Here is a 122,243-nt window from a genome sequence, read left to right on the forward strand (position 1 = left end):
AGTGAGCAGAGCCATTTAGGAAGTGACTTGAATGGCAATGTGACTCACTTGGAGCGAATATTCTGACTTTGACTGTTGCTAGGCAACCCTGCAAGCCCTGCGTCATGACCATCCAGTCTCTGTACCTGTAAAGCTCCATTACCGTACACAGAGCGGTATAAATGGCACGCAGTGTCTACCCCCATATCCTAAAATTAAGAATGATAGCAAAGACAAGGTTATTTTATATTTTTCTCTATTCACAGAATTATTGGCAGCCTCCAAAAGCAATAGTCACATGATGGACGAAACAGTGGAATTTTACAAAAAGCTCAGTGATTCCATCAACATGTGAAAATGTCTCACGCCACCCCTTGTAAATAGAGCCAGGGCAGCTGACAATTGGGATGAGTCCTGTCATGTGGTGAGCGGCCAGAAGATAGGACGGATCCCACACAGTCACATTCCCTGCCACCGATTAAAGAGAGAAAGTGCTTGCATGCTGCAAGTTCCCGGCCAATGTCATTGTATGGCACCACAAAGGGTTAATAGACACCGTATATAGAAGGTTTGCTATTCACAAGTGCAAATTTTAGGAAAGTAACTAGAAGCACCTGGGCTTCATTGCAAAATATGTAATACTATACCTATGTTTTACCCATACTTGTGTCCTCCTATATGCCAGAGGGGCCCCTCAGACATCAGAGCTGGGTATAACCGTCTTATTAGGGCTGTATTCACACTGTGCATTTTTATTTTGTCTCTGTTTGTGAAGGCACTAGCACTGTTGTGGGTGCAGTATGGCAGTAATGGCAATGTTAAAGATGCCCTGTGGTAGATGTTGTGGGGGCAATGTGTATTTTACTGTCATAGGGCCACAATGGCTGACTCACTACTGTGACGGTACTATAGCCATTACTGTTATAGGGGATCTGTATGCGGTAAGCAAAGGAGGCACCAGGCTTGGGATACCGGGAGTAACTCTGGCGGTGTTGTGGCACCTAGGTGGGTGAGGGTTACTTGAGCACTTGTCACGGTAGCCTGTTGTGCCGTTGTTACCCACCCCCCCGGTAAGATGGGCTCCGCTTTCACGAGGTTTGAATAGCCCAAGTATACACTGGTGTGTTGGTGCAAATGAATAGACAGAGCCCAATGACTTAACCAGAATATTGTCCGTTTACTTGGGACTTTAGTGCAATGCACAAAAATAGGTTTCTGCTTCAACAACAGTAGGTGCAGACAAGAGAGCGAAGAAGTGTTAAGTAATGGAGTAGTAGAGAGCGTCTTGAGGGCCCTGCCCAATGTAGTGCTGTACTCTGCTGGGGATAGCGTAGCTGTGTTTAGTAGAAAAGAAGAAGAGAAGATCCTCATACTCCCGTTTACTGAACCACCTAATGCCCTACAGTGTCAAGGTACCCGTCCTGTGAGGGTAGTACGAGGCCCCAGGTCCCTGTGCTAGGTTGAGCAAACCTCCCAAAACTTTCCAGGATAGCCTTATGTTACGCAGTGGAATACATAGGCTAACTGCAGCTTTGTCCTACTGGAGTCAGTGCCTAACTGGATCCAGGTCACTGCCCTGTACTGTCTGGCTAGTATCCCTGGCATGGGCAGGGTGATCCTCAGAGGACATCCTTTTCCTCCTGAGGGGTCTAGCACTCCATGCTAGCAGATGTTTGCTTAGGAATCTGTGTGTGTGTGTGTGTGTGTGTCTGTCTCTCTCTCTGACTAGACAAGACTGAACTAAACTGAACTCATCCCACCAGGATCTAGACTCCTTTTCTAGGGGCATAATAGGCTTCCCTGTGATTGGTGCGGGCTGTGTGTTTGAGAGAGAAGGGATAGGATAAGACAGAAAAAGGAGGGAAAACAGTCTGCACCTACAACTGGACAAGAGAATAACATGTGACAACAGACAGTAAACCCAGTACTGTCCTCAGCTGTCCACAGAGTAAGTTACAGAGAAACACAATTGTAATACCTAGTGGGGAAAACACAGAATACACTTAGACTATCTCACACTCTGCGAACCTGAGAGATAAATTTACATTGTGCTGGGGCACTACATGTATTCCTTTACTTCCCAACATCTTCCATACAAATAACAATGGTGTCAACAGTCAGGAGGGCAGACATGGAGCTGAGCCCACTTCATATAAAGTAGGTATCAGCCATTTATTACAATGAACACTGTCTTTAATTTTCCAGCAATAACCGCTTAGCTATTGACTTAGCTCCTTTTGTTACTTAATTGGCCCCAGGGACATGATCATGGGATGCCATTGGGATGTAATGGCATCCAGGAGTGTAATGAAGTCCCCAGGCCTGCCATCATAGTAGACATACTACAGTGTACTTAACAAATTAGAAAAAAAAGGAAAACAGGCACATCAAACCCGGCACAGGGGGTGGATGATGTCACCATGCTGCCTGTGGCGGGACGCGACACCGTCTTCTATTTAAGACGGTGTCCAATATCGACCCACTTATTCTGCAGTCATGTCTTGCTCGTAAGTACAATACTAAATTGAGTTGTTTAATACTATATAAGTATAAACTACGCCACATCATTTTATAGACCACCCCAATAAAATATCACCCAGACAACAATAACAATATTTGACAAGAAAAAAAACAAAATCACAAATGTAAAAAGTTCCAAGACACCAGTATTGACTCTGGCTGAATTTCCTTCATTCTCTTTGTTCTCCTTCTTTTATCAGACCCATTAATAACACATTTCTTCTGTTTTTTAGAGCCAAGAATTCATGAGCAACAACAAAAACCATGCTAAACTTAAACCCATCTTAGCAGGCCTGCCTCCACAATTACAGCTTAGCGGCCTCCTAATGGAAGCGGCCTCCCAGAGCGATTTTCATACATATATTTATTTAATTTTACAACCATTTTGTGCATTATCGGAAGAACGTATTCTTAGAAAACTAAAATTAGGCAGATTACTGGATGGACGGCAGTACACAATACAATGATAAATCCATTCTGATGTGCACTTAGTTCCAAGGCCAGACTGGTGTATCAGAGTATCGGAGGATGTTCTGATGGGTCCTGGTTATGACACCAACAATGGGTGGCAAAGGTCCGGCAGAAGATAACTCTATGATGGTGTTGGAGACAATCACTTAAAGGGGTACTCCGGAGAAAAAAATAGATTTCAATTCAAATGTCAAAGTTACACAGATTTTTTAATTACTTCTATTTAAACATCTCAAGTCTTCCAGTACGTATCAGCTGCTGTATGTCCTGCAGGAAGTAGTGTTTTTTTTTCCAGTCTGACACAGTGCTCTCTGCTGCCATTTCTGACCATGTCAGGAACTGTCCAGAGCAGGAGAGGTTTTCTTTTTTTTTTTTAAACTCTTTATTTAGAGAAAGAGCAGGAAAAACCAACAACACGCTGGAGCGTCCATACATGTAAGAAAATATGTGCTCGAGATCAACTCAAATGGCACGGACATAACCAAGGCAATATACTGTAAAACAATTACATATAACAGAATACAGAGAGAAAAGGGATCACGGAGCAGTGAACCGTATACAAAACACACCAGGCGTCGCCAGCATCCCCCACATCCCTCAATTTTTTAAAGGTAAATAGAGTAAGGAAGAACAGGACCGGGGTTCCTGTACCCTAAGAGGGCAAGCCCCCGGGGTCTAAGAGGAGACAGAGAGGGCCAGATGGGTCAAGAGAAAGTGAGGGTCAAAAGGGGGGAGGAGGAGGCAGGGAGGAGGAAAAAGGAAGGGGTGAAGGAAGGGACGGAGGGGAGGGGGATGCCTCCCTCTCGCCCCCCCGCTGGCAAACAATGTGCCCGAGGCACATCCAGAGAGCCCCATCCCCACGGTGTCTGGAAGGAGAAGATCAACCAGGGGTAAGGACCATACTGAATATTCTAGCCTGGGTTCCCGAGGAGGGCAGCATATTCAGCCGTACCCCGGAACTCCATCCACGCCATCCACGTTTGAGTGAACCTCTTGTTCGAGTTCATCAGGGAAGAGGTAAGATCCTCCATAAGCATTAGGTCATTCACCTTGGAGATCCAGAGAGACACCGGTGGGGGCATGGTCTTTTTCCAGTAAAGGGGGATGCACGCACAAGCAGCCATCACCAAAAAAACAAAGCAAGGACTTTTTGTACTTGCGGGTCGGGATATTACAATGGTGCAGGAGGAACAACGCAGGGGACAGCTCAGAGGAAAAGTTGGTGATCTTCCGAATCAGGTCATGGACTGAGTCCCAAAAGGGACGCAGAACGTCACACGTCCAAAAAATGTGGAGGTGAGAGCCCTCCTCCGCGCCACAGCGCCAGCACATGGGATCAACATGTGGCCAGATGGCATGTAGGCGGGTAGGCACCCTGTACCAGCGGGTAAGAATTTTGTAGCCCGCTTCCTGATACCCTGAGTTCATGGACGACTTGTGGACCAGGAGGAGGACCCTGTCACATTGGGGGTCAGTAAGTGTCAGGTTCAGGTCAGATTCCCATTTTAGCAAAAAGTCGGGATGGTCCTGGTTCGGGGGGGAGATCAGGAGTGAGTACGTTAGGGATAGCGAATGTCTGAGTGGGTCCTTATCCAAACACATCGCTTCAAACGGCGTCCTGGAAGAGCCAAATGAGGACGGCGTCGGAAGCGAGAGCAAGAAATGGCGAAGTTGTTGTATACGCCAAGGACCCAGTGGCACTGGGTCTGCAATCTCTCCCAGGGCATTTGGGGAGATCCATTCATCCCACGATAAGAAGTCCTGAGCTCTGAGCTTACCGTGTTTGACCCATGTGCGGAACACGGGGTCCTCCAGCCCGGAGGGAAGGATGGATTTCCTAGGACAGGGAAGCAAGGTGACCTGGGAGGTAGTAGATGTTGTCTGCTGGTAGTGGTCGCGCAGGCTAATAACGTGGGACCGATTGTCGGGTGAGTTCTTAGGGAGGGCGCATTAGACAAATGAATCCATGGCAAGCAAGCGAGGGGGGCGACGGCAAAGGACTGCTCCAGGGCGACCCACGGCTTAAAAGTTGAGTGTATGCATCAGTCCACCACACGCGTGAGCAAAGCTGCTTGGTGGTATAGTCGGATATCCGGGAGGCCCACCCCCCCACGAGACTTGGGGCGGCACAGGAGGGCCCTCTTCAGTCGAGAGGCCTTATTATTCCAGACAAATTTGATTTGCAGGGATACCAGGGCTTTGAAAAAGGAGGGTGGAATGGACACAGGCACACACTGGAATCTGTACAAGAGCTTGGGGAGAATATTCATTTTCAGGATGGCACAACGGCCAAACCAGGAGAAGTAACCCCTGGACCATTCTGAACAGTTAGACTGAATACTGGCCAGGAGGGGGTGAAAGTTCAGCTCATAAAGCCTTCTAAGGTCAGAAGGAAGGGATATGCCCAAATATTTAAGGGCGCCAGACGTCCATCTGAAGCGGAAGGAGGAACGGAGCGCAGACACCACCCGATCTGATAGACCCACGCTCATGGCCTCAGACTTGCTAAAATTAACTTTGAAGTTGGAGAGGCGGGAGAAGACGTCCATCTCATTAATGAGAGGGTAAGGAAATTGCGGGGTTAGAAACAAAAAAGAGCAGGTCATCGGCATAAGCGGCCACTTTATGGATGGTGTCGCGCACCGGGACTCCCCCCACATCAGTGTTGGCACGTATCCTGCAGAGGAACGGCTCCAAGGTGAGTATGAAAATGAGGGGTGACAAAGGGCACCCCTGTCTGGTACCGTTCCTAATGTGGAAGTCTCCCGAGAGGAGGCCATTTACCCTGACCCTAGCAGATGGTGTGTGATAAAGGGCGAGAATCCAATTCAGGAAGCCCCGTCCCAGGCCAATGTAAGAGAGCGTCTCCGACATAAAAGACCAATTCACACGATCAAATGCTTTTTCAGCATCGGTGGAGAGGACCATGAGTGGAAGGTCCCGGGACTTGGCTCCATGAAGAAGATTAATCGCCCTGATGGTATTGTCTCTCGCTTCTCTGCGGGGCATAAAGCCCACTTGATCAGGGTGAATCACCTCCCCCAGGAGTCCCACAAGTCTGGTGGCAAGGATCTTAGAAAAAAAGCTTTAGGTCAACGTTAAGGAGAGAGATCGGGCGGTAACTACTACATAGTGCCACGTCTTTCCCCTCCTTAGGGATGACCACAATGTGTGCCCGAGTAGCGTCTAGAGGCAACTCTCCCACCGCGGACAAAGAATTGAAGGCAGACAAAAAATGTGGGGATAACTTCCCAAGAAACATTTTATAGTAGCCCAGGGTAAGCCCGTCCGGGCCAGGCGCTTTGCCCGTCTGAGATTCCTTGACCGCCAGGGTGAGCTCCTCTCCAGTTATGGGGAACTCTAATGCCTCTGCCGCCTCTGTTGCAAGCCGAGGCATCCCTGAACTCAAAAGATATTGTCTGATGCGTTCTTGGAAGCCCGGACCTGTGGTGTTAGGGTTCGAATTATCTATGTGATATAGCGCGGCATAGAAATCCTTGAAAGCATTTGCAATATCAGCCGGCATGTGTAGGGGGACTTGGGCAGCGGAAAGTATTTTAGGTATGTAGGATCGAGCTTGTTGCACCCTGAGAGCCCGAGCCAGCGCCCGCCCCGGCCTGCCGCCATGCTCATAGTAATATCGCTTGCACTTCGATAGGGTGGCTTTTGCCTTGTGCTGCAAGTGAGCTCTCAGCTCCTCTCTCTTGGACAGCAATGTGGCAGTAGTGTCTGGGTCCTGTGCTCTCTTATGCGCAACCTCAAGATCTTTTAGTTGGGACAGTAACCGTTCAGTCTTAGCCGTGTGTTCTTTTTTCAGTCTGGAACCGTGCTTTATAAGCACGCCCCGCAACACACACTTGTGCACTTCCCACAGTGTCAAGGGAGAAACCTCGGAAGAAGAGTTTTCTTGGAAATAATTTAGAAATAATAATAGAACAAGCTACCCCGCCCAACCCAAAACGGGTAGGGACTGGGAAAGAAAGAAGAAGCAAGGAGAGAGTACTAGCTGCCACAGGCAGAAGAAGAACAAGTAAGAAGAGATGGTGGGCAGCGCCCGAAAGAATCTTCAACGAAGACCACCTAACTGAGGTCCCCGAGAAGAGAAGGAAAAGGTAGAGCGCAGAAAACCATGGGGAGAGCCGTATCCAGCGACCGCCATAACTGTCGAGAACGTTCTCCGAGGAAGCACTGCACCCCCCCCCCCCCCCCCCCGAAAAAACGGAGAGGGGCAGTGCCCCACGGGGCACAATGCTTAGCGGAGTAATGAAACCATAAATGAACAGTTATCTATCACAGAAACATATGTGGTGGGGTCTGAGTGGGAGCCTCACAGCCAGTGGTGTATAACCGTGTGGGTAATACGAGGTCCCTAATAGAGAAACTGTAAAGAACATTTAGACAGGGCAGAGACATGACATGGGATAGGGTAAACACGGAAGGAGAACAGTAAACTTCAGTCATAAGAGACTACACCACAAACAAACATAGGGCAGGGGGGAAACCCGTCATTCACACCGAACCGAAGTCCAGCAGGCCCCTGAAAGAGTTCAGCAATCAGGCCTCTCTTGGCAGGGGCGAGGATAAGTCCGGGCCCGAGTTAAAGTCCAGCGGAGGCGGTGGCGCGAGTGGAGCTTCCATCAGGAACGATGTGCGGCGACGGCGCCATCCTTGAGGTACTTGCGGTCGATCCAGGGACAGCCAATCGGGAACAGAGATCGGTGGGACCCCGAGGAAGGTGAACAGGCTCGGCAACTCGTCCAGATAGCGGAGCAGGAATGTGTTCTCTTGTTTCTTCACAATGACATGAAAAGGATGGCCCCATCTATACGAGGCTCCCGCTTCTCGTATGGTCACTAAGAGAGGTTGCAAGGACCTGCGCATGGAGAGGGTGCGGGAGGAAACATCAGGGAATAGGCGGATAGTAGCATCTTCAAAGTTTATCTCCCCGTAATCCCTTGCAGCACTTAGGATGGCCTCTTTGTCCACATAATAATGCAGCCTGCACAGGATGTCTCTGGGCGGTCCATCTGCAGACTGGGTTCTCGCCACCCGGTGCACACGGTCTATCACATAGGTTGCGTCTGCGGGGCGACGGGTAATAAGATTGAAGATGGCGGGGACCCGTGATAGTAGATCATCCTGCGGGCCACGTTCAGGAAGGCCCTTCAGCCGGACATTGTTACGCCTCCCTCGGTTCTCCTGATCGTCCACTAAAAGGGCCATGGCCTGCAAGTGGCTCCGTGAGCGGGTGGATTCAGCTTCAAGGGAGGAAACTCTGGAGGTGAGGGCAGCTATGGCGTCTTCCGCAGACGAGGTGCGGACGTCTAATGCTGTCACGTCTTCCCTCACAGCCTCTAACGCTTTCTGCTGTGCAGCCTCTATCCGCTGCAGTACCTGGTCCAGGTCTTGCTTGGAAGGGAGGGCTTGTATTAGGCTGCGGAGTAGCTGTAACTCACTGTGCACAATGGCGGAGGGTGAGTCTTGCAGCACATGTCCAGAGGGGTCTGTGTCCGCCGCTCCCAGTGTCGGGGGAGACCCTCTAGCGGGTGGATAACAGTCCAGGGTCTCATCATTGGCAGAACCGGAGGGAAGCTGGTCACCCCAAGCCCCTGAGGGAGCCTCGGGATTAGACTCTGCGGTGCTATGCTGTGAGGAGGAGGCCGGCGCCATGTTGCTGCGCATGGAGGTCTGCGGCGCTGCCAGGGACGGCCTGAAGAAACGGTCAATGCCAGGGGTGGAGGTGGCTGACCTGGTCATCGGGCGGTTCAGGGGGTCTGCAGGGATGCCCTGAGGCTTGGGCATGACAGATAGCCGGTATTAGTATCCGCTGACAGTGTCTGCAGGCGGCCGCTGGAACGGAGCTCCAGTGAAACACGTCTTCACGGCTCCATCGCTAAGCCACGCCCCAGGAGAGGTTTTCTGTGGGGATTTGCTACTACTCTGGACAGTTCCTGACATGGTCAGAGATGGCAGCAGAGAGCACTGTGTCAGACTGGAAAAAAATACACAACATAGAAGCAAATCTTTATAACTTTCTGATACATTATTTTTTTTCTCCAGAGTATCCCTTCAACATAGATTTAGAAATAACCTATTAGATCTCATTGATTATCTGTCCTGTTCATAAGAACACATTTTCTATGTGATAATAACTGGGCTTCACATAGATGAAAGGGGGTTCCAAAGATGGGTCCGAGTAGATGCAAGGTTGCAAAACCTTGAGAAGGTGCCTAACCCTCAAAACTACTGTAAAAGTATTACCTTCCACACTCTGCAACCTGCTGGACATGCAGTCCAGACAGAGGATCCTATAAACTATACAAGGCTTCCATGCACTTTAGGAGTAAAATAACCCTACTACATTCTCTCCCTACCACTTTCTCATCCAAACCACAAACTCCTCTGCAATTGCAGAATGGTTTCCAAGGGTGGACCATATACACAGACTTGGAGAAATAGCATATTGGACCACATACATATTAGATTAAAGTAACCCGGGTCCCCATGGATTAGATGCAAGAACTTCTGAGACATTGCTGAAATAGATTATTATTTGGTCACGTTCACAATCACCAGCTTAGTCCAGTACATAGAAACCGGAATAAATTTCCTATTTCCGAACAGCATTGTAGGCATACCCCACCCATCCGCAACGCTTCCCCACCCCACCCCTCCGCTGATTTAGTTGAATGTTAAAGTTGATGAGTCATATCAAATATTATGATATATTATTACAGCTCTTTGTAAAAGATCAATCAATAAAGAACAAAGTCAACTGGTCGAAACAAGTAATAGTGATTGCTCCAAATTCAACCCAATTCTTTAAATAATGACTTTGGTCTCAGAATTACTCAACCCCCTGAATAGCATCAGAACACAAATTATATTACAGATCAGGTGTTGTCTCAAGCATCAAGAGCTTCAATTGTTGCATCAAGTAAAGTGCCGGAGATAAAACACAGCAAATACCTCTTATATGTTTGATGGTCGAGGGTGTCCTATAATGTTAGGAGATCAATGCCTTAAAAAAACAAGAGAAGTCATACGGATATAAATAGCAAAGGCACTCAATTAGGGATGGTCCGAACCTGCCGAGGTTCGGGTTCGTACGAACCTAAACTCTCAGCAATGATTCCCGCTGTCTGCCCGTTCCGTGGAGAGGGTGGATACAGCCGGAGGACCGCCTGGAAAATTGGGATACAGCCTATGGCTATGGCTGTATCCCAGTTTTTCAGACGCTCCTCCTACCGTATCCACCAGCTCCACCTACCATTTTTCATGCTACTTCTATATTTACCATACTTTTGCTCATTTTAAAAGGACACCCGCTTGTACATTTTACTGCACTAAAAAATATAGGTACTCCAACGTACTATATTGTGTCCACCACGCATGTCACTTTTTTTTATAGTTTTCTACTCAGCAAAAGACTTGTGGGGACCTATAACCTATCACTGTTCAATATATCAATATACACACACTCTACGTGGCACTTATGCAAGGCAACAGGGAGTCAGACAATAAGTATCATCCAAAAGATGGTGTATAAAGATGGGGCACTCACTATTCTGTGAATTTTAGAAACGGTTTATTCACAAAATAGCAGGTAGCAAGGATGCGGACGAGTGAATGGGCGACAGCCTGTTTCGCACTCTTGCATGCATGCTTCTTCTCGGCCTTGACATAGGGCAGTGCCCTATGGGCAGTTTGTATACCTACGCCGCATTAACAATTCTAATACCTTGTTTCAACAGCAGGCTGATAATCTCGGCAAAACACTACTTGTTCAGGGCTATCCAAAAGAGGTAATTAATAAGGCCAGAAGTAGAGCCAGTGGGTTGGATCGCTCTACACTGATCAAAACTAGTAGGTCCCGGAGGGATGAGTCTGATCAGTTCGTGTTCACATTTAAACATAGTCCAATGTACAAAATAATACGATCTGCTATTAATAAGAATTGGAATTGGAGGAAAGATTTAAACATCTGGCAGTACATAGGCCACTTGTGGCAATAAAGATGTAAGAACATAGATGATGAATTGGTGAGAGATCGCTTTAGTTAGCAGCAAGGTAAAAAAAAAACTTGGTTACATCATGGAGATTTACATGGCAATTACAAGAGCATATTGATATCTGATCAGTCTACCCGGCTGCGTTCCCTCATTTACTGTACGTCACCACATGAGGCCAAAACCAGGCCACCATACTGTGACTGGATAACACCGCCATACCAGACCTGACCAATACCACCATACTCTGACTGGATAACACCGCCATACCAGACCTGACCAATACCGCCATACTGTGACTGGATAACACTGCCATACCAGACCTGACCAATACCACCATACTGTGACTGGATAACACTGCCATACCAGACCTGACCAATACCACCATACTGTGACTGGATAACACCGCCATACCAGACCTGACCAATACCACCATACTGTGACTGGATAACACTGCCATACCAGACCTGACCAATACCACCATACTGTGACTGGATAACACTGCCATACCAGACCTGACCAATACCACCATACTGTGACTGGATAACACTGCCATACCAGACATGACCAACACCACCATACTGTGACTGGATAACACCGTCACACCAGACCTGACCAATACCACCATACTGTGACTGAATAACAGCGCCATACCAGACCTGACCAATACCACCATACTGTGACTGGATAACACAGTCACACCAGACCTGACCATACCCCCATACCCACCCAGCCCCGACCCCTCTGGTGAGGTGGGACACTCAAAAAATAAAAACAAAAATAGTTGTTTCCTTCCCCCTGCTCCCTGGTGCTGCCCCCCTGCAAGGTGCTGCCCTAGGAAGACCACGAGTGCCTAGTGGTAAATACAGCCCTGGTGGTATATGTTCTGCTATGCAGCTGTGGATAATAGCCACACTATGTGCCAGCGTTTATCAGAACACATGCGTTATCTGCGAACAGAAAAGGGATGTCTGAGAGTTACAGGACACATACGTTCTGTACGATTTGTCTGAATTCTGCTTTATGGGACTGTCGCCCATTCACTTGTCCGCGTCCTTGTTACCTGCTATGATGTGAATAAACCATTTTCTATTTGAAATTTACGGAATGGTGAGTGTTTTATCTTTATACAATCTTTTGGATGATTAAGTACACCAGCGTGCGGGTGCACTAGCGACAGTTCACACCATCCGGTACCTCAGTCACAGTAATGCCAAGGCGTCTTCTGTTTCAAATAGTCAGGCAATAAGGTATAGTCAGCAGTCTGGGTAAAGCACAGAAAAGTTGAACACAGGGGAAAGGCAAGGTCAAGAAAAAGCAAGAGGGATGAGGAAGGTCAACAATCCAGGTCGGTCACAGGAGAGATGGCATTTTACAGGAGGGATTATGATCAGAGATATAATATAGACAGATGCGTCAAAATCTGCGTCACCACACCTTCATATTGCACACTGTGAAACAAAAAATAATCACAATGGTGTGACTCAAATCTCTAGAAGTAGTATTGAACTGGAGACCATTGCCTGTGAGGAATTGTTCTTGTTTAACTGTTTTTTTTTTTTTTATGTATTTATTATAGTGCTTGAAAAGCACTATATTGTAATCCGTATTCTTCTTCTTCCAGCCATTTTTCTGTGCGTAATACAGCCCGAATCGCTTTGCGCACAGACTCTGTTCAAATTGCGTTTCGAAGTCCTCGGCGGTGTTTGGTGTGCTATCTATTTTTCGTTTCGATCGGATTTGTCGTTTTTAAGAAATTTACGTTTAAAGACCCCAAACTTCCCATAGAAAATAATGGCCCATTGCAAATAATGGACACACTCTAACCGCTGACAGCCAATCACAGCACATATGCAAATAGCTGAAATATAGCAGCCAATAGGAACTCTAAGGTCTCATCATGCATTGTATCACACCATCCACAGTCACATGTCCACTATTGGCCAATAGAAGATATAATATATGGAAGGTCCTAAATGATTTTGTCTCCCTGACATGAGTAAGGTTGTCATGGTAACCAAGCAATGGTCTTTACCATTATAAGTACCAGAGGTCAGTCAGTAAAATAGCAGAGCTGAGGCAGCCATGTAGCAGGTACGGGATCCAAGCTGTTAAAGGGACGGTACCCAAGCCGCTCTTAAAGGAACGGTACCCAAGTCGCTCTTAAAGGGACCCAAGCCGCTCTAAATGGGTCCCTTTAAGAGCGAACTAAGTTCCTGTAAGAGCGACCCAGGTCCCTTTAAGAGCGACCTGGGTCCCTTGAGGGGGTAAATGGGTCCCTTTAAGAGCTAAATATGTCCCTTTAAGAGCGACCTGGGTCCCTTTAAGAGCGAAATGGGTCCCTTTAAGAGTGATCTGGGTCCCTTTAAAGGAAATATTTCGCTCTTAAAGAGACCCGTTTCGCTCGAACTGGGTCCCTTTAAGAGTGAAATATGTCCCTTTAAGAGCGACCTTGGTCCCTTAAAGAGCGAAATATGTCCCTTTAAGAGCAAAATGGGTCCCTTTAAGACCGACCTGGGTCCATTTAAGAGCGAAATATGTCCCTTTAAGAGCAAAATATGTCCCTTTAAGAGATAAATTGGTCCCTTTAAGAGTGACCTTGGTCCCTTTAAGAGCAACCTGGGTCCCTTTAAGAGCGAAATATGTCCCTTTCAGAGCGACCTGGGTCCCTTTAAGAGCGAAATATGTTCCTTTAAGAGCGACCTTGGTCCCTTTAAGAGCGACCTTGGTCCCTTTAAGAGCAAAAAATGTCCCTTTAAGAGCGACCTGGGTCCCTTTAAGAGCGAAATATGTCCCTTTAAGAGCAAAATGGGTCCCTTTAAGAGCAACCTTGGTCCCTTTAAGAGCTAAATGTGTCCCTTTAAGAGCAAAATGGGTCCCTTTAAGAGCAAAATATGTCCCTTTAAGAGCTAAATCGGTCCCTTTAAGAGCGACCTTGGTCCCTTTAAAAGCGAAATATGTCCCTTTAAGAGCAACCTGGGTCCCTTTAAGAGCAAAATGGGTCCCTTTAAGAGCGAAATATGTCCCTTTAAGAGCAAAATCGGTCCCTTTAAGAGCAAAATCGGTCCCTTTAAGACCGACCTGGGTCCATTTAAGAGCGAAATATGTCCCTTTAAGAGCAAAATATGTCCCTTTAAGAGATAAATTGGTCCCTTTAAGAGTGACCTTGGTCCCTTTCAGAGCGACCTGGGTCCCTTTCAGAGCGACCTGGGTCCCTTTAAGAGCGAAATATGTCCCTTTAAGAGCAAAATCGGTCCCTTTAAGAGCGACCTTGGTCCCTTTAAGAGCAAAAAATGTCCATTTAAGAGCGACCTGGGTCCCTTTAAGAGCGAAATGTGTCCCTTTAAGAGCAAAATGGGTCCCTTTAAGAGCAAAATATGTCCCTTTAAGAGCTAAATCGGTCCCTTTAAGAGCGACCTTGGTCCCTTTAAAAGCGAAATATGTCCCTTTAAGGGCAAAATGGGTCCCTTTAAGAGCAACCTGGGTCCCTTAAGAGCGACTTGGGTCCCTTTATGAGCGAAATATGTCCCTTTAAGGGCAAAATGGGTCCCTTTAAGAGCAACCTAGGTCCCTTTAAGAGCAAAATGGGTCCGTTTAGGAGCGACCTGGGCCCCTATAAGAGTTACCTGGGCCCCTTTAAGAGCAAAATGGGTCCCTTTAAGAGCGAAATATGTCCCTTTTAGAGCGAACTATGTCCCTTTAAGAGCAAAATCGGTCCCTTTAAGAGCGACCTTGGTCCCTTTAAAAGCGAAATATGTCCCTTTAAGGGCAAAATGGGTCCCTTTAAGAGCGAAATATGTCCCTTTAAGAGCAACCTGGGTCCCTTTAAGAGCAAAATGGGTCCCTTTAAGAGCGAAATATGTCCCTTTTAGAGCGAAATATGTCCCTTTAAGAGCAAAATCGGTCCCTTTAAGAGCGACCTTGGTCCCTTTAAGAGCGAAATATGTCCCTTTATGGGCAAAATGGGTCCCTTTAAGAGCAACCTGTGTCCCTTTAAGAGCGACCTGGGTCCCTTTAAGAGCGAAATATGTCCCTTTAAGAGCAAAATGGGTCCCTTTAAGAGCAACCTGGGTCCCTTTAAGAGCAAAATATGTCCCTTTAAGAGCGACCTGGGTCCCTTTAAGAGCGACCTGGGTCCCTTTAAGAGCGAAATATGTCCCTTTAAGTGCAAAATCGGTCCCTTTAAGAGCGACCTTGGTCCCTTTAAGAGCGAAATAGGTCCCTTTAAGAGCAAAATGGGTGCCTTGAAGAGTGACCTGGGCCCCTTTAAGAGCGAGATGGGTCCCTTTAAGAGCGACCTGGGTCCCTTTAAGAGCTAAATGGGTCCCTTTAAGAGCGACCTGGGTCCCTTTAAGAGCGACCTGGGTCCCTTTAAGAGCGACCTGGGTCCCTTTAAGAGCGACTTGGGTCCCTTTATGAGCAAAATGATTCCCTTTAAAGAGCGACCTAGGTCCCTTTAAGAGCGACCTGGGTCCCTTTAAGGGACCCAGGTCGCTCTTAAAGGGATCCAAGTCGCTCTTAAAGGGATCCATGTAGCTCTTAAAGGGATCCATGTAGCTCTTAAAGGGACGGGACCCAAGTCACTCTTAAATGGACCCAAGTCGCTCTTAAAGGTATGGGACCCAAGTCACTCTTATTGGGACGGACCCATGTCGCTCTTAAAGGAATGGGATCCAAGTTTCTCTTAAAGGGAAGTCACTGTTAAAGGGGCGCTCTTTTCAAGCACTATGTATTTTCCTGGAAATGCAAATCTAGTTTATTTTGCAAACTGCAGAAAATGTAACAATTAAATTATTTAAAATAAAACAAATTTACACTGGGGGTGGAATCATTTCAATCCCATCTGTAAAGGTCTGTAGATCCTGCCAACAGTGATTACAATAACACTTTGTACACGCTGACCTTCACCTTGTTCTGTTACTTGTGTTACAAGTGGCTGACTCATTGGTGATGCTCTATACCCTTTTTTTTGTTTTAAAATGAATAAAAAGAACTAAAAAAAGAAACAAGAAAATACATCAGGCCAAATAGCCAGAACGACCTCAATATATTGAAAAAACGCAGCTATTAACCTCTTAAGGACGGAGCCAATTTTCATTTTTGCGTTTTCATTTTTTCCTCCTTGTGTTTAAAAGGCCATAGCACTTGCATTTTTCCACCTAGAGACCCACATGAGCCCTTATTTTTTGCGTAACTAATTGTACTTTGCAATGACGGGCTGAATTTTTGCATTAAATACATTGCAAAACCAGGAAAAAATTCAATGTGTGGTGAAATTGAAAAAATAAACACATTTTTTTTTATTTGGGGGGTATTTGTTTTTACGCCATTCGCCCTGGGGTAAAACTGACTTGTTATTCATGTTCCTCAAGTTGTTACGATTACAATGATATATAACATGTATAACTTTTCTTTTATCTGATGGCTTGTAAAAAATTCAAACCATTGTTAACAAATATACGTTCCTTAAAATCGCTCCATTCCCAGGCTTATAGCGCTTTTATCTTTTGGTCTATGGGGCTGTGTGAGGTGTCATTTTTTGCGCCATGATGTGTTCTTTCTATCGGTACCTTGTGTCTGGACTGACAAGCACAGACAGGACAGAGACAGTGGGCCCTGGATCTGAACCCACCCACTGACCCTACCTACTTGACTCGGTCGACCCTAAACGGTCGCGGACAACCACAAAGGCGTTCCCTATGCTACGTAAGTGAAACACAGAACAAGTCGGACAGACAAACACAATATGGAATAATAAAACAATCCGGGTCAAACCACCCGGGCAACGCAGTACACAATCAGTAACACAAGGGATAGTCAAAAGTCAGGCGGAGGTCAGAACACGAGCGAGTCAGGCAGAAAGGAATTAGGACGGGGTTCGCAGGAATAGGACAAGGGGAGCTGGGATCAGAATGAACCTAATAGCCAGCGATTAGAGGCTGGCTCTGACTTGCTATTATACTGGATCAGGAGCCCGGACCAAAGGCTGATGTGTCTGGACCAAATTCAGCTGCAGCACTGCAGGCTGAGTGGCAGAGCGATCCGTCACTCAGCCTGCATTGAAGCTGCTCAGCTGAGTGCCGGCCGGCAGTCACGTGACCACGGCATCCCTGGTTGTCAGGGACGCCGTCGGGTCTCCGTGACATCTCTTGGTTCCAGCGGGCAAAGCGACGGCACGCTCCTGAGCCGGCCGCCGGAGCCGAGCTGGAGACAGACGTCGCTGGAGCCCGGAAAGGTAAGTTCCTGACACCTTGATTGCGCATATACGACTTTTTGATCTCTTTTTATTAAATTTTTCTGGATTTGATGCGACCAAAAATGCGCAATTTTGCACTTTGAGATTTTTTTGCGCTTACGCCGTTTACCGTACAAGATCAGGAATGTGATTAATTAATAGTTTGGGCGATTACGCACGCGGCACTAGTAAACATGTTTATTTATTTATTTACTTTTATTTAAAACATGAGAAAAGGGGGGTGATTCTGACTTTTATTAGGGGAGGAGGCTTTTTACTAATAACAACACTTTTTTTTAGACTTATACTAGAAGCCCCCCTGGGGTTAGGGTTATTCCCCCTGGGGGACTTCTAGTATATACACACTGATCTCTCATTGAGATCTTTGCTGTATACTTATACAGCAAAGATCAATGAGATCGGCACTCGTTTGCTTTCGGCTGCTGCAGCCAAAAGCATCCGAGTGCTGAGGCGGGATCATCGCCATTTCGGAGCAGACACCCGGCCGGCATATACGTGTGGATCGCTCCTCCGGGACAACGTTCCGGAGGAGCTATCCACCCCACTAGACACCAGGGAAGTGCTGCATACAGTAATCAGATGCAGCTGTCAACTTTTATTTATTTATTTATCTATAACATCTGGTTATGAATCCGTGGACTTGGACACTTAAGAACTTGTGAACCTTACGGACTCATGCACTAATGGATTCCACGCATGAATTGTGTCTCTGTTTACATATTGATGATATGCCATGTGCATACATTTGTTTACCTTTTGTCCCAGAACTTCCTGAGGTCATTGACCCGGAAGTCCAATATGATGTCATTATGGTGTGCCTATATATTGCTCATATGGTGTCTGCTCTGTATGCTTGAAAAAGGCCTATGTTAGACAACATAGGGCCGAAACGCGTTGCAATTAAGAGTATATGTGTACCACGTCATCTACCATTGGATGATCCCTGGCTGCACCGCCGTGTGCAAACTGTAGAACTTCAGCGCTTCAGACTTCTGGTGCGGACTTGATTCCTGGTCCTGTAATCGGATGATTACATACCCATATAAACTTCTTCACAAGTAACACTCCAAAGCACTAGGCACTGTTAAAACATCTTAGGAGAGGACTAGCCAGAGACCACCTCAACCCACGCAATGGACAAGGAGAAGTCGCAGAGCAGGACAGTATCCATAACATAGCCACAGAGGTAGGAACTGATCAGGGTGGAGCAAGGTTGCAGTAGCCTACGAACTCCATCTCGCAGCAATTTCACCCTTAAGGGTCTGTTCACACGTACAGACTCGCTGCGTAAAACTCGCACAGAACTCGCATGAAAGTAGCTGCGTTTTTTGTGGTGTTGAACTTGCCTGTGAAAATCATGTGAAAATCAAAACTCACATGTAAAAATTGCACCAAACACGCAGCGAGAGTACACATACATTGACTGTATCACTGTGGATTTATGTGCGAAAAACTCACAGTGATAAATACGCAGCGAGCCTGTACGTGTGAACAGACCCTAAAGAGGAATTTGGTGACATAGGATGTGGCCTGTGGGTGACAATGTAGTATTTCCATGATCTTGTGGAGATTCCAGGTATTGACTTGTACCCACAGCACTACTTCCTACCTCAGATTCTGGGAAGACAACAGGAAACCAGGTCCTACTAGTGAACGGAGGGATTTTTTGAGGGGTTTCTTTATATATAAAGATTACATTGTTCACACCATGGCCCCTTTCACTCGGCATTATTACAGATTAATATTCTTGTAAACTGAAAAGTACTTTAGTGGATGCTCCTTTCTTGGTTCTTCAGTCCCATGATCCTTTGCCTTCTTGGCTACTGTGTAACCGTGGAAATTCTTTGGACCTATGAGACATGTAAATGTTTTTATTCTCTTTGTCTTGTGTGTACAGAGGAGGGTTCTGGATATCTCTTCATCCACAATACATGCTTTGTGCCTCTGGTATACATAATAATCTCATTGTCTGGACTGAGATGGGATCTCAAACATTCAAAACTAATTTTTGTACTTCATTGTGTGTTGGTTAAGCGATTCCAGAAGCGCCGGCTGTAAGAATATTTGCATCTTATTCCGATAGTCTCAGCTGTCTATGAGGTGGTGCTGTGCAGAAGGATACATGGAAAACCTGGGGTTACTGAATTACTGCTAAACTGCATTGGGACTGTAACACTAAACAGATCTGAATGCGACCTTGTTGTGGTGCCACTCTCCAAAATAACTGTAACAACTGAGCAAGGTTTATTAAAGGGGTACTCCAGCGAGATTTTGGCAAATCAACTGGTGTCAGAAAGTTTTATAGATTTGTAAATTACTTCTATTTAAAAATCTCCAATGTCCCAATACTTATCAGCTGCTGTATGTCATGCAGGAAGCGGTGTATTCTTTTCAGTCTGACACAGTGCTCTTTACTGCCTCCTCTGTCTATGTCAGGAACTATCCAGAGCAGGAGATGTTTTCTATGGGCATTTGCTTTTGCTCTGAACAGTTCCTGACATGGACAGAGGTGGCAGCAGAGAGCACTGTGTGAGATTGGAAATAAGATACCACTTCCTGGAGGACATACAGCAGCTGATAAGTACTAGAAGACTTGAGCTTTTTAAACAAAAGTCATTTACAAATCTGTATAACTTTTTGGCACCAGTTGATATATATATATATATATATATATATATATATATATATATATATATATATATATTTTCACTGGAGCTCCCCTTTAACCATTGGTATTCTATTATACATTTGACTCAAATGACTAGCTGTAGTTAGTCTATAGATGGCACAAGGTAGTACACACTATGTAAGCAATAGGGTGGTAGCAATAAGCTGACTAGTGGTGGTCTGACTATTGGGATCTCCATGGATCACAAGGACGCAGGGAAGTTGTCAATCCGAATGGAGTACTGGCCGTGTGTGTTCAGCCAGCTCTCCAATGATTCTCTATGGGGCTCCTGGACATTGCTAAGCTCACCGCTAGTAAGGAGCACTGTGTTCTCACGTGTTCTTGTAATCGGTGGGGGTCTCAGTGTTCAGACCACCACCAATCAGCTCATTATTCTACATTTTTCATACTATCCTCATAATTACTGTTCCAAATAATGATCACAACATATGCGTATGATGCGTTAACTGTGAGCTCAGTGGCTCATGTTATAGCTCAGGTGATGTAATAGTATGACATTAGTCTTAGACATAAATCCTGAACAGCACAAAACTATAATAACCAGAAGGGGCACGTCCGCATAGCCACCTAAATATAAATATATCAATATATCTGCTGGGTGACTATACGTTATCTATCCCTGTGTAGATACTGGCCAATGAAATATGCTTCCTAATCACAAAAAATGCCAAACTACCACCAAAAACAATTAATAATCAATCTGTATTTCATATAAAAATTCACAAAAAAAGCAAAGAAGAAGTCAGCATCGATAAAAGTAAGTGTTAGGATATTACAACTGCACGCAGTCCATAAGTAAACAATGTATAAGTAAACAACAAGTAATAGTATTAACAAACTGCTATAGTAAGGAGAAGCATAGCATCAGAATGAACAACTAAGTCTCACAACATAAAGTGCTAAGTGCAAACAAATATAGTTTATAGGCTAGCAGATGGAACAAAGTGCTGCATGCATATAGCTAACACCCAAATGAACGTACGTATATTACCTGCAATGGATCCTGAATACCACGTACTCCGACGCGCGTTTCGGCGTCAACCTTTCTCAAAGGTTCCATCTGCTAGCCTATAAACGATATTTGTTTGCACTTTATGTTGTGAGGCTTAGTTGGTCCATCTGATGCTATGCTGCCCCTTACTATAGCAGTTTTTTATTACTATGACTTGTTTACTTATACATTGTTTACTCATGGACTGCGTGCAATTGTAATATCCTGACACCACAACTTATCGGTGCTTATTTCTTTGCTTTTTGTGAATTTTTATATGAAATAAAGATTGATTATTGATTGTTTTTGGTGGTAGTTTGGCATTTTTTGTGATTAGGTAGTATAGACATAAATCCTGAACCTTTGCTTCAGCTTAGTGTTGAATACCTGCATATGTCACATCTTGGTCTGCTGACAGTAGGTAGCATGAGATCTAACTGGTTTCACAAAGGCGACAGGTGTCATAAATTTCTTTTAAACAAAAATAGACAAATTTGCTAGAGGTTTTAAGCTGAAAACACTTCTCCAAATGGAAGTCCCCCACCTGTAGACTGCTTCAGGGTTCTTACCACTCCTCAGTATAGAGGAGGGTGTAGGGTTATGAAGCCTATCTCCTGCAGTAAGTTCATGGTGAGACAGGCAGAGCAGCCTCCAGACCCCAGCAGATCAAAGCTTTTGCCATGTTTTTTTTGTCACACTACCCAGAATGTAGCCACTTCTCACACAAGGACAATTTAATAGTTATGATAAACCTACTAAACAGTTAGACCTATGGCAAGTTGGGCACCATGACAGCACATCTCCTGCTGCTTCCCTTCATGAAATAATTATCTTTACCAGCAGCTGCCTCTAGGGGGAGCTCACTGCATACAGATTTATACAGTCACTGGCCTGTAACATATCTGGAACAAAGTGTTAACCTGGCCCTAGAGGTAATAATATGAAAAATAATAGAACTCTTCTAGGTTAGTCACATTCTTCTTCTTAATATTATTATTATTATTGTATTATTATTATTATTATTATTATTATTATTATTATAAACTTTTTAGGGGTATTTTTGTTGGGTATTGGGACTATTATTTTATATACAGCACTTTTCTGTGCACCCATGCCAAATAACAAAACATGACATTTCCCTTGAGAATTCCAGATACCCGGCTTCTTGAAGGTTATAATGGTTTTAATGAAGCCCAACTTTTTTTTATACATATAACCTGTTTTTATTGAAATCCAACAACAGTTACAAACAATATGGATATAAAAATTCAAATGATACAAATATATATTTGAACAATAACTGAATGTAGGATGTTTATATAAACATTAGCATTGATAAAGTATCACAACATATAAGTGCACATTAGCTCAACCATTATACTAAGGATAAGCAACATTCAGTGTATAGTGGCCCCCAACCAAATGTCCTATGTAGAATTACTGGTAAAGCAAGTAATTGAAAACCAAATAAGAAAAAGGCGAAGAGGGAGAAGCAAAGATAAAAAATTTAAGAAAAAGGCGATATATAAGTTTAACACACAGGGAAGGGTAAAGGTAACATATTAGGGGTATAATATCTCTTATTTCTCTGGTACACACACACACTCCTAATCGGTGTAATAGTCATGATATCCAACAACAACCTCCAAGCATAGCCCTAGTCTCATTCAGTTTGTCAGAGCTACCAGTCAGCCACACTAAGCTGTTTGATAAGCAACACGGCTAGCATGAAACCCAACTTTTTAGTGCATTTTTGGCACTAACTTACTTATCTTAAAACAGCATGAAAGAAATTTGGGGCAAGAAAAAAATTTGTAATGTGAAAAATGAGTATGCACCACTTCCAAGAATCAAGCTGCCGGGAACAGACGAAATAGGTAGAATTTACCAGACTTTTCTTTTATGTTTTCCCAATATATTGTAATACAGCCCCACCTAGGGGTCATATGTGGTACAGCACGTTAGACTTGCTGAATATTAGCATTATGTTGCTCATACAATGCCTACATATTCTATAGCCATATACAGAGGTCGTCATCATATACATCAGTCCTTGTCCAAGAGGGATCACAATCTTACAACTTTCCCGATGTCAGACACTTCCACACTAACTGGAAGAGGAACCCAGAAAACTCAAAGAGGAAAGCAATGCAAACGTAAGGAGAACGTACAGAATGCATGAAGACATCATATTCGGTCGGATACGCTGCAAGGAAATAGTGCTGACCACTGAGCTGCCCAAGCAATGCACCCAATCTGAAACCAGAAAAGTCATCTTATAACTTGGGATTTTGTTGGGATCAAATCTTCTCATTCTGCCAGGGTATTTCTCCTTGTGGTGACACAAAGTAATTGGCAAAAGAGTTCCTGACCAACATGCCACTCGCAGGCCCTCGGACCGTACTCCATGCCACATCATGTAGCGGGTTACTAAGAATATCCTCAAAGACAAAGCCGTCCCTTAGAAGAACCAGGTTATGCAGAACGCAGGTGGCCTTGATAATGTCTTGAACAAAGTTTGTTTCCAACTGAATAGGAGCATAGAAAACTCTCCACTTGTTGGCCAGTATGCCAAAAGCGCCGTCTATTGCTCGCCTTGCCCGGATCAGCCTGTAATTGAACACCTTCCGGATCGGAGTTATGTTCCTGTTGGGGAAGGGTCTCAACATGTTTTCAGTGAGGCCAAAACCTTCATCAGCTACAAATACATACGGCATAGGAGGGCAAATTATACCCGGCAAAGGTTTATATTCTGGCAAATGGAACCTGCCTTCTTTTAACTTGCGTCCCAGTTGAGACTTCTTAAAAATACTACAGGACCCGGTAGTCCCATATGCACCAACATCTATGGCAATGAACCTATAGTTGCTGTCCACTAAGGCCAGCAGGACAATGGAGTGTTTACTGGCATCCCACTGCTTGCCGCCACTATTGGGCGGCATCTTTGTGCGAATGTCTTTTGCATCTAAAGCGCCGACACAATTTGGGAAGCTGGTGGCGGTGTAAAACTCATCAGCTATTTTGTGCCAAGTTTCAGTGGTCGGTTCCGGCATGAGAACATTAAGTAGGGTGTCACAGATGGCTCTGCATGTCTCCCGAACAATCAACCTGATGGTGGCTTTACCGATGAGGAATCGAAAGTGGAGAGAAGTGAAACTATGGCCTGTAGCCAGGTACCTGCAAAGTATAGAAGACAACTTAACCAAATACACAGTATAGAAGGTCTTAGGTGTTATAAAGAATAATAGGGGGGGGACATATCATTGCTGAGTCTAAACATATTGCTCTTATACGATCTTAGTGGTTTAGATTTTAGGAAACTTTTGTTTTCCTGTTTGGATAACAACCATTTAAAAGGGAAATCCAACCTAAAAAGGTGCATCATTGAGACCTATAGAGGTCAGTGTGAGGAGCATAATGGTGTTTTGGTCATGCAACCTTGATGACCAAGAAAAACATTGCGTGATGTCAAAGTCACCAAATCACGGCAAGTGTCCAGGAAGTGGGCACTTCTCCGTTGGTGTATAGAAGTCTCTGCATGGAAAGCTTCTCTGGCCCTTCCTGTAAGCTTTGATTGACAGCCCTCAAAACACAGCTCTGGGCATCCAAGGAGAAGAGCCCTTCTCCTAGATACCTACTGTTGCAGCAGATTGACCATTAAACAATACTTTTCTCAGTCATGCAGGTTGCATGAATGACACTCAAGGTATCAAGAGGTTTCTAAACTGCTGACAAAGTCTGTTTAAGTGCCCCAAAATTTAGACGATAATCTTCCTGTGTTTATGCAGGCAACGGCAGAAATATTGTTTATGTGTCGTTGATCACATCTTTTAACCTGACCATAAAATCCTTGTCAATTATCTGCTAATCGTCCGGTGTATGTACACATCTTTTGTTCTTAAAGTGTCACTGTCGTGAATTTTTTTTTTGCAGAAATCAATAGTCCAGGCGATTTTAAGAAACTTTGTAATTGGGTTTATTATCCGAAAAATGCATTTTTATCATGAAAAAGCAGTTTGAAGCTCTCCCCCCTGTCTTCATTGTTCTCCTATGGAGAGAGCTAAAGAAAAGACCAAAACAGGACAACAAAGAGTTAATCTACAAATCCCTCACGGGATATCTCCTGTGACAGTCACCAGTGACCTGTCTGAGCTCAGATTACAGCTGTCACCCAGCTCCGTGCCTGTAATCCTCTGTTATCTGCTTTCTGCTGCCGGCTAACTCCCTCCTTCCTCCTCCCCCCTCCCCTCTCCCTAGAGCAGACTGGGTACGTCTCCTGCAACAAGTCACAATTTTCAGATTTTTCAGAGTGGATGAAAAAGAGGAAGGAGGGGGGGACCTGGGAAAAGGCTTTTTACATGCAGATAATGGCAGATTTGGCTAATAAACCCAATTACAAAGTTTCTTAAAATCGCCTGGACTATTGATTTCTGCAAAAAAAAAAAATACGACAGTGACTCTTTAAGCTGTGATCAGAGGGAATAAATAATCAGAGTAAGGATCATAACTAATGACTATCGTTCCGTGTATCATTGTAGTCGATTTCAGGTTGTTCCCAAAAACAACTGTTTGCGATCATTTATCGTTCATTGGTGAAAGCAAAAAATTGCTTTGTCTAATAGGACCCAAAATCCGGGATTTTCACCTTTCCTTTTTGGGTCTCACCAAACCTTGGTGACACAGAATGAGTGCCACCAGGGCCAAGGGTCCAGTCCCAAGCACAAAGTCTGCAATGAATTCTACTTACAACACTGGCATTTCAGAAACAAGTTTTAGAAAAGAAAAACAGTAAAGTAAGACATGAAATAAATTATGTGATATAGAACAGGGATAGGGAACTTGCAGCCCTCCAAGTAAAAGCTTTGGCTGTCCAAGCATGATGGTAATTGTAGTTTTTTCAAACAGTTGGAGGGCTACAGGTTCCCCATCCCTTATTTGCTAGATGCCCAATTGTAGTAACCCCTGCAGCCAAGTAGGAGAACTATGCTGATAACAATGCAAAAATAAAAAAGAAAGCACACTCACTTGCCCTGATCCCCCACTGCTGCTGTTGTAATGATCCCTACTGCTCTCCACTTCTTCCTGTTTTCAATAATGTGCCAACCCTGCAACCACTGCCCGCTGAGCCAATCACTGGCCACCGCAGAGACCCGAGTTGAGCAGGCATTTCCTGCAGGACTGGAAGCAGGAAGAAGTGAAGAACACAGGTGGCAAGGGATCAGGAAAGGTGAGTATGCTTTTTATTACCCCTCTAAATATATACTAATCTTTTTTAAAAACAGAAAATAGATGGTAGAGCTAGACACTGTAAGATGTTCTACGTTTATGGACTTTTCTGGAAGACCTATTAATCTGGTCCTTGGTATAAGCCCCTTTAAGAGATATATGACATACTTAATAGTAACACAAAGCCGCTCCTCTGGAGATATTGCCAGCCGCATCTTAGTGTCGCTCCTGATCAGGGCAGGTTTCAGTTTCTCCAGCAGTTCATCAAATGTTCCTATGGACATTTTAAAGTAATCGAAAAACTTTTTGGGGCATTTCCGCAGGCCTCCATAACGGAGGTGGAACTGTCCCTTGGAAAAGCGCTGGCTGGTCAGGGGATGCACCCAATAATTCCGGACCGTCTCTCTTTTCCGCTTCTTCCGTCTGGAAACGACATAACCGAGTAACAGCAACCAAAACTGGATCTCATGCTCAGTGGTCATGGCTGCATGTGGAGCAGGGGCAAAAGATAAAAAGGAACCATTTAATGACAACAGGCAGACATCTTAAAAAAAAAGTGAGACAAAATAAACTGAAAATGTGCACAAGGTAAATTAAGTCAGATTCTGCTACAAGCTCCTTTTCCCCTTCATACTGCTGAGTAATTATCGTCCTGCGGATGAGACAGCCAACAATCACAGACAGGGGTTATTTAGAATTACAAAAATACAACTACTTTCTTCTACAGTCAGCGCCTCTCCTGTCCTCAGTTTGGGTTTGGTATTGCAGCTCAGTTTCATTGAAGTGAATAGAGTGGTGCTGTTTTTGCAAGTAAACAGCTGAGCTTTTAACCAACACTGGATAACCCCTTTAGGGGTATTATTTTCCGATATATGCTTATTGTGCAAAAGTAGTAAAACAGGAAAAATTCATATTCAGTACTGCATGGCAGCGCTGATTGGCCAGGGGAGACGGGAGCTTCACACAGCCGTGGCGCTTAGCAGGTAATGTATGCTCCAGGGCTGCCCCCAGCCAGAGCGTACATCACCTGCTCCAGGCTCCTGCTTACTTCGGAGCCTCGAGGCATCTCCTGGCGGTCAGCCAATCAGTGCGCTGCGGTGGGGCAGCGCACTGATTGGCTGACCACTGGGAAATGCTGGGAGGCCCTTAAGCAAGCAGGAGCCTGGAGCAGGTGATGTATGCTCCGGGCCGGGGGCGGCGGAGGTTAAAGGGTGCCGGGTTACATAACTGCAGTGAAATGAAAATTCCGCTGTGGATATGTAACCCATAGACCTTGACACTACATGAGTCCGCAGCAGATTTCACTGCAAACCCGCAGTGTGAAGTTCGCTGTGGATCCAGTACGTGTGAAGGCACCCTTAAAGGGGTTATCCAGGATTAGAAAAACAGAGCTGCTTTCTTGCCAAAACAGTGGCACCTTTGTCCTCAGGTTGTGTGTGGTATTACATCTCCGCTCTATTCACTTCAAAAGACCTGAGCTGCAATACTACACACAACCTGAGGACAGGGGTGGTGTTGTTTAGGTAAAAAAAGCAGCAGTGTTTTTCTAATCCTGGATAACCCCTTTAAGCAATAAATTAAATAACTTAAAGAGGAACTATGAGCAGGTTAGATGAATCAAACCTGCTGAGAGCTAACTATTGCACACAGGACACTGAGGAAGACGTCTCTTACCTTCATCCTCGTCGATGTTCCAATTCAGTTTTAGATTCGTCTGACCTGCTTATATTCTAATCACTCTTTATGTCAGCCACTCTCAAAAAGTTAAAACAGTGCCACAATAAAATACTATTTTATCAGCAATATAAACCCTAAATTAATGGGGGGGGAAATAATAAATAAAAGTTAGAAAAATTAACTATAAAATAAAGCTATATTCCTAAGCAGTTATCGTAGAGATTCTCTGGGATAATACAGCCTACGGCCGCAGTGACCCTGGTGCCCCCATACATGTACCAAGCACATGGCGGAGACTAAAACTTTTCCCCCCAGAGTGTTGTGATTATTCAGATATTTCCGTCTCCTTATTTTTATCCGTTGTTCCAGCTGTCTGCCTACATGACGCCTCAATCACCATATAGTGGCCTCCTATTGAGCGACCACATCTGCTGTGCCTGTCAATCCTTGACATGACCTGAAACTTCCAGAAAGAGACGAGCTCCTCCCAGCGGTGACTCCAGTCCCAGTAGATAGCCAGCCCCCTGCCAGCAGTGACACCACTACAGCCTCAGCTCTGCTATAGCCACACTGACGTAGCAAGATGCCTGAATTCAATTGGAAGGTAAGTTCTGTGTGAATACGTACATAATCCTGTATGAAAGGAAGGAACGCACAGGCTAGCCACAACATTGATCTGCTATAACATAGCAGAGCTGAGCATAGTGTAGTGACAATGTTCCTTTAGAATGCATGCCTATGGCACATGTGTGTAATCTGTGCTCTTACATAGGACTGCTGACAAACCACAATATGCAAAGCATCCTTACAGAGTTAAAAGACAAACTCAGCTCTGCTACATTTGTGCAGTCTTGGGGTTTTCTAGCAAGATATGCATTATGTGACCCTGCAGATAAAGCTAGGATCCATTTTGAGCATGCAAAGCAGCTTCTTACCAGCATGGAAGACCCCTGGGAGTCTCCTGGATCTTTTTCAGACCTGCAGAAAGCAATGCAAATGAAGAGTTTGCAGTATACAATCCAGCCGTAGTATTTTCTGCTACATGGTGTGCTCTCTGTGACTCTACTGCAACCTCAGGCCAGGGACACAATGTAAAGCTAGACATGAGAAGGAATGAAAGAATGTCAGCACCAAGTGGTGGTGTGTCGGCCATTTTTGTGAAGTCAAAGTGAAGGGCGACCTCTAGTGTTTAGAGCCATGCTATGCAGAGAGAGAAGTTTTTTTTGTTTGTTTTTGAGATATATGCATAAAAATTTAATGTTATAGCAAACATATGTTTTCGCTTTGCTGTCCCTCAATGTCCGTCTCAGTGCCCCTTTCAGTAATAACTTCCACTGTGTGTAATAGAGTAATAGTTACCCCCAATTATAATTCCCTCTTCATCCCCACAGCAACATGTATGTCTCCCATACCCCTAAAAGTTTTAATCTCCCTCTACACCCACCATGTAATTACCCTCCATATGCTCCCCACAGAGTAAGTTCAACTATTCCTATTTATTATTTGCCTTATTTAGCCTTATTGATACACGGGTCGTTGGCGCCATTACATCTAATATCTCCGCTGGGATCAGTGGCGCCCCCTGTTGGCTGACAAGGTCTTTGTCACCAGTCCTCTGTACCTTTATCATTTTCTGGTTTCAGGTTTTGGAGAATTTCCCGCTGCTGATGTACATCTTAGCAGCAAAGACTGTGTTGTTGTGTCTGGCCTTTGCGGGTGTTAAGATTTACCAAAGTAAAAAAGTTGAAGCCAAGATAAAGCAAGAGCGAGAAGAGAGACTGAGGAAGGAAGCTGAGAAAGAGGAGGCCGAGAAGAAAGATGATTGAAGATGAATGAGGTAACTGATGGGTATGAAGGATTACTACTCTGTCACATCTACGGCATGTTTACATGATGGATCTTCTCTCAGATTTTTGCAGCAGAGCCACCCCTCCATAATATGGCGGTGCAATATAGGAACACACAGACTCCATAATAACTTGAACAGTGGTAGCATTTATTTGGCAGTCTCTTAAAGATACAGTACAATGTTTTCCAGTTTGTGCTTGAGAGTTAGATTTGCCAGAGAGTTCCCTTTAACAGTTTGTTAAGAGTCCAATAGCATGGATCCCAGGAGTGACCGTCTGGGCAGAGCTAGCCCCTCAACATTAGCCTAGGAAGCTGAGCGGGGAACATTGGCGAACAGCGATCTCTCCAGCCACTTTCAGATGAATCCTTGTTCAGAATGGTAGCACCTGACAAAACTTGAGTGCAATAATCGCCCGCAACATAGACAGGTGTAAGCCCCTTGCCTATGGGAGTTAACCCCTTTTGGCTTTTGCGGGCCAAAGCCTGGCTTTCAGGAACTTGTAAAAATAAGGCTAATTACTTCAGGTACTGGCAAGGTCCTTAAAAGAGCACCCTCAGGATCTTCCACTCTGAGCTGGTCTACTCTGGAACCAAACTAATCTGGAACTGACCGTCATGGCCCCATTCACCAGACTTATAAACTAAGGCCGGGACTTCTTTCCTATTGGTGGAGAAGATTTTGAGGTACATTGGCACCTGATAGGACTGAAGGGAACTCTTTTACAGGGCTGTCAAAGACCCAGAAGTAGGGAGGCTGCTGGAAAACTTTCTCACATGTACACATAAGGGTGAACTTTAGATTTGTCTAACCTGCTGATACCTTCTTATTGTGTACAGGGCGCTAAGGATGAAGGTATGTCTCTCACCACCTTCCTTAGCACCATTCCCATGCACTTTGTAGTGTAATCCTGCATTCCATAAGGCCTGGGAAGGGCCCTGCCCCCAGTGCTCCAAACAATCATACTGGATGCAGGATTACACTACCAACTGCACGGGAACGGCGCTGAGGGTGAAGGCAAGACACACACCTTCATCCTCACTGCCCCGTGCGCAATAGGAAGCTGTCAGCAGGTTGGATTCTTTTAACCTACTGAAAATTTCCCTGCATGCAGCAGCTCTAGTAATATGTACTGTAACTTTGCTGGGCCCAGAGCTTGTGCAGCCCTGCAGTTCTTGACACAGCCATTGGTGACAGCAGAGAGGCCTTGTCCTCCCTTACTGCTGCAGCTCAATATAAAAATATTTTTGAAGAGTAGAGTTAAATAACTTTTTTAAAAGAAACGTTAGAAATCCAATTGGAATACCCCTTTAAGAAAAAAATATATATATTTAGTCTATATTTTTTTGGGGGGCTAGGAATACAGGAAACCTCTGCTATGTGATGGGTTTATGATGGGCAGACCGACTACATGCAATGAAGTGTTGCGTTTACCGATGGGAGTGATTGCAATAAAATTATAGTAAAGGACTGCTATTGATATTTTAGGGCAAGTGTTTTTAAGAGTTACTGCTCTAAGCTATAGCGGTGTTGCAAAACTACAACTCCTATCATCGTGGTGGCATGATGGGAGTTGTAGATTTACAACATCAGGAGAGCCACATGTTAGGGAAGACTGGTTTATCGTCTGACAATGGTCTTGCTGTGTAATGTACTGTGGGGTAATAAATTATTTCTTTTATTTACAGCTTACGTTGTCCATGAAGAATGAAGCAAGTTTTACGTTTTTGGCCTGGGATGGAAGATGGCGCTAATAAAGAATTTATGGAATCCTAAATTATTACTTTAAATGTCCTATTTTCAATACTATTTTGTACTTAGTAATAATAAATGTTTATAAAGCTTTTTTTTAAACAATTTGTCTGATGTGATTGTCATGAAGCCTGTGATTATCTCCTATGTGGTACAGCTATGCAGTTTACATAACTACCATTATTGTTGGATAGTTTTGGTTTCCCATCCACCTCCAGCCTCTACAACCGGGCCAGATGAGATGGGGGGGGGGCTGATTCTAGAGATAGGTGTGGATCGCCACAACATGAGCTGAGATGAACATCACCACCAAGGCCACCACATGTAGCACAGCCTCTGTATATCCTCACTGAGGTTTTTTGTTTGCAATTCTTTTCAAGTATTTGCATTTGCAAGTATTACTTTGCAAGTATTTTCACTTTGTATATACTAAATACATGCCATAAAACACATATAAAATACCAGTATTACATCCAATGGATGGGGGTTGCCTTCAGGTCCTATCTACTCCTCCTTCCAAATCAAAACTGGTCAGTCACTTGACATCCTTGCACATCTAGGTATGGCTGCCTACATCTTCCACCAATGACAACAGACGGTCATAAGAGGTTTCAGCTGAAGAATTGCAAAGCTTGCCGCTGGTGAGTCCTTACTTAGCAAATTGTTTGTATAACAAGTTGCACTGGGTTGTACAATATGTGCAATTTTGTGTAAGGCACAGGTGTCATAGTCGCGGCCCTCCAGCTGCTGCAAAACTACAATTCCCATCATGTCCGGACAACTAAAGCTTTCGCTGTCCAGGTATGATGGGAAGTGTAGTTTTGTAACAGCTGGAGGACTTAAGGTTCCCCATCCCTGGTTTAGGGCCTTATTCAGATAATGTTTCCTTATGACAACAAGATCTGTATTCCAAGCAGAATTGTTGCACTATATGGTTGTATAGCACAGGTGGTAAACTCGCAGCCCTCCTGCTGTTTCAAAACTACAATTCCCATCATGCCTTGACAGCCAGAGCTAAGGTAATAGTTATTTTGCAACAGCTGGAGGGCTGGGAGTCTGACACCATTTCATACCTCACAACTGTTTGGACAGCCAAAGAGGCACACTTGTGTTTCACTCTAAGAAAATCTTACAGACATTTCTATACTTTTTAAAGGGAACCAATCAGCCCAATTGGGCTGATATGGTTCCCTGGAGCAATGTATAAAGCTCCTGTATGTATTGCTCCTGGAGCAATGTATAAAGCTTTATACCGGGGGAAAAATGACTTTTATTCCCCGCGGCTTGTGACAGAAAGGGGTGGGGAAGTAGTCATCTGGGTGGCTCCCAGCCCATGTCTACTCACAGCGCTCTGCCTCGGCGGGATGATTGACAGGCAGAGAGGCCAGTACGGACCTCTCTGCCTGTCAATCATTCCTGTGGAGCACGCTGACAGGCAGAGCACTGTGACTAGACACGGACGGGGAGCCGCCCAGATGACTACTTCCTCACCCCTTTCTGTCACAAGCCGCGGGGAATAAAAGTAATTTTTCCCCGGTATAAAACTCCTGCTGCAGCCGCGGCCGGTATGTGCTACGGCTGCTGTAGGAGTTTTATACATTGCTCCAGGGAACCATATCAACCCAATTGGGCTGATTGGTTCCCTTTAATTCATCGGTGCATCCACACATACAGGATCTGCTGCAGATTGATGCATTTAGTTACATTGATATGTGCAAATCTGCAGATGATCCTGTATGTGTGACTGCATCCATCAGTAACCGTGTCTGTGATTGGGGACTGGCAACTGTGGACAGGATTACAAATGTATTTCAGTAACTGTCCGCACTGCAAGGACCCACTGTCCGTTACGTGATACGGACGCACAATGGCTTAAAGGGGTTATCCAGCGCTACAAAAACATGGCCACTTTTTCCCTCTCTTGTCTCCAGTTCAGGTGTCATTTGCAATTAAGCTCCATTTACTTCAATGGAACTGAGTTCTAAAACCCACCCAATCTAGAGACAAGAGAGGGGAAAAAGTGGCCATGTTTTTGTAGCGCTGAATAACCCCTTTAATCACATCATTGTTTTATGGCACAGATCATGTCCCCAAAACGGATCCGTATCACCTACAGCTGTGTGTATGGGGCCATATGATCTGCATGTGTGATATGATGTGTGAAAGGGACCATAATGTCACATGATTAAAAATTTTTGGGATTCAACTTGCACCGCATAAGGGAATAATAAGCAAGTTTGGGTCTATTATACAGTAAGAAAATAGACACTTTCTAGAGGAACATAGAAAGTTTATTAATGTCAGTCTAATTTCTAGGTCAAAAAGAGGGACATGTAAGTGGCAAAGAGGGACAGAGGGACATGGGTCAAAAGTAGAGACCGTTCCTCCAAAAGAGGGACACTTGGGAGGTATGGGTATACAGAACATTACAGGTATACACAGGGCCGCCATCAGGAATTTCGGGGCCCCATACAACCAAAGTGTCTGGGCCCCCCACATTAATAAAAAAAAAAAAATTGTGTGTTCGACCCACGCCTTGCTGGGAGGTATAATTTGGTTCAGATCAATTCTAGAGAACTGGCTCATATACCCCATTTTCCCCAGTGGCTTAAAATGTAACCTCTGTTATACAGTTATAAAATTGTAGAAATTAAATGTGAACAAGGTGCAATTCAAATAGACACTTACTTGTATAGCCGTCTCTTGTGCTCTGTATGCAGTGCATTATATTCACCCTTGCAACGTACCATTTATAGCGTGTCTACAAGCCCAGCGGGGCTCATTATGATGGAGACTAAAACTTATACAAGAGTGGGGTAGGGGTTCCCCTGTATTCAGAATGCTGTTGAGTGCTAGGCAATGCCCCGTCTGGGATTATTGAATTTCGAGGGTCTATGCAGAGCAGGATAAAGACACCTCTGCTGCACAAACAGGATCTCCTAGAAAGCGTTCTCACTGCCATGTATTCGCTATCACTGGCTTGGGTGAGCTAAACTAGTCTGCCTGGGGGGGGGGGGGGGGTGATTTGTATATGCTCACTAACATGGAACAGCCTCATTATATTAGCCTTATCAACATATTCTATGTTAGTGAGCATACCGGGGGGGATATTACTAGGCTAGGAGTACTAGGCAATGCCCCGTTTGGGGTTATTGAATTTCGAGGGTCTGGGGGGCTGTTTGATTTGTATATGTTCACCAATATCCCCCCCGGTATGCTCACTAACATAGAATATGTTGATAAGGCTAATATAATGAGGCTGTTCCATGTTAGTGAGCATATACAAATCACCCCCCCCCCCCCCCAGGCAGACTAGTTTAGCTCACCCAAGCCAGTGATAGCGAATACATGGCGGTGAGAACGCTTTCTAGGAGATCCTGTTTGTGCAGCAGAGGTGTCTTTATCCTGCTCTGCATAGACCCTCGAAATTCAATAATCCCAGACGGGGCATTGCCTAGCACTCAACAGCATTCTGAATACAGGGGAACCCCTACCCCACTCTTGTATAAGTTTTAGTCTCCATCATAATGAGCCCCGCTGGGCTTGTAGACACGCTATAAATGGTACGTTGCAAGGGTGAATATAATGCACTGCATACAGAGCACAAGAGACAGCTATACAAGTAAGTGTCTATTTGAATTGCACCTTGTTCACCTTTAGGTTCTACAATTTTATAACTGTATAACAGAGGTTACATTTTAAGCCACTGGGGAAAATGGGGTATATGAGCCAGTTCTCTAGAATTGATCTCACACACAGACACCAGCACACATGTATACAGACACCAGCACACATGTATACAGACATACAGACACCAGCACACCAGGGCACGATGAAGTTTGAACTTCTGCAACCTGGAGAAATCACCTGATATCACCTGCAGTCCTATGTAACACCACATAACACAGTGGTATCTCTGAGTACAGATAATGTAGTAGATTTCACCTGCAGTCCTATGTAACAGCACAGATAACACAGTGATATCTCAGAGTATAGATCATGTAGTAGATGTCACCTGCAGTCCTATGTAACAGCACAGATAACACAGTGATATCCCTCTGAGTACAGATAATGTAGATGTCACCTGCAGTCCTATGTAACACCACAGATAACACAGTGATATCTCTGAGTACAGATAATGTAGTAGCTGTCACCTGCAGTCCTATGTAACACCACAGATAACACAGCGATATCTCTGAGTACAGATAATGTAGTAGTCACCTGCAGTCCTATGTAACACAACAGATAACACAGTGATATCTCTGAGTACAGATAATGTAGTAGCTGTCACCTCGGGGCGCCCCTACTAAATGATGTTCTACAAAATAAGAAAAGTGTCATACAGGGACTCACAGGTGACGTCTTCTTTGATCTGAGGCGTCACTTTCCCTTTTCCTCTCCATCCGGCCCAGACCTCCATGATGAGTCCTTCCAGATACGTTTCATCCCCTTAGAACCTGCGAGACAAACAATTTAGGCTCCGCACATTTCTAGCAACTTCCTTTCCTTTCTCCCCCCTGTAGGCTCCCATAGTAACTGCGCTGTGTGGGATGCCCCCTGTATGTAGGATTCCCTGCTGTGCCCCCATGAGCTAATAATGCCCCCAGAGGTGCCCCCATGAGCTAATAATGCCCCTAGAGGTGCCCCCATGAGCTAATAATGCCCCTAGAGGTGGCCCCCATGAACTAATAATGCCCCCAGAGGTACCCCCATGCACTAATAATGCCCCCAGAGATGCCCCCATGAACTAATAATGCCCCCAGAGGTGCCCCCATATACTAATAATGCCCCCAGAGGTGTCCCCATATACTAATAATGCCCCCAGAGGTGCCCCCATATACTAATAATGCCCCCAGAGGTGTCCCCATATACTAATAATGCCCCCAGAGGTGCCCCCATATACTAATAATGCCCCCAGAGGTGCCCCCATATACTAATAATGCCCCCAGAGGTGCCCCCATATACCAATGCCCCCAGAGGTGCCCCCATACACTAATAATGCCCCCAGAGGTGCCCCCATATACTAATAATGTCCCCAGAGGTGCCCCCATATACTAATACTGCCCCCAGAGGTGCCCCCATATACTAATAATGCCCCCAGAGGTGCCCCCATACACTAATAATGCCCCCAGAGGTGCCCCCCATACACTAATAATGCCCCCAGAGGTGCCCCCCATATACAAATAATGCCCCCAGAGGTGCCCCCATATACTAATAATGCCCCCAGAGGTGCCCCCCATATACTAATAATGCCCCCAGAGGTGCCCCCCATATACTAATACTGCCCCCAGAGGTGCCCCCATACACTAATAATGCCCCCAGAGGTGCCCCCATACACTAATAATGCCCCCAGAGGTGCCCCCATATACTAATAATGCCCCCAGAGGTGCCCCCATATACTAATAATGCCCCCAGAGGTGCCCCCATACACTAATAATGCCCCCCGAGGTGCCCCCATATCCTAATACTGCCCCCAGAGGTGCCCCCATATACTAATAATGCCCCCAGAGGTGCCCCCATATACTAATACTGCCCCCAGAGGTGCCCCCATATACTAATAATGCCCCCAGAGGTGCCCCCATACACTAATAATGCCCCCAGAGGTGCCCCCATATACTAATAATGCCCCCAGAGGTGCCCCCATACACTAATAATGCCCCCCGAGGTGCCCCCATATACTAATACTGCCCCCAGAGGTGCCCCCATATACTAATAATGCCCCCAGAGGTGCCCCCATATACTAATACTGCCCCCAGAGGTGCCCCCATATACTAATACTGCCCCCAGAGGTGCCCCATACACTAATAATGCCCCCAGAGGTGCCCCCATATACTAATACTGCCCCCAGAGGTGCCCCCATACACTAATAATGCCCCCCGAGGTGCCCCCCATACACTAATAATGCCCCCAGAGGTGCCCCTAAAAAAACAAACATCCTACTCACCTAATCCGCGCTGTGTGGCTGCAGGCAGCAGCTCTCCTTCTCCTCTTCTGGCTCCATCTTGCGAGCCGCGGAGACGGGACTTCCGGCAGGCGTGATGACGTCACATGATCACGCCTGCCGGAGAGGTCACGTCCCGGCCTCCCATAGGCTGCTGGTATGAAGTGCCGGCAGCCTATGGGAGAGAATACAGGAGGAGGACGCTGACAGGTCCTTCTCCTGTATTCTGATCGCTTCAATGTTCCGCCCGCTCAATGTGCGGGCGGAACATCAAAGCGATCAATGCATCCGGAGAAGCTGCGCGGCCGCAGCTTCTCAGGATACTCAGAAACAGGTGGCAAGGGGGGCCGTGCGGGCCCCCCTAGCGTAGCGGTGGGGGGCGGCGGCCGGCGGGCCCGCCGGGCCCCCCCCCCGTGTCTCTTAGGGTCCGGGCCCCATACGGCAGTACCACTTGTACTGCCCTATCGGCGGCCCTGGGTATACAGGACCCCAAAACTATACACTACAGGTACATAGCACCTCCACCAACTATATACTACAGGTATACTGGACCCCAAAACTATACACTACAGGTACAGGACACTTGGGAGGTATGCCTTTGTTGTATAGTTTTCTAAGTATATAGTTTGCTGGCATCAGGGAAGCTCCAGATCTTGCCTTCATGATGCAGAAGCTAACATGGGGCTGCATTCTAGTGTCTGAATGATGCCTTAGTGCTTACTAAACCCTGGCTCTCCAGCTCTCCAATCAAATCATGCCCTGGCCTAGTTTTTTAACAGCTGGATAGCCACAGGTTGTAAAGCTACAACTTCCATCTGCCATAGCAACAAAAGGCAGTCAACGCATGATGAGAGTTGTAGTCTAGCAATAGCTAGACAGAAAAACTGCAACTCCCATCATGCTACAGCAACCAAAGGCTGTCAGGGCATGACGAAGTCTGTAGTTCTGCAACAACTGGAGTAAAACTGTATGTCCCATCGTGCATGGGATATTGGGAGTTGTAGCACTGCTGTACACCTGCAGCGGCCTGACCTACATTTCCCATTCACTTCTTTATTTTACTGTCACATCACTCTTTTCATCCTCCCTTAAACTACACCCACATTCTTATACAGTACATATCAATAGGGCATCTATAATACAATGGTTTAGAAATTGTTTCCATTACGCATGCGCGTAGCAGCACACTGCCAGTTTTGCAATACTGCGCATGCGTGTGAAGTTCCCTGACACTTTCCTGCCGCACTACATTACCCGGAAGTCAACGCGAGAGCGGAGCGCGCCTGTCTCAATTGCGTGTTGTACGTAGTGACGTGTGACGTTGTCTGACTCGTGGGAGGCACCGGTTTGACCTAGACAGCGGCCGGAGGAGAAGATGGCAGCGGCGGGCAGGATCTCCGTGAAGGTATGACGGGCGGAGGGCTGAGGAGGAGGGAACATGGCTGCTGTTTGTATGAGTCAGGGTAACCTTCAAGGAGCCCTATGCTGTAGTAACAGTCACCATGCAGTTAGCGCCCCCCAGAGGCTGGGCATGGTGTGTCCTGCAGGATATAATTTGTACATAGTGCAGTCATTCTGCGGCTCCCCAGCTGTAGCAAAACTACAACTCCCAGCATGCCAAAGGCTGTCAGGGCATGCTGGGGGTTGTAGTTTAACAACTGCTTGAAAGCCATAAGTTGGAGAACAGTGGTGTGTGCAAATGAGTCTGTATGCAGTGTGAACAGGACTCACTATAGATGGGTCACCCCCTTTAATTCTTAAAGGGGTGGTCCAGTATCATGCAGTGACCCTATTCCTCAGACCACAGGGGTCCCAGCAGTCAGACCCTTCTGGATCATACACAGGGTCCAGTTTTTGTCACAGATTGATAACTCTGGGCTTCTATGTATAGGAGACAGGTGTTACTGGTCAGATAACCCCTTTAAGGCCTCTTGGCTGCAGTCCTGTCCCTAGTACATTGCATTGATGCAGACATGCACTGGGGTCACTCACTCACCTTGAAGATGTAGTCAGGAGACACAACACTTTCCTTGTGACACGTCACAACTGCTTTAAAGATCGCACAAGGAAATTACATCAAGATTGGGATACGTTTGCTTGTATGTAGTCTGCATGGTGTCTTCAGCTTTAGAGCTTGGGTTGCTCCTTATGCTGTACCCATGGGAAGACTGATCATGTACTGGTAAGCAGCGAGTCTGGTAGAGGAGCTGATCGGTGGGATCTGAACACTCAGACCTTGACTGATTAAAACCTTTCACTTGTGTCTGACTGTAGCACAAAGTTCCTGTAGACCCTAGTGTGGCACCATTTTCCACAATTCACCTTGACCTGCGAGAGGTAAACAATCTAGGGTCAGTGTACATATACAGATATATGTATCCCAGTGGGTAGGATGCTATATGTGCTTTGTAGCTATAGTAGGTAAAGCTGATAACCTTCAGAAATCGATGATCTGACCTTCTTATATTGTGTATTCCAGGTGCGTTCCTTCAGCACAAGTGTCTCCAGACCTGTGGCCAAGCTAGTGAGGGTGAGTCTGCGGTGAAGCTGTTATTCTGCAGTGTATGAACTTGGAGTCCACCGTTTTGCTGAAAGTGGTTTCTAGTTTACATGAATGACTTTATGTGGGTTTTAAAGGGTTTAGTAAAAAATGAGCCATACTTACCTACCTTAAGTCCCCTGCAGCTCCAATTTGTCTTCTATCACTCACCCAATAATCTCTCTTCTTGCACTTGAGACAAGTGCTCTGTGCAGGATCAGCTGCCTCTTCTGATCATTGACAGCGACTGGGCAGATGCTGTACTGAGCACTAATCTTGGAGGAAGATAGGAGCCTGGAATGAGCAGAATATGAGCTGCTGGTTGGACAGGGGTAGGTACGTATGGCTTATTTAATGTAATGTACCAGTCCGCTCCTCTCTGTTTACAGGTAGATAAGGGACACTGTGTGACCTTCATGGACGTTTTCTGCCCATTAAGTGACTTTTTATCCACAAACATGCCACAGCCCAATGACCTCACTAAAGACCTTGGCCCAGATTTATCAAACTGCCCAAACCAACCAATTACATCTCAAAGTAAAAGCTGTGCTGTGATTGGACAGGTTTTAGTGTGTGTGTTTTTTAAGGGCTGTGGAGTCGGTAAGCTGCAGCTCTGACTTTTATCAGGACAGACTCCTGCTCCTTCATAAATGGACGGTCATATACCAGGGGAGTTATTTATCACACTGGCTCAGCAGCTTCTTCCTAATGTTCTACATGATCCTGGGGCGACTTCTGAGGGAATGAGGAAAGATATAAAGCAGCTTCTCCTGTGTGTGCAGTGGATGCAGCCAGTCTCCAGCCTCCATGTCCTGAACTACTCACAACTAGACTAGATGGAGCAGGTGGTCTTTTCCTGCTGACAATTTTCTATCTTTCTAACTAAACATTTGCCATGCACACAGAAACACTGCTAACAATGCCAGATACCTGTAATAGAGGGGGTCACACACAGTGATATAGAGGGGTCACTGTGGGTGGTGGGGGCACGCCATAGCGCGCACACACACACACACACACACACACACACAGCGCCTGCTGCAGCCATAGCGCACACACACAGTTGCAGCCATAGCATACACACACAGCCTGCTGCAGCCATAGCACACACAAAGCTGCAGCCATAGAACACTGAAGAAAAACACCACATTGAGGACAGAGGTTACTGCTACACTACTTATGTCTTCTCCTCCTCCTCTATATTACACAGGATATCTTCATATTACACTGCTGCTCATATACAGGAATCCAGGAAGAGAACAGCACAGATCTCCCCACACACAATGGACTCTTCCAACTCAGAAACAAACTGCCAAATAGTGACCGACAACTTTTCCTCGACCACCCTTATCTAATGGCCAGTGTCCTAGGATTTTTTATAAAGCTGCAGTCTGAGTCAGTACATTTTTTTCCGACTCTAGCCAAAGCTAGCTCCGACTCCACAGCCCTGGTTTTTGTTTTTACAGTTTAATAAATGCCCTGTTACTACTTATAAGCAGAACATTGTGGGGATGTGGAAGTAGAGATGCAGCAGCTGCCACCCTCAGTGATGTGTAACGCTGACTCATGTCTCATTGAGACCCACTAGGATAATGTGATGTAGTGCCACTGCTGTGGTATTAATGCTACACACACAAATCTATTTGTATTCAGGGCAGCCACCAGGAACAACCAAAGTGTCTGGGCCCACCTTAACGGCTATATTCCCACAAGTGTGGGACATATGTTTGACTAATATCTCTGGAGCAGTGTGCAGAGGCAGATGTTACTGGACGATTGGGTTGCTTTGGATACATCCCATGCTAGCTTAATTCCGTATACAAGCCCTATTTAAAATAAGACATAGTAACCCAGCAGCAGCCACTCAACTTTGTGACAGCTACCCTTTAAGCATTGTGAAAAGTTTAGCCACGGCCCTGATTCAGAGAAGGGACTCCTGGCATTATGACCAAAAGATCGTCCGTCAGTTATTTATAACCCCCCCCCCTCCACTCGTCCTGCCCATACACAGGAACGCAGGCTGACAGGCAGGTAGGTGCAGTGTGTGCATTACAGCTGTCAGGAGCTTCAATGCTGGGAGGACTGGCCCTGCTGATTCTCTCCTATCAGCTGTACTGCTGTGATGGCGGCCCTGTTTGTATTACGGGAAACCTTTACATTGGGTATCCTTACTTTTTCCTGTACAGAGTGTCTCACCATCTTGTTGCATGTAGATGGATATCATTGGTAAGGGAGAGGCAAAATCAAAATTATTTTACAATTTTATTTTTTCCCCCTTTAGCCACCTATCCAGGTGTATGGTCTGGAAGGTCGCTATGCCACAGCACTATACTCTGCCGCTTCCAAGGAGAAGAAGCTGGATCAGGTAGAGAAGGAGATGAACAGAGTCTCTGTAAGTATTTTTTATGTATTCTCAATGTTTCACTCGAGATTAAGTCAATTGGGTTGAGCTCCTAAAGGGTTTATCCAGCGAAAAACTTTTTCTTTCAAATCAACTGATATCAAAAAGTTATATAGATTTGTAATATACTTCTATTAAAAAATCTCCAGTCATCCTATACTTATCAGCTGCTGTATGTCATGTAGGAATTGTTTTATTTTCTGTCTGAAACAGTGCTCTCTGCTGACATCTGTGGCAGAGTCAGGAACTCTTGTCTCCGGTTTTCTATGAATCCCCATAGAAAACCTCTCCTGCTCTGGACAGTTCCTGTCTCGGCCAGAGATGTCAGCAGAGAGCACTGTGTCAGACTGAAAATAAAACATTTCCTGAAGGACATACAGCAGCTGATAAGTATGGGAAGACTTGAGATTTTTTAATAAAAGTAAATTACAAATTTATATAACTTTCTGGCACCAGTTGATTTGAAAGAAAAAGATTTTTGCTGGACAACCCCTTTAAGTGACCACTTTTTTTTCTCAAAAGATTGTTCCTATCTTGTATTGTGATGGTGAATTACTAGGTTATGACATCACTTTATGATCAGTGGTAACCTCTGGGGCCTCATGGATCCTGGGAATAATGGGGCTTTTTAATGTAAAGCACAGATGTTTATTCTATAAAGTGTGAAACACGTGTAGTTTTTCGATGATCTGTCTAGATGGGGGTGGGATACAGAATACAATTTGGAAGTGCATAGAGGCTGCTTTACCGACCCTACGCAGGGATTATCCCACAGTGCACAGCTACCTGACCCTTATCCTATACTGTATGGGTTTGTAGATCTGTATTTTTATTTTTCTATACAATCCTTATCTTCTGTCTTTCAGGTTCTTATTAAGGATCCTAAGTTATCCACCATCATCACAAACCCCCACATAAAGCGTGGTCTGAAACAAAAGACGATCACTGATATTCTGGCTAAAGAGAAGTTTTCCCCTATCACCTCCAACTTTGTCAGTGAGTATCTAACCTGCACCACACCATCTAAGGGCTCCTGCTCACTTCTGTATAATGGATCCTAACAACCCTGGCTTATACTCTTCCTGCACCTTGATGCACATGTGGGTCACAATGATTGCATGGGGTGAGAGGCTGTGCCCATGTGATCTTACCGAGATCAGAGAAACCTCTAATCCCAGCAGTTTAATCCACTAGATGCCGACGTTAATTGTAATTGTAGCATTTATGCTGACAAAGAGCGGAATCTCTGTATTATACTTGTTCGATGCAACAGCATGCTTCAAATGCTAAGTTGTGGTTAATATAGACATTTAGAAATGCAAAACTGCTGTAGAAAAAAGGGGTTCTTGGTATATAATTTGATAAAGTGTGTTCTATCCCACCACACTAAAGTATCACTGTGTTTCCAAGCATTCCTCTCCCAGCTGGCTGTCATGTGATGAGTCAGGCTCATAATATAGGTCTATGGAGCCTGACTCTTACAATAATGACACAGAGCGTATGGGTCCTCTCCTCGCTCATTCACATGATTGGTTTGGGTCTGAACACTAAGACCTGGACCGATCAAAACTTTCACATGTAAAAAGTTTTTTAAAGCGACAGTGACACTTTAAGGCGACCTCAGAGAGATGGAACCTACACTGTACTGTGGCCCCTTCTTATTAAGCCTACACACTGAGCATGCAGGATCCAGCTAATGACTGCTTAAATCACCCATGGTTTGGGATGAGTGGATTGTATGAGTGCATACTTAAATGATGCAAATACCAAATTCCGCTTTATTAAAGGGAGTTAAAAATAAAAAAATAAAAAATGCACAGCTACTTTCTTATAAAAACAGTGCCACCCCAGGTTGTGTGTGGTATTACCATTCAGCTTCATTCACTTTAAAAGAGAAGTTCCAAGAAATTTAAAAACGTCAGGCAGCTTAATAAACAACATATATTACCAGTCCCTTTGCCTCCATAGAATCACTCCCAGGTCCCGCTGACGGCCACTGGCTGTCTTTTCCAGCTGAATTGTTACGACTCTGTCCTGCCCTAATCATTGATTGGCTGAGCAGGCAGTCGTTCAGCTGGGTATGTGATGTTGCAGCTGAAAGAGCTGCAAGAGGACGATGGCTATCAGCTGGAGCCACGATAGGGTGAACGAGGATAGGTAAGTAAACTTTTATTGTGTTCCCTTTCCATTCTGCTTTAGGGAAAAAAAGCTGCCATATCTTGAAAGCCCTTTTTTAAAATTTTCTTTACTGTCAAGCATTGATCCCATTCCTTGTTTCCCTCTACAGATCTGCTGGCTGAGAACGGTCGCTTGCGCTATACTCCTGAGGTGCTCGGTGCATTTGCTAAGATCATGAGCGCTCACCGAGGAGAGGTGATATGTTCTGTCACCACAGCTTCAGTAAGTGTTTACCCGCTGTACAGGTGCTGTATACTCTGTGCACCCAGTAATGTTCTCCATCATGTGAGACATGCTGTGTGAACAGACTCCACATGTCTAGTGATGGGACTTGTCTTCCCTATAACTTATTATACTCAGTATGTAATCCCCTTTTCAGCCTCTGGATGAAGCAAGCTTGACAGAATTAAAGACTGCTCTTAATGGATTCCTTGCAAAGGGAGAATCATTAAAACTGGAGACCAAGGTGAGTGTAAGAGGTTATGTGATCAGGAATAAGCGATGGTTCCCCCAGAAATATCACCAGTCTGACCCATACACTGTATTAGGTGTCAAGCACTGAACAGGGCTGTGCTGCAATACCAGACAGGCCCTGGAGATTCTAGGTTTCTCCAAGCTCAGCAAGCTTCATGGAGTCTTTATCTGACAGATGTCACTACTTATTGCTGGATTAATAGAAGAGCTGACATCAGTTCTATCCATACGAGGCGGAAGCACTGTCTATATCATTTAAAGGGAAAGATTTGCAATTGGCACTTAGTCTCTGTATCTGCTTGTAAATGATAGAGGTAGTACTGTCTGTATGCCTTTCCCTGTAATAATATAGGTACAGATAGTGCTGTCTCCTGGTCATTTAGCATTCCCCCCTTTAATGATGTACCTACAGACCGGTGTCTCCTGGCTTCTTACTGTAAGTGATGAAAACACAGTGCTGCCTTCTCAACTCTTCCTGTAAAGTGACTGTTCTTGCATAACTTACAGGGATAGATATGGAGTTAACAGAATTTAGATTCAAATCTTAATTTGTGGAATTTTCAGAAAAACCCAGCTCTCAGCCCCCCCCCCCCCCCCCCCCCAAAAAAAAAACACCAAAAAATGCCTGTATTGTAAATTGCTGCAGATTCACCCGAACTACTGCTATATTGATTTCAGTGTCATAATCTTATGTTGTGTTTTGTATTTTAGACTGACCCCTCAATCTTGGGAGGAATGGTCGTCAGCATTGGGGACAAATACATTGACATGTCCACCAAAACCAAGATCCAGAAATTGACCAAGGTTATGAGAGACACTGTGTAAAAAAAATAAAAAACCCTCCTCTGAATAGTCTGTCTGATTTACCAGTAACTGAATAAATAATTTTACTGAGTGTAAATTCCCTGGTGTGTGAGGGTATTCCTGAAGATGTCCCTTTTATTCATGCCCAGCACTGATGACAGACACTCCTGCAGCATATGCCACAAATGTCTAACTAGTGCGAGTCATTGAGAACTCAAACTACCAAATCCCCATGTTTAGTGCGAGTCATTGAGAACTCAAACTACCAAATCCCCATGTTTTGTAACGTTCCTAATGCGGTTATTGGGATTTGTGTCAACGATACCGCAGCAAGCTACTGTCCCTGTAAATTGGGAGTTAAGACTTTTAATAGGTTGTTTAGGCAACTTCCAGTATTGTTATAGAAGTTACATGAACTGCATAAAACTACCATCTCTGCTGGTTTGGGGTTCCCTGCCCCCCATGCACCTGGCAGGATTAGGGCCATTGGGCCATTTATCTTTAAGGGGTACTCCAGAGGAAAGAAATTTTCAAATCTCTCTGCTGCGACATTTGTCCATGTCTGGAACAGTCCAGATCAGTTGCAAATCCCCATAGAAAACATCTGTTTGTTATGGTCTGTACAATGTACTGTTCAATATTGTATGACTATTCATAAAAATTGTTAAAATCAAAATATATTGAAACAGAAAACCTCTCCTGCTCCGGACAGTTCCTGACATGGACAGAGGTGGCAGCAGAGAGCACCGTGTCAGACTGGAGAGAATACACCACTTCCTGCAGAACATACAGCAGCTAATAAGTAGTGAAAGACTGAAGATTTTTAAATATAAGTAGCTTACAAACATGTACAACTTTGACACCAGTTCATTTTAAAACTTTTTTTCTCTCTTCGGAGAATCTTTTTTTAATTCCCAGTCGTCTCCATCTTTTAAAGTGTTTGCAAAGCTGTTACACCTGCAAAGCGAGAGTGACTCTATATATATATATATATATATATATATATATATATATATATATATATATATATATATATATATATATGCCTATGTATATAGAATGAGATCCTAGAGGTGTATAATAAAGTAGAAACTTGAAATGCATGAGCACACAGGACTACTTCTACAGTATGGGGGAGATTTATCAAACATGGTGTAAAGTGAAACAGGCTCAGTTGCCCCTAGCAACCAATCAGATTCCACCTTTCATCCCTCACAGACTCTTTGGAAAATGAAAGGTGGACTCTGATTGGTTGCTAGGGGCAACTGAGCCAGTTTCACTTTACACCATGTTTGATAAATCTCCCCCATTGTATCCAGAAACAACACCGATAAGTTCCAATGTACGGCTTAATGCAATATTACATACAACACTGTCATAAGTTTTGTATACTGTACAATATACCTAACTTAATCACTGCAGAAAAAAAACTTGCTTATAAACATGATACCAAACAACATTATTTTCTTTAAAAATACTAATACTGAATTGAATTAATAATTCAACACAACACTAAAAAAATGTTCACAATAGAACTGAGATGAAAGGATCGTACACTTTGTCTCATGTGACGAGACATTGGAGGAGATTTATCAAACATGGTGTAAAGTGAAACTGGCTCAGTCGCCCCTAGCAACCAATCAGATTCTACTTTTTATTCCTCAGACTCTTTGGAAAATGAAAGGTGGAATCTGATTGGTTGCTAGGGGCAACTGAGACAATTTTACTTTACACCAGTTTGATAAATCTCCCCTATTATATCCATGATGGGTAAGCATATGCCTACACTATATTGTACATTTTTTTTTTTTTTTGGTTTACTACAATGTCCAGAACATGCAATTGACTCAATCTTGCCTATGCAAATACAGATGTATTAATCATGTAATAATCAAAAGCATGTAACACAGGACACTAATATTCTAATGTATAAACACCCTGTGCAACACACAATAACATCTCACCCATGGTATTGCTGTCCCAGTGCCAACCCTGATGCACGTTTTGTGAGATGACCAGTTTAGGGGTATCCTTGTATAATTTGGTACAAATTAATGGGTAGCTATTGAATTATGAGTTCTTATTAATAAAGTACAGTGGTACCTTGGTTTAAGAGCTCACAGTTTCTCAAAATTGTGACTTTGTTTAAGAGCATTGTTTTGGTTTAAGAGCTCCCTGTACTGGGTGGGAGTGCGAGTTGGGGAGGGACATGGTCTATATAGTGGGGTATACAGCCCTGTACTCTGACCCAGGAAGTCTCCCTCACCTTCCAAATCATAGCAGATCCACTTCAGGCTGGGGCTTACATCAGGGGACAGGACTGTGGAGGTAATCTCTTCATAGCTGTAACCCCTCTCTCCCCGGACAGAGTGCTGCATGTATGTACCCACATCTGTACTGCTCAGTCCTTCATGCTCCCTGCAGTCTGTCAGTCCTGATGAGTCCATGCTGAGCACACACCCCTTCTTCATTGCTGTCATGTGACCACACCGATCTCTGACAGTCCTGCTTCTCTATTCTAGCATGTTGTACTAGGCTACTGCATTATAGGGATCTGCAGTTCCACCCTGTATCTACAAACTGCTGCTGTGTTTCAGGTTTATGCACTTATTATACATTTTACTCCACATGCTGATTGCTATACTGCACAGTAACCTATAATATCACATATTCAGCTGTTTATAAATGTTTGTTTCATTTGTCTTACATGTTATTCAAAATATAAAATTATTATTTTTGGGGTGTGGAACCAATTGTCTGCATATCAGTGATTTCTTATGGGAAAATTTGCTTTGGTTTAAGAGTGGATTTGGATTACAAGCAAAGTCCCAGAACGAATTATGCTCGTAATCCAAGGCATCACTGTATTTTAAAAGAAAATCATGCCTATATATTAATATAGGAATCACATGGTATACAGATGTATGGAAACATGACAGGCCCATCTCTTATCCCTACCCACATCTATTTGGGTACAGTGAGAAGCTCTCCTAAACATATCAGGGGTGCCAAATTGGCAGCCCTCCAGCTGTTGAAAAAGTACACTTCCTATGGTGCCTGGACAGCTAAAGCTTTATGCATGATGGCAAATTGTAGTTTAGTGACAGCTGTGCATTATATAATTAGCCTGTCCTGCACAAATAATCAGCTTTAAATACAAGAGGAAAAAAAAGAAAACACAGACCCTTCAGTATTTCACTAATAGTTTTAATAAACTTTTATCCCCCACCAAAACAACATGAAATTCATACACCACATAAGAGGCAATAAAAAGTTCTGATATGTCTACTGGACAGGCGGAGGTCTACAAGTTGCAGTACAGCTGACTTGGCATCTTCTTGCCCATGTGGCACGGCTATCACATCTGCTCTCAAGGAACATGGACTAAGAATACATAACAGATGACTAGTTTACAAATCCACAAGAAAGAAAAAAAAATGAGGGCGTTCAAAAAGTGCAAATAAACAGTGCTGTTACTCATAGCAACATGATCTCATCTGACTGGCTGCAGATAACCTCATTCCTTTCATCCTCAAATGACCCTACCTTGTGTTGTGGTTTATTGGGGGGGGGGGGACTAAAGTTCATCATAATACATTACCCCTAACAAACTGGATGCCGACGCATTTTACATCTGAAACAAATATCGGCCAAGACAGCAGAACTGTAACTTTTACATAGAAACAAAATACTTTTTAAAAGGTATACGCCTGGAATTGGCAACAAATACATGCTTAAAATAATTCCCTTGAAGTGTGACAGAAAAAAAAAACTTATTTCCTGATGAGTGCAAAATAAGGAAAAAAATAAATCAACACTGTGCCTAATAAATAATCACTAAAATATTAAAGTATGAAATGTAAACTCTGGTGTTTTTGAAACTTCCTATAATGTTCCAAAATACATTTATATTACAGTGGTCTGTAGGAATGTCCCCCACATCCCCTCTATCTCTTTATACATAGAACAGGTAGGTAGGTCACCCTGGGCTCCTGTGTTGGGGCCACAAGTTGACCCAATATTTTTATTCAACTCATATGATCAGCACAGTAGTCTACAGCCTGTGGCACTTCAGTATTCTGCAGGCTGTAATTTGAAAACAGCGGGAGAGCCACAACAGGTGGCAGAGTAACTGAATTTGGGCAATGGTCAGTGTCCATTCTGGACAATTATTCACAATAATATGGTATTGCCTTAAAACAAACAAAAAAAGCAAAACGCAGGATTGGCGCTGGGACATACGTACCATATTAAAATACACGTACCATGGTAACGATCAATAAAATCTATGACAGTATTCAGTAGTATAAGCCATATACACTGGCGAAAAAGACTGTCGTCATAAAATCGGGCTTCTTTTTAGAAATTTTTGTAGATGGTGTAGTCCTAGTATTGGGCTAAGTCTGATATGGCAGCTAAGCCTTGAAGGAACTACAATACCAGACACAGCGGACAAAAGTGGAGCCCAATACTATTGACTTACCACTACACAGCCTATAGAAAGAAAAAAGTGGAGCAGTTCTAATAAATAAATCCTAATCTCATAAAATCCCTTTAAAACTTTCACAACTGGAAACTTCTGCATATGTATTAATACCAGCTAACGTCACATAGTGCTGGAAGCCATTTTGTGGGCGGAGCTATTCCATCACCTATGGATCAACGTCAGGCTGTAATTATTCCCAGACAATCTAACACAAAAAAATATATATATGATGCAGACATTAGAACTAATAGCAGTCAGAACTGTTCTCTACCACAGTATTTATAAATCTGTGCACAAAATGGCTGCCTCCACGCTATGAAGGAGACCAGCACTGTTTCAAGAAAAATATACAATATTTGTAGAAAACAATACGATCGATACAGGATATTTTGGCAGTGGAGAGAACAGAGACTCTTCGCTGACCAAAATGACAGGATGGCTTTATCAGGGATCCATAAGGAATTAGGTCGGGAGCCATGGATGATGGCGTGTTACGTAGATTACATATATGTAGCCCGTACAGTCTTGTGACAGGAATGGTTTTGAAATAGTGTTATTTTAGGTAACAGTAAAATGTAAAAATAATATGCCACACTTAGTAACAATACTAGAAAAGGCAGAAGGGGGTCAAAGCTAATCTTAAAAGGTGATGTTCACCTTTATTTCCTTTAGTATGTATGAAATGAACATTGAGACAGCTTTTTCAAACATTGATTAAAAATTTCTTATTGTTTCCTTTTTAAAGCAATAATGCAAACTATGTGTCTCCATGGTAACAGACAACAAACTGTAGTCTGACTCCCTTTTATCTGTCTATAAAGGCTACACTAAGTTTACCAAACCCACAGCTGGTATAAGATGAATATAAGATCATGTTGGTGGAATTAGGGGGTCGGTGTGATGGATTTTCACTACCAGACCTGTTTGTCTTTAGAATAAGCTGGCACCAGAGTGGTTTGGCAGTGCCTAAACACTCTCCTCTTCATAAAGAGCACATGAACATTCGGCAATGTTAAATGTTCGTGTGCACAGGGAGGCCGGAAGAGAAGAGTTGGCGGGACAATTGTTTGGCCAATAAATACTGCAAGTGTACCAAATTCCTAGTTTCATAATTTCCCTGCGATGTTTAGATGCCTTTGAGGTGTGTAGGATTGCTCGGCCAAACAGTCGGCCCAAAAAACATGTATGTTTGGCTCAAGCGAGCACACTGGGGGAGATTCATGGCGTAAAGTAGAACTGGTGCAGTTGTCCCTAGCAACCAATCATCTTACACTTACATTCTTCACAGATTCCATGGAAAATGAAAGGTGGAATCAGATTGGTTGCTAGGGGGAGCTGAGCCAATTCTACATGACTTCAGTTTGATAAATCTCCCTCACTATTTCTAAACCATTTCAGTCTGCACTACAGTCAGACTACACAGAAGTTGGTTGTAGTCTGTTACCATGGAAACACATGGTCTTCATAAAGCTATAGAAACAAATATGATAGGAAATTTTCAATGAACTGCAAAGTTGTTTCCGTTTTAACTATTGACTTGGGGCGATGAAAAAAACTATTTGGTGATGAAGGTGAAAAATTCCTCCTACAGCTATTAGTAAATTATGGATAGGTGAGGTAACAATATAAGGGGCTGCTGTGGTGCTAGGCATTAGATACATGAAGCACCATGTACTCTATGATGTTACTTAGTGCGGTTTTATGAGATTAAAAAAACATGGCTGCTTCCTTGCACAATAGTGCCACTCTTCTCCGTGGGATGTGTCTGCGATGCCAGGCATGGCCGGATGGTGTGTTTATGAAACAAAGGAGCCATGTTTTACTAATTTCATACAACCCCTTTAAAAAGTCTGTTCCCAAATGTCTAAGGGCTGTGTCCTAATTATGTACAGTCTCTTACATCTCTAGTTACCAAAGCAGAGGGTCAGTCTCCACTACGCAGCAACCATCACCTATTATGTACCAAAGATCATAGGCAACTAGTCAGGCAGCCATCTTGTACCATTGATTAAATGACACTAGTCCAGCCGCCATCTTGCAACACATGCCTTTTCCCGACCACCTACAGGAATAGTCTATTTTTAAAGGAGTACTCAGCACAAAGAACACTCAAGGCAAAAAGGTTGGGAAGAACACAGCAGGCCAAATGGCCTTGTTTTCTATAGCGACCAATCACAGACCAGCTTTTAGTTATTTAACAACACTTTCAGTAATTGAGGTACAGATGATTGGTTGCTATGGGCAACAATGCCAGTAATAACAAGCTATCATCTTACCAGATTTTTCTACAGTAAGATGGACTCTGATTGGTTGATATGGGTAACCAAGGCCAATCAAGGAGCAGCTTCATAAGTATAAGCTAAGCAGTAATTGGTTGCAATGGACGAGGCCTTTTAGACATTTGTGATAAATGAGGTCCAAGGGTTTTGAACAACAATAATCTAGGCACATATGTAAAATAAAAAGTCCTGCTTCTCAGGGCTTGCTGAGGCTTATAGTTCACCACCTGTTAACCAAGATTAGAAAAACATTGCTGCTTTCTTTTAAGAAAAGATGCCACCCCAGTCCCCTGGTTGTGTTTAATGGAACTAAGCTGCAATACTACACAAGAACAGGAGGTGGTGGTGGCACTGTTCTTGGAAAAAAACAAAGCATTTTTTTCTGATCCAAAATCTTTTTTTCCAGCCTATATTTATGGCAGACAGTGATGCATCCCATCAGTCCTATATAATAGGGAGGTAGGCATCCAGGAGTCTTGAGCATCTTTTTTTTTTTTACTTTTTGTTTAAAACAGGATAAGATTTAAAAAAGAAAAAAAAACTGGCTGTTTTTTCAGAAAATAGTGCCGCACATGTTAAAAGGTTATGTCTGGTACTGAAGTAGTCAGTTGAATTAGGATGAGCTGCAATACTAGACAACCCCACTTGACATGAGTGACGCTGTGTCCTAGAAAATAACAGCAACTAAGTTATTCTTATCTTATACAGTGTTTAAAGTGGTATTCATATTTTATAAAGTGATGGGACATTGCTAGGAATTGTAATCACTTCATGGTGGGAAGGGTCCACAGTACCTTATTTAGGAGGCATCCTGGTGCTCTGGCTTGGCTCCATTTATTCTCAGCACTGGTAGGGGTCCTATAGGTTAGATCCTCACCCATCATAGCATACCATCAATTTATAAGAATACATTAGGAATACCCCTTTAAGCAAAGGTGAACAAGAACCGCTAAATACTTACTCGTACCATTGACAGGAGGTATAAAGCCTATTATAAGGCAACTGTACCGTCTACAGAGATTATTTATATTAGTACCAGAAGAGAAATGTATGGACTGTCCTTCTAAATAAAGCTGTCAGATTCAGACTGAACAATAAACATATACATAGACAGTGACATGATTTACTGTATACGTCTATGTAGATTCACATAGGTACCTCTAAAACTCCCACTATATACACTGTGCCTAGCATCTAGCTGGACGGAGCATCAGAAGCTACTACTGTCAATCATCTACCCTCAACCAATCAACTTCATGTGAAATGTTTTTCATAAATGCATTTCAATGTGAAACCACTGAAATATGGAGCGTTTACCATCATGGCCACCAAGGGTGCTTGGCCTCTTCATGAATTCACAACCAATGTCTGCAGTTTTCCTTGCAGGCGTCTGATTGCTTCCTCTATATGCTTGCAGCAGCAGCGTCAAGTGTATAATGAAAGATTACATCTGATTGGCTGCTTCCAAAAAGGTAACCAATCCCAGCCCTTAGTCTCCCTAGGATGCATCCTATGTCACAACCTTTGTGCTTGCACAGCTGCATTACGGCTCTATTCCTAACAGGCCATGTGCTAGGGTGGCCATCTTTTACAATAAGTGGAGAACCCCTTTAAATCCCAATTCATACAGCGACCACTGATAAACAATAATAAATATTAGCTGTGTCCTGCCATTGGCTAATGTGTGATGAACATAGTTCTTCATCTAGTGATAGGTGGTGGTATCATCCATGGAAATGTGAACTGTTATGTACTACAATTTTAAAAAACTAAGCATCATTTCTGATGCGTCAGCTCCAGGCCTCGGTGCATTTTGGTCGAATATCCTCTACCAATAGCGAGCATAGAACTATCAATCCCAGCCTGCCCCCAGTAGTTGCTGCTGGGACTTGCTGGGGTGTGTAGTTCAGCACGAATAGGTGCTTCTCGGGCTATACCTTTCTCTGGGGAATGTAAGTGATCCTTCTGAGCGAGCATTGCAGCGGAGTGTTCATCACAGCAAAGGTCGTTGGTGTTCAGAAAGGAAAGAGACCACATCCTAAAATCTAAAACGAAGTCCCACATATAAAACACAGACATTTTCTTAGAAAATGGTCGTTCCAATTAAAAATCGCTGATGGTAAAACGGAGATGTTAGATCCGGGTTTGGCGACGATGTACCATCATGAAAGGCTGGCGGGAGAGGCCGACGAGGAGGAGGAGGACGTGGCTGTGTACCCCTCCCCCCACTAGGTTTCATCAAATAATTGTAAGTCCAGCCGGACAACTATCTCCCCCGTGGGGACTTCGTGGAGCAGCAGACATTTGGTGACGGGGCCCTTGGAGCCTTGATCTTTCTTTATGTCTGCGACTCGGATTTCTGTTCTCCCCAGAAAATCTGAAACGACAAAGAAGGCATATTACAATGATATTCACATACATGACGCCATATTACAATGATATTCACATACAGAAAATGAAATGTTATACAAGATCTCTGCTTGCTGCCATAGTGGAATGTTCATAGATGGATAAACGTGTGTCTGGGAAGTACAGGACTCCTTACACCTGCCTATGTGTAAGTAAATGACTGCAAACAAAGATCATGAAAACTAAAACAAATCGATACAGAAACTATATGGGAAAAATTGTATGACTGATCACTATAGAAATATAATAGTTTCTAAAACCAGAACACCCTTTTAAAATTGGTACCTGTCACTTAAAAAAAAAAAAAGTTTGTTTTGTTTGTTAAGTGGCAGATCCCCTTTCAATACTTACTGAAGCATATGAGCAAATGTAACTAAAATGTAACTGATCTGACATCTTCATTTATTTAACCCCTTAAGGTCAATGGCAATTTTCGTTTTTGCGCTTTCGCTTTTTCCACTTTATGTTTAAAAGGCCATAGCGCTTGCATTTTTTCACCTAGAGACCCATATGATCCCTTTTTTTGCAACACCAATTGTACTTTGCAATGACAGACTTTATTTTCCCATAAAATATGCAGTGAAACCGGAAGAAAATTATTTGCGCTGTCAAATTGAACAAAAAAAAGGAATTTGTTTTCATTTCAGGGAGTTTCGTATTTACGCCGTTCGCCTTATGGTAAAACTGACTTGTTATATATGTTTCTCAAGTTGTTACGATTACAATGATATGTAACATGTATGACTTTTATATTATTTGATGGCTTTTAAAAAATGAAAACCTTTTTATATACACTAAATGTTTTTAAACTTGTTCTATTCCCAGGCTTATAGCGCTTTTATCCTTTGGTCTATGGGGCTGTGTGAGGTGTCATTTTTTGCGCCATGATGTGTTCTTTCTATCGGTACCTTGTTTGCGCATATGCTACTTTTTGATCACTTATTAAATTTTTTCTGGATTTGATGCGACCAAAAATGCGCAATTTTGCACTTTACCGTTTGCCGTTTACCGTGCGAGATCAGGAACGTGATAATTTAATAGTTCGGGTAATTACGCACGCGGCGATACCAAACATGTTTGCATATTTGTTTATTTATTTATATTTATAAAATGGGAAAAGAGGGGTGATTTGGACTTTTATTAGGGAAGGAGATTTTTTTATTAATACAAACAACTTTTTTAATCTTTTTTTTACATTAACTAGAAGTTCCCCTGTTGGACTTGTATATACATAGCACTGATCTCTCATAGAGATCAATGCTGTGTATATACACAGCAATGATTATTGTAATCCGTGATACATTGCTTTGGCCTGCTTCAGGCCATAGCAATGTATTGCCGAGCCGGGATCAGCGTTGTTGTGACGCTGAGGCCCAGCCCGGGCAGAAGCACGGATCTCCCCCAGGTACGTCATGGGACGCTAAGGGGTTAAAGGAGTTGGCCACTTTATAGTAAAATTATTCAGTGTACAGTATTAGTAAGTGTACTCACTGTATATACTCACAGCAGCTCCCTATGTACCGCATACAGCTAAAATCAGACTTCTCTCCTCCAGGCTGTGCTGCCCTGCTCTGTGGAGAGTCTGTCCAAAAGATGGCCGACATGGAGGAGCATGTGACCCCCCCCCCCCCAGTGTCCACCATAGGCAAATACAGGCTCAGTGGTGGACATTGGGGGGCGGGGTATGGTCACATGCTCCTCCATGTCTGCCATCTTATGGACAGACTCACCACAGAGCAGGGTAGCACAGCCTGAAGGAAGGGCGTGTGATTTTAGCTCTATGAGGTACACAGGGAGCTGCTGACGGTATAGTGAGTACATTTACTAATACTGTACACTAAAAAACTTTACTATAAAGTGGCCAACCCCTTTAAAAAAGTGTTACTGCAAGGATACAGCCAACAAGCTATTATTCTTTGTTGCTCCATATGCCATTTTGAACACAATAGGGGAATTTTATCAAAGGGTGGAAAATTTAGACTGGTGCAAACTGCCCAGAGCAACCAATCACAGCTCAGCTTTCATCTCTGGTAACATGATAGAGGAGCTTTAGTTGCTGGGCACAGTTTGCACCAGTCTAAATTTTACAACCTTTGATAAATCTCCCCATTGTGCGATGCTTAGGATAAATTCACATCACAATTCACATAGCGCACACAGATCATGCTGCATAACGTCTCAATATACCCCCTGCAGCCCGACTAAGAAATATGTATGTTTAATCACACAATTTATACTCCATATATTAGTAAGTCAAGCAATGACCACAGTTAACCTGCTTACTGATGGTTTCCAAAATGCAACAACTTTATTATAGTTCTAAATAACTGCACTTACATTGGGAGGAATAAAGTACAATCTAAAGTATCCATTGCTATAGTTATGTGTGGTGTCACATCATCCTAACTTTTGGAGACCAATACAGCCCTGGAGTGTTTTCATCAGTCTCATGGTGCATGCTCGACTGTGGCTCCTTTCCATCTTCCCTTCATTGGTTTGTGAAGGACAATGGGGCCTTTAGGACCCCCAATCTAGTGTTCAGACACTTATCACCATTCTGTAGATCATAGATGGGGAACCTTCAGCCCTCCAGCTATTGTTGCAAGACAACAATTCCCAACCAAAGGCTGTCCAGGCATGATGGGAATTGTAATTTTGCAACAGCAGGAGGGCTAAAGGTTCCCCATCCACGTGTAGATCCTTATGCTGCCTCATAATACTGACCGTCAGGAGAAAACTGATCTCTCTCAAACACAGTGATGCAAAGAACGTCCTGCTCCAGGTCCTTGATGAAGAACTGACAATTGGAGTTCCACTTGGGGTTCAAGGTGTCCTGTATGGTCTTTGTGATGTGACACTGGGAGCCCATGGTGATCTCACAGTACGGATTACTCTTCCCTGTAGTGGGATACATATGGTAAGAATAGACAGAAATTTTCTATCGCAACCAAAAATAGACTTTAAACATATTTACATTGACTGGCCGCAAGTGTCGGGTGAAAGGGCCCCTCTGCTGTCACCAATGGCTGTGTCGGGAACTGCAGGACCGCACAAGCCCTGGTCCAGCACAGTTACATATCACTAGCGCTGTTGTAGGGTGACTGCAGAGAGGCAGTGGCACCCTTTATGGCTGCCAGATGGCACCATATATTAGGATCATTCATAAACACACTTTATATTTCATGTTAGGAACAATCAGAAAGGACCAGCTGTGCAGCTCACACATGTATAATATGCAATGTACAACTCTATACTCTTTATTCTCTAGCTGGGAGAAGTTTCTGCACTCACCATGTGACCTGCACGGCTTCAGTTCAATGCCTTCCACAATATTCACCATCAGCCTACCGATCCCTGTGGCTCTCTGAGATCGTACTGTAAATCAAGTAAGAAAACAAGTGGATCAGGCATCATTTAGTGTCTACTCACTAGTCACTGAATCGGAATCGACTTGACCCACGTCCCAAATTTTCTCATTCCCCACAGATGACTGGAATAAAACTGTGCAGAGTCTCATACCAGACTCCGAAAACTTGGAAAGCGGAACAACTAGAGGAATCCATGGCCGATTCAATGGATCAAACAGTAGATTAGCTCATCTCTAATTCTAAGATCAGAAGTAGAAACATAGACCTGTTTTTCCCCACATGCTAGATAAGCATACGCTGCTCCATTTCCTTATATACCTATCACATGCAAACCTGCAAGAACCTTACTTGTCTGTTGCCACTGCTAAGGGGCAGGAGCGGCAAGCAGAGGCAGCAACAGGCAGGAGGGATGTGTGCAACAGAGGAGCAGTGGTCATTACTAAAGATAAGGCTCTATGAGGACTTCCAAATTTTAGAGGCATGCGTTATAATTTTACCTAAATACGCCTTCTCCCTCTTCTTCTTTTCGGTTTCTATGTACAACTCTGACGCAGCTTTAATTTTCTGCACCCAAGCCGTCCTGGAGAAAACAAGATCATCTGATATTCACACAGCAATGACACCAACTTTCTTTCTTAACTTCGACACCCAAATAAAAATTTCACCTTATGAATTGCTGTATGTGTCATACTGGTGCATAGAGGTTTGTGGAGGTGTGTGTGTTTTTTTGTGTGTGTGTGTGTGTGGGGGGGGGGGTAACCTATAAATCTCATTACTGATATCACATGGTTCACATGGAACCAGCCCAAAAGGAGAAGCAGCAGCTCCTGTGTTTAAGATGATCGCCACGTTCAGGTCTGGGTTGGAAGCAGCTAGCATCGAAGCATCCAGTGTTTCTACATTCAACGTTTTCAGAGAATTATTTATTGTCTTAGTCTCATGTTTAGCATCTGACCTGCTAATATTTCCCTATTTTGCAGGGGGCGCAGAGGATGAAGGTATGTCTCTTACCTTCATTCTCAGTGTCATTTTTGTGATATTGAAATTAACAGTTTATCTACTATGCTAATGAGGTGTTCAGGCACACTGGGGCTGGTACTACTGCCCTAAGTGCACCGATCTTCCATTCTAATGAATATCAGCAGCGCGGGCTGATGGGGCAGATCGGTAGTGCCAACCCCAGTGCAAAAACACCTGATTAGTATAGGGAATAAGTAGGTAAGAAGCTTACCTCCTCGACGCCCTGTGAGCTATAGGGACTTATCAGCAGGTTAGATTCTCCTTTCCCTTTAAAGTGTCACGGTCACTAAAAAACCTTTGACGTGTCAGACACTTGAACAATTTTGAATATTCAGATCCCCACTGATTTCTAGAGCTGGGAGAAGCATGCGGCTGAGTTCTTCACTCTCACTGCAGGAGACAAACTTTATAGTAAATCTATGGAGCGTGACTGCAATGGCAACGAGACGGGGGGTACAGCACTCAGCAGCACTTTCCAGCTCTATCTAGCGATCGGTGCGGGTCTAAACAATCAGAACCCGACCAATCAAAACTTTTGACATGTTACAGGGACAGGTCAGAGGTTATGACCGGTTCCTCTCCGTAATCACAGACATAGAAATCTTACCTCTCATTTATGCTCTCAGCTCGGAGTGTGTAAACGCGATCAATGTGAGAAATGTGGAAGATTGGCTCATCCCCTGAGGGGTCTGTGGGTAGCTTCACCAGCACTTCATTCAGGAATATGGGCTGCAGGAGTAATGGGTCATTAGAAGAAGTCTTCTATTCCTCAATAAGAAGACAATCAGCCAGTTAGTCATCACTCACCGTCTTGTACATCTTGTACTGGAGGTTGGACTTAGGACTGAACACTTTGTCGTTCCCGGAGGAGCCCAGGGGTTTGATGACTTGGGTCAGCAGCAGGAAGTCATTGAAGAGAAAACCGTACAGCTCTTTGTTACTCTTGGCCTTGTAGAGTTTCCCGCTGTGCAGGAACTTTCGTGGTCCCAAGCAGTTGGTTACAGAGTTGAACACCAGTTGCTGTAAGGGAAAGAAAAATGGCAGCAAGAAGTCAACAAGTGTTAGGGACGGGGCTTTGGCGGCCTTGTCTCTGGCTGGAGGTAGGTAGCTGCAACAGATACCATCCCCTTGGACTACAGTGGAGACAAGGAAAGCCAGAGGAGAGAAGCTGAGTCTAGTGTCCAAAGATTCAAGACAACAGGGTTAGTGATGTAATACATAAGTGTTTAAGATCCGGAGATGTATATACAGGCAGGTCTCTACCTCAGACAGACCCTCGCACTGCACGTGCGCCTGAATCCACTCCAGCCGGTCTGAGTTTTCCTTCTCCCGGACGCCCTCGTTGACCTGAGAGCACAGCTCCTCGGCTTTTTCCAGGGCGTGCTTCAGATGACTGTGATCCGGGTGATTTTCAGGGGTATTTTCTAGAATCTAAAGATCAAGAGGACGGGGAAAAAGTAAAAAAATTACAAATAAAGAACTGCGCAAATCACATGTACGAAGATATCTATATAGCCTATATCCCCATCGTTTGCAGTTTACTGATATCTATGGTGATGGCATCACACAACTGCGGCTGTAAATCATGCACCATAATAAGTCATGATTGGCAGCTTCAGCCATGTAAAGTGATGTCAACGTACCAGCGGCAGGTGGATGAAGAGAAGGGAAGTATTAAATGTATGACCGATAGATGAGATTTGGATAAATCTAGGAAACCCCCTTTAACCAGATGGACCACCATGGCCCATGTGTCTATAGGTGACATACATATGGATATTGTGCTCCATGTTACTTACGTTTTTGATGATGAGAGGATATCTGGTGACTCTTTGCATAGGTTTGAGAATGAAGCTGGACAGGGGCATTCCTTTACATCGAGGATCCATCGCCAGTCTCTGAAGGGAGAGAAAATCATCAACATAACTTATTGATCGATAAATGGAAGAATACTGAGATACTGGACATATGGCCCCTTTAAACAGCTGATCTTAGAAGTCATACTCTAGCTGATCCAATACTAATGGTCTATCCTGAGGAGAGGCCATCCACTTTATAAAGATGGATAACCCCTTTAAAAGGGACCCCGTCACGCAGAACCCCACCTACCCCTTAATAAAGCTTTTGATAGTTACAATTTCCTCCCGTGACGCTCCGGATGCCGTTCACTGTTCAGTGATTTCCTATGGATATCAGACTTATCCCTGTTCATTAGCATAATAAGTGCAAAGACGAGTTGTGGGGATTTCTCGGCAACGGGAACGGCATCCGGGGAGTCACCAAGAGGAGAGGGTAAGTATCAAAAGCTTTATTAGAGGTATGGTGGGTTCTGCCCCGGTCTCCTGCATGACAGGCTCCTCCCTTTAGGGTAAATGACAATACACCAGTCATGGACTTACTTTGACAAACTCCTTGAACTCAGGCACTTCATCGGTTTTCTGCTGAATGAGAGCGGCACCGTTAAGTTGGCAGCTACAGAAGCGGATGTAGGGCTGCATGTGCGGTAACTGCGCCGTCAAGATGTCGCCAATCATCTTCACAGGCATCTTCTCCCCGGACATCTTTTTACGAACACGTAACGCCCTGAGAGAAGAAGGGGAGAAGTTTATTTTGGAGAAGTGGATGGAATACTGCTATATACCCATATTCGCCTGTCCTCAGGTTGTGTGCCTGTCCTCAGGTTGATATTACATCTAGGCTCCATTTACTGCAAAGGAACAGAGCGGCAATTCCACACACAAAATGAGGATAAGGGTGGCGCTGTTTTCAGAAGAAGGCAGACAGTTTTTATCTAATCCTGTTCAATACCTTTAAACTATAGGCACAACACATAACTTTCTAGTACTTACAGAGCCACCTTTTTGAGACTGAACATGAAAACCCCTTACTTCAGTAGCTTAATATTGCACATGATTAACTCCTTCCAGTTGACGAATATCATCGCCACTTCTTTCTCTGTCAGTAGCTCGGACTCCAGTAATGGCTTCTGAAATGTCTGGGAGAAAGAACATGACATTGATTTTGCATGTACCTGAACCAATGGCAAATCAGGAGGCGGCTTTATACAGAGATGGGGAACCTGCGGCTCTCCAGCTGATGCTAAACTACAACTCCCATCATGCCTGGTCAGTCAAAGCTAAAGTTCTAGCTGTCCAGGCATGATGGGAATTGTAGTTTTGCAACAGCTGGAGGGCCTTAGGTTCTCCATCTGCGCTTTAGGACTACCAAAGACTTCCTTGTAGGTACCAGGACTCAGGAAAACAATGATGACAAGATTGCTCAAAAATTGGTTGGCACAAGTTGCCATCCAATCCTGATAGACTCACCTCTGTGACCAGCTGGAGATCATTCACGTAGTTCTCTTCCGTCACTATGAGCTCATGGATATACCCCTGTCTCTTCCTTTCTACAGGACTCAGCATATCTAGAAGGTGTAAATCTGCACACCCTGAAAAGTAAAGAGAGAGGAAGAAGAGACTCAACCTTATTCCTTATACCAGCCGCCTCCACAGTGTCATGGTCCCGGGCTACAAGTGGGCAAGAACATGATTAGATGGCAAGCATCCTAAAGGGTTAAATACCACCAAGAAATAAAAGATGGCTACTTTCTTCCAAAAACAGCACCCCTTATGTCCACCGGTATTGTGGTATTGCAGCTCTGACTTATTCGCTTAAAGAGACTCTGTACCGGCAGTAGCCACCCCAAACTGCCAGCACCGCATTATCGAGGTGCTCACGCCGTATCCGGTTTGGCAGTCAGGCTTTCTCTCAGTGCCAGTATTTTGAAGAAAAAGTACTTTTACTTCTGAGGTGTGGGGAGTCAAACTGGTGTGGCCTGGAGCATCCGTACCCTAGGCCTATGGTAACTCTTTAACTGCCTCCATGCTGCCCTGAAGGGAGAAAGGGAGAGAGGCCCCGCAAGCCTAGGGCACGGCCCCGCCGAAGATATAAAAGTAGTTTTTCTTCAAAATACCAGCAACATGAGAAATGCCAACCCCCAAAATGGCGCGAGGACCTCTCCTACGCGGCGCCAGTGGTTTGGAGTCGAATACTGCTGGTACAGAGTTGCTTTATGTAGCACTGAGCTGCAATGCATGATACAGCACTTGGGTCCAATGTTTATGGTAGGAAGCAGGCATGTTTTTCTAATCCTGCAAAGCCCCTTTCTGTGCGTTTCATTTCAGCGTCTCAAAGTGATTAACTGTGGCACTTGTAATTGAGTGTGTGTGTATTTATATATATATATATATATATATATATATATATATATATATATATATATATATATATATATATATATATATATATACACACACACACACACACACCCACATATATATTTGGGACTCAAAAGCGTAGTTTGTCACACTTTTGGATCCAGCAAATAAACAAACAGTATATGCTCGCATTGTCACTTTTAACTCATTGAAATTCATGGATCCTGTGGCTATAGGTTGGCATCCTGTTGCAGATGTATACCATTGTATTAAAGGAAACCAGTCATTATTTTCATGCTTCCTGAGGGTCATGGGGGCGGTCCCCAGTGGATTCTCTCCACCCTGCTGGCCTTGGTTGATCTCTTCCTGTTTATTTTTAGGGAAAGATCAAACAATCAAGACTGGTGGGGCAGGCAGCATGAAAGTGATGATAGATTCTCTATAGATGTTGATGTAGCCTATGACCAAATCACAACCCATCATTATAGTTCTTGCTTTCTATTGCCTTACCTTTTGTGCTCCACACTACGCTGTGTATATCCTAAGGAAACTGGAACAAGTAAAGAGTCTACTCAGGACCCTTCACACGCAGCATAGCCTGCAGTGGGGTTTTGTTTTACACCGGCATGGTACAGTAACATTGGAGGGAAACATGATCCTCTGCTTTCCTATGGGAAGAGTTCTGCCATCAGTCGTCTATAACTCAGGCATAAAACAATGGCCAGACACAAATAATACAGGATACCAAGGCCACATGTGAAATATTTGCCTTCATATCCTACACAAATTACCAGGTACAACGCTGTACTCTTTATAGTAGTCATGTCTGGTATTACAGCTCACTGCAGAGACAGACAGTATATAGAGCAGTGTCTGGATAAGAGTGACCTCGTGCAAACCTGTCAGTTTGGTCACTGGCAAGGTGTTAAGACATTTACTCAAGTTGCCTTGAATGGAGCCTAAAAGGGTAGTCCAAATAGTTGCATTATATTACATTGTGCTGGGCCTGCTATGAACATTAAAAAGGAAACATACTTACCTACCCTTCCTCCTCCTGTAACGCCTTCTGGTCCTCTGCAGTAACGGCCACTCAGCCAATTACTGACTGCAGTGTTTTCCCTTCTCACTCAGTGATTGGCGAGCGGGGACCGGATGTCATAGGGTGTAAGTGAGGTAGCAGGGTAGTTCCTTCATGTTTATAATGGGCCCAGCACAGTATAAAATAATGCAAGTATTTAGAACACCCCTTTAACTGCAACAACAGCTCCGCCCATAGACAGAAGTGGAGATGTTTCGGGAAGGGTAAAGGGTGACTTTTTTTCTTCAATTTTAAAAGGGTATATTCATATGTACTTCAGTGGATTCCAGCTATATAAATAAAGATGTAAAAAGTCTACATCTTAGCCAAAAACAAACGCTCCACAATTGGGCTTGTGTAGAAATCGCACATCTCTTAAAATACCCACCTGACTCTTCCTCATTAGCAGGAATACAGCTTTCCTGCACCTGTCCTCAGACTGTGTGTGGTATTACATCTCCGCTCCATTCACTTCAATGGTATTGAGCTGCAATACCCCTTTAACCCCTTTAAAGGTATAAATTGAGATCCCCAGTCCTCAAAACAAGTCAGACCCTCTCCCTGTGTTGGCAGGAGGTTTTATACAGCATCCTCTTGCTAGCATCCTACATATTGGTCACGCTTCTGCAGGGAGAGGAAACAGCATTCAACTGCATTATAGATCTCTCTATCTATCTATCTATCTATCTATCAACCCATCTCCTATCTATCTCTTATCTATCTATCTACCCATCTCCTATCTATCTATCTCCTATCTATCTACCCATCTCCTATCTATCTACCCATCTCCTATCTATCTACCCATCTCCTATCTACCCATCTCCTATCTACCCATCTCCTATCTACCCATCTCCTATCTACCCATCTCCTATCTATCTATCTCCTATCTATCTATCTCCTATCTATCTATCTATCTCCTATCTATCTATCTATCTATCTATCTCCTATCTATCTATCTATCTCCTATCTATCTCCTATCTATCTATCTCCTATCTATCTCCTATCTATCTCCTATCTATCTCCTATCTATCTCCTATCTATCTCCTATCTATCTCCTATCTATCTCCTATCTATCTCCTATCTATCTCCTATCTATCTCCTATCTATCTCCTATCTATCTCCTATCTATCTCCTATCTATCTCCTATCTATCTCCTATCTATCTCCTATCTATCTCCTATCTATCTATCTACCCATCTCCTATCTATCTACCCATCTCCTATCTATCAACCCATCTCCTATCTATCTATCAACCCATCTCCTATCTATCTATCAACCCATCTCCTATCTATCTATCAACCCATCTCCTATCTATCTATCCACCCATCTCCTATCTCTCTATCTATCTGTCTCCTATCTATCTATCAACCCATCTCCTATCTATCTATCTATCTATCTATCTATCTATCTATCTATCTATCTATCTACCCATCTCCTATCTGTCTGTCTATCCATCCATCCCTCTATTTATTCTTGGTTAAGTAGTCACATGTGATCCTACTTAGTGGTTGTAGGCTGTGTATGTGTGCATATACTGTAGGCAGCTGTCAATCACTGATTAGCACTGCCCACTTGACTACTTAGCCCAGAATTACGAGAGATTTACCCGAATTAACTGGTAATCCTGAAACTTTTCCCACCAAGCCGCCCATCAATCTGCTCAGCTTCTTCTACTGTATAACAATTTGCCTGCAGATCGGACTGTAGTTTTTAAGTGACAGGTTCCCTTTAAAGGAGTCCCATTAACTTTTGACAGTTTAAAACATTTGATCATTGGGGGTCCAGGTGCTCTAACCCCCACCGACCACTAAAACAAATAGGTGGAAGGTCTAAGCAAATTGACGTACAACTTTTGATTCTCAATTTTTTCTCCTTAAGGAGCTGAGCATGTGAAACAAAGCATATGAATCCATCAATGGCAATGACACACATTGGGACTCAGCAGGGGAGGTTTATCAAACATGGTATAAAGTGAAACTTGCTCAGTTGCCCCTAGCAACCAATCAGATTCCACCTTTCATTCCTCACAGACTCTTCGGAAAATGAAAGGTGGAATCTGATTGGTTGCTAGGGGCAACTGAGCAAGTTTCACTTTACACCATGTTTGCTAAATCTCCCCCATTGTGTCTGTCCCTTTGTTTCCTCAACCCCCCCCCCCCCCACCAAAAAAAAAAATGATCAAAACTTATGACCTGTCAATTTTTTTATGATAGTTATACTTCGAAAATCTTACAACTTCTTCTATTAAAAAAAAACCCGAAATAAAACAAACCACCAAAACACAAGGACAACACACACGGGAGGGTTTTAGCTTTTATAAGAAGGATTTAATTCTCTATACATGTAGTTGATTGTAAAGGCTGTATTACAGTTGTTAAAGCTGTACGTTTTTATATATTTATATATCTTACATTCATATCCATGACAATACTGAAGTGCGGGTGTGAACATGGAGCGCCAGTCGGCTCAAGCCTTGAAAATGTTTTTTGTCTTTTTTGGGGGGGGGCATAAAAGTATAAAAGAAAAAAATGTATAGCCATCAGTACAAATGTTCCATTATGGCATTTTTTTTTCATTCTATACGCAAGGCAGTAAAAAGTCTTCCAAATAAAAAAAATAAAAATAGTTAATGGGGGGTGTACAGCACAAGACAACATTGTAAGCATCTAAAAACATGACACAACTTCCACAGTCTAGATAAAATGAGAATAGTAGTAATAAACAAAAATAAAAATAAGATGTAAACATTGCGATTAATTCCAGGTTAAAATAGTGTATACATTCTCTGTCCTGATGGGAAAAGGAACAGCTAAGAAGCCCTGTCACTGACCGAGGGGTAGACGGACGCCCTTTTCATGACCGGATGGAGACATTAAAAAAAAAAAACAAAAAAAAAAAAAAAACACTGGTATGTATAATACAATGGACATATAATATCCCCGGCAAATGTATAATATATATATATATATATATATAATAATAATAATAACATATACATAAAAACAGTACAAATTAGGGATGGACGCCATCAGTGGCATGTGCAAAACTGAAGAGCGCGATCGACAACGCTGGAAAACCATTGCACCAGAAAAACACAATTTTTTTGCGGCAAATTAAAAAAAACAAACTAAAAAGTTGACTAGCCCTCTACACGTATGGTCTAAGATAAAATAAAAAATAAGTCCTAAATAAACTGAACGTTTAGCTACTTGTAATCTTTTCAAATAATAATGAATATAACACTGGACACATAAAAAAAAAAAAATACAAAGAAAAATTTAACAATACATAAGAAAAAAAAAAAACATTTCATATTTATGGACACAATATTAACAGTACATGCAGCATTCCTTGATAGTGGGTCTTTTTGCAAATCAAAAATGATAACGTAACTAATGGGTGACCGACCTCCCCTCGAAGGACTGAAAAAAGTAAACTAAAGGATGTCGTATGAAAATGTGATTTTTTTTTTTTTAAATCAAAACAATTTTGATATAAAATGGAGAAAGCCACAAAAGGACCCACTATCCTCTGTACTCTTTGAGTGTCAATTTTATTTATTGAGTTTTGTTTATTTTTTATTTTTTTGAGCTTCAGGATCTGCGGATACAACGTAATGGTCAACATGCATCTAAATGGAAAATGAGGTAAAATTCTGTGCAGCGGTCGTCTAGTCGGAAGGCAGAGGATGATCATGCTGGAAGTCACATGATCAAGGCTGCATCTCCCATCATCCCTCTGGGCAGTGATATGGGGATAGTGGGTCTCTTTGAGGACTTTCAAGCCTGAGTAGGGGGATGGACAACATATGATTCCTAGAAAAAGGAGGAAAACAACACATAAGCAAACCAAAAAAAAAAAAAAAAAAAAAATCTAAAAAAACAAACAAAAAAAAAAAAAACACTGTACACTACAATAATGATTGTGCATGGTGCAAAATAAAACAAAACAAAAAGGCGGCATGCTACACACATAGGGGAATGATGTATGATAAAAGGACTACTAAGAAAACTTCAGGTCAGGTTATTAAAGACGTATTCCTGCCCCATAATGCTAGGATGTGTCATCACTGAAGGATTGGGGGGGGGGGGGGGGGGGGGTCTGATCTCTAGCCCCCCCCCCCCCCCCCCCCCTTATCAATCTTGAGAATGGAGCAACTCTAAAGTACTGGTTAAGCAATGCAATCCCCTTACTGTTCTCCTCTGCACAGTCAGGGAGCTGCAGTACAGCTCCATTCAAGTGAATAGGACCAGCTGCAGTACCTTGCAGCCAGGTGGCTGGAAGCAGCAATATGGAGGAAGAATACAGTAAGGAGATTGCAAAATCTGACCACTGATGTTGTATCCCCCCCCTCCCCATCATAAATTGATAGCACAACCTAGTATTAATGTTAGTATATTCAAGCAACATTACTTTATGGGATGGGAATATCCCTTTAAAAAAGGCCTAAAGACTATCATACCCCAATACCTGCAATGTTACTCAAAAAGCTGTAAAAATAAACTTGTCAATGTATCTAACTATTGAGCCATCGAGCCACTGCCATTGTTTGTTCCCCTGCCAAACCTGTGCACACGTGCGATAACCATGATCAGGCCATGCCCGGGCTGCTGCGATGACATGTCATCCACTCTGACATCACTACAGCAGGTCGGCCCACTCACATGATGTCACTGTACAGATATGTACACAGAAATGCAATGGGGAAGCCAAACATTAAAGGGTTTTCCAGGCAAAATAGACTGACAAGTGGGGTGCCCACACCCAGGCACCCATGCCAATGCTGTTAGGCACTTACACTACACACAGGACCTGCAGCTCGGGTCTCGTTTACTTGAACAAACTCCATTCACTGTGTAGTGGGTGGGTGCTAGGTGTCTGGGCCCCCCCCCCCATCCGTCAGTGACTGATGAAGAGCTATCCTGTCAATCGCTCATCAGTCTATTTTGCCTAGAAAAACCCTTTAAAAGTATATAAAAAAATGTATTATTTTACCATTTAAAGTGGACCTGCCAGCAGCTTTTTTGCTAAATAAAAGGTAAATGCAGTAAGGTATACAATAGGGCTTCTCACCCTGAAACATGAGCTATAACTTATTTTATTCCAGCACTGAGATATAGGCTTTAGAAGAGGTTTTATAGAAAAAGATGAAGATAGATAAAGCCCACAGGGTGTTGCCCTTGGCTGCAAAAGCCCAGCAATGTTCAGCCTTTCAATCTAACCAGAGTGGGTTCACATGCAGGCATAAATATAGGGGCAATAGTTAGGAGTAGGGATGGTCCGAACCTGCCGAGGTTCGGGTTCGTATGCACCCGAACGCTTGGCAGCAGATTCCAGCTGATCCCGCGGATACAGCGGGAGTAACGCCCTGAAAACTTGGATACAGCCTATGGCTATGGCTGTATCCCAGTTTTCCAGGCGGTCCTCCCACTGGATCCGCTTGCTCCACGGAGCGGGCAGACAGCGGGAGTCATTACCGAGGGTTCTGGTTCGTGCGAACCCGAACCGAACTCGGTTCGGACCATCCCTAGTTAGGAGATAAGGGGTCAAACTTCTCATCACTGGAGCGACAGACTAAAATAAGAGTTATCTCCAGATTAAGGCTAAGAAGTCCTATTGTCACTGATTACATTTTAGGTATTAAAAATAAAGTGGACCTGTCATATACTTTTTCCTGTCATTTAAAAATAAGAAAAAAATCAAATAAACCGTTTTGACGTGTCACAGAGACCTGTCAAAAGTTTGGATCAGTGTGGGTCTGGGTAAGATCCCCAACAATCACTACAATGAGTGGGGAGAAGAACTCTGCTCTGTGTCTGTGCTGCAGGGGACAGATTCTATAGAGAGTCTCTAAAGCTTCAGCAGCTTAGAGAGAGACAGGGAAAGGAGCTTTTGGCTGAGCACCTATCCTAGCCATCAACCCCTTCTCCTGGGAGTTTTAGGGCTCTGAATAAAAAGATCCCTTATTTCTGATCTCCCCATTACCTGAAGTCATGAATAAAATTCCAGAAATAAATGGAAAATAAAAGTTGAGCAAATTTTTACCCTAAAAAAAAAAAAAAAAAATATGTGTCATGTGCATAGTGGGTGTACATACTATGATCTGAATATTTGTGGGGACTTAGATATGATCTGCAATGTTCAGTAATACAGGACTGAGATCCTGAGTGCTGTCATGTCCCTGAATCTGCAGCCGTGCTGACTGCAGGATCAGACTACACGTAACTACAAGTAACCGAAAAGTTTTTAAATTAATTTTAGATGCAGTGGGGTAATAAAAAGGGTTGCAAGAGTCAACAAAGGGGAAAACAAAGCAAGTCCGTTCTCAAAGTAATAATCCTGATAACCCAATTATTTATAAATATATATAAACACACACACTCTCTCTATAATATATATATATATATATATATATATATATATATATATATATATATATATATATATATATATTTACTATATATATATTTTTTTTATTATTATTTTTTTTTTGTGGTAAGGAATAATAAAAAAAAAATGGCTACAAAGATACACTAATACTATCTATTCATGAATTTTAGTGTATCTTTGTAGTAGTTTTTTGAATTTTCCAACCACAAGGGCCCTGTGGCTATTCATATATGCATACATGTGTTTTTTTTATAGTATTAAATATTGGCCTACCAGGACTGACAGACTTGCTTTGTTTTTTTAATTTCATTTGCTCATGCATTTGGGTAGTGTATTCTGTCCACCTCAGTGCTTTGTCATTGTATAGGTGAGCTGCCCTACATTTTTTGTAGAAGTCAACAAATCCCTTGTTAATAATCATCATGGATTCTTTGGATATAAATAAAGTCAATGGCAGGCATACAATGCTGGCTAATCAATAGACTTTTCCAAGGCCATTTGTAGGGCTGGCCATCATTCGCACTTCAGTAGGGGTCCCACTACCCTTACTGATCTTTTATTTTTTAAATTACTTACCAGGGGTAGGTCTGTACATTTGGTGGTGGTTCTACCAGGTATTGCAGCTCAACACACTGAAGTTAAAAGGAAGGGCTGCAATACCAGATACAGCCACTACAGAATGTACAGAGCTGTGCAAAGTAAGCAATGAAGAGGGCGTGGTGCATTAAGCTAATAGGGAGGGGTGCTGGGTGTCGGACCCCACTGATTATTTTATCCTGAGGATATCAAACCATTTAAAAGACCCAGAAAACCTCTCTAAAATTGCATGTATGCAAGAGAGCAGGAAGAGGGCCCATTGCAAAATGTTAAAAGCTTTTTCCACACCAGCCCCTTACATTTTGACCCTTACCTATCCAACCCATTTCATCCCTATAATAGTCAAGGAATCACAGAGGGATACAAATTTCTAATTTATTCCAAATCCCAATTTTTCAGAATATCAAAATCAGGAATCAGAATAGACCATCCCATTGGTAATGGACATTTACTACTTACAGTCAGCTACTGAGGCCTGCAGTAGTCCCAAGAATAATCACACAATGAAACATGTAAAGCAGGGGATCGGACCAATGAATGGGGAAGGAGTGGGTGGGGGGCATTTAGATAGGTTTGCAGTACCACAAATCCCTGAAATTTGCTTTGTGTAAAATCTTTAAAAGAGATGGATATAAGGCAGCAGTAGGCAAAGCTTTGATTTCTGCAAAGAGCCGCAGAATCACAGCAATGCTGCATGTCGTTTACAAGACAAGAGGCAAGATCTATAGAAGAGGCCCACAACCCAAATATCTACTTACATTGTTGGCTGGGGTCCATGTCTGTGGTCAGCTTGACATAGTTGGAAGGGAAGAGTCCCACTTGGCCGTTAAGTTCTCCTTTCCACCAGTCCGGATCCTCTTTGTTTAGCACGTTAATGACTTGACCTTTGGAGAAAGCCAGCTCATCGTCATTCTGTGCGATGTAATCGTACATCCCGATGACCTGGCATGCTGGAAAATCAACAAAGGAAAATCAATCCACAAGTGCAAGTCAAGAGAGACAAAGCACAGCTACTGCCCCGCCCCCGAGGAACCAAAATTTGTATAAAAATGCTGAAAAAAAAAGAAATAGATGTTAGTGTATCTGTTGCTTAAAAAAAAAAAAAAAAAAAAAAAAAAAAAAAAAAAAAAACAACTTTTCACAAAGTCCTAGAGACGTGTCAAAAGTTGTGACTGATCAAAGTCTGAGTGTTCAGACCCCAACCAAATGCTACAACGATTCTTTCCCTGCTGCAGTCTGTCTCATGGCTCAGCACAGCGAAGGGTGAGGGGATGAAAACTCAGACCACGACAGATCAAAACTGTCTCTTAGGGTATAAACCCACACCGTATATGCAGCGTATTTACTACTGCTATACGCAGCAAATACGCAACAAATACGCAGCAGATTAGATCTAAATAACTGAACATAGCATCAAATCTTCACCATCACAGCTGCTGCGTATTTGCTGCATATACGGTGTGTGGGTTTATACCCTTAACACATGTCAAAAGTTTTTAAAGTGACAGTACCAAATTAAAGAAGGGGGCTCAATGACAATTAAGCTCCATGGATCACTTCATAAAGATATTGCCCAAAACCTATACTCACTAGGTGGTAACACTGCTGGCTTAGGCGGTTCCGTCGGTGTACTCTTATTTGTACCAGGGCTCAGAAGTTTAACATAGTTAGCAGGGAACCATCCTATCTGCCTCTTCTTTCCACGGGCCTACGGATAGAAGACAAGAGATACCAAGAGCTATTTATATACAATCACATACTTAGGGTTCTCTCTGACACCCACTGAACCCCCCCCCCTCCCCATCTATAAACCCTATGACCTCCAAAAACAGACCCACTACTTCAACCTAAAACTTTGGCAGGAAAAGTCTCAGATGATGTATAATGCTAACCTGCAGTTCTCCTTCCCACCAGCCTCCAGGATTCTTTTTCCTGATGAGAATCAGCTGACCAGGCGCCAATGTCAGCTGTTCGGGGCCAGTAGCCGTATAGGGAGCAATAACCTGGGCGATTTCTACACAAGAGAAGGAGAACATATCTTCTTTTGTATGTCACATTTCAAAAATATTCACAGAAAGCTAAAAGTTTCCTTGAAGTGATGACTACACTATATGACCATGAGACTGAAAACATATAAGACAGTTTGTGCCAAAACCTTAAGAGGATCCAACAGGAAAGAGAAGTACGAGTCCTCCCTTTATATTTTCCATTCCCATTGAATCCTCTTCTGGTTTTGGCGCAAAAACTGCAATGAAAGTTTTCCAAGAATCTGTTGTGTGTGTTTCTTGCCTAACTCTACAGTGGACAGACGTTCTCTAATAGCTCCACTGAGCCCCTATAAAGCAATGCTGCTTGTCAGCAGCTTCTCTTATATCTTAGATCCCAGTATTAGACCCTGAATTAATGTTATAGTAGCTCAGTGGTCAATTCTAGATACATTATAGGGGAACACTGGAGGAAAAAAATAGTTTTCAAATCATCAGATGTCAGAAAAATATACAGATTTTCAAATTACTTCTATTTAAAATACTGAAGTCTTCCAGTAATTATCAGCTGCTGTATGTCCTGCAGGAAGCGGTGTATTCTTTCCAGTCTGACACAGTGCTCTCTGCTGCCACCTCTGTCCATGTCAGGAACTGTTCCAAACAGTAGAAAATTCCCCCAGAAAACCTCTTCTGCTCCTGACAGTTCCTGACATAGAAAGAGGTGGCAGCAGAGAGCACTGAGTCAGACTAGAAAGAATACACCACTTCCTGTAGGACATACAGCAGCTGATAAGTACTGGAAGACTTGAGTATTTTAAAAAGAAGGTATTAACAAATCTGTAACAACATTCTGGCATGAGTTGATTTGAAAACATTTTTTTCCCTTCAAGTGGGAATTTACCAAGGCTTACATGCCAGCTTTAGTCATTTTTGTACCACCTCTACTCAAAAGGTGGGGTACATACCACAAGTAAACATGGCGAGAAAAACTGAAAAAAAAAAATCATCATGCATTGTGAGACAACATGGTAACAATTTTACATCATGTTCTTCTATTAAAGATCTGAGATGGGAATACCCCTTTACTTGTATGCCCACTGTTTCACTGTGCCAGTTACTGCCCATGCTGATACAACACAATGTATTTGGTGTAGTCAATGAACAGTCTGTCCAATCATTGGCTGGTACTGGGACTGCAGTCAGAGATAAGCCAAGCGTTCCAATGTAAAATTAATATTTTATACTCAGAATCTAATTGATTTATTTGACACCTTCCTACTGGATCTGGCGACGCACCTGGTTTCTTCCCAAGGCTTCCGGTTTTTCCTGCCGTTACCATTCCCTTGAAATAAAAAATAAAAAATAAACACATTAGGATAAAAACAAAAAAATACAAAAAACATAACAGATACCTTGGAGGTGCATGATACAGAAATCATCATAAGATAAGACATGAATAGTTGTCACATGTGGGGTAACATTACCAGTAAAATCAAACAGGCCTAGAGCCAAAACCAATGAATAGGAAAGGCAAAATAAGGGGGTCTCCGTTCTTGGGATCAATGGGGGTCCCAGTGGTGGGATCCCTACTGATCAGATACCTATCACCTATATACAGGTTAAAGGGATAACTTTAAATCTTTACAAATGAAAAATAAAGAAATAAAAATAAACTAAAGAAATAGCCGGAAAGTAAGCGGACATCTTCCAGTGGTATCACAAAACTATGGAGACTGCAGAAGGCATAAAGCTAAAGTTTCTAGTGCTGAAAAATATTTCCAGGTAAATCACACAGACACTTTGGGCCACATGTATCATCCTGCGAACGGATGATTTTCGGCGGAAAGTGACGATTTGCGTATTTTTTTTATACGCAAATGGCCGATTTGCGAATAAAATATTCGCAAATCGGCACTTTCCGCCGAGTACGCCAGGGGGGCGGAAAGGGGGCGTGTAGTGGGCGGAACGGAGGGCGCGGACTCAGAGTCCGCGCGATTTACCATCCGTTCCGCCCAAATATACTCCGAAAACCTACTCCATTCCTCAGCTGGCGTAGGTTTTCGGCGGTGCGCACCGGCGCGCACGGGATTTATGTAGAGGCAGTCCGCCTCTACATAAATCTCCGTAGCGCCGGAGCTGCGGGGGCATTTTTAAGTCCGGCGTAATAAATGCCCCCCTTTGTGCACAGAACGGTGAAAAGTATTTTTACCTCAGAATCTTTAAGTCTGACGTAGTTGGAAGGGAAGACACCGGTTTTATCGCCTACAGTGCCCGTCCACCAGTCGCCATCCTTCTTGATAACTACGATCATGTCACCTTGCTGGAAGGTCAGGTCCCCCTGTTCATTGCTCTCATACGTGTACATTGCAATGTATTCTGTAAACAAGGCATGGCGTTTCAGTCTTCTAATTGTCTGTCCCCATATCTGTAAAGTACTATATGCTATGTAGATGACTAAGTAACAGCTTCTCTTTAAAGGAGCCATGTTTATCAATGGCTGACAATCCAATAGGCTATCTAAAGATGAATGACAGCAGAGCCGGCACACTGGCGGTGCACACACAATAAATGTCTAGATCTAGTCTAGCTAGCCCATGTGACAACCCATGAAATTAGGATGAAATGAAACATGGCCTCACCTTCTCCTTGGATGGCAGGCTTAAATGCTGGTGAGGAGACTCTCTTTAAACTGGCCGGGCTTTCTGAGGAGGTTGAATCGATACTGAGGGTAAAAACAATAGAAACCGTATTAGGGATTGTATGACTAACATTGTTTAAAGGGAATCTGTCCGCTATAGTTCATGTTCCAAACTGCTGACACCATTACATAGCTGTTAGGATCAGGAAACACATGGTGCCTTTCATACATCTGTCTGTGCTTCCAGGATGCAGGTAAATGTTTTTATTCTCTGGTACAAGGAGTGAAGGAGCTGTTTCCAAGCCGCTGAATAGTTACAGACTACAATGTTACAACTTGCTGCATGGCAGGAGCTCGGAAAAGCCTCTTTGACTCTTCTTACTATATAATAAAAGCATTTTTCTACATCCTAGAATCACACACAGATATAAAAAGTAATGTGTCTTTCTGATCTAACATTGTCAGCAGTTGGGAATGTGAACGGCAGCTGACAGATTTCCTTTAAGTTACTTTATTAGACTCCATAGCTTCTAAGTTATATAGATATAAAGATGTGGACTCATTGTTCCTTATGCAGCTCTTAAACTTTGACACAGCGAGTTTCCCATGTGTCCACATGCTAAGATCCCACTCACTTCTAAAAGATAGGGAATAAAGTATAAAGTGCACTGAAAAGTTTTGTGCCCGCTTCTACCAGTATCCAATAAATGGGCACTGAGGGACATGTCAAAAGTTTAATGGGCCAGGGTCTGCTGAGACCCCGCCAATCAGGTGAACGGACTCTCCTGCAGAATCGCTGTCCAGGCAGTATAAGTCTCTGGGCTGCTGGACTGAGAGGACTGGCGGCAGCGGAGGTGCACCCAGCTACCATACTCATTCTCCTGATCAGTGGGGGTCTTGGCTGACACCAACCCCCCAACATAACGTTTGACGCGTCCCAGTGACATGTTAAAAGTGTTTCTAAATGACAGGCAATGCTTTAAATAAGGTTTTAAACCTGCTGCTATAGAAACTAATACTAATACTTCCATACACTTTACCTTGTCGACTTCCTAAGGGGACCTGAAATGAGCTTCACATAAGATTTGGGAAACCAGCCCTTGTGTCCCTGAACTTCACCAAACCACCACATGTCCTGCTGCTCAAGAACCGTGATGGTGTCATTCTTGTTGAAGTTTAGATGGTTATCCTTCTTGGCCCTCCAGGGATATAACGCCTGTGCTTGGAGTCCTTCCACCTTTTCACCCTTTAAAAAGAAGCACATGAATCCATGTGTAAAAAGAATGGCAAAGAAAGGCATAAGCCAGACTGTAGTAATGGAGTGTAATCCGACATCTGCTGACAATACTCATTGTATAAAAAGTTATAATAAGGCTGTTGGTACGGATTACAATAGTGCAAACAACTATAGAGTGGCAGGATCTGACCAGTGATATATATAGTAGCTTTGTGTAACAAGATTCAGTATCCTCGCTTCTTATGGGCTAAGAAGTCATGTGGGAGGTCTTATCAGTGACTGACAGATTGTCCTGGAAAACCATGTAAAGAGATGGCCAGCAATCACAGATTAGGACCACCCACTGGACTCCTAAGCAAAGATGTGTTGTGTGACCTGGATGGCTGCATAATGTAAGTCTGTGGGTTCATTCAGGTCAGATAGACACAGAATGGGGTGAGGGAGGAACATATAGCAGTGCAGACTTCTCCCAGCTTGTTCTTTTATACAGATGCGGCCTGAACACTCAAACTGACTAATCATACCTTTTGACATGTCTTTCTGACGGGAGATTTTTTTTTTAAATGAAAAAGATACTCTTTACAGTACTGTATACTTGGAAGTTTTGACAGATCTGAGACCCCCTCCAATCATAACTTCTCACATGGTACACTCTCATATAAAGGAATATGGGGGATTACAGGCAGTGCAATCTTAAGCTCAGGAACCCGTTCCATGAACCAAAGCAACACATTTTGCTCTGGTGGTCTCTCCATGTATTACTTAAAATATCCCCCTTTAGTGTGCTTTGTTGAAGAAATTACCAACTTCTGAGACTGTCTGAGACTCAGCCGACTAACATGGTGGCATTTATATTACAAAGCTTGTCTGTGATGAGACAATCCCTTTAAAGATAAATGTGTGTGGAGCTTTCCCACTTTATAACAAGTTAAAGGTGGTTCCTAACTTCATAAACTCTTTCTACAAACAGCAAATCATCATATAAAACAAAGTTATACCCGCGATATTTAACTAACCTAAAATGACTAGTACACCAATAGTTTTATACCACTGTAAATGGTATAAAAACAAACATTATGGTGTCAATAAACCCCTTCAAACATTGCCCCTTGCAGAAGACATATCTGTCTATAAAGCAAAGGTCTATCCGGGAAGAAATTATTTCTCCTTCTGCTAAGGCTTTAAAGATTTCTTTCTATCCAGTTGAGGAAAAAGATGTTCAGGGATGTTTCCATGGCAAAAAGATTCAAGATCCAACCTACCTGACCCAAAACCGGGGAGGGAGAAGAGCCCGTTACGGTAGCTGGAGTGAAAGCTGAGCGTTGCCGGATCTGGCCAGCACTCGGCACAGTTAGAGAGGGCTGGGTTGCCCACGTGTCCCAGTTATCGGTCTCGGCCTTCTCATTATTATTAGTTGGCCACCTGACAAATACACAACATGGGAAATCAGCACAATAGAGAGTGAAAGCCTTCATGATATAACCACAATATCAATCTGGGTACCCCAAATGTCATAGAAAAGACTGACAGACATTTGCAGAATATGTAAATACTATCTGGCATCTACAGCACTTACGTGGAGCTGAAATCAGCCCAGTTGTTGGCATTCGTAGAGGAATCGGTAAAAGCTGCTGATGTGGCTGTGGACGGTGTCAAGTGGACAGTGGTTTTGGCTGTAGTGTCTGCTACTTGTTTTATTGTACTTGGAAACTCGCTTTCTGGCAGTCGCTCGGCATAGTTGGCAGGGAACCAGCCCGTTTTCCCTTTTAGTTCACCCCCTAGCCATCCTGGTTCTCCAGTCTGGCTCTCATCAACCTAGAGTAGAGAGAGACAGTCATGGGGCTATTTGCTGTGCAGATATTAAACGTTCCTGACAAGAGATTATCACAGTAACAGACTAGCAATGGACAATTTGATAGTCCTGTCCCTAAGCCTTTTTCGGATCAGGAGGTGGCAAAACCTTTTTTCTTCAGTCCTGGTGATCATGTGATGACCAGGTATCTGTAGGTGCAGCAGCAGTACAGCAACTGTTAGGAAGCTGCATTCTCTTTGTAACGGCAACTAATCTGTCAGCCCCAAATACAAAGGGAATCAGCAAGGGGGAAAAAAAAAAAAAAAACATTCATGTCATGTTAAAATGCCCCCAAAAGATCCCTTATGGCACCTTATGAAAAAGCAAAAAATCAATAAAACATTAAAAAAAAAAACCCACAAAAAAAAAATATAAAAGATATAGCCCCACCCCCGAGGAGCCAAAACTATAAATTACTTATAGAAGAATTACCCTGATGGAAAGGGGAACATAAACAACAAATATGGTCACTAACTGGAGAATGTGATTATTGTACAGCTTACCATGATAATATCCCCGGGCTGGATAGTGATTTCATCATGACTTCTTGCATCAAAAGGATACAGTGCTCGGTAATACACAACCTTCACATCCCCCTGAGAGATTGTTAGTGGCGCTTTCTCTGAAGGAAGAAAAAAAATATATATCAAGTTGGGTTGTAATACAGGAGTGATCCAATGCCCAATTTCCTGCTGTCGCTTAGAAAGGAGAGCAGATAGACAGCAGAGGTAGCATGAAGTGTTTGCACATGATTCCCATGCAGACATGAGACAAGAGGCACTCTACAGAGTTATAGGATTATAGGGAGTAACAGTTTTTTTTTAAAACCATTCCTATTGCACAGCTGCTCAGATTCCTAATCTTACATTGATGCTATATATCGGATATAGCTAGATCCAGTAGTTTGATATAACTATTAAGACAACAGCAAACTTTACAGGCAGACAGCACTGCACAAAGCAAAGACCTCTCACACAATGCAGCATCGCAGCCAAGCCCCAGCACACACCTGTACCTGTCCAGGGGACCTGTCCTCCAGGCTTCATCGGCTCAGGCGGCTGCTGGAAAAATTTGCTGGATTTTTCCTGAATCTCTAATCTCCGCTCTTCCTCCATCCTCTTTATAGACTCCTCTCTCTTCAACTTCTCCTCATCTTGGAGGATTTTATGCCGTATCGGCTCTTCTTCCTGCTTCACCCGGTCCTGCCATTGCTTCTCCTGCTCTTGTGCCTTCCTGATGAATATGTTAAAGCCAAAAGTAGTGAATACACAAGCAAAGGGTTAAGAGAATCTATTCTACAGTGCATAAAAAACAGTATGCCAGCATAGACCATCACTGTCCAGTTCAAGTATTACAGTCATGTAAAAACGTTTGACAGGTCACACTATTTCCAGCCAAGGTTAGACAATGACATTAGACCTTAAAACTTCAGGAAACCCTATCTGGATTACTTATCAGGAAATCTTGAAAGATTTCCTGACCCATAGGATTCTATTGGGCACGGACACCCATCAGGATTTTTCCTAAAGGGTGTCTGTGCCGGAAAATAGGCCCGAAAATTATAGGACATGTCCTATAATTGTCCTGAATCCCGTCACAGATCCTTTATAGAACACTATAGAGGCATGCAGAATTTCGGAGAGCTCTGGATGTGCATCCGGAAATTGCCTGAAATTCCGGATGCATTGCTTGGAAGCCTGGGCAAGTTCCAGTCCCGGGCAAGTGCCGGTAGGTGCTGATGTTGGCCCTTAAACTGTACGCACGTCTAATCAGGATCGCATACAGTTAAATGTGGCGACGTGTTTGACAGGGTCGGGAGCAACTAGTTCCTGTCCCTGCCAATCACTATTCTAGTCAGAGGCGGCATTATGCCTCTGCCAACAAGAGGCCGCTTTCTCCCTCCCAGCAATAAGCCCCACGAATGACGTCGCTCGTGTATTCGCAAGAAGGAGAAGCAGGACGAGGGCACCACTGGAGCCTGTAGCAGGGGAGTATGCTGTTGTTGTTCAGTTTTCACGTCAGGCTTCGTCATCAGTAAAAATCCTGACCGTAAAAACGTCCACGGAGGTGTGAAGAGAGCCTAATCTCACACTAAAAAAGTAAATAATGCATTGGGTATAAGGTTGCGCTCTTGAAACACAACAGTACATGTTCAGAAATGAATTGAATCTAGTCACTAGTACGCTACATTCTGTGCACTGAACTGAACCGAACCACCTTGGTATATGTCAGCATACCCTTCTGCTAAAAAAGGCTGATAAATACACAGAAGCATAGGGCACCAAAAATACTGTGCAGCTAACTTTTTCCAGCCTTGAATTGGATAAGGGCTATCAAGCTGTAATGGGAATAACCCTTTAAAGGGGCTTCTAGGGTTATACAAACATGACTGCTTTCTTCCAGAAACAGTGCCACACCTGATCATGGGTTGTGTCTGGTACTGCAGCTTAGTTCATCTGAAGTTAAAAGGCCAGAGCTGCAATCATACACACATCCTGTAGATGGTGCAGTGCCACTTATGGCAAGGATTGTGAAGTTACCAAGCAAACTCTTGACTCCTCCATTAATCCATATTTCTCACCAGCTTAGGTGAGCTCACGAAAGGAGACACTTTTTTTTCCTTCCAACATTACTGTAAAGTGCTCGGTGTAGACTATATGTCACAGAACAGGCACCAAGTATGGAAACTGATAGAGAAAGTCAAACTCTGTGCTTGTGCATAGACAATGAATGGGGCAGTGGTACACACTTGATTCACTACTCAGGTCCCAATCCTCAAGACTGGGGGGGTCCCAGCAGTGGGACCCCCAATAATCTAACACTTTTCCCCTATAATGTGGATAGTGTGTTAAAATGGGTTATCCAAGAGTACAAAAACACAACTACTGTCTTGGGGGAAAAAAATGCCACCCCTGTGTGGTATTACAATCCAGCTCCATACATGTCAATGGAAATGAGCTGCAAATCAAGAGTAGAGCTGTTTCTGGAAGGAAGCTGCCATGTTTTTCTAAACTGGAAAACAACCCCCTTGTTGTTCTGTGCAGCTCATTTTGAGATATCCTCCTGAACAACATGGACATTAAGTAGCCCTCTCCATTTTGTGCGTGAGCTCAGTAGTCCTGGATATTGATGAGCACCAGCTCCCTCTGCCCACCGACCCAATTGACAGTTGTCTGCCTATATTGTCTATATATACACTGTGTATAGGCTGACAGCTGTAATCAGCAGCCGCAGGGCTGGGAAGTGGTGCATGAATAACGCTCTCCTGCATATTAGGAGAATGGCTGAAAAGAATTATGTAGGTAATACACGATCTGTTCAGCATTTCTGTCCCTAGTGACAAATTCCCTTTTACTTCGAATAGCAGTTTAACTCAGTTTACCTGAGAGCCTCCTCCTTCTGCTTCTCCAGCTCAAACATCTTCCGTTCCTGCTCCTTCTGCCTCATCTTCTCGGCCTCCATATCCTTCTGCTTTTCCAGCTGCTGTTTGCTGTGCATCTCCCGCAGCTCCTGGAAGACACATTTACTTCTTTACTAAAGCTGAAAGTTTTGGTAACAACTAGAAAAATAAGATCACAAGTCACAAACTAACAGTGAGCAAATGGAGATCTACATGTATTGGGAAGATTAGATGGGGGCTGGATCTCCGGATGTAAAACCTCATATAATACTGTATAGTCGAAATAAAGGGAATGTTCCCACAGGTAGATAGTCTAGCTGCAGCCGGGCATGTGCGCCAAAACAGATGCCATCTTCCCACTGTATTCTCTGGGGAGGAGAATACTAATCAGATCAAGATTTGGAACGGCTCGTGCGGTGTCTGACATTATGGGTAGGTGCAATAGCTTCTAAAATGTTATAATGGCCATTTGGTCTGTGCAGCCTATGTGTTTATTGGAACTGAGGCAGTATTAGAGCATTGGGAGATTCAAAGCACCCTATATATTTTTATATTCCCATATAAAAAGATTGTTGTGGTTAATATACTTCACTGCAGACACCCGTTTTATATTTGATTTTACTGTGGTTATACTTTTTAACTTCATTTAGTATTGGAAAAAAGTTTTTATATGTATTGGTACCTATTATATATAATAAAAATTACTTGTATTTTCATGAACTAAGCCCATTTTCTCCTTTTATTGTATTCAATCTTAGTTAGGGTAGTTTCAAATGATAGAGGTGGTGGTGTAGGTTGGTACTACAACCCATATTTTTTAGATAATTTTATTTCACATCTATCACAAACCAGTGTGTGTAATAGACAATGGCCATGAGCAGAGAGATCGGAGATGTAACACCACAGCCATTACCTTTAGCTGGTTATTAAAGACATCAATCTCCTGAAGTTTCACCCGGGTTTCTCTCTCCACTTCGTCCAGCTGGTCTCGGAGCTGCTGACGACCAAGTTCCTTGGCTTCCAAAGCTCTCTTAAGTGTAAGGAGGGAGTCTCCTGAGGACAAGCGAGAACACTTCTATTGAATACAACCCTATCACAATTCATGTATCTGTCCTGTATGGGAACCAAAAATATTGTTACAAACACAGTGGTGCTTGGATTATGAGCATAATTCATTTTGGGACTGTACTTGTATCCAAATCCACTCTTAAACCAAAGCAAATTTTACCATAAGAAATCATTCAAATGCAGAGAATTGGTTCCACACTGCAAAAATAAGGATTTTTTTTATTCTGAATAACATAAAAATTAAAACAAACTAAAACTAAACAACTAAATATGTCATACTATAAGTTACTGTACAGTAATGGAGAGGATGGGAAACACAAGGGCGGACAGAGACTACAGGGAGCCTGAAGGAATGAGCAGGACAGATGTGGGATTTGGTATGAAGTGGATCTGCTATGATTTGGAAGATGAGGGAGACTTCCTGGGTCAGAGTACAGAGCTGTAGACCCCACTATGCAGACCATGCCCCTCCCCCCCTCCCCCTCCCACCCAGTACAGGGAGCTCTTAAACCAAAGCAATGCTCTTAAACCAAGTTACAATTTTGAAAAACTGTGAGCTCTTAAACCAAAACGCTCTTAATCCAAGTTACTCTTAAACCAAGTTACCACTGTATACGGGTTCAGTATATGTGAACAATTATGGTGGTCTGGGTAGTTCTGCACATGCTGTACAATATCGCTGATAAAGAGCCAAGGTAACAAACCAGCACTCACTGTGAATGGTTAAAAGGGGTTGTTTGCTTTCCACAATACCAAACCATATATAGCAGAGATGGGGAACCTGCTGCTCTATAAGAGTTGCAAAACTACAATTCCTATCATGCCCAGATAACCAAAGCTTAGCTTTGGCTGTCCAGGCATGATGGGAATTGTAGTTTTGCCACAGCTGGAGGGCAGAGGGTTCCCCATACCTGATATACAGGATTAGGAAGAACAGTAAACTGACCCCTAATTTTGGATATAGAGCTATTCTAGTCAGGCATGCTTCCCCACTTTACTAAATGTCTATGGAGTTGCTGAAGGTAGCCGAGCATTGACTATCTCCAGCAGCTCCATGGACAACAAATAGAGAGGCAATGTGCATGTACAAGTGATTCAATTGCTAAGAGAGGCAATGTGCATGTACAAGTGATTCAATTGCTAGACTATCTCTAGAACGTCATCTTACAGGATCAAAACAAAATGTGCACAAAATAATAACAGAGGCCAGGTAGCTACATTTGGGTAAATAGCATCTATAATACATTTATTGTATGCACAACATGATTTCCTAGTGTAACTATGAAAGCATACAAACACACCATTAGTTCTACGGTAAAAGAGACTATCAGCAGGTTCAGTAGAACCTGTCGGTAGAACCATTAGTTCTACGGTTAAAGAGACTCTGTCAGCAGGTTTAGGGTGCCCTATCTATGGGTAACAAACTAGTGAAAGAGAAACTGGACAGGATGATGTATCACTTACATTGCTCTGTACAGCTGATTTAGAGATTTTCCCCTGATAAACATGGACAATAAGTAGTCCTCTCTATTATGTGCATGTGCTCAGTAGTCCTGGATATTTATGCGCACAGCACACTCAGCCCACCAGCTGTTGGCAGTGGCCTATCTATGGCGTATAGCGATCCAGAGACCACTTTTGGTGGTTGCTACTTAAGTAATACATGCAGAGCACTTTATGGATTTGTTCATGAGCGTTATCTGTTGCACTTGCCACTTTACTTTAAAAATGTCCTTCTATGTAGGCTTGTGCTGCCGCGCAAAGTCTACTCTCCTACATATCAGGAGAACGGCTGAACAGAATGATTTAAGTAATACACCGATCTGTTCCGCATTTCAGTCACTAGTTTATAATACCCTCATTTAAAGGCAGCATAAACCGAGAGACAGGTTCCCTTCAAATGACTAGGAAGAAAAAGAAGGTATTTTGCACAATAAAGACCCTTAACAAAATACTCACTGTGCAAACTGTTTTGTTGAACCTGCTTTAGTTGATCATTAAGTAGCTGCTTCTCAGGAATCAACTTTCCAAGCAGCTGCTGAGACTCCTAGAAAGCAGAGAAGTATTGGTTATAATTTTACAATACATTCAGAAACTTACAATGCAAATGGGAAAAGTTAGTCTGCATGAGTGATGATTAGAGATGAGCAAAAAGGGTTTGGGTTTGAGTCCATCCGAACCCAATCATTCGGCATTTGATTAGCGCTGGCTGCTGAACTTGCATAAAGCTCTAAGGTTGTCTGGAAAACATGGATACAGCCAATGACTATATCCATGTTTCCCACATAGTCTTAGGGCTTTATCCAAGTTCAGCAGCCACCGCTAATCAAATGCCGAACGTTCGGGTTCGGATGGACTCGAACCCGAACCCGGTTTGCTCATCTCTAGTGATGGTATAATAACCAGTATGAGGTTCTAAGCTCGGAGGAAAGCCCGTGCCCCCTTATTTGGGTCCTGGGATGTTAATGCATTGCAGAAGGTGCCTATGCAGCGGTGGGTGAGGTGATTCAATTGACTCTTGCGGGTATTAGTACCCAATAGGTTATCTCACAGATGATTGTGTTACATACCTGAAGCTGCTGCTGGAGAAATGTTATTTCAGCAATCCTCAGCTCTCGAGACTTGTTCGTACTTTCTATCTCCTGCCGCTGTGTAGTGAGACGATATCTGATGTCTTGAAGTTTCCCTTCCAGCTGATGCTTTTTGTCATTCTGTAAGAAAGTGGAAGAATGCCTTGAAGATTTCCACCATTTGGTCATGAACAGATCATCCCCAGGTTCTATATTTTAACTTACTAAAGCTTCCAGCTCAAACTCAAGAGTCTTCTTCTTTGCTTTCAAGACAACAATATCCTCTTGTTCCTTGTTTCTTTGATTTAAGAGCTCCTGTCGCCGATTCCGCTCCCACTCTAGTTGCCGCTGACGTTCCAGTTCTCGCTTTGCAGCCTGATTATGAGACAAATGCAATATATAAATATTGCACTATGTTTAGCCTATATGAAACCACTTCCACTTCCTTTTCCCAGTTGTCAATGATGAACCATTATTATACTATTAATACAAGGAATATTACTTCTTACTATTACTCTGCAACCACCAGATACATTACCTCCCTCCGCTCGATTTCTTTCCTCCGCTCCTCTTCTCGTTGCCTCTCCAGCTCTCGCTGCTTCTCTAACTGTTTCTCCAGCTCTTGTTGCCGCTTTCGCTCTTGCTCCTGGCGCTCTCGCTCCTTCCTCTCCTGCTCGGCCCTTTCCAGCTGGGCCAATCTCTCCTGTTCTTTGCGTTGCTGCTCCAGCAAAGCCTGCCTCCTCTTCTCTAACTCGAGGTTCCCACGCTCAAAGTTCTCCCTCTTCTTATCTTCAAAAGTTACTGGGAGAATAAACAAGTGCCATCATGGATGCTCAACAGCTATTTGCAACATATTCTTCTAGTAATTGAAGCAGAATCTTCACACTGGCCTTGGGTTACACACCGGTCATATACTTTGCTCTTATGTGTATCCAACCTCTCTGAAGTGGCTGACTATATATGTATATATGTGGCTAACTATATATGTATATGGCGGGTACCGAATGCTTCCCCGACAGATGATATCAGGGAAAAATGTCTTTACATGCTGAATTTCATCACCTAGTTCTTTTTCTTTCAAGAGAGATAAGCCATTGCCAAAAGAGTATGACAACAGCTTAGTACCCTGCTCTCAGTGGGAACATATGAACCAAGTGTGCATGGGAAAATGGGAGGAATATCTGACAGCTAAACAGGCCAGCAATTACAATGCAACTACTCCAGTGACACCCAAGGCCCCTTGCATACATATAGAAGAGCAAGGAATTTCTCTTTGGATCATTCTATACCTATTGTACAGTTTAAAAAAATAGCACACACTCCTATCTATCTATCTCCTATCCATCTATCTATTCACACACACACACACACATATTGCAAAATGTTACCTGGTAGTTTCTTGTCAGCTGCCTGTGGCTCCTCCTCTGCTGGTTCTTCAGGTAGACGTTGATCCACAGACACAGAGCTCATCATAGATATGCCGCTACCAGAACGAACTCTTCTGTGAAATAACCCAACGGCATCTCAGTTATTACAAATCCTGAGCAACAATATGGCAGTGAAACACTGTGCATGTGTATTGACTGCATAGCCTCTGTAGTAATATACATTGGATCCCATAAGGGCTGAGTATACACTGTGGACCCCATGAAAGTTAATGGGTTCTGCCTGGCTCTGATCATGTTCGTTGGTGCATGCAGAACCTCTGATGCATTTACTGAAGCCATATACTCTATAATATATCTTACAACCTATGCATTAAAGTGTCCATAGGCGATGTGAATGCGAGCGATTTGTTTGTGAGCATTCAATTACACTTTCCAAACAAAGCCCACCAGTGTCCATACAGACAGGGAAAATATATGTGATGCAATGTGGCAGATGCATACGACTTCTGCTATAAACCATGTGTTCTTCACCTAAAAGATGGAGGGATGTAATCAGGAGGCAGAACGGGAGGCAGCGGCTGTCCGGACATAGCAAGGTCTATTAAGTGCATAGCCAGGATAAATTCTTCTGCTGTTAACTTCCCATCTTGATCAATATCAGAAAGACTCCTGTAATAAGAAGAAAATACACCAGAATATAACAAACAGATGAAGGGCTGCACTCCACTGGCTGCAATTGTACATGATTACAAGCAGCTCCTTACCAATAGCCTGTGAAGACCCTGAGGATTAGGGGACTGTGTCTGACAGCACAAGAATCTATGGCCTCTTTTTTAAAGGGGTTCGCCACTTTGGACAATCTTTATTTGTTAGACGTGGCCTTTGACCACCAGTGATCAGTATTTCTGGGGAAACCTGAAAGTGTTCAGTTTTCCCCACAGCACCAGATGAAATGAAGGTGTCTATTCACATCAATGTGTTGTCTGTAATGCAGGACAGGTCCTCCGACGTCTTACATGGCCTGTTCACCAATGTAAATGAGCACCAATCTGCTAGATAGGCACTCGTTTACTACATCTATTACACGACTGCATGCAAGGGCTGCATGTAAATATATATATATATATATATATATAGTCAGCATATATTACATATATATATATATATATATATATATATATATAGTCAGCAATGTCCTGCCGCCCTTGCCTTAGTATAAAATAATGAAGTTTATACATCCTGTCCCTAGTGCCTCTGCCTATTGCCTGCAGCCACAAGAAACGACGGCGGGGAGAAGCTAGGAAGACATCAGGGAGCGTGGAGAGGTATGTATTATTTTCGTGTACATTCATCAGCTGTCGGTTACGCATCACTATTACACGTAATGATGCGCAGCCGATCGGCAGCTGACTGTTTCTGGGCAAGACCAAAAGACATGATTAGCCAAGGATCGTGATTCAGCAGTATATTGTTCCATATAACAGGGTCCTTAGAGACACTCTTTCAAAGTTGCCTAAAAAAGGATATAAATATGCTTATGGCACAAAGTGAGGATATGCCTTCTTATTCCCTCCCTGTGAACAGCACTGTGCTCTAAGGGCCCTATTCCACGGGCCGATCAATAATTTAAATGAGCGCCGATTTGCTAGATCGGTGCTTGTTTACTGGGCCTATTGCACGGCCCGATGAACGTTTAGCGAGGGCTGCAGGGACATAGATACCAATGTCCTTGCAGCATACATTACTTAGCAGGGCTTCTCCTCCACTCCGTCTTCATCCCAGTTCGGCTCGCAGCATCAACTTCGGAGCGGCCTGACTGAGCTGTCAGATCGCTCAGACATCAGCTGTTCGTTCCCTCTATTCCACTGAGCGATAATCGGACGATTATCGTTCCATGGAATAGGCCCCTAAGACTAGGAAGTAGCCAATATGATTCATTCAGATGATTGGTTAAAGTTCAGACAGCCAGAGCTTGGACCAGGAAGCCATGGATGTAGATTTTAGCAATACATGGTCACCTCTCCCCCCCTTTAAGAACTTCCAGCTGTTTGTCCACATTGCACAAACACAAAAGAAACATCACAACTGTACATAAATCTGGCACACCAGAGCCAAGTCATTTCCCGCTTACCATATTGTAGCTAGCTGGGCTTGTGGTAAACTAGATTGCATAAGTATAGTTCTCGCTTGTGGACCTGAAACGAAAAAAGCAGCATGAAATACATTATTCATGGGTATAAACAGAAATCAATGCTTTACAAACAAGAGAACAGGGTCTTTACAAGATCAGAATAGTTTATCTGGAGGTTTATCCACAAGTAGGAAAACAAACAGCACCACCGGTGTCCCCAGGTTATTTATGGTATTGCAACTTGGCTCCATTCAGTTCAATGGAAGTGAGCAGCAATACCACACATAGGGGGATATTTATTAAGACCTATGTACTCGCATGCCAGTCTTAAACACTGTTTCACATGTCATATACAGGAAAAGTCATGTATAAAGTTACCTGTTAGATGGCCGCTCATAGTTTTATCATGGCTGTTGAACAACTGTCTATACTTTAGCCTTGAAGACTGCGGTACGGCCCATTCTGCCACCGGAGGGGTCCTGCAGTGGGAAAAATAGCAAAATATTAATAGGAAAAGGAAGATATTATAAATTGTGACAGACATTGAATGAAATATATATAGTTTCGTGACTTACAGTATATCCAGCACACAGTCACATGACTACTTACACAGCCACATCAAAGGACTGGGCTTTCTGCAGGGTCTTAGTGTTCATTTGGGCGCCGGCACCAGAACGGCCGAATGACGAACTCTTTGGCAATGTGGCTGCAAGGGCACAGATCCAAGAATGAGTCTCGTGTGTTATTTAAGGAGGGTCACAGTTTCCATACATCAATGCTACCAGAGGAAAACAACTTCACACACCGGGCATAGGCAATAACATATCCAAAGCGTGAGAAGTAACAAAGAAAACAGCAAAAAAACCAACAGCAAAAACCAGAGAGCTCAGAAAAGTAACTGGCGCTCCAGCTGTTGCAAAACTACAACTCCCATCATGCCCTTGGATTTATTAAAGTGGTAATTAGGCAAAACTGAAGGTTTTCACACTGGGATACAATTTTTTTTTTTTTTTTTTTTAAAAACCTGCACCCACCTACCATATTCATTCTAAAAGGTGCCCGATCCTCACGGCTCACCCCTTGAAACAAGGGAGTGGCCACTCAGCCAATCACTGTCTGCAGTGGTAACCCGCCTCCACCACTGATTGGCTGAGCATCCACTTCCTTGTACTGAGAAGAGGAGGAGAGCAGGAAGTGGAAAGCAGCAGGGACCAGGTACCAATAGAGTGACAAAGGATTGGGCAGGTGACTATAGACATTATGGGGGGAGATTTATCAAACATGGTGTAAAGTGAAGCTGGCTCAGTTGCCCCTAGCAACCAATCAGATTCCACCTTTCATTTTCCAAAGTGTCTGTGAGGACGGAAAGGTGGAATCTGGTTGCTAGGGACAACTGAGCCAGTTTCACTTTACACCACGTTTGATAAATCTCCCCCTATATCTTAGGTCACTTGGCAGGAGGAGGAGGGTGAAGGTGCCACGTGACTCTGGCAGCCGCTTATCTCTATGAGAACAAAAGGATCGGGGAATTGAAATCCAACATGCCCCATCCTCTCTCTCTCTCGACTCTACTGCTGGGGAAGAGCTGGGAGGCCCTCCATACACATTACTTGATGAACGTCTCTCAACAATATCAGTGGGTTTGGATGACACATATCTAATGTGATCTTATCCAGAGAAGATATAAAGAGATATGGAACTCACCAATTGATATCTTCGTTAAAAGATGTACTTTATTTCTTCCACATGGAATAACAGACAGACACAAACACAGTGAGAGGACGCAATCAGAGCTAACAGCTGTTAGTGCTGATTGCGTCCTCTCACTGTGTTTGTATCTGTCTGTTATGTGGAAGAAAGAAAGTACATCTTTTAACGAAGACATCAATTGGTGAGTGCCATATTTCTTTATATCTTCTCTGGATAAGATTGCTACAGTCTATTTTATCATATAGAGCACCAGCGATGTCATTCAGATTTAGGCATCTTATAAGCCTGTGTTCCAAGTGTCTGTAAATCACAACCGTAGTGCAGAGTCTCCTTATCTACCCTGCTTGTTTGACATATCTAATGTGTATGACCACAATGGAAACCCACAGAAAAGAACTTAGCACAACCCCATATTATGTGGTCTCCTATTTATCTCACTTCCCCAGCAGGATAGCGGTTACACGCATCCTCACCTGATGACAACATTTAACAGGCAGCAGGGGTTGCCACTTTAATATACTACTAGTTCTAAAAAAAAAAAAAAAAAAAAAATTACAAGGGGAGGTCTGTGATTTGGCAGTTCTGCCAAAAATCCTCTACTTATGACAAAACTATACAATATTCAAAATGTCATAATTGACCATTGGCGGCAGAAGCTGAAGAAAGCTTTTACATAATGGGTTTCATATGTGCAGTGCCAACAAGCTCTCCATCACAGGACGCCAGAATTAAAAGAATAAAGAGGAGTATGGGCAGAGGAGAGCATGGGCCGGGCCATGACACCATGTCCAGAATAAGGCTGTCACTACTACACAGTTACAAAGGGGGTGGATACAGGGAACGGGGGATATACAAGGAGGGGATAGATACAGGGAACGGGGGGATATACAAGGAGGGGATAGATACAGGGAACGGGGATATACAAGGAGGGGATAGATACAGGGAAGGGGGATATAAAAAGAAGTTCAACCAAGAAGGGGATGGATACTGGGAACGGGGATATACAAGAAGGGGATAGATACAGGGTAGGGGGATATACAAGGAGGGGATGGATACAGGGAAGGGGGATATACAAGGAGGGGATGGATACAGGGAAGGGGGATATACAAGGAGGGGATGGATGCAGGGAAGGGGGATATACAAGGAGGGGATGGATACAGGGAAGGGGGATATACAAGAAGGGGATGGATGCAGGGAAGGGGGATATACAAGGAGGGGATGGATGCAGGGAAGGGGGATATACAAGGAGGGGATGGATGCAGGGAAGGGGGATATACAAGGAGGGGATGGATGCAGGGAAGGGGGATATACAAGGAGGGGATGGATGCAGGGAAGGGGGATATACAAGGAGGGGATGGATACAGGGAAGGGGGGGGGGTGATAGGTTCTATACATATAAATTTATATTATTTTGGTCTAAGAACTTGTCTAGGCCTGTTTTGAAGCCCTCTACCGTTTCTGCTGTGACCAGATCCTGTGGTAGACTGTTCCATGGTAAAGAAGGCTTGTCGCCTCCGGAGATTGAACCTTTTTTCCCCAGGCGGAGGCAGTGCCCCCTTGTCTTTACCTGGAACATCTTTTCCCCATATATTTTTTTTAGGGGCCATTTATATATTTAAATAAATTAATCATATCTCCCCTTAAACGTCTCTTCTCCAGACTTAACAAATGTAATACTTTTAATCTCTCCTCATAACTAAGATGCTCCATTCCCCTTATTAGATTAGTTGCCCGTCTTTGTACCCTCTTCTACGAGGAGATAATGACTATTTATACTAATCCTATGTACCCAATAGATATAAAGCAGTTAATGCTGCCATTGTATTCCCCTTGTATTTCCCACAAAATGACAATTCTCCTTAATCTTTTCTTACAATTCTGTGTGCCGTCCTAAAATTATCTGGCCAAAAATTACAACTGGGTGTTACCAGTTTGTCTATACATAATGACATTGTCCAATCAGAGCTGACTGTGTGTGGACACACCATAACCAGGCGGAATAACAACACCCAGTTGTAAATTTATGCATACATATCTAGAATGAGTAACAGTAAGGAGGAGGAATGTGACTGTTCACTAAAACAGAGCGGTCAGGAAAGATGATAGATCTTTTTAAAGAGGTTAAAGGATTCTCTACAGACACTGAAACAGCAGGAGCTGCTTAAGGCATTAGCTCGGACAGGAGAAGTCTGAATTGGCTATTAGATGTAGCAGACATCAGAATCAGAGGAAAAATTATTGATGATAGTATCTGGAGGTTGTGTCTGGTATTACAGCAAAGACTAATTGAAGAGTGAATGCTGCAATAGCAGAAGTGTTGTGTGGGGGGGACAGTAGTAACGTAATATACTGTGTATTAGTTCAAGATTCATGCAACAAAAACTAAAATTAGATGACAACAAAAAATAGAAATGTTTTATAGACACGTACAGGATCTGTGGCAGGTTTACTGTATCCCCTTACTATTTGTGGTTCTCTGTAGCATCCACAAGCCTAGATGCTGAACATTCTATATATACCTGTATACAACTTGTCTTCTTTCTGCTCTAAAATCCCTTAGTTTCATCAGTGGACAGTGTCACCTAGGCGGAGCTTCATAATAGTTGGGCCCTCCCCCAGCCAGGAGCAGGGACCCAACAGCTGTGTAGCCCCACCTAGTTGACACTGTTAACTGATGAAATAAAGAGAGATTAAGGAGGGGGTGACAGTATCACTTTAAGGGCCTGTTATACATTCCCAGAAACGTTCCTTCGGCCGATAATTAGCGCCTATAATAGGTGACAGGGATCAGCCAGTAAGAAGCGGAAAAATGGCTGCTCGTCAGCTGATCGTATCTTTTGTCGTAACACTATCGACCGCAGATCTTCCTGGGTAAAGAGAAGACATGCAGCAGATAGTCATGTATTTAAATGGCCGTACAATGGCCCAGCTGCGTGATTTATCATGCCCTGTAAAGGCACTGCAAATGAGCGCTGATCTCACTGATTGGTGACCATTTGCTGCCACAGGCGGCTGAATAGGTTGGCATCTAGAAGGATCCTTACCTTATGCTGTAGCTATAGGATTGAACACAGCATCACATCTGCTGCAGATCCTGTGGCTACACTCCCACAGATCAGATCTGATGATGTGGACTTATATAAATATATGAAATCGGCAGCAGATTTCGCACGTGGGAACATACTCTAAGCCTGACTCCACCCAGTATCCCCTTCTTCTCTTCCATACTCACAGCGCTCCTCTGCAGGATGATATATGGGAGCTGTTTGCTGGGAGATCTGGTTTAGCTGTCCCTGTCTATGACCTGGTGAAAACACGGTGCCATAATGTACATAGACAGCATAGAGAGTGGCTCCTACTCTGGTGAATCTTGTGTGACTATATGCACAGTGCTTGCTTAGTAAACCCTGTATAGCCCACTACAGCATCAGCTGGTCACATGGGTTAAAGGATTTATGGCTAGCTGTAAAGCAGTGTTGTTTATAGGGAATCAGTAAGCAGTACTGAACCCTCAAAACCGCTGACAGTCCTATACTGAGGACTAGAAGAGCTGTGAAATCCATACCTGTGTATTCAGTGCTGAGAAAAATGTGTAATAGTATAGCAGTTCAAATGCCCAGGTGGCATACCTTGCATTATATGTGCCCAGTGCTCTATACCCTCATTGACAACTCTAGCAGTCTCCTGAGTGGGCACTGAAGTGGTCACTCAGAGCTGTGAGGAAGGTTCCACTGCTCAGAGCTCTGGGGCCCCATAGATCTGCCTCCTCAGTATCTAAAGGGGTACTCCGAAAGAAAAAAAATTCTTTCAAATCAACTGGTGTCAGAAAGTAAAATAAATTTGTAATTTACTTCTATTTAAAAATCTCAAGTCTTCTAGTACTTATCAGCTGCTGCATGTCCTGCAGTGGTGTATTCTTTCCAGTCTGACACAGTGCTCTCTGCTGCCATCTCTGTCTATGTCAGGAACTGTGCAGAGTAGGAAAGGTTTTCCACTTCCTGCAGGACATACAGCAGCTGATAAGTACTGGAAGATTTTTAAACAGAAGTCATTTTGATATTAGTGTATTTAAAAGAGTACCCCTTTAAGATAGCGGCACGCGGCACAATAATTTCTCTGTCATGACTGGATCCCTAAGTATGTTTTGACTCCTTTTATATAGGACTATCAGCAGCTTTTGAGGTGCTAAATGCTGATTCCCTTTAAGTTTCCCTAAACCACCCGAATACTGTGTAAAAGACCCAGTAACTCAATTGGTGCTCATATCTGGCAGCAATAGAGAAGGATACAGCATATCTACAGTGCGGAGACCCCACCAACCAGCCCCTCAAATCATAGCTGTCTTGTTACATGAGAAGATGACAGGGATACATGGGTAGTTGTAAAGGTTTAATAAAATGGTTATAAAAAAATTCCCGAAAACATAATGATGATGGCAGACGGGCTGAGATGCAGGTTGGTATTAAGGGATAGAGGCGGAGGTGGAAATATGCAGTGAGGATTAGTGACAGGCGGCATACCCGAATGAGCAAAAGCAGGAAGAGGCTGGATGACGGCTGGCGCTCCGTTAGCCATAGGTGGGACTGCTGCGGCAGGAACAGAGGACACTAAAGGAGGAGACATCCCTACTACTGGAATGGGAGGCATTGGCACAGGGGCTACAGCAGCAAGGGGTGGCATACCAGTAATACCACCTATACCTGGAAAACACAAAACAGCGCGGCTTGTACATAGTTACAGGAACCAGGACATGCAGAACTCATTTATAGTACAGGAGAGAAGCCTTAGAAATACTAGTCCTCCAGTCGTCCGGTTTAGGTAAACTGATAAGGATTTTCCAAGCCCGCCTACATACAGAGATATATACATACTGAGTCCATAAATATAATAAGGTCCCAAATGTAACGGAAAAAGGACCTATTACCTATTACTATTTTGATCTGTTATTGGAAAAAGTCAGCAAGTTTTTTTGACAAACATGCTTCTAGATTACAGCTCTGGAGTGTGCAAAGATGAAAATGAGGCTCTGAAGTATACGGCTACATTCCCACATTAAGAGGAAACACGCATGTAAAACCACACACTCACTTCTTCATCAATAGCCATGCAATGCCGGCGGGATTATTGTCAACATCACGCCACTATTGATGACCACGTATGGGTGTTGCTTTGACCGTACATGTGAGAACATGGCCTATTACAGGTTTGTCAGCTTCCCATCACAGCATACAATAAAGCACAGGTGTCAAACCCGCGGCCCTCCAGCTGGTGCAAAACTTCAATTCTGATGCCTAAAGCTTTGGCTGTCCATGCATAATGGGAACTGTAGCTTTGCAATAGCTGGAGGGCCACAAGTTTCACGCCCCTGTAATAGAGAATGTACAGCCAATGACCGACAGATGCTAAGGGTCATCTGAGCAATCCAGCTATTGCTCGTGCAGCCCTGAAGAATTGTGCTTGTTTACAGTGCACGTTGGTTTGTCGTAAAGTGACTGTATCGGCACCTTGCCGCCCCCGAACCACTGGCACTGCATTGTAGAGGTACTCACGCCATGCCCAGTTCAATGGTCGGCCTGTCTCTCAATGCCGGTATTTAGAGGAAAAACTACTTTTATCAATGGAGAGGGGCGGGCAGTCAAACTGGTGTGGTGTACAGAGTTCGTGCCCTAGGTCTGCAGCGCCTCTCTCCCTTCCTCCATCCAGCCCATGGGGGGTGCTGAAAGTGAAGGGAGGCGGGGAGAGAGGCGCCGCAGGCCTAAGGCATGGATGCTCTAGGCCCCACCAGTTTGACTGCATTGATAAAAGTCGTTTTTCCTCTAAATACCGGCACCAGGAGACAGGCCAACCACCGAACATGACGTGAGTACCTTTACAATGTAGCGCCAGCGGTTTAAGGACCGCTAGGTGCCGGTACAGAGTCGCTTTAAAGGGCTCTGACTCTTTATGTAAAATGGTGTGTAAAGGTGAGCTATGTTCTAACCATGGAAAGAAAACATACCGCCTACACATATATGCACACCAGGAAGAGGCCGGAGGCTGCCCTCTAGCTTGCTGCACATTGTTGTTGAGGTATTTCACCTATCTGTCCTCAGTAGGTCCCATAGTTTCCATAGTCCCACACAGGGTGCTTGCAATATACTCAAGTCTAATGTCTAACGTCAATAGTTTATCAGTAGATAAAAATAACAGGAAATAAAATCTAACTTGTCCTTGTGCACAAAGCAGTTATCACCCACAAAGGGGGGAGAAACTCCATACTAAACTATAATTCTAGGATGTCCAACAACTTGTACTTGTGTGATGGTCAGGTGTCCACTTACCGTTGACCATACAGTGTGTCACAAGATAAGCGACAACCACTGCCATTAAAGTGGCTATAAAGGTAAGCAGTCAACTTTGCAGACATCTTGAATGGTGCATAAATCTCAAATGTGATAGAACAAAACTCCGGAATACTCACCAAAGCCTGGAGGAGCTGGCATGGCAACTGGCGGGCTCAACATGGCGGCAGGGAGAGCGGAGGGGAGGGGGTAACCTTGAAGCTTCAGCTTGATCAGTTTCATGGCTATGGAGAACTCCAGCTGGTCCATTCTGCCGTCATTGTTCATGTCAGCCAAAGCCCTAGAGACAAATAAAGTATAAAACATCACAAGAAGAAGACCCATTGGAGGATTACAGAATGCGAACAGCCCTGGAACACCGCCATTAATAACACATAGTGGCCATTCATCAGCAGCTGTACCACCGCCCCAAGCACAGGACTGGCATCATGTGCATCTGGCATCACGCAGGGGATCATAACCAGTGAGACTCTAAAAATTACCAGCAATGAACATATGCAGGATAAACTGTATATTGCATGGACATCTGTTTCTCCTAATCTTTCCTCTACCTCTATAATCTGACACTGGGAGTGCCAGCAGTAATGGTCCAGAGGATTTTAAAAAGGGTTAACCAAGAGTAAAAAAAACATGGCTGCTTGCAGCACGACTCTTGTTGGTTGGGTGTGGGTTTTGAAGTTCAATTACACTAAAGTAAATGGGACTAAATTGTAATACCATGAACAACCTAAGGACAGGGGAGGTGCTGTTTTGAAAGAAAGTAGCTGGATAACCCCTTTAAGACTCTTAAAGGGAGTCAGGCACGAACTTTCTAGAGAAAGTATAAATCTTTTTTTCCATGTTCTTTCATTTGCATGAAACCTCCTTTCCAGCAATAAAGATTTAGTCGTCTCATGAAGGGAAAGGTAATGGAAAACCTGATGTGGGAAAATGTGTGGCTAAGATAAGAGCCATAAGCTGCTAAAGCGTAGAGGCAATATAAATCATATAATTGTAACTGAACATCTAAGGCTCTGTTCACATCTACATCACGGCCTCCATTGCAGATCCCAATCATATTTGCTGGGAGAAAATGCTGCGTCACACTGTGCAACCATTTCCAGTCAAATGATGGACATTATACGTCAAACGGGGTCTGCTGGGCACCAATGGGGCCTGCTGTGCACTGTTCTGCACAATGGAACTGAGGAGTCCAGTTGTGAACAGATATGGAGTCATCCTGAGAAGGATTAGGCATACTGTGAGCGCAGGTTTATAGGGGTGTCTGGGGGGAGATAGCTGTGACCAATCTTTGTCTTAACTGTATGAGTTATAATATTTGTCTGCTGTTTTCCCATCGTTCGTATACGCCGCTCACAGCCCAGGAAAAATGTATTTCTCATTGCAATGATCAGGCCTGATCTACCCACAACTTCCCTTGTGGTGGTAAAATAATGAGGAAAATAAGAGTAAATGAAAAACTAAAAATCCAGAGAACAGTGATGCAACAGCTCTACTGGGAACTGAGGCTTAAATGGGTTGGCTGCAATACCCTGGACAACCTGATTCCTGGGAACATTGCTGTATAGGAAAAAACCCTTAAGGGGGACATAGTATGAAACGGACCCTAACCAAGTCTATAGGCCATTGAAGTATAACTGTAGGCAATTACGGTAGAAAGGACTTTTCGTCAGCCTGATCTACCAACAACTTCCCTTACTCTGGGGCAGTAAATGGAGGAGGACTGGATATTGCATAACAAGTTTTCATATTTTGTTGGTGTTTTTTTTTGCCAGATGTTAAAGTCTGTATTAAAATCAACATCGGAAGCAAGCATATGAGCACACAGCATACTCTGGATATAGCTTAGCCCTAATGCAGGCACCAAAGGACAGATGACTCCTCACCAATCATAAAGTGATGGCATATCCTAGAGGTTTACCACTTTACCCCTTTAATGGAGGAAACTTACTCTTAAAACATTCATAAGTAAAGCTGTAAGTAAGAGGAGTGGATATAACCCACATCCATAGAAAACATCAGCACCGTCCTCTATTAAGCCGCCCTGAAAGCCGTTACAGTGTGCCAGCACAATTCATTTTATCTTCCAGCAGATTTCAGTGGATCCTTGGCCGGGTTCCCAGTAAAGGCCTAAACCACTATTTCATTGAGAGCAGAAATGCATTCATGAGCAAATGGCTTTCTCCCCACAAGAATGGATATGTAATGTCTTGTAAGGGGAAGAAACAGGACTTCACTTATCTCTGGGGAAGAATAAACACGTTGGGCCTGCAATGAGCAATAACAAACAGAGCGGGGAAAATCATGTACGGTTTGGTTATGAGACAGAGCCGCCTCAGACGGGGGAGCAGAGTGTCCCTGTAAACGGCAGTGCATCTGTAGGGCTGTCTGAGCTGGACGACACTGTACCCGTCACAACAACACAGATGGCAGTGACAATACTGGGGCACTGTGATGACAGTCTTACTGCTCAGAAAGTAAGAAAAGACAGACACCAGATGTGGAAGCTAAGGAAATGCAGCAGTGTCAATCTATGTGTGTGTACTATGTAGTGTAGTTTACAGTACAAAATCCTTTATTGATTTTTATGGATTAATTTGGGGAGCAAGGACACTTGCATCTCTCCCTCCCTGTGCTGCCGATGACTAGCGCTAACACCGGGATAAAGGGAGATGGACAGCACAGAGCAGGGAGGAAGAGAGGTGTCAGTGCATCTAACTACCTCCCCCTCCCTCCCTGCACAGTGCCGTGGTCCAGATACACGCTGTACTACTCCTCACATCATCTGCTCACACTATGAGCACTCCTGACCCGTGCTCAGCCCGCACAGCTCCGGGTAGTGAGGGATAGAGGTGCCCGTGCATCTACCTTTCCCCCCTCCATCCCCGTGCTGCCCGATACACCGTGTGGGCTGAGCAGAGGTCAGGAGCTCTCATAGTATGAGCAGATGATGGGAGGAGAAGTATCCGGTCCACGGTATCATGCAGGGAGGGAGGGGGGAGGTAGTTAGGTGCACGTTCACCTCTCTCGCTCCCTGCTCGGTGCCGTCCATCTCCCTCTCTCCCGGTGTGAGCGCCCATCATCGACAGCACAGGAAGGGAGATGCAAGTGTCTGTGCTCCCCAAATTAATCCATAAAAATCAATAAAGAATATTGTACTGTGACATAGACACTACACTACATAGACTTCTACATACACGCTTCAGGTATTACACCCGATTCGTGACGTCACGATTTTTTAGAGAAATTGAAGCCTGCCTGATGTACTAAATTAAGGGAAATAGCACCATATGTGCATTTCCCGTAATTAGTGTACACTAGGGATTTGTCTAACTATGCTTATTTAAAGGAGAAGTCCGGCGAAAGTTTTTATTAAAGGAGAAGGCTGGAGAAAATGTTTATTTAGTATTGTATTGCCCCCCAAAAGTTATACAAATCACCAATATACACTTATTACGGGAAATGCTTATAAAGTGCTTATTTCCCTGCACTTACTACTGCATCAAGGCTTCCCTTCCTGGATAAAATGGTGATGTCACGACCCAACTCCCAGAGCTGTGCGGGCTGTGGCTGCTGGAGAGGATGATGGCAGGGGGACACTGAGGGACACAGGGCACTGGAGGGACACTGAGCATCCCTCTGCCATCATCCTCTCCAGCAGCCACAGCCCGCACAGCTCTGGGAGTCGGGGCGTGACATCACGTTATCCAGGAAGTGACATCACCATGTTATCCAGGAAGTGAAGTCTTCATGCAGTAGTAAGTGCAGGGAAAAAAACACCTAATAAGCATTTCCCGTAATAAGTGTAAATTGATAATTTGCATAAATTTTGGGGGCAAATACAATACTAAAACATTTTCTCCAGCCTTCTACTATAATAACAAATTTAAAAAATATGTTTTGGCCGGAGTTGTCCTTTTACGGTGGCTGAAGAAGTTGGATGAAGGTCTAGGGAGTCCTGAAAAACAAGCCTATGGCTGCATCAATGTGTTCTCGGACTTCTTAGGGTTGCATCCAACTTCTTCAGCCACTAGTAATCAAATGTTGAACGATCAAACTCAAGCATGCTCCAGTGGCGCTCATCTCTAGTGTCGGGGAATACAGCTGTCCATCCATGCTAGACAAGATAACATGAGCGCAGCTGTCACAAGAATCTTGGTAGTCTGCTTTGACTTCAGCTATCAAGCCTAGTATCCAGCCTGTGCAATATTTCTGTTTTTATTTAAAAAAAAAAAAAAAAAACAACTTTGAGAGCAACATATTAGCCAACATGAAATCTTAAGGTAAGTCCACTGGTGGCCAAAATTCTTTGTACAAGGTATCTTACAGCAAATCTGCATATGTTAGAGGGTAACTGTTTAGTATGTGCTGCCATGTGCTCTCCAGTATATATGTTGCAGTGAAATCCCGGGAAAAGATAGAATGAACCATCATTTCCCTAGGGATGTGATCAAATCCCTGACCCCTTTCAGGAAAATGACAGAATAAACGATCGAGGAGTCGCCCGGCTCTATGTTTGACGGCAGAGGCGGACAGGGCAACAGAGCGGCACGCCTCCCCGTATGGCGGCAGGGCAGACGGGGGAGCAGAGAGGGGCAGAGGCGGATGGGGAGCAGAGCTGACAGGCCGTGGGGAGCAGAGAGGCGATACGGTAAGCGAATTCTATGTCGCAGGGGGAAATGATAGAGTTCATTCCATCATTTCCCTGAAAGAGGTCAGTGATTTGATCAAATCCCTAGGGAAATGATGGAACAGAGCGGTCATTTTATAATTTCCCGGAATTTGATCGAATCCCTTAGTGATTTGATCAAATTCATGATTCTATTATTTTACTGCAATATATACACATAGCTCACGCTGGCGAATAAGGGCAATGGTCTCAAGTTCTGTGAATGAGCCCTAGTGATTAGACTAGGGCTTGTGCATGGAATCCGTTAGGCGTGGGTTGTTGCTGCAGCAACCCATCCCCACAATGGGATCTGCATCTCTCAACACCGACCTGTGGAGTTCAGAATATAGCGAACAGGCACCCCTGCTATGATATGCAACAGCATGCTCTTTTATTTCATGTCCCATGTGAATGCTATCCATATAAATCTCATCCATTGCCCTTTAAGCTTAAAAAACAGTAAAGGAATTTTTCATAGCCATGAACAATGTGCACGACACTCACCATATCTGTGCAAGTACAGGAGGGTGCAGCCCAGACTGGAGGAAGAAATTACGGGCCTGGTCTCCTGCAGGGAAAAGAGAGGAAAGAAAGTTAGTAAAACAAAAAATATATATAGTATAGTATATAAAAGAATATCCATGGCTACAAGGTATCAGATCAGGAGAAGGAGTCGATATCAATTTGTGTAATGATAATTTTATCCACCGACATCAGCAGCAGGCTAGCCATAGACGGGGAAGAGGCCTGGAATCCATATGTTACCATGTTAATGTTATTAAGAGGCCGTGAGCCCAGCGTGAACTTGCTATAATGAATTATGGCGCGGAGGTGGGACAGGGAGTTTTAGGAAGCAGAACATTCATTCCTCTGAATTAATCGGATTCTGAGTCAGATTAGCAGGAGAAAATCCCATTACTAGAAGGATGTAAGGGACAGTAGACTAGCAATAACTAGTCTGCAATATTTACACCAGCCATCTTTTTTCCTGGGTGTAAAATAAAGGGGGGTTCTCAGTGATATCTATCCAAGCAAATATTACTTCGATCAGGGGGAAAAATATGCTTTCAAAGTGGCACTTTAATGAAAAGCTTAAGAAACTTGGTAAATACTTTAATCTTCTTGGACTTGTGGTTATAGCTGCTGTCAGAATTCTTGTGGTTGTCCTTGGAATCAGACAATGGGTACTCTACAGACAGACAAAGTGGCAGTCGGAGCAAGACTGTCCAGTCCTGGCAGGGTACGGGGGAGTTTACATGTCAGGTTTGTATATTCAAATCCAACTATTTTCCTACATAATCTGCTGTAGGAATTCAAGGCTTAAAGGGGTAATCCAGCAAAAAGGAAAAATTCCTTCTATTATAAAGTCTCAAGTCTTCCACTACAAATCAGCTGCTCTGTGTCCTACAGGAAGTGATATATTCTTTCCAGTCTGACACACTGCTCTCTGCTGCCACCTCTGTCCATGTCATGAACTGTCAAGAGCAGTAGCAAATCCCCACAAAAACCCTCTCCTGCTCTCCAGACTGGAAAGAAAACCACTTCCTGCAGGACGTACAGCAGCTGATAAGTACCAGAAGATTTGAGATTGTTTAATAGAAGTAAATTACAAATGTCTGGCAGAAATTTTGTTTTTGCTGGAGTACCCCTTTAAGCTGGCCAGACACTTTTAATAATTGTCACTCCAACAGCTAATTGACCCATCCCTCTATTTGTGTGCATGCTCTTCTGAGCATGTACGTGTTCTGAATAGAGAGAAAGGGGTATCTAACACCCCAAACCTTCTCTCCCCTAGGGTCCTGACATCATACACCACCACCGATCAGTATATCTGTATTTCATTGTAAGCCTCCTACTTCTATAGAGAGAAGACTGTACAGTCCACTATACTACAGATGACTGTGAACAGGGCTGAGAAGCGTAGTTACGGATAATAACCTGTAATATAACCCCCCGTCGGCTGGAGTCCATGGAACTGTTGGTCATGTTTCGCTCTTTCCTCCACAGTTATTGCCCAGATGTCCAAATTCCCTATTTCAGGAGAAGAAAAAAAGTTGTAAATCTTGCAGCCATTCTGGGAGAACATAGAGATGGGGAGCAACATCTAGTGCCAATATCCTGGAGAGAACACACTCACCCCCAAATGGTGCAGCTGCAAACTGAGCCATGACTGTGCTCCGTTCAGCTTGCTAGATGGTACCTATGATAGAAAAAGGAGGAAAATAGGTTAACACAACTATTCAAGACTGTATAAGAAACAGCACTGATTGTGTCATTGGGATGTGCATGGTACGGCAGCCCAATCTTGTACAATTGCAAGTTGCAATACCAGATATGGCCTATAGACAAGAATGGCACTGTTTCTTGAAAGAAAAAAAATTGGCAAGTGTTTACTAAGCTCTTAAACATCATCAGAATAGCTGCCCTTAAAACTGACTCACTACCGTTAGGTCTGCAGTGTCATCTGTAACATCCCAGCTCTGCTGCATCCAAGCATTTTACTACTCTTTCTGGGACATGTGGCCGCTAACCAGCCAACACCTAGACTGTCAGATTTCAAACTGCATTCTCCTCTTTTTAAATCTGCTCTCAATCCCATAATGCATCAGCACAACATCACATGGTCAGCTAGAGCCAGTACCACCTCTACCTGCTGGCAGGCCAGTGTAATAATACTCATCTCTATATATCTATAAATAAGCTATACAGTCAGGAAGGCTGTAAGGTCCTCAGATGCTTTATAAGTGTTTGCCAGTTCAGAGATTCTTGAGATTTATCAACATGATGTAAAGTGAAACTGGCTCAGTTGTCCCTAGCAACCAATCAGATTCCACCTTTCATTTTCCAAAGAGTCTGTAAGGAATGAAAGGTGGAATCTGATTGGTTGCTAGGGGCAAATGAGCCAGTTTCACTTTACACCATGTTTGATAAATCTCTCCCTATGTCTCTAAAAATCTACATTGAGCCTACACATTCAATTCACTGCAGACATGGCAGCATTGAGCGACAGGAAATATGGGCGCCATTTTGTAACCCAGATTCCCAAGATTCTGAATACAAAATGATCTCTGTCTCCTTATCCCCTCCCCCATGTATATGCACGCTTGGCTTGGCATTGTGTGCATGTAGTCTGAATGGAGCGGGGGTAAGCCGCAGACAGATCAAGCATCGGCTTATCTCCCTGAGAGCTAAACGACCGGGCAGTAGAATTCAAACATGCCTTCTCTCCCCTGACATCTGCTGTTGTGCACATTGGATGGTTGGTCAACATCAGCTTTACTACTACTAGGGGGGGGGCAATAAACCTAATAGCCGGCAATGTTTTACATTACTGGACCAATTCAGGAAGCCCCTCTTTTGTTAAGGTCTCTCTGATCTGATTCACAGAGATGGACCCCAAGTTGCATAACCCCCTCTATGACGTCCATATTCCATATGACACACACACCCCTTCCCCCATCACACCTCAGATTTAGTGAATACTTAAACTAGCATCCTGGAGAAATCGTTCCTCTGTTACTACTCCTGGAAATGTATGAATAGACTGATAACTGGGTGTTACCATTCCCCTTATTAGAGAATGTGAGGGTATGTTCTCCCACATGTCCTGGTCCAATCCAATAGGCAGCAAAGTCCAGGATGAGGAGCCTTATAGTGGTCAGAAGTAACTCGCTCTATAATGATGTCCAGTCCTGTCACCCTCTCAATGGAGGGTTGTCCTCCTAAGAGCGGCCATGGTTCAGTGACTCCCAGCACTTTCTTCCCGTCCCTTTACCAGATAACATGTCACCTCATTGCCCATTGTGTGGGAAGCTAATAGAGGAGAAAGTTTACTTTACAAAAAGACGAAGAAAAGAACCAAACGTGAAAAGGCCCAAACAAAAGCGTCAGCCCTGACAAAGGGATTCTCTGGGAAGATGCCAGGACACCATGTGTGAGATGTGTACACAGCCCTCCGCTGCCTCACAAGACTCCGGACGCTTCTACAGAAAATCTCCAGTCCCGCTAGTAACGCCAGAAATGGACTGCTGGGAATTAAAGAGAAATCCTACCTAGAATACCGAGACTCGTCAGAGCTGAGATTCTGCTTCAGTTGTCTCCACATCCGCAGCTAAAAACTCTCCTCATGTAAGCAGCAGTATGGCCATGATCACACTGTGTTTTCATTATGGTTGGTGAACACGCAGAGAGGCGAGAATGAGCATGGTGTGAACACAGCCTGTAACTAACCCACCCGGACAGATATAGACTTTATTCACATGCTGAGAGGGAAGCACTTAGCCACACGCTTCACTAGAACTCAGTGGGGGTCTGAGAACCGAGACCACGAATAATAAAAACTTCTAATATGTCAAAAGTTTTCTTAAAGTGACAGAGTACTCTCCTCTATAGAGGTACAAAAACTAGTTTTCTGTGTTTTCTTTGTACTATGGAACAAATATGGAAAAAAATATATGGATATCTGTGTGTACAGCGCTCGTCATATGGGGCCCACATGCTGCTGACCTGGAGCCCGATGAATAGCGACCTCACATCCGCCTCCCACTCTCTTATCTGAAGTGCAGAATAACTTCAGCGCTGGAGTCACGTCCATTGTTTCCCTGATTAAAGTTTAACTCAAAACCATAAAAGAGCAAGTATAGGAACAATACAATAGTTACAGATTACCCTGTCATCCCCTGATCAATCGACGGTTTAGAAGTAAATCTCATGTGGCCCATACACATACAATAGCTGTCGGGTTACGTTAACCCCACGTGGTTATGTGCCCCAGCGATGGAATCTGCGGCAAGTTATCCGCATGATTTCCATAGTGTGCATATACCCTTAGGGTGGGTTCACACTACGGAATCTGTGAGGATAAATTTCGGCAGATTCCGTAGCTCGTACCCGTTCACCTCTCCGCCCGTGCCATAGACACCATTCTACGCATGGGCGGATTCCGCATTCCACTGAAAGAATTGACATGTCAATTCTTTCAGCGGATAGTGGAATCGGCACGCCCATAGAATGGTGTCTATGGGGCCGGCGGATATTTACGCAGCCGTGAGCGCATACTAGTGACGGAATCCAACTGAATTTATCCGTGCAGATTCCGTAGTGGGAAATCCACAGTTAAGGCTAGGTTCACACTGCGTTTTCAGCATCCGTTTAGCGGATCCGTTTTTTTTAACGTCCAGAAAAATAGGGTCAGCAACGTATTTTGGTCCGTTTTGGTCCGCCAAAAAAAAAAACGGATCCGTTTTTTTTTTATAATGGAAGTCAATGGAAAAACGGATGCACACAAATGAATCCGTTTATTGCAATCCGTTTTTCATGCGTTTTTTGCAAAAAACGGATGCGGTAAACGGATGCTGAAAACGCAGTGTGAACCTAGCCTAAGAAAAGAAAAATAAAATATATAGCGTTCTGATTAAATATGGCATTTCATAAGGAATACAAGGATTTGCCTAATCATGTCAGGAGGTAGACAAGAGTTATAGGGGAAGCTGCCAAATTAGGATCCTTCTCAAGAGCGGAGAGCCAAAGCAGAGAGAAACCACTGCTCTCTGCGACTTGACTTAAAGGGGCTATCCAAGATTAGAAAAACATGGCCTTTATTGTAGAAAAAGAGCCCTGTCCTCAGTTTGTATGCGGTATTGCAGTTAAGTTCCATTGAAGCTAATGAAGCAGAGCTGTAAAGCCATACACAACATGGTGACAGTGGTGGAGCTGTTTCTGAAAGAAAGTAGCTCTGTTTTGCTAATCCTAGACCTCCCCTTAAACCATGCATAAGATTGCTGAAACCGGGATCAGCAGTAAATGTCTCACCCTTCATGGGAAATACGGCTCTGGAATAGGAAATCTGCCCTATGATAAAACTGTAAAAAAAAAACAAAAAAAAACTGTAAGCTCAAGGAAAATGCGGTGAGGGGAAATTCCCTGGTGGTTACATGCTGCAATCGATGGAACCGCAACTTCTCTATTCAGGAATTTACGAGACATACGCGCCGGGAGCTATAAAACATACCCCCGTCATATCAGGTAAGCTTGGGCCCCCCTCTCCACAAGGGTCCACCTTTATGGTATGTATCCTTTTGCTTAACAATGAAAGAGTAAAGAGGCTCCTGACACATCTGGTTTCCCCATAAAACAATTCTATATTCTGCTGATGTAAATGAGTATTGTGTTCCCCCTCTGTTATACCTCCTGGAAATGTGACAACTGGGCATTACCACCACGCCCTGTCATTAGGACATGAGCCCAGGCAGGCCCAAACTGACCAATCAGAGCAGACAATGGTGCAGGAACAAACTCCACAGACACAGGGATTAAGAGAACAAAGTTTCCAGGAGGAACAACAGAGGAACAGCACAACGCAGAGTGGTATCAGAACTGTTATTTATGGGTAACCTGATGAGTTGGGTCTCTCTACCTTCATTTATATCGGATACTGACAGCACGGCCAGCTATGTCTTAGGATTTTTTTTATTATAGAGACGATGGACATCAGGATTACATGTAGCCATCACGGTCGCAGTCCTGTTACATCTGTGTCAGTCTGACTTCAAGCCTAGAGAACAGTTCCCAGTGGCAACGGAGAAATCCATGTCCTGGGGCCAAACATCCCAAGTAAACACAGCTGCTGCCTCTCCCATGGATCCACATGGAGCACCAGCCGACATTTTACACGTGGGTGTCCATGCGGGAGGAGAGGGGTGATCACATGACAGCTATTAAGATATTGTCGGAAAGTGGGGGACAAGACTAATGATACCCATCACTAACTGGGCAAAAAGTTTTCAAAAGTTTTAAAACTTATTTCCTCTATGGTTTCTGAAATGAAAACTATACAACCAGCAAGATGACAAAGTAGCCATCTGCACATAATGAACAACCATGTGCACCCTCCCTCTACTTTGTCCTTGGCAGCTGCGCACACCTGCAGCATGGCCAATGAATTCCAGCGTAGGATGCTCCCTGTTCTGAGATAAGATGCCATCACCACCCAACAGAGCAAATCCATGCCAGGACTCTGAAGATTTTCTACTGCATTTCACATAGGGATATGTCAGCTCTCAGCCATAGTGTCTAAAGGCAAAAGCTACAGCCTGGCGCCTAACACAAACAGCGGCATATACTGTAATAACACCGGGATTACAGACAGCCTCAGCTCAGTAGGTGAACATGGAGAGTGACTGAGCATGTGTGTCCTCCAGCCTCAGCTCACTAGGGGGATGGGGAAAGTGACTGAGCATGTGTGTCCTCCAGCCTCAGCTCAGTATGTGTATAGGGACAGTGACTGAGCATGTGTGTCCTCCAGCCTCAGCTCAGTGGGTTGATGGGGATAGTGACTGAGCATGTGTGTCCTCCAGCCTCAGCTCAGTAGGTGTATATGGATAGTGACTGAGCGTGTGTCCTCCAGCCTCAGCTCAGTAGGTGTATAGGGATAGTGACTGAGCATGTGTGTCCTCCAGCCTCAGCTCAGTAGGGGGATGGGGAGAGTGACTGAGCATGTGTGTCCTCCAGCTTCAGCTCAGTAGGTGGATGGGGAGAGTGACTGAGCGTGTGTGTCCTCCAGCCTCAGCTCAGTAGGTGGATAGGGATAGTGACTGAGCGTGTGTGTCCTCCAGCCTCAGCTCAGTAGGTGTATATGGATAGTGACTGAGCGTGTGTCCTCCAGCCTCAGCTCAGTAGGTGGACATGGAGAGTGACTGAGCATGTGTGTCCTCCAGCCTCAGCTCAGTAGGTGGACATGGAGAGTGACTGAGCATGTGTGTCCTCCAGCCTCAGTTTAGTAGGTGGACATGGAGAGTGACTGAGCATGTGTGTCCTCCAGCCTTAGTCTAGCAGATAGATGAGGAGATGAACTGAGCATGTGTGTCCACCAGACTCATCTCAGTAGGTGGACATGCACCCTGCCAGACACAGTGAACACCAGGTGGCACCATACTACGTAAGTAAATAGCACAACTCATCACTGGGTGGTAAATAACATTAATTTTTGTGACCTACATAATGTGTGATGTTTAAGATGTATGGAGTGACAGTCACAAAACACTGGGTTAGGACCAGACACCTGCATGTAGTCCATATGTTCCCATTCATATCTTGGCACATGTGTCAAACTCACAGCCCTCCAGCTGTGGAAAAACTACAATTCCCATCAAGCTAAAGCTTTGGCTGTCCAGGCAGGACACAGCTGGAGGGCCGCAATTTGACACCTGTCTTAGGGGATGTAAAGATGGCAAGAGGGCGCTCGGTGTCAAAGGATTTTACACTATCAATCTGCCCCATTCTATTCAGCCCTGGCTTGTTTTGCATTGCACCCTCTGTAAATTTTAAAGCTATGTTCACACTACGTATATTTGAGGCTGTATGTTTGAGGCTGTATAGCAACCAAAACAAGGAGTGGATTGAAAGAACAGAAAGGATCTGTTCACATAATGTTGTAATTGAGTGGTTGGCCGTCATTTAATGGCAAATATGTGCTGTTATTTTAAAACAACGGCTGTTGTATTGAAATAATGGAAGTTATTTACCGTTATATGGCGGCCATCCACTTAATTTCAACATTGTGTGGACAGAGCCTTTGTGTTTTCAATCCACTCCTGGTTTTGGTTGCTATGAGGACCTGACATGAGGACCAAATACAGCCTCAAATATACATAGTGTGAACCCAGTCTAAGGGTGCGTTCACACTGAAGAAAAGGTGAAAAGTAGGCGAGGAATTTAAGAGGAATCCACTCTTAATTTCTGCTTTATTCCTCCCATAAAATATGAACAGAGCAATGTCCCATTGTGTTCAATGGAACTTTTGCTCTGTTGTTCACGCTGCAGAATTTCCGAGCAGAATTTTCTGCTGCAGATCCACTTTCCGCCCAAAGAATTGACATGTCAATTTTTTGGACGGATTCTGCTAGAGGAATCCTATAGAAGTCAATGGCGGCTTAACTTTCCTCTTCAATTCCTCACCTTTTCCTCAGTATGAATGCACCCTGACACATCCATGACTGCAGTTAATTTGAAATATATTTATATATTTTTTTTATACCCAGAACCATCTGGTTCTTTATCAGGTCAAAATAAGGGTATAAGAAAACAAGAGAGACTACACGTCTGCTCACGCTGAACTTCTGGACACCAGAGATCTCTTTTCACCGGCCAAGGAGACGCTATGTGAATACTGAGACATCCATCAAAGAAAGAGGGGAGCCGAGCCCGAGACAAGCAAAAAAGACTGACTCATGCGAGAGCGCAGAAAGGAGGCCACCGCCAAATGTGCCAATTCACCGATTACTCAGTGTTTTCTGAGAGTTATGCAAGAACAAGCTCATTCACAGGAAAGGGAAGGACACGTCCAGAAAAGCTAATTCAGCAACTCTGCGGCCGCCCGCACCCCTCCAGGGATCGCCAGCAGCAGAGACGACTGCTTCACAACCCTGGTGTCCAGGATGGACTGTATCCCGCATCTCCAACCTTATTATATCCATGTATAGAGGACATGTCACTAAGAAATACAGTATAGGAAATCTGCCTCACTCATCCCTGGTCACACACTGCAGTCTAGGCACAGTCCTATCTTGTTTTCTCTGTGTTTATGATGTATTCCTCCAACAGAAGGCTATGAAGTGACTTCCACACATAGGGTCAGTTCTTTCAGTGGAGAGCTGCAGAGCCCTATACTTATCATTCAGACACTGAGGCAGACGCAATTCGTGCAGAGTCTGCTGGAAATTTCCGCCTCTTTTCCTCAATGTGAACATACCTATAAGATGGCGGCGTTCAGCCAACAGCCAACCCTAGGAGACTTCCTATAGACATATACACATGCACACTCCACTCAACCGACTGTGCACAGGTTCTAAACAGAGACTACAGCATCCCCAGACTCCAGAGGCGGCAGCTTCTATCCCTGAGAACAAAGGCATCAGGCAGTGGAAGTCCGACAGCTCAAGCCTTCTCTTCCTCGACATGTGCCATCATAGACATTAGATGATGGAACGATCCCAACAACATTGTCAGGCTTTCACATCTGTACAGCTGATAAAACACCTCTCACATTATTAGACATTCTTGCCATTGAACTTGACAAAATTATGATTGATAATGTTTCTCCTTGAGGAGAGCATCAAACTAATGTGTGAAATCTTACAGGCTATGCAATACACCATGGAGAAAATATACAAATTAGCTCTCCTCTACAAGGGAGAGTGTTTGCTCTCTTGTGGTACCTCCAATAGGGGTGCAAAGATCAGGAATTGTCCCCAATATTTACCTCCATACGTATGGTGGGATCCGGATGTGTACAGATAATTGTTGGCCTAAGAAATATTCGGAATGGACTGTACATCAGGGGTGTAAAACTCCTGGCTCTCCAGCTGGTGCAAAATTACAATTCCCATCATGGTTAGAGAGCCAAAGCTTTAGCTGCCCAGGCATGATGGGAGTTGCAGTCTTGCAGCAGCTGGAGGGCCAGGAGCTTGACCTCTTGATCTAAATAAATGGAAACTGTCTTAAAGGGAACCAATGAGCATGGGGGAAAAATAAGTTTTACTCTAGCGTGAGAGGGGCAGCAACTAGTCATGTGGGCGGGGAGCCGCCCATAACTAGTCACGGCTCTCTGCAGGGATGGTTGGCAGGCTGCAGGGATGATTGACAGGCAGAGATCTGTGACAACATCATGACCTATATCCTCTGTTATTCTCTTTAGGTGACAGGTCCCCTCTTCCCCTCTATGTCTCTTTTAAGCACCCAAGTTATCCTTAACACAGCGGTAGGGATCCGATTACCATACAAATGGCTCACATTCCCAGCTCACAAAGCCCACGTCTAACCCCGGTGGAGCGTTTCATCGCCCCTTGGTCTTGGCTTGGAATGGGCTCTCCCATCTGAATTCTCTCCCTATCGCCTACCATGACACCTCCTTTGCATTCAGTCCTTGCCAACTTTCGCTGCCCCTTATTTGAGCATCAATGGCGAGGGGGGACGTCCCTTCCAGTCAGCATTAACTAATGATTACACAACACGGACACAATCCCCTGACGTGCTGCCATACATTACAACTCTGAGGCATTCTCCATTTAACGCTAATCCGCCCTAATGCCTCCTCTGAGAGCACTGCTGCAGGTCCTCCATAGCACTAACATATACACATTATACTATACCTGCTATACAGGATATGGTTATAATATCTGTATGGGGCATTGTTCACCCAATATGTGGCCCTCAGGCTGTTGCAAAACCAGAGCATGATGGGAGTTGTAATTTTGCAACAGCTAAAGGGCCACAGATTGAGGAAACACTGGTATAGGGGTTAGCACCTAAAATTCTAGTTATGTGCAGCCATCACTAGGGGAAGCTCTTCCTCTAACTGAATACAGCTTTATGGGGAAAAACTGACTGGCACTGACTGGGGGCTGGTCCAATCCACATGGCAATTTCAAGTGTACTAACACTGTGAGAGGAGATTTATATATACACACACATTATAGGAGATAAACCCATGACCATTTAGGGTCAGACCCCTAGATATTTAAGGGTCCCAGGGTGCCCCATGTAAATGGAGAGGTAGTGTGGACATGTGACCATGACTCCATTCACTGCTATAGTCTCAGTGATGGCCATGTAAGCGCTCTCAATCCAAATTCTGACCATTCCCAATGACCATACAGATGATACTACTCTGTGTAGGTGATAAATAGGGTTAATGGGTTTACCTGTTCCCAATTCCCTTAGGGATTCTCAGTTATTGGATTACCGATTCAAAGGGGACAATAATGCAGAATGGCTCTTTCCAGAACATACAATCGCCAACCAGGAACACGGAACCAGAAAATCCTTCTCATTATTGTATTAGAGGAGGATCTATGCCATGTTTTTCCTTTTTTGACTTTGCTGGGCATTTTCCTGTTGACTATGCAATATCTTGTTATACGATTGCTGAACAATTGATGACTCTTTTCTCTACATTTCTACTTGTATTGTATAAAATATAAAACCTTCAATAAAAATTACACTTTAAAAAAGACTTAGGGTCTTATTACACAGGCCGATCATTTTAGTAAACAAGCCCTGATCTGCTAGATTGGCGCTTGTTTACTCGACCTATTAAACGGCCCGATAATAGGGCAGTAAAGGCTGCATGGACATTGTTAGCAATGTCCATGCAGCCCATGTCCAAACAACCTTACCTCTCCCGGTCTTCTCTCCTGTGTTCTGCGGCTTCCCAGTCCTGGTGGCAGTAGCTTCTGAGCAGCCTGTCAGCTGACAGGCTGCTGCCGCCAGGACCGGGAAGCTGCGGAGCACAGGAGAGAAGACTGGAAGGGGGGAGAGGTAGGGCACCAGGTGTTTGGGGAATTGCCATCCATGCATGGCTATTACATGTAGTGACGTGCAGCCGTCACTTGCCCCCCAAAGATTGTAGGTCCAAAACTACACTAACGATCAGATGATCTTATCTCTTAGACTCCGCATATGCATGCACGTTGAGCCCAATGAAGTGTGCTGACTAGAGACAGGGGAATAAGCCTCTGCCTGACACCTGTATACAACGAAGCACAAGACAGACGTCAGCATAGATCCTCCAGTCTTCTCCATATATATGCACGCTCAGGTTAACCAAGTGTGCAAGTTACTTCCAACGTGGGTAATGACATATATACCGCCACCTGTGCGTGTCTGCTAGCAACTCATCTCCCATATACAGTAACTGCCTTTATTCCATCTTGGGGAAAAAGGGTCCCCAATGCCATCAGATGATCAGCTGATCCCCGACGTTAACCTAACATGTACAGTCCACAGCACATGCCAACCAAGCTCCAAACGGAACTACCTCTTTAAGGAATAGTGGGACAGACTACAGAAATGGATGGTCATAAGTGCTGCCGGTTTAAGCTCGATTTATGGCGCTGTAAAACAATTACCTCTTATTACACCTCTGCAAAATTTATAGCCAATTCAGTGGAGGATTATTGATAAGATAGACGGCCATAAAGCTTCACTTTTTCTCTACAGACACGTTCGGAAGTCAGGTCTCCATAAAAGACTAGAGAGAGTTAATGGCGTCTGATGGGGCAGGTATCATCTGTGATTCACAGTTATTAAGAAAAACATAGCTGGTTGTTAGAAACAGCGCAACCCCTGTCCTCAGGCTGTGTGTATAATTACAACTCTGCTCCATTCACTCTAATAGAACTGACCTGCAGTACTAACCACAAACTGAGGACAAGAGTGGCGCTGTTCCTTGAAGAAAGCAGCTGTTTGTACAGTATATGCATAAAATTACATTTTGCTTCATAGCTTTAGCTTTGGCTGAAAAGGCATGATGGGAATTGTAGTTTTACAACAGCTGGAGGGCCGAAGATTCACCATCCCTGGAAGTTATTGCTAAAGATAGCCGAGCAAAAGTCATCCATCTTATACAGGCACAGCCCGGAAAGGGGTCAGTGACACAGGACAACCCATGGGGCTATGCAGGGGTGACAGCAGTCATCACTCTGCTTCTGCACCATGGTGTCCTATCCTGTGCCATATCCTCAGCACAGTCATGGAGATTATCTCTCCTTTATTCCATCAGCAGCTGATAAGAACCACCCGACGCTGCTCCACAGCAACCACATGCAAAGACAATGGGGGAGATTTATCAAACATGGTGTAAAGTGAAACTGGCTCAGTTGCCCCTAGCAACCAATCAGATTCCACCTTTCATTCCACACAGACTCTTTGAAAAATGAAAGGTGGAATCTGATTGGTTGCTAGGGGCAACGGTGCCAGTTTCACTTTACACCATATTTGATAAATCTCCCCCTATGTGACCATAACCTAGAAACAAGGAATCACTCCCGCTCACACGCCCTGGTTCAGCTAAGGGACATGAGAAAATGACTGAGTGTAGTGTGAACCAAGCCCTAGATCAGGGACTGGGAGTCGCAAAACTACAACTCCCATCATGCCTGGACAGCCAAAGCTAGAGCTATGATGGGAGGGTAGTGTGACCGATTACAAGTCTAGGACACGTGTGATCGAAACGTCATGAACGTGTAACCTGACAGAAGAAAGAGGATTTTCTAGTTGATCTGAAAGAGAGAGTGTCTCTGGTCAAACCTGAAAATTCACATTTATCTGCAGCTCATCCCAAATCCGTACAAACAGAGTATACACTGCGAGAAAAAACTATAGCAAGTGAAAAGTCACAGGCCATATTAATATTATAATATATATATATATATATATATATATATATATATATATATATATATATATATATATTGCAGATGTATGCCAACAATGTGCCCAGTGGTTACATCTGGATACCATCACATACCATCACTGATACTACGATTTTATACATACATACACACACATATATATATATATATATATATATATATATATATATATATATATATAGAAGATGAGCATATGTTGAGCATGCTTGTGTACATCCAAACCTAAACGTTCGGTGGCTGAGGAAGTTGGATGCAGCCCTAGGGAGTCCTGGAAATCCTGGATACTTCACAGGCAAGACAGCTATCTTTCCTAACCCACCAATACCAGTGCTCGCTCAGCGTGCATGTATTCCGAATGGGAAGAAAGCTGCTGCCAGGTTTCTCTGTTGGTGCTTTGTCTTCTCAAGCACAAAAGGATCAGACAGTAAGAGACGAGTAGGAGGTGTCGGTCTGGACACGTTACATGTCAGCCAAAAATATGGCTTCTTTTTAGGGAACCCGAGCTGCAATACTGCTAACAAACTGAGGACAAGAGTGGCATCGTTTCCAGAACAAAGCCATTTTTTTCTAGTTCTAGTGTCTGGAAGGTTTGGGGTTCCCATTCAAGCATAAGATGGGATTCCAGTGGACCACCCTACCAGTCTGTCGAGTATCAGCTATGAAGCTGCAGGCAGGAAGGAGCCACACGTCCTCATGTGGGGCCAGAAATGGATGCAGCCACTGGTGAGCGCATGCCAGTGTAGATTCAATGTCACAACCGTATGCAGCCACGGCAACGTGTGCCTCTCCCCTAAGCCTGTGTTTACATGTAGCGGATTTCAGCAATCATCTGACTGGGGTCTGTATAAATCCATCTACATGCTACAGAAACTATACACTCCTACATATGGAAGGGATAGAAGGCAAGACATGTGCCACGTGTGTGAAACAGTCAGCAAAGTGAGGTCAGAGGTGACAAGGCAGCCATCAGACCCATAATCTGGATATAGTGTGAACACAGCCATATGGTGAGTGCCGCACACAGGTATAAACTGGTGGTCACCGGTGAACAATGAGACACAAGACACCAATCTTTATGATTATGACCCCGCTAACCAGCGTATACTGCGTGTCTCTATCTAACACTATGAAGAGTTCTGCTTGCTGTTAGTGAATGGGAAGAGTCTCTACAGACATACACTGTGCAATCTACAGAATCCAGTACAATGTATCACCGCAGGGACCATGTAACAATGTATCAGGACATAGTGCACATATCCAGTGGTGTCTCCCAGCCTATGGCTGAACATAACCCATGAGATGAACACCCTACTGTCTGGTAACTCCATTGACCAGCTTTCCTGGGCTCCTGTACGACACATTCACCCAGGTAACTCCCTACTGGACGTCTAGGGTCGTGCACCCAGCTTTACTGGAAACAGGTACAAAGTGAAAAAGTCTGAAAAGAATTACAAGAATTTGCCAAATTTTTATGACATCATCTCAGTGACCAGGTGTCATCCGGTCAGAGAGAGGCAAAAACGTATGGCAAACTGGGGAAACACAAGGCACATAGTAACAGCTGCAGCCTCATGCAGCAGCACATAGTAACAGCTGCAGCCTCATAGAGCGGCACATAGTAACAGCTGCAGCCTCATACAGCGGCACATAGTAACAGCTGCAGCCTCATACAGCGGCACATAGTAACAGCTGCAGCCTCATACAGCGGCACATAGTAACAGCTGCAGCCTCATACAGCAGCACATAGTAACAGCTGCAGCCTCATACAGCAGCACATAGTAACAGCTGCAGCCTCATACAGCAGCACATAGTAACAGCTGCAGCCTCATACAGCGGCACATAGTAACAGCTGCAGCCTCATACAGCGGCACATAGTAACAGCTGCAGCCTCATACAGCGGCACATAGTAACAGCTGCAGCCTCATACAGCAGCACATAGTAACAGCTGCAGCCTCATACAGCAGCACATAGTAACAGCTGCAGCCTCATACAGCAGCGCATAGTAACAGCTGCAGCCTCATAGAGCAGCGCATAGGAACATCTGCAGCCTTATAGAGCAGCGCATAGGAACAGCTGCAGCCTCATAGAGCAGCGCATAGGAACAGCTGCAGCCTCATAGAGCAGTGCATAGGAACAGCTGCAGCCTCATAGAGCATCGCATAGGAACAGCTGCAGCCTCATAGAGCATCGCATAGGAACAGCTGCAGCCTCATAAAGCGGCTCATAGAAACAGCTGCAGCCTTAGACTGACGCCTAGTAACAGCCACAGCCTCATAGAGCGGCACATAGGAACAGCTGCAGCCTCATAGAGCGGCACATAGTAACAGCTGCAGTCACGGAGAGTATCACTGCCACCCCACAGCAGCCATTATAATAAATACCCCAAGCAGTGATGCCCACTGACACAGAGGGTAAGGTTTCAGAAAATCATTGTCCATCAATCAACTAGCTGATCCCTACAGATGCAAACCATCACATCCACTGATCCCTACAGATGCAGACCATCACATCCACTGATCCCTACAGATGCAGACCATCACATCCACTGATCCCTACAGATGCAGACCATCACATCCACTGATCCCTACAGATGCAGACCATCACATCCACTGATCCCTACAGATGCAGACCATCACATCCACTGATCCCTACAGATGCAGACCATCACATCCACTGATCCCTACAGATGCAAACCATCACAATATTAACGTAAATGACTAATAATACACACTACATTAATTCACCAATCCCTAGTGCAGATCCATATAGTCACTGATCCCTAAAACTGCAAACCCATCCACTCATCCAGTCCCTCCAGATGTAGCTCCATCATCCCTCTAGTCACTGATGCTTCCAGATGTAGATCCAGCTGATCATTGATCCCTCCAGATGTAGATCTCCCATCCCTCTAGCCACTGAACCCTTCAGATGTAGATCCAGCCAATCAGTGATCCCTCCAGATGTAGATCCAGCCAGTGATCCCTCCAGATGTAGATCCAGCCAATCAGTGATCCCTCCAGATGTAGATCCTTTATCCATCTAGTCACTGATCCCTCCAGATGTAGAACTCCCATCCCTCTAGCCACTGAACCCTCCAGATGTAGATCCAGCTAATCAGGGATCCCTCCAGATGTAGATCCAGCTAATCAGGGATCCCTCCAGATGTAGATCCAGCTAATCAGTGATCCCTCCAGATGTAGATCCAGCTAATCAGTGATCCCTCCAGATGTAGATCCAGCTAATCAGTGATCCCTCCAGATGTAGATCCAGCTAATCAGGGATCCCTCCAGATGTAGATCCAGCTAATCAGGGATCCCTCCAGATGTAGATCCTTTATCCATCTAGTCACTGATCCCTCCAGATGTAGATCCACCCTCCCTCCAGATGTAGATCCTTCATCCCTCTAGTCACTGATCCCTATATATCCTTCATCCCTATAGATCCTTCATCCCTCTAGTCACTGATCCCTATAGATCCTTCATCCCTCTAGTCACTGATCCCTATAGATCCTTCATCCCTCTAGTCACTGATCCCTATAGATCCTTCATCCCTCTAGTCACTGATCCCTATAGATCCTTCATCCCTCTAGTCACTGATCCCTATAGATCCTTCATCCCTCTAGTCACTGATCCCTATAGATCCTTCATCCCTCTAGTCACTGATCCCTATAGATCCTTCATCCCTCTAGTCACTGATCCCTATAGATCCTTCATCCCTCTAGTCACTGATCCCTATAGATCCTTCATCCCTCTAGTCACTGATCCCTATAGATCCTTCATCCCTCTAGTCACTGATCCCTATAGATCCTTCATCCCTCTAGTCACTGATCCCTATAGATCCTTCATCCCTCTAGTCACTGATCCCTATAGATCCTTCATCCCTCTAGTCACTGATCCCTATAGATCCTTCATCCCTCTAGTCACTGATCCCTATAGATCCTTCATCCCTCTAGTCACTGATCCCTATAGATCCTTCATCCCTCTAGTCACTGATCCCTATAGATCCTTCATCCCTCTAGTCACTGATCCCTATAGATCCTTCATCCCTCTAGTCACTGATCCCTACAGCTGCAGACGTGACATAATACTGTAATGTTAGGTACTACAACCCTCATCATGCCACATAGCCTGCAGCCCTCACACGTGACCCCTATGGGCTGTGCCCTCTATGGTCTCGTCGGGTGTCAGTGTTATTATGAATGACACCCTGTTAACCCTTTCCTCCCCTGTGTGTGCAGATGCTGTACAGGAGGCAGTAAGCGGCCATCCCTCCCCTCACCCCCTCCCTCCTGATGATGAATGAGTGCACACCCGTGGGGGGTCACCCTGCGGTCTCCCGTCGGGCCCCTCACCTCATAGCGCTCGGTGCAGTCAGCGTCTGGCCCCCGCACGGCGGCTCCGTTGAGACATGAGCTCCAGTGTGCAGGACGGGAGTCACAGCGCCCCTCACCCGCAGCACCTCCCAGCTCCCACCTACTACGACGACACACCATAACCCGCTCGCTGACGCCCTAACGGTCACCGACCAATCAGCGTCAAGCTAAACCACACCCATCGCAAGCAGCTGCCTATTAGAAGCTTCGTTCCATTCTTCGCTTAGCTGCGGCAATCCTCTGACGTCATCAGCGAAGAGCCCGGAGCACGTGATTGCGACAACATCCTTCGGCGGCCATTTGTAATCCGGGCGCTAAGCCCTCTTCGCCGACCTGAACCGCCACATCACTTGGCAGGCTTCGCAGCAATTTCTAATATGACATGAATTAGTTCACCGGTTTCGTTTTTTGTATCAGCATCAGGCTCCTTCATGTGAAACGTCTCTTTAATATGATGGAGCGAAAACAAGATTTCGCTTACTGCCTGTTTCTTCACCTTGCAGGAAAAGAAAGAAATAATTGCATTAACGAGATTTTATTTTTACTAATAGAATAGGCTGCACGATAAGCCGTAAAGTATTTGACCGTTGCCAGCATGTAAAATGGCCGTTGGGTGGCGCGTCACGTGATCTTTGGGCGGGGCCTTGGAGCGCTGATGCTGTGCAGATTTGCCCCTCCCATTTCATGGCCCGCTATTTGACTTCACGATCCTGAATACTATAACTTTATTTATAATTGTGCTGTACAAAATGTGTTGCCATGGGCAACAAGACCTGAACGTTTCCTTTTAAATAAAGAGTTAAATGTTTGTCCTTGAGTTGTCATCTAATAAATATTTTATACAGCTATTTCTTATGGCGGTGTTCCCCAAACTGTGGGCTATAACTTCCATCATGCCCAAACAGCTTCATCATGATGGGAGTTGTAGTTTGCGTCCATTGTGGTTGTGGAACAGCATCTTATAGTGTCTGGTGCTAGGAAATTGATTACATTTCAGTTTCCCAACTCATTCTGTGCCCCTAGACCTCATACATCAGGTATGGGGAACCTGCAGCCCTCCAGCTATTGCAAAACTA

General features: G+C 44.0%; 4 protein-coding genes across 10 annotated transcripts; 2 read left to right on the top strand and 2 right to left on the bottom strand.

Moving 5' to 3' along the window:
• Window positions 1-22,827: 22,827 nt before the first annotated feature.
• Window positions 22,828-28,887, bottom strand: LOC138767474 (uncharacterized). The gene is made up of 3 exons (XM_069944980.1): window positions 28,754-28,887; window positions 26,310-26,625; window positions 22,828-24,092 (listed from the first exon to the last, which is right to left on the bottom strand). Exons 2-3 carry the CDS (start codon window positions 26,621-26,623, stop codon window positions 23,216-23,218), a joined length of 1,191 nt encoding a protein of 396 aa, XP_069801081.1. The 5' UTR covers window positions 26,624-26,625; window positions 28,754-28,887; the 3' UTR covers window positions 22,828-23,215.
• On the top strand, window positions 28,302-29,654 carry SMIM11 (small integral membrane protein 11). Its single transcript, XM_069944981.1, has 2 exons — window positions 28,302-28,422; window positions 29,462-29,654. The coding sequence occupies exons 1-2, from the start codon at window positions 28,402-28,404 to the stop codon at window positions 29,642-29,644; spliced, it is 204 nt and encodes a 67-aa protein (XP_069801082.1). The 5' UTR covers window positions 28,302-28,401; the 3' UTR covers window positions 29,645-29,654.
• A 9,000-nt stretch (window positions 29,655-38,654) lies between these two features.
• Window positions 38,655-45,850, top strand: ATP5PO (ATP synthase peripheral stalk subunit OSCP). Its single transcript, XM_069944727.1, has 7 exons — window positions 38,655-38,762; window positions 39,837-39,887; window positions 42,178-42,288; window positions 43,164-43,293; window positions 44,585-44,697; window positions 44,855-44,941; window positions 45,661-45,850. Exons 1-7 carry the CDS (start codon window positions 38,733-38,735, stop codon window positions 45,772-45,774), a joined length of 636 nt encoding a protein of 211 aa, XP_069800828.1. The 5' UTR covers window positions 38,655-38,732; the 3' UTR covers window positions 45,775-45,850.
• Window positions 45,851-53,049: 7,199 nt separating this feature from the next.
• On the bottom strand, window positions 53,050-121,387 carry ITSN1 (intersectin 1). Of its 7 annotated transcripts, none has more exons than XM_069945587.1 (39): window positions 121,147-121,387; window positions 104,723-104,785; window positions 104,524-104,616; window positions 103,090-103,153; window positions 98,036-98,196; window positions 96,096-96,275; window positions 90,475-90,571; window positions 90,244-90,344; window positions 89,866-89,929; window positions 88,266-88,403; window positions 87,735-87,844; window positions 86,885-87,147; window positions 86,572-86,721; window positions 86,347-86,487; window positions 85,736-85,823; window positions 83,622-83,761; window positions 82,691-82,818; window positions 80,318-80,541; window positions 79,812-79,930; window positions 79,033-79,271; window positions 78,719-78,878; window positions 77,260-77,465; window positions 76,221-76,303; window positions 75,791-75,957; window positions 74,878-74,923; window positions 73,489-73,610; window positions 73,187-73,304; window positions 72,355-72,546; window positions 62,642-62,763; window positions 62,204-62,310; window positions 61,715-61,898; window positions 61,115-61,213; window positions 60,579-60,746; window positions 60,123-60,335; window positions 59,923-60,044; window positions 58,793-58,875; window positions 58,219-58,302; window positions 57,652-57,825; window positions 53,050-54,895 (listed from the first exon to the last, which is right to left on the bottom strand). In XM_069945587.1, exons 2-39 carry the CDS (start codon window positions 104,751-104,753, stop codon window positions 54,747-54,749), a joined length of 5,130 nt encoding a protein of 1,709 aa, XP_069801688.1. In that variant the 5' UTR covers window positions 104,754-104,785; window positions 121,147-121,387; the 3' UTR covers window positions 53,050-54,746. The 7 variants fall into 7 exon arrangements, with proteins under 7 accessions (XP_069801688.1, XP_069801687.1, XP_069801689.1 ...); XM_069945586.1 differs by having other exon boundaries at window positions 87,735-87,847; window positions 121,147-121,359; XM_069945588.1 differs by having other exon boundaries at window positions 80,324-80,541; window positions 87,735-87,847; window positions 121,147-121,358.
• Window positions 121,388-122,243: the final 856 nt, after the last annotated feature.

This window comes from Dendropsophus ebraccatus, chromosome 11 (assembly GCF_027789765.1).
Source record: "Dendropsophus ebraccatus isolate aDenEbr1 chromosome 11, aDenEbr1.pat, whole genome shotgun sequence".
Lineage (NCBI taxonomy): Eukaryota > Metazoa > Chordata > Amphibia > Anura > Hylidae > Dendropsophus > Dendropsophus ebraccatus.

Coding starts and splice junctions, on each gene's coding strand:
- LOC138767474 (XM_069944980.1), bottom strand. CDS start 26,623: ATGACCACTGAGCATGAGATCCAGTTTTGGTTGCTGTTACTCGGTTAT. Junction 24,093..26,309: donor CGGCTTTGTGTTACTATTAA/GTATGTCATATA, acceptor TATACTTTGCAG/GTACCTGGCTACAGGCCATA.
- SMIM11 (XM_069944981.1), top strand. CDS start 28,402: ATGCCTGAATTCAATTGGAAG. Junction 28,423..29,461: donor TGCCTGAATTCAATTGGAAG/GTAAGTTCTGTG, acceptor TTCTGGTTTCAG/GTTTTGGAGAATTTCCCGCT.
- ATP5PO (XM_069944727.1), top strand. CDS start 38,733: ATGGCAGCGGCGGGCAGGATCTCCGTGAAG. Junction 38,763..39,836: donor CGGGCAGGATCTCCGTGAAG/GTATGACGGGCG, acceptor TGTGTATTCCAG/GTGCGTTCCTTCAGCACAAG. Junction 44,698..44,854: donor GTTCTGTCACCACAGCTTCA/GTAAGTGTTTAC, acceptor TCCCCTTTTCAG/CCTCTGGATGAAGCAAGCTT.
- ITSN1 (XM_069945586.1), bottom strand. CDS start 104,753: ATGGCTCAGTTTGCAGCTGCACCATTTGGGG. Junction 88,404..89,865: donor GCCCAGCTAGCTACAATATG/GTAAGCGGGAAA, acceptor TTCTTATTACAG/GAGTCTTTCTGATATTGATC. Junction 76,304..77,259: donor CCCCTTAGGAAGTCGACAAG/GTAAAGTGTATG, acceptor TTTTACCCTCAG/TATCGATTCAACCTCCTCAG.